General features: G+C 29.9%; 8 protein-coding genes, 4 long non-coding RNA genes, 2 other non-coding genes and 1 pseudogene across 19 annotated transcripts; 9 read left to right on the top strand and 6 right to left on the bottom strand.

Annotated features, from left to right (window-relative positions):
- Positions 1-3,084: 3,084 nt before the first annotated feature.
- Positions 3,085-13,252, top strand: LOC132943247 (heme peroxidase 2). Its single transcript, XM_061012138.1, has 20 exons — positions 3,085-3,313; positions 5,987-6,162; positions 6,236-6,385; positions 6,455-6,590; positions 6,652-6,850; positions 6,919-7,108; positions 7,174-7,306; positions 7,393-7,671; positions 7,794-8,005; positions 8,072-8,210; positions 8,338-8,609; positions 8,676-8,849; positions 8,909-9,295; positions 9,362-9,616; positions 9,717-9,889; positions 9,975-10,128; positions 10,190-10,451; positions 10,512-10,658; positions 10,969-11,122; positions 11,203-13,252. Exons 1-20 carry the CDS (start codon positions 3,285-3,287, stop codon positions 11,530-11,532), a joined length of 3,951 nt encoding a protein of 1,316 aa, XP_060868121.1. The 5' UTR covers positions 3,085-3,284; the 3' UTR covers positions 11,533-13,252.
- Positions 13,253-26,133: 12,881 nt separating this feature from the next.
- LOC132943134 (axin) lies at positions 26,134-52,000 on the top strand. Of its 4 annotated transcripts, XM_061011971.1 has the most exons (18): positions 26,134-26,615; positions 30,669-30,788; positions 46,803-46,988; positions 47,085-47,171; positions 47,246-47,537; positions 47,630-47,851; positions 47,927-48,163; positions 48,500-48,673; positions 48,781-48,931; positions 48,994-49,113; positions 49,181-49,286; positions 49,824-49,981; positions 50,060-50,201; positions 50,263-50,371; positions 50,481-50,617; positions 50,685-50,859; positions 51,010-51,216; positions 51,377-52,000. In XM_061011971.1, the coding sequence occupies exons 3-18, from the start codon at positions 46,871-46,873 to the stop codon at positions 51,501-51,503; spliced, it is 2,562 nt and encodes an 853-aa protein (XP_060867954.1). In that variant the 5' UTR covers positions 26,134-26,615; positions 30,669-30,788; positions 46,803-46,870; the 3' UTR covers positions 51,504-52,000. The 4 variants fall into 4 exon arrangements, with proteins under 4 accessions (XP_060867954.1, XP_060867953.1, XP_060867952.1 ...); XM_061011970.1 differs by lacking the exon at positions 30,669-30,788 and having other exon boundaries at positions 26,135-26,615; XM_061011969.1 differs by lacking the exons at positions 26,134-26,615; positions 30,669-30,788 and adding an exon at positions 46,404-46,428.
- Positions 52,001-54,898: 2,898 nt separating this feature from the next.
- On the bottom strand, positions 54,899-58,995 carry LOC132942298 (IQ and ubiquitin-like domain-containing protein). The gene is made up of 3 exons (XM_061010586.1): positions 58,950-58,995; positions 58,779-58,872; positions 54,899-57,614 (listed from the first exon to the last, which is right to left on the bottom strand). Exon 3 carries the CDS (start codon positions 57,199-57,201, stop codon positions 55,141-55,143), a length of 2,061 nt encoding a protein of 686 aa, XP_060866569.1. The 5' UTR covers positions 57,202-57,614; positions 58,779-58,872; positions 58,950-58,995; the 3' UTR covers positions 54,899-55,140.
- A 1,313-nt stretch (positions 58,996-60,308) lies between these two features.
- On the top strand, positions 60,309-71,154 carry LOC132942300 (poly(A)-specific ribonuclease PARN-like). 2 transcript variants are annotated; one of them, XM_061010588.1, is made up of 16 exons: positions 60,309-61,027; positions 61,096-61,309; positions 61,377-61,519; positions 61,584-61,737; positions 62,182-62,275; positions 63,059-63,250; positions 63,328-63,449; positions 63,521-63,639; positions 63,703-63,813; positions 65,330-65,396; positions 65,466-65,521; positions 66,067-66,153; positions 66,237-66,537; positions 66,613-66,677; positions 67,355-67,553; positions 70,634-71,154. In XM_061010588.1, exons 1-15 carry the CDS (start codon positions 61,009-61,011, stop codon positions 67,504-67,506), a joined length of 1,896 nt encoding a protein of 631 aa, XP_060866571.1. In that variant the 5' UTR covers positions 60,309-61,008; the 3' UTR covers positions 67,507-67,553; positions 70,634-71,154. The 2 variants fall into 2 exon arrangements, with proteins under 2 accessions (XP_060866571.1, XP_060866570.1); XM_061010587.1 differs by lacking the exon at positions 70,634-71,154 and having other exon boundaries at positions 67,355-67,590.
- A 412-nt stretch (positions 71,155-71,566) lies between these two features.
- LOC132942297 (AP-3 complex subunit delta-1) lies at positions 71,567-80,001 on the top strand. Its single transcript, XM_061010585.1, has 19 exons — positions 71,567-71,966; positions 72,069-72,164; positions 72,225-72,353; positions 72,417-72,557; positions 72,623-72,892; positions 72,954-73,027; positions 73,782-73,831; positions 74,061-74,110; positions 75,353-75,401; positions 75,462-75,607; positions 75,664-75,812; positions 75,874-76,104; positions 76,164-76,314; positions 76,373-76,593; positions 76,666-76,825; positions 76,884-77,498; positions 77,625-77,765; positions 77,842-77,979; positions 79,353-80,001. Exons 1-19 carry the CDS (start codon positions 71,871-71,873, stop codon positions 79,731-79,733), a joined length of 3,288 nt encoding a protein of 1,095 aa, XP_060866568.1. The 5' UTR covers positions 71,567-71,870; the 3' UTR covers positions 79,734-80,001.
- A 3,013-nt stretch (positions 80,002-83,014) lies between these two features.
- On the bottom strand, positions 83,015-86,520 carry LOC132943549 (uncharacterized; annotated as a pseudogene).
- A 1,154-nt stretch (positions 86,521-87,674) lies between these two features.
- On the bottom strand, positions 87,675-89,453 carry LOC132943788 (uncharacterized). Its single transcript, XR_009664370.1, has 3 exons — positions 89,290-89,453; positions 87,948-88,188; positions 87,675-87,880 (listed from the first exon to the last, which is right to left on the bottom strand). It is a non-coding gene; the product is annotated as an uncharacterized LOC132943788 (long non-coding RNA).
- Positions 89,454-89,633: 180 nt separating this feature from the next.
- On the top strand, positions 89,634-93,023 carry LOC132943787 (uncharacterized). The gene is made up of 4 exons (XM_061012889.1): positions 89,634-89,855; positions 89,927-90,023; positions 90,227-90,465; positions 92,539-93,023. Exons 1-4 carry the CDS (start codon positions 89,775-89,777, stop codon positions 92,608-92,610), a joined length of 489 nt encoding a protein of 162 aa, XP_060868872.1. The 5' UTR covers positions 89,634-89,774; the 3' UTR covers positions 92,611-93,023.
- Positions 93,024-96,737: 3,714 nt separating this feature from the next.
- On the top strand, positions 96,738-96,941 carry LOC132944028 (small nucleolar RNA U3). The gene has a single exon (XR_009664408.1). It is a non-coding gene; the product is annotated as a small nucleolar RNA U3 (small nucleolar RNA).
- An 836-nt stretch (positions 96,942-97,777) lies between these two features.
- LOC132944027 (small nucleolar RNA U3) lies at positions 97,778-97,981 on the bottom strand. Its single transcript, XR_009664407.1, has one exon. It is a non-coding gene; the product is annotated as a small nucleolar RNA U3 (small nucleolar RNA).
- A 17,524-nt stretch (positions 97,982-115,505) lies between these two features.
- On the bottom strand, positions 115,506-117,390 carry LOC132943516 (uncharacterized). Its single transcript, XR_009664350.1, has 4 exons — positions 117,197-117,390; positions 116,292-116,837; positions 115,749-116,171; positions 115,506-115,628 (listed from the first exon to the last, which is right to left on the bottom strand). It is a non-coding gene; the product is annotated as an uncharacterized LOC132943516 (long non-coding RNA).
- On the top strand, positions 116,026-117,143 carry LOC132943515 (uncharacterized). The gene is made up of 2 exons (XM_061012542.1): positions 116,026-116,158; positions 116,227-117,143. The coding sequence occupies exon 2, from the start codon at positions 116,238-116,240 to the stop codon at positions 117,024-117,026; it is 789 nt and encodes a 262-aa protein (XP_060868525.1). The 5' UTR covers positions 116,026-116,158; positions 116,227-116,237; the 3' UTR covers positions 117,027-117,143.
- A 2,083-nt stretch (positions 117,391-119,473) lies between the features above and the next one.
- LOC132943678 (protein 5NUC-like) lies at positions 119,474-126,693 on the bottom strand. 2 transcript variants are annotated; one of them, XM_061012720.1, is made up of 9 exons: positions 125,683-126,684; positions 124,727-124,927; positions 122,626-122,827; positions 122,287-122,484; positions 122,026-122,180; positions 121,863-121,968; positions 121,589-121,744; positions 120,357-120,557; positions 119,474-119,795 (listed from the first exon to the last, which is right to left on the bottom strand). In XM_061012720.1, the coding sequence occupies exons 1-9, from the start codon at positions 126,043-126,045 to the stop codon at positions 119,593-119,595; spliced, it is 1,785 nt and encodes a 594-aa protein (XP_060868703.1). In that variant the 5' UTR covers positions 126,046-126,684; the 3' UTR covers positions 119,474-119,592. The 2 variants fall into 2 exon arrangements, with proteins under 2 accessions (XP_060868703.1, XP_060868704.1); XM_061012721.1 differs by lacking the exons at positions 119,474-119,795; positions 120,357-120,557 and adding an exon at positions 120,788-121,442 and having other exon boundaries at positions 125,683-126,693.
- Positions 126,694-127,329: 636 nt separating this feature from the next.
- LOC132943680 (uncharacterized) lies at positions 127,330-128,465 on the top strand. Its single transcript, XR_009664353.1, has 3 exons — positions 127,330-128,000; positions 128,062-128,148; positions 128,237-128,465. It is a non-coding gene; the product is annotated as an uncharacterized LOC132943680 (long non-coding RNA).
- A 2,513-nt stretch (positions 128,466-130,978) lies between these two features.
- Positions 130,979-138,626, top strand: LOC132942275 (uncharacterized). The gene is made up of 4 exons (XR_009664268.1): positions 130,979-131,637; positions 134,713-134,776; positions 134,850-134,958; positions 138,502-138,626. It is a non-coding gene; the product is annotated as an uncharacterized LOC132942275 (long non-coding RNA).
- The last annotated feature ends 5,553 nt before the right edge of the window (positions 138,627-144,179 follow it).

The following is a 144,179-nucleotide window of genomic DNA, read 5'->3' as shown; positions in this document are numbered from 1 at the left end:
ATTATTAAATGTATGGACATATAGATTCGTACGGGATGACAATCGCCGCCGCCGCCTTCCCCGCCTCTAGACGTTAGAACAATAGAATTACCCACTATAGGTACCAACACTTTTATTTATTTCTCCAAACGCTCCTTGAACCGATGACGGTCTGTTCGGTCTTTAACCTTTGCGTGTATTAAAATTAATAATACGACACGGTGTTGAATGAATTGCAGGATATTTTCAAAATCAAAATCGAAACATTGTTTACATGCAGTGTTAATATTATTATTTTATATTGTACGATATGTATGTCCGCATGTGTGTAGGACGTAGGTATATTTTGGAAAGGTTTAGCCTTTATAACGAATCTACTCGTGACCTACTGACACTATATAATATATAGTGCGCCCGCTATAATTATGTACGGTAATGCGTTTTTTTTTTCTCTACAGCTAGGACTTGTTTTCGATAGATTTATTATTATCATTATGTATTAATATTATATTAGTTCCTCGGTCGGTATTAACAGCTCATTTACGATTAACCCCGCACAGTAATACGCATATATTATATTTAATAAATTATTATACATCGCACGCGTGCGTATAACCTGCTGCCGCAGACAACCGCAAAATATACTTACATATTATATTATAATATAATATTATATTGACCCTATATGTGGCGGTGTTAATTAATTGAACGCACGCCGATAATTATTTGAACGCGATAATTTGACGAGAGCGCGTCGGACACGCGAGATAAAAGCGTATTTTTTTCTGGTCGAATGGGGTGAGAATGAGGTGGGTGGGGTAAGTCTAAGGACATGTCCTTCCCGCGGGGTGATCGCAGTGTTATGGGTTTTCCTGCTCTCAATATTGTCGTGACCTAAGTGAGCTTTGAGAAGTAATAACTTAAAAATTATAATAATAACGTTACACCCCCTATACAACGGTGTTTATATTATTATGTACTTTATTAGATTAGGTAGGTACCTATATTATGCGACCGAACTTCAAAGCGTGAAAATGTTATGTAAATTAATTGGTAAACGGCTACTCCCGCATACATTTATAAATAAAATGTATTTAAAAACAAAAATAAAACCTCGTCAGATAATATTATGTTTGCTGTTTAAATATAATTATCCGAGTTGTATAAATGTAGTACTATTTTTCCGTACAATTTTGCATACATTAAAAATCGTTTTCACTTTTAAATAATACTTCATAATATACGTATATCACTAACTAGGAAAGAGATTTGATTTAATTCCATTATATATTTCTACAACTAAAAAAAGCAAGTCTTATATTTTATTTAATTATTTTTGGGATTTCTGAGATCTCTTCATAATAATGTATAAAACGTTTATTTACATAATGTTCCTGTAATAATCAACTACCTAATTCATAATATTTTATACTATGATAATTTCATTTGACTATTTGAGTGAAGAATTTGAGGTTCACTGACAGCTGGACTCTCGGGTTTTATATGCAAATATCACAATTTAATTATTGCACTGGTCGTTGAATATTTTATGGGAGAAAATAATTGACACGAGGTATAATGAATAAATGTCATAACTTTACACTCACGATAGGAAACAAACAATTTTTTCTTATTTCCACTTTTAATAAACAGGTCTGACAAACCTATAACTTTGTTAGAACTTATATTTTATTTATTATATTCCATCATCTTATGTTTAATGTTTCGTATAATTGCTTGGGCATCAATATCCTTGACGAACGTATTGGTAGTAGCAGGTGGTTGGTAATGGTACCTACCTATGTAGGTAATAATATTATACCTAATTGTTGCCTAACAAAACAAAAGTATGGTCTTGTCATTTAACAAATGCTTAACCATTTGATTTTCAAATTATTAAAATAATTTTATGGCAGTCTTGAAGTTATATTCAAGCACAATTATCTATCTATAATCGTGTCTTTAACTAAGTAAAATAACTATAATAACCGTTTTTGAAAAATGATAGCAATGCGGAGTGATGAGATTTAATATGCATTATACATTAATTGTACAACTATAATATACCTACGATATAAGTATGGCCGTATAGATAAGTACCCATAACATATTTTACGATTTAATAACTTATCGAGTGTGTAGATAAGTACATATTTTAGTAATTTATATACTAATTTATTTTTGAGTTTGAGGTTATACGTTTCAGCCTTTCTGGTATCTACCTATAGCTATATACAATATATAATATACGTAGCCACATATAGGTACCTATCCATATTGTTAATTGATTTAAAAGTTAAGACCTAAAAGATAAACCTTGAGAAAAAAAAACAAGGAATAGGTAAGATTAAAAGATTATTAATTTCAATATTTAAAAATATTTTCAGAAAAATCAACTTCATTATTCTTATAGTGGTGCAATAATAATATTAATATATAATACGTTAGGATCTCATAATAGTCGTTGTTAAAATAATTATTATACCCAAGAGAAGTAAAATAAATTACATTCGGATTGGGGTCTAAAATGGCAAAATCACAATACATTATAAGAACTGAATAAAGATAATAATTTGATAATTGTGTATTAAAATGCTTTTTTTCCACAATCATAATTTATTGATTATCTAACACTAACATCGTCGAAAAAATATTATATTACCTATAAGAATACAAAATAATAGGTAGGCTCTAGTATATGTTTTCATAATTTCAGAGGAAAACATCATAATTACACAATTACTCCTTTTGTATAATATTATAATATATTTTACGACATTATGTTACTAAAAATAATATTTCTGATTAATATTGCTGTATGCTTGTATTTTATATTTTTTTTCAAAAAATTATAACAATTTGTCGATTATTTGCTGACGTATACCTCTGTCACAGCGTATGACACTATGACGCGTATTGAATATTAATTATTAATATTAAAAATACAGTTTATTCCACGCTCCTTTTTTCGTCGTTTTGTTATCCAATAACAAACGATAGGGAAAGTAGTATTACACTTCGCGTTTAACAGTGAAAAGTAGGAGGACATGTTGGTGGACAAGGGCGTTCTTCGTCTGCGAATCTGTACGTATAGTGAAGAGTGATAGTATTAGTTTGTGATTTGTGAGCTCTCGTAACGGCGGTTAATTCGGAGGAATAATATAATGATGTGCTAGCTACGTATTGTCTGACTTACTGAGTCAAATCGTTTTGTTTTTACTCTGTATTATATATATATTTATATTATAAATATAATTAATAAAAGTTGATTAATCAAAACCACGACTAGAGGAAAATACACAAACATGGAGTTTCTGAAATCGCTACGGTTGAGGTAAGACCACAGACCACAGTAATTAATAATTATACCTAATAACAATATACACAGTACCTATGCCTTTTTAAAAAAAAATATGCCCACTATTTCTTAAATTTATTAATTTGTACACATAGTACTTACACAATAATTATCCAAAGCTATCAACCATAGGTATCAAACAGTGTTCTGTTTAAAACGACTTACATTTTTTTTTTTTTATCAAAACAAAAATCATTAACACGTGTACTTATACAATACACCTAAAGTTTGTTAAGACAATATTTAATTGTTGTATCTAGGAACTATTTTGACATTTTTATTAATTTAAATTAAATATTATAGTATATATTTTATTACTTATGTGTTATGAAAATCAAAAAACAACATAGTATATATTTTATATTATAAATAATTTTTCATCTAATTTATTAAAATATTATGTAGTCTATTTTTGTATCAACATATTGTTGGTATGTATAGTACAATAATTACAATTTTAGAATTATTATAAAAATAGCTACAACTTATTAGGGATAGTTTATTTATACATTAGTAAGATTTTAATAATGTTTACCTACATAATATATATTATAATACAAATTGGTAAATTAAAAAAATAACGTATTTTTTTTTTTTTTACAATTATTCAACACCATTATTGTGATCAATTTTTTTAAAGTACATAATATCATAACTTCTTTGAGTAAGACCACGTGATAAATAAACATGTTTTTTCTTAAAATATGTCAGTAGCTTTAGGAAATATGAATAATCAAAACTTTCTACAATGCATGATACGTGTTACGTTATAGATGTTATGTAAATATTTGGGTGAGGTACTTGTGCACATTTTTCTAGGTGAAGTTGGTAATGTGGGATGAATAACATTTTTAAATATTATAATTACAAAATTGTCACTAACTATGTTACATATCTAAAATCATGAACATATTTTTTTAATTGATTTTGATTGTGTACATTTTAAATTTTAATGTTTATATATATATTATTGTCATCACAAATCTTCGTTTAAAAAATAATACATGTAATGAGTATTGTTGATTGCTATAATTTTTTTGTTTAGGAGTTCTAAAATTATGTAAAAAAAATAAATTTTGATTTTTATCTCGTGTAGTTTGAACATGCAAAAATATTGTATTCGACATAATCAAAAAATTAGGATACAATATAGTACACATCGCTGTTCCCTAACTTTATTGTAATAATAAACATGAGTAGGAAACGGTATACGTTTTTTATTCGCTCATATTGTCAAGTAAGTGCAGAAAATTGGTTTTTTTTATTGATTTATTGAGCGAAAATAAACATTGGCAACTCAGGCCATTACATAGTAGACACTACTTCTTACATTATGGTATTATACTATTATCATTGATTAGAATCATAGTATTTATAATCAATGGTACCTATTATGAATAAATGTATATTATTACAATATTTTTTATTTTTAAATATGTTTATAAAAATTAGTTTGTTTGAGAAAATTGATTAAGTTTAGGTTATGTTATGATTGGGTCCAATAGTGCAGTGTCAGAATATTGGTTGTTATAGTTGTAAAATGTTTTAAATTATGCCGTTAGGGTAGCGTTACATTACGTAAAATAATAAATAATGATATCTCATGTAAAATTCCTAATATCAAAATATTTCGTCCAATGATAATGTTGCACATAGAAAAGGTGACTTCGTTCGATTTATTTAGTCGTAAAAAGCAAGAAAAGAAATTATTGTAAAATACTTAATACTTAATTTTGATATTTAAAAACTCAATTTAATTGTATGTCTAATAATTATTAATCAAATTCATAAGACGCATACAAATTGTTAGACAATATATTAGTTTTAAATTAGTTCATATGAAATTTAAAATAAATCTTTAACCAAAGAATAAATAACATTTTACACATATTCTAATTGGTTTATCTAAATGTTAAACAGCGAAAAACTAAAAACGATAAAAGTTCATTCTCGTTTAATTTTAAATATATTTAGCACGTGTTCTATTTTTTATGAATTATTATATATAATATAACATTAGAGGCTTTTCAAACAATTTGAGTCACATTTGTTATTATATGTAGGTACTTATCAATATACTTCCTCATTCCTAGAAAAAGTATGAGCATAGTAAGATTTCTTCAACTTATTATTTTTTTACTAATGTAAGAATATGTTTAGTAATATAAATCTATTGAAATACAAAACAGAGGAAAATCATATATCTGTAAAAATTCAAGTAATTTAAAGCTTGATATATTTGAATAAGCTATATATTTATTATACGTATATACCTATAATTTACCTACTATTACTGATGTACCCTGCAGGCAGCTATATCACACGACAGCTGTCACACATATAGGATACATACATATACCTACGTCTCAGCGTGATACTATTATACACTCAATGACACTGAAATTAATTAGATAATTGAAATTCTTACAGTAGCATAATAGTTATAAAAAGTACACAATACTATTCATTTGTCTCTAAATATATTACATTTTGCTTTAAAAATCAGTTAACAGAAAAAAATATTAAATACATTTTTTGTAGTGAAAGTGATATTAGAATTCATAGTTCAACTTCTTGCTCGTTTTTACACATATACAATCAACACAATCGTAATGTTGATTTCTAAAAAAATAATATTAATTTAATTAGGTTGTTCCTGATGCTGGGAGCAAGTATTATATTTATTACAACTGCAAGTTGTTCCGTTGATGAAAAATGCGCAGTGAGTAAGTACAGGAACGCTGACGGACGATGCAATAACGTCCATCGACCGAATTGGGGCAAACGGAACTCACCGTTTCTTCAATTTCCATCGGAAGTTCAAAGTAATGTCATTGCGTATACCTGATTGTTTAAAACGAAATGTGTGCTCAATTATTATTGTTTGTGATTTTTAAGATGAATCGTATTCGACTAAATGGCCTGAAGCTTCGGATGTGGCAGAAATATTAAGTAGGTCTTTTATAGCTGGCAATAAACATTTGACTGTTATGTCGGGGATGTGGGCCGATTTTATTAGGTTGGATATAGCCATGGAAAATATAACTGGTAAACAGATTGAATACATCAAATAATTGTGCTATAACATTTATAATATTAGTATTTTAAAATGTTTAGACAGTGCAGTATTTTTGAACGCTGCGACTAGTTTCTTAGATGCATCTCCGATATACAATAGTGTTTCTTGTGAAGCATCCACCATGAAAGTCACTAAAACTGAATCGGGACATCTAAAAAAGACTCCGTGTTCTAGGTTTGTTTATATAAATTATAAACAAAAATATGCATATATATTTTAATTAGTTTTATTTTAGTTCTACGTCCCAAAACTCCGATTATTCGACAACAATTCACAATTTATTAATATTGGAACATAATCGTCTAGTGGAAAAATTGAGGGATGTCAATCCAGGATGGTCAAACAATACGCTTTTTGAAGAAGCTAAACGAATAACAATTGCTCAATTGCAACACATCACGTATTACGAATTTATTCCCAATGTCGTTGGACACGTGAGTAATTTTTTGATCGATCGACTATTAATTCAATTTTAAGTGTTGTGAGAACTTAATTTTGGCAGGCAATGATGAATGAATGGAATCTAAATCCATTAAAACATGGATATTACTCAGGTTATTCAAGTTCTAATCAACCTGGTACTATGCAAAGCGTATATGCAACGGTTTTACCCATGTTGCCATCAATTATATTCGATAAATACAATCAAAACAATTTAGGCGATATCGAAAACTACAGTTTGCCAAAAAAAAGTGAACGATAATGTTAAATATATTTTATAATGAACACAATAATTAATTTTGCATACAATTAATAGATATCGAGATGCTGTTGAATTTGGGTAGACAAATGAAAATCCCTGGTTATAAGGTATGGAAAAATGTTTGTTCAAGTGGATCATTAGAATCCGATGATCAAGGTGTAGATAAAATTAATAAAACATTATACAGGTATATTAAAAATCCATATTTATTACTATATTTTATATAGTGATCTGATTATTCCATTTTACTTATAGTGTGAATATTTTTAATAGAACTTACAGTGAAATAGATTTGCTATCTGGAGGTTTACTAGAAACACCATTGAAGGGAGCCGTTTTTGGTAAAACATTTTCTTGTTTACTCGCAAATCAATTTTCTATAATCAAGAATAGTGATCGATTTTGGTATGAGAACGATTTTCCACCATCTACGTATAGCAAAAGTCAATTGCAAGAGATTAGACAAAGCACATTGGCTGGAATTATTTGTGAAAACTTTGAAGACGTAACGATGATACAACCGAAAGCATTTATTGATCGAGATGATTATTTGTAATTTTTTTCATTTAATAAATAGATGCATAATATATCTTTATTTATCTTATTTTTTTTTATCCTATTTTATTAGTTTTTGTAGCATAAACACGTGTCTAACTTTTATTATTTACTTTTAGAAATCATCCAATAAATTGTGACCAACATTCTAAACTAGATATTTACCAATGGAAAGATAATTCAGTGATCGGTAACGACCAAATGACAGTTAATAAAACGGAACAAGATTCTGAACAGATTAACAATCAAATTCTAGTAAGAGAAGCGTGGAGAAAGGCCGAAGATGACGTTAGCAGAAGAAAGCAAACTGAATTTCTGTTATGGTCAAAAAGTATGTTAATATTATATTATATATTATAAAATTGAAATTAATGTATTATTTATATTTTATTTATAGAAGGAGGAGTAGACCCAAAGTCTCCTCTTGGAACAGCTGCTGCATTTAGTAAAGCAAGTAAATCATCATTAATATTGGCAAATAACTCACTATTATTTGAATACGCTTCAAAAGAAATATTGAAATCATTAGATAAACGGTTAGTTTATATATATATATAATATAAATATATATTTATAATATACAAATTAAAATTATATTTATATACCTAATTATTATTATTAAATATCAAATGTTCATACATATTTTTCATGCCTGTGTTTTAGACGTCGTCGTCGTCAAGTCTTGGACAGTATTGGTGATCCATTATTTAGCTTAAATTCTTTAGGACATAACTTCTTCGATACCTTGCAATTTACTGAACTTTATACTCCACCGATACATTTCAGTGACGGTGAATGTCCTATTGAAACACATCCTTGTGACGCGCATAATCCATATAGATCATTTAGTGGCTACTGTAATAATTTAAATAATCCAAATTTTGGTAAAGCATTGACGACTTTTCAACGTTTAATGCCAGCTGCTTATGAAAATGGTAAATCTCAACAAATTTATTTTAATATAATATAATATATAATTGATAAACGATATATTTCTTTAGGAATAAATCATCCAAGAGTGACATCCGTGACTGGTGTACCATTACCATCTGCTCGATTAGTGAGTGCTATGTCTCATCCAGATATCAGTCATTTACACGGCCGTTACACGCTAATGCTTATGCAATTCGCTCAGATCTTAGATCATGACATAACATTTACACCAGTTCACAAAGGTAAACGTCTCTTCTAGTGTTATTATGATTATTCTAAAAATACGATTGCAACTTTTTAGGATATTTCTCTTCTATACCCGACTGCCGATCATGTGATAGTCCTATAACAGTTCACCCTGAATGCATGCCGATACAAATACCCGATGGTGATCCGTTTTATCCAAATGTAAATCCATCTACTGGTGTTAGAATGTGTTTACCGTTTATGAGATCTCTACCAGGTCAACAACGTATGGGTCCTAGAGACCAAACCAATCAAAATTCTGCGTACTTGGATCTGTCCAGCGTTTATGGTTCAGATTCATGTATGGCTAAAGACCTTAGAGCATTTCACATTGGAAAGCTGAATGTTACAGTACATCACATACCATTGAGAAAAGATTTAATGCCTCAATCGTCTTTACATCCAGAATGTAAATCTTCATCTGGCTACTGTTTTATAGGAGGTTTGTTAAGCATGTATATTAAATTATGGGTTATTATTATTTATTAATTATATTTGTATATTTCAGGTGATGGTCGAGTGAGTGAACAAGCTGGGTTAACTTCACTCCACACAATATTTATGAGAGAACACAATCGTATTGCCGAAGTTTTACACAGACTTAATCCACACTGGAATGACGAAATAATATATCAAAATACAAGAAAAATATTTACAGCAACTTATCAGCAAATTGTATACAACGAATTCTTGCCACGTATCTTAGGTTGGGATGCTGTGGATAAATATGATTTGAGACTTTCTTCAGCTGGATATTACAAAAGTAGTTTTTTTATAATGATTATTATAAAATATATAATCGCATAATCTACCTATCACTAAAACGATGCTATTAAAATATTACTATTTAAATAATTTTTAAGGCTATTCTCCCGATTGTCATCCGGGACCTTTTACTGAATTTGCCGTAGCCGCTTTTCGAATAGGTCATAGCTTATTAAGGCCTCATATTCCTAGAATGTCACCGTCATACCATCCTCTGGAACCAGCATTGTTATTGAGAGATGTATTTTTCAATCCTGACGTAATTTATAGGGTTAGTTTTAGTTTTCAATTGTGTACATTAAGATTACTTATATTTATTTTATTTATTATTATTGTACTCGCTATTTTTATTTTAGGACCAAATGGTTGATGAGATAGTAAGAGGTCAAGTGAGCACACCTATGGAAAATTTAGATCAATTTATTACTGGTGAAATTACTAATCATTTGTTTGAAAACGTGAAAGTACCACATTCTGGACAAGATTTACCCGCTTTAAATATTCAAAGAGGTAAATAATATTAACAATAAAAAAACATTTTAAACATAAACATTATAATTGAAATTCTCAGGACGTGATCATGGTATACCATCATATAACTCATTTAGAGCAAGATGTGGTCTTCGACGTGCAAATACTTGGGAAGATTTGACAAGAGAACTGTCTCCAGAAGTTATTGTCAGGTTTAAAACAATATATGCCAGTCCAGACGATATTGACTTATTTCCTGGAGGTTTAAGTGAATATCCAGTGAAAGGTGGCCTCGTGGGGCCAACTTTTGCATGCATCATAGGCTTACAATTCAGACACCTGAAACAGTGTGATCGTTTTTGGTAATTTTTTCGGATTGAATCAGTTTTTGCTATATGATTTAAAATTTATTTTTTTCACAGGTTTGAATCTGATAACCCATTGTTTAGATTTTCTGAAGCTCAACTTGCAGAAATCCGAAAAGCAACATTAGCTAAAATATTATGTGAAAATATGGATGTACCCAGTGATTTGCAAAAGGCAGCATTTGATCAACCAAATGATTACCTGTAAGTAAAAATAGCATTATTATTATACTAAATATAATTAAATATACAATGTCTGTTTCATTTTTTAATTTGTACGATATGGTTTTATAAGCCTTGAAATAAATATTTAAGGGAATATCGAATTATTTTATGTAATTGTTTTTCATCGTTTTGTTTCGCCATTAATTTCTTAACTTGTGGTTTTCAACATTTACAATATAATATATTTTCTTAGCGGTTTCTTTACATTTTTAACTAAATAAAAATTATCTTAATCACAATTCACAATAAAATGTTTCTAAACATGATTTTTCTTTTAATTTAATTTAAGAAACCCACGTCTTCCTTGTCCAGTCTTACCAACAATCGACTTAACGCTTTGGAAAGATAATCAACAATCTTGCAATATTAACGGCCATATTGTTGCAGTTGGTGAATCACATTTGCCTTCACCTTGTACTAGCTGTATTTGTACATCTGAAGGTGTAAGTATTCATTCATTTTTATTATATTGTATTTTCAAATATTCATAATATTATCATATATTTTTAAAATCTATTTCTAGTCTAACTGTGCTTCATTAAGAGTAACTGATTGTGGTCGCTTGATGAATGAAGTCGGGATTGATAAAATGATGCGAGATGATGTTTGTGCTGCACAATGTTCTGGATTTGTTGAACAAAGTTTGCTGAGCAAAGACCCGCTGATATTATCATCTAGACCAGATGTGCCCTCATTTTTAATCCCTCCAGAAAGGGGTTCAAGGTTTTTAGAAGAAGTAGATTTATTACCACCTCCTCATACATTAAGACCTCGACCATTTAGAAGGTTAAAGGGTAGAAGAAGGCCGTTTAGGAAAAATTTTCAATTTCCTGACGAATCAATAATTATTTAATTTGAAAATATTGTTAATTTAGTTAATAATCATTCACGTTTTATCAATTGCATAATATTCCCAAGAAATTGAGACATCTATTTTTATATGCATACTTTATAAATTCAACTATTCAAATAGTTTCACAATTTTATTTGAATCAATCGAATAATTTGTGTGGTGTATACAAATAAATAAAAAAGGGTTTTATCATAAGCACAAACATACTAAATAATTAACGATTCATTATAAATAATGCCATACTTGAATAGGAATAAAATAAATATATGTGTAATTAAGTTTTTTTTAAATTATGCATATTAGTTGTAAGTAATTTTGTTTAAAAATAATTGCTCTATAGTACCTACTTGAAAATCAGAAAACGCTTAGTCAAGACTGTTAGTACATCGTCTAGTTCGTTTTTTTTTTTTGTATAACGAGATGCATTAAGATATAAAACAAATAAGTACTCACATTTTCTTATGAACTAAAAAGTAAAAAATAATGTTTTTCTTTTATAGTTTCAAAGTATAGTTTTCACCAAAATCATATTATATCATAAATATTAATACGCTTTTAGTTTTTAAATTTTGATTTGTATTACTTATAATTATAAATGTAAATGTAAAAATGTATCTTGTATAAAGTATGTAGGTATTAAATATGTAGGTACTTACTTAAATTTAAATGCGTACTCTGCCAACTTTTTGTGTTTATACAAAATTATATATTACAATTATTACAATAATGAATAATATAATATTATTATGAAAAGTTAAAGTTGGCAGTAAAGACCCTTTAACAATACTTCAAATCTAATTACTATCTACTAAGTATAATTTATTGTCCCTATATTATGTCTATTTGACTCATGAATTATGTACATATAAATTAATAAATATTAATTCAATACATTTAACTCAATTTTATTGATGGTATACGTTTTTAATATTTTATTTTTATTTTATTAATTCACACATTTTGGCACTCATTTTAACTTACAAACAGCAAATGAATTCAAATAATTTTTTTTTAAATTAAATCCTAATTTAATATTTTTATTGAATGTATACACTTCTTAATAGATTTAAAAACAAAAAAATACTAAGTAGTTAAAAAAAACTATAGCAGTGGGTATAAATAATCTCTGAGCCATACTCATTTGAGCCATACTAGCTAGTAATAACTAATAAGAGTATTGAGTGCTATACTTTTGGAAATTTTTATTTAACATATTTAATATTTATAAAATATATGTACAAATGCAGTATTAGTATGGCCATAGAAGCTTAGAGGATAAATAAAAAAGGATAACTAATACAAACAGTACTTAGGAGATTTAAAAGAAATATAATTTCTAAAAATGATCTGATGATTTAACTTCACATAAAAATGTAAATTGTATTTATTTCTATATAAGTAAAAAATATTTTTTCATAATACATAACCATATACCTATGTATTTAATAATAAAACCATTATAACATAAAATATCTAAAAATAAAAAATTAATTATGTATTTTTTATACTAACAAATACCTATGTATAAATGTGACTATAGCTGTTATTGTTATAGCTTATATATGTTTATACTGATAGATCAAAGTGCTAATATTAAATGTAACTAGTAATTTAATTATGATTATATTGTATATAGTACGAATGTATGATATTTATTTTTATTTTATCTTTTTGTTCAAAATGTTGTCATATTATAAAATAATAAAAGTTTATTATTGCATTTCTTCTAATGATTATTGTTTATTACCTTGATAAAATGGTCCCTTGATCCTTGTCAGGGGCGGACTTGCCATTTTTCCGTCCCTAGGCATTACAACACTAGCGCTCCGTACATTGGCGTGCTCCCATGTTTAATATTTAATATTGTAATTGATGTTTTCTTATAGGTAGCCAGGTAGGTACTGTTTAAGGTGGTGAGCACCCTAGTCTCTATAATCGTAATCGATTAGCAGATTTCTGATCGTCGCAATGTTTATTTTTGTTAATTACTTTATCAAGACGTCTGATTTCCAGAATTAATTCCAGTATTCTAAGAATAAACTAGTTTGGTGTCCGCGCGTCCGCGCATACTTATTGTGGTGCCGGGTACGTGGTGAGTTCCATTCAATATCAAATAATTATTGCTAAGGACTGTGCGAGCTGTTCCCCACTAAGCTAGCAGAGCGGCTATTTACCATGTACCGGCGGCCCGAGACAGTATATTTGACTGCCTTGGCTGGCGTTTTGCGCATGCACCATACACAATATCGTATGTGTTTACGCCGCACACCCGGTATACCACCTCCCATGCATTAACATAGACAACGCCGGCAACTGCCTCGTCGAGTGTCGATGTCGAACTTTTAGTGGTGGCGGCGCGCGCCGGTCGTAGGATTAAACTCAAACGGCAATGTCATTATTATAGCTTATAAATTAAAACGTTACTGGGACGTGATTTCGTGAGCCATTCTCCAGTTTCATGCAAGTTATATACAAAAAAAAATTAATAAAAAATATAAATTTAGGTAAACATAATTTTGAAATTATGAAAAAGTAAAAAGTAAAAATTAACTAAAAAATTGCGCCCCAAAAAATATTGCGCCCTAGGCACGTGCCTTGGTGGCCTATGGGTAAATCCGCCCCTGGTCTTAGTGCGCCTACATATATATATAAGTGAATATACTATTATTTTAAGATGTTATCTTCTACATATTAAACACACTATACAGTCTCAGTCTCTCAGATGACGGAAATCGCAGCAGATAATCGTTCGAACTACTGCGGAAGAATCAGCTTTAGGCGTCACACAATATTAATAGCCCATATTATACATATCATATATATCTATATAGGTACTTCTTTTTTTTAAATACTGTTTAGGTTATACGACATTGTATTTAGAAACCACCTTCACTATAGTGTTATTATTATTATTATTATTATTATTATCATCGTACATCATCTCAGCCGAGGAATATTTTGTCCAGAACGTATTTTTAATATATAGGTGTAATTATATACGCATAATTATTCAAATTCATTTTATATGAAACGTAAAAATTATAATAATATATATTAAAATATATTTATTTATCGCTAAATGAATTTATGGCGTTTTTGCATGCTCCGCGGTCGTATAAATATAACTGTTATTATATTATAATATTGTATATGTGTACATTTGAACCGACTACCGAGTGCAGTTTATTACGAATCTATATTACATATTATTATAGTTTAGAGTAAACGCGATAAATATTTTGTCCTTTTCCGTATAATATGATATAATTTTATAATAACATTTTGCAGGCTGTGCAGGTACGATGAAATTTAAAACGACGACCGCACAAATGTTGCCAAAGGAAATGTTAACAAACGGCGTATTATTATAATATACGTTTTTGCTGTCCTGATCTTACTTTACCGAGCAAACACACGATAATAATACGTAATAATATTATATTTAAAAATACGATTTACAATCCAACGAAATTGTTGGAATGTTTATCTGACGCGCACAATTCAACGTGATATTTACTACGCTAATATAATATCTAAGAGCAGTCGTGTGTGGGTCCCCGTCGCGTATCATAATATACAGCTAATAATTAAATAACATCTATATACAATTATTTTGAATTTAATATGCGTATACGCACGCTGCAGTAGACGTTTGCTGAGAAAATGCGTTCATAAATACTGTAAAAACCAAAATTAATAAATTGCAATATAGGTATATTATATAATATAACTTGATACACGTCACAGCACGTGTATATAGTGTACATAGGCGATATAAGACGTGTCGTGCGAGAGTTCATATTTTGACTAAATTTATCAAAATGTCGAAAATTATCAATTATTGTAACTAAACAATTATAAAATGTTCAATTTTTATAGCTAAGGATTGAAAGGTTAAAACAAATATTCTCATAAACAGTTGTAACGATTGTCGTCATCGACATCGTACATTCATCCTTTTAGTGAATTTCATAGGTATTAAAACGAAAAATAACGTTTTTAGTTATTTTGTTGTGATTTAAAAATATTATTTGTGGGTACATGAAACTTTTAGAGTATATTATTATATTTTATAAGTCTACACAATAACATTTTCAAATGTGATTTTTTGGCAAAAATGAATTTAACCTACTTTAGTAGATATCTACTAACGTCTAATACAACAATTAATCACAATAATATCATAAAATATACCTACTTAGTAATATTATAGGCTGAAAGTCGGTCTTATATTAATTATTATACATTCACCTGACCAAAAATACATATCATTATTATAATATTTTATTAATATATTTGATGCGTGACAAAAATATTGCTAGTAAGAAGTTAATAATTTGCATGGGCCTTCACAGGGGAATGTTCAGTGGAGCCCATTATTCTATTGAAATAAATAAATATACAAAATTTGTTTAATAAACTCTAATACGTAAAAAAGAAACAATATTAAAGACAATTTTATTGTGTATTAACAAACAACAAATGTAATTTTAGAATATATTTACTATATTAAGTACAATAAAAAGAGTAAATAGATTGACGGCTCAAAGTGGCCTAATTTTGAACAATATTTAATATATAAATGGCTCAAAGTGGCCTTTTTTTTTAGCAACTGCGATCTCGTCTTTCTGCGGGTGGCCAGAAAACGTATAGGGTGACTTACCGCCGGACACCGTAAAGTGCTCTTTCACATACCACTCCCCCGTCGCTGCCGTCTTGTCTAGGTGTCTTCATCTGGGGGGAGGGGAGTACTACACTGCCGGCTTCAAGCTCTCCGGAAACAACCACACAGCAGCAGGCGCTTTGCGCCCTTCCACGTGGCGGCGAAAAACCGCCTTGTCCTACCACGTGTCTTGCTCGGAACTGCTGCAGTGGTTGTCCCCAGTTCTGCATTCCATTTCAGTGTAGTTGTGTCCCTCTCTTCTTCCACAGACGGAATCGTGTCTGCCTTTTTATGCTCCACTTGCATGCTATCGCCGGTCTGCTGCAGTACATCGGCTGATCCAAGGCTCCGGTACTACCGCTGAAGGAGCCGATACTGCCGCTGCAACGTCACCGCTGCCTTCCTCGATCGTGCATTTGGCAACCGTATCATGTTCACCAACCAAATAATATCCTGTAGTATAGCATCTTCGTCCTCATCGTCCTCGAGTATTGGTTCTAAATCTTTGACTTCTAGTGTTAGTGGTTCTTCATCTTCTATTTGCATGACCCATGTATCAACGCGTTCAATAACATGTATCATAACAATTTCTTCTGCAAAGTCACTAGCGGTGGCCATTTTGCTTTTTGGTGTTTTCACTTTTTCAGGTCAGACGTTTAATTGCAAATGAACTCGAAGTTCGATACAAAATCAGTTTACTCGAAAAATTCAAACATTTCCCAGACGACGGGTACACAGCGACGCGAGTATGGTCGTTGCGAAGTCGTTTGTTCTAATCAACAATCGTTAGGATTTCGGGCCCGTTTATTTTTCCAAGACCATTATTAATGATACATACGCGTAGTTATAATATATTAAACTATAATATATAATATTTGAACAAGAATTTGTGTTTCGATTCATATTATACACTGCAGAACTGCAGTGCTCATTTTATACTTTCAGGTTAAGTCTTTTAGATTCTGAGTGAAACAATGGATGTATTGATTTTACAACAATGTGTGTTTTTTTGTGTATGCTTACAAGTTTTATTGTAAAAAAATGATTCAATCTTCAATTCTAAGGGACAAGGTTGATTTCTGATACGAAATTGTATTTAGTCGGAGCCCATTGAGAGATCTATATTGAAATTTATTTTTACCTACCTGTCATCGTTTATCTATTATCTGCAGTTAGAACTTGGAATAGTTCAATAATGCCATGAGATATTTATTCTTCATATTTAAATATTATATTTTATAAACCTATGACTAGATGAATTTATTAGATTTTAGGTTTCCGGTTAAATTTGTTCCGGTGACTAACAATATAATAAAACTAGGTAGTCCTTAAAGTATTGTGACGAACATCTATTGCAATATACTAACAGACAATAATAATTACAGACGCAGCACTCGGACCAGATGCAGACAACACCACAACAATTCTTACATTCTTACACAATACCAAAATGTATAATAAAATTTCAAAAAAAATTGCTAATTGTAAATTGTAACTAATAGCCATTAGTAGCTGATGTTAATCAATAACATTAATAACAATAAAACAAAATAATAATAATAATTACGCATTGGCTAATAATAATATAAAATTGATTTAGCTAAACAAATAATTACATACAATGAATCCTTGTGTTAGTCATTTGACAAATTTTTAACTACCAGACTTTGTTAACAACAACTTATTAGGAACCTGTATTAAAATTACCAAGCGAAAATTTTTTTATCGACATTAATAAAAAAAAAGACTAATAAAATCAAAAATACATATGAATAGTTCAAACCAAATCAAAATATTTTTTGAAAACTGTATGTTCTATAGAAAATGGTAATATAAACATACTGTGAAAATTTCACCTAGGTACTTACATAATTTCTATTAGATTTACATCAAAAACCAATTTTGCATTAAAAGTCCCGTTTTTCCTTTATTTTTATTTTGTTTTTCCCTGCGCTTTAGAAAATTACTGGGAATTTTAAATTTTGACTTCCCAAATGCACCAACTAGATTTACTTTTCCACCAGAGAAGATACTGAAGTTGAAAATCGAAGTACTGTTTCGACTACTTATCGTGTACACAGACACAAGAAAACACAGGGTGCTCTTTATCCAGCTAAAAATTAAAAAACAAATCTGTTAAAAAAAACAAAACACACACACATATTTGTAAAATCAATACATTCATCGCTTCGATAAGAAAGTAAAATTCCAAAAATAGATAAAATATATTATCATGTCTAGTCTATAGTATATTATACACAGGTCCAATGACGTACCTATTGAGGGGGTGGTGCTAATGATGGTCATGGTGGTGGGGACGGTGATCACTCTGCAGAGTGACACATTTTTCGTATGACCATATTTGCATTTGACAAACATTTTAATTTATAATGATTGATGGTGGTAAGGTAGGAGGTAAAAATAAGTAACACCATGGTACGATAACACATGTGAACATAACTTATATCTCTGGGAGTGAACAGTTGTCATGGACCATGGTATTTGAGCCATTCGACATACATTTTATTTTGACAAAATAGGAATTCACAGAATTCTTAATATTTTTATAACAGTATTTTTAAGGTAAGGTTAATTTGTTATTAAAATCAATATTAAAACATTTTTATTTTATTTTTTTGGTACGTTTAATTTAGTTAACAATATTTTATTTGGAATTTATTTGTAGGTACTATAGGTACGACTTATTAAATATTAGTTTTAAATAAATTAAAAACATTTTAAATACAATTTGTTCAATTAAGTATAAACATTATAGAGCTGAGTCACCTAGTTTGAATGAATAGCGTATACGTATTGCGAATACTAAATAATTAAAGTTTATTTAAAAGTCATTATCCAGTACATATTATGGTACCTACCTAAGACTATAGACTTATTAACTTTTGTGTATGTATGTTATGTTGTATCACTATACTTTTTCTAAGGCACTTAACATAATTTGAAATAATATTTAAGTAAGAAACTAAGAAATATAATAATATTAATAAACTATTTAACTATTATATTCTGATATTCAAGATCATATTATCTAGAATATTATCATTTGTATAATATTCTAGTATAATGTTTATTAAAACAGTTTAAAATTGGTATTTTGGATTTTGAATACTAATTTTAGAAGATAATGGATTTTAAATTTTGAAAATCCAATTGATAATGTTTGGACTGGATGTTAAAAATGAATTAAAATAATTTTGTACAATTTGCAATAAATAATATTAGTACTTTTCTCATAAATTATGTGTCATAACTCATAATAAATTATATGATAGACCATAGACAAATGTATACTATATTAAAATATATTTTTAAAAAGTTAATTTTTATTAGAGATTTTATCAAAACATATAAAAGATTATATTATAAAACTAATCGTATACAATACAAATTTGTGTGAACAATTTTAACGGAATGATTAATGAAAGTATCAAGTATAATACTATAATGTTAAATGTATACTCTATGAAAGCCTAATACTGAAATATCGAAATATCTATTAGTAAATTGATTTTTGAAAATATGTGTTAAAATTAAAATTAATTTAAACCTTTTATTGTATAATGTATAAGAAATGTATAGTAGTATTCAGTATACAATAATGTAAAATAATGTCAGTCCAATGGCCACAGTTGCCGTGGACTTTGTTTAATTGAAAATTTGATATTTTCGTGGGAATATTAAAATATACTTCCACATTAATATTAAACATTTTAACTCCAAAATTGTTTTAATTTTAAATCATACTACTTGTTATGAATCATAATAAGGATATACATATATCAATTGAATAACATTCGTAAATAACAACTACATAGATATTCAATTTCACATAGTATCAATATCAAACGCATATAATCCCATACAAAATTACAAGTACCTACTCTCTTGTACATCTCATACTTGGGTTATAATATTTAATACTTGGAGTACTACTATCTGTGAAAATCATATATGTATTGCTTCCGTTTTAGGATTTAATATTAATTTTAATTTAGACGTTTTTAATTACTGATATTTGATGTGAAGACTTAAAGTAACCTGTATTATGAATTGTACGCCATTAATGCACAAATAAGATCATGATACTTTCGAGTTTCGAGGGACAACGAATTTATTACCGTCAATGTAATGGTACTAGTGATTAATATAAATAATATTTACAATATTGTACTAACTATTAGTTAAGAACATAATATTATAAGTATATTTTACAGACTTACAGTAGTAGATATTAGTATACTGCATATTATGCTTTTGTGCGTATTGTACCTATCTGTATTAGAGAAGGAAACGAAGTTATCATTAATCATTAAGTAATGTAAAAATGCTTCATCTTCTTATTTCGAGAAGCAGTGTAATAATTGTAACACTGTCTATAAATTATATTACATTATATTTAGTGCTAGTAATTACTTATTTACAGTAGCGTGTATCATAAAAAAATGAGTGTTGCTCAAATAATTTTAGGTGACCTACCCTTCATAATACTGTTATACCGACCCATAAAATTTCATATTTTTCTTCGATCAATACCCATATTTAAGGTGTTACACGCCACTGCTTATTTAGTGTCAAGCCCTTCAGATTCATTTATCAGCTATACCTACATTTCCCCCTAATAATTTAACAAAATAATTATATAACTTTCAATAACTTTTCTAGTAAATGATTAAATTAATACATATTTTTATTATTTACTATTTAGTAATTACAATTTACAATATCAAATTGTTTTTAAGTTTTAAGTAAGTTACCCAAACCTATGTATAACATTTTTTCTAACCAATTTTCACGAGGCGGATTTTCATAACGCTTTGTTTACTGCAATGGAAACGCAAATCAACAATAAAAAAAAATTAAATTAAATTCCTAACAAAATGTAGCATGCTACTAGATATTTTTCCAATGCACAGATACTATTCCTCAGTTTTCCTTGGAGAGGAAAAATATTTAGTAACATGCTACTTATAAATTATAATATATACGAATGACATTTATTCTCGTTCCCCTATTATCATCACTATTATTTCCTTCATTAAATTGTATAGTTACCTTAAATACCTTATGGTAACCACTTTTATAAATTGTAAAATTGAATTTGAATATCATATATTTACTGTCAGTTTCTGTGCCATAACTCATAGTGTTATGATTGAAAATGGAAAAAAAATTGTTTTTTTTTCTTTTATTTGTTATACATAGCGTATAATCAATTAAGACTAATGAGTAATGCTCATCAATATTTAAATAACTTTTGCAAAATAAATGGAATTATGACTACATTTTGTGTTATTGCCTATATTCAATAATAATTTGTTTTATTTACTAGTAATTAGAAATGTACACAAAGTAGAATAGATAAATACATGAAATTACTAGCTTTACTCTACACTGAGGTAATACATCTTATCACAGAGCAAAAATATGATGCTATCGATACATAATTTATTTATTTAAATTAGCTAAATATATCTCATTTTTGCAAATGGCGAATCATAATTTCGTATCAATACGTATTTCTAAGTAATAAGTATATTATTATCAAGTTTTTAATTTTTATATATTTTAGATTTTGAGCAGGGCCATAAATGTATTGATTTTACATTGATGTTTTTTTTTTTGTGTCTATCATCACCGTTTGGGGCAGTAAAACTGCTTCAATTTTTTTCAACAGTACTTGTAAGATGGAAAAACTTGGGAGGTCAAAATTTAAAATTTAAACTAGTTCTCAATAGCGTGAAGAAAAACAAAATAAAAATGAAGGAAAACAGGAATTTATACGCAAAATCGGCTTTCGACCGAATCGATTTTGGTTTTTGGTGTTACTCTAAAACAAAGGACTGTAGATAAATGAAATTTATACCAAATGTTTACATTAGCATTTTCTATACACGATAACATTATCAAAATATTTTGACTTGTATTGAGCTATTTAAGGACATTTTTAGTTTCCAATTTTTTAATTTTATTTTCTTTAAATGATAATACACTTTTATTCGTTGGGTAAAAAAACTTGAAATATTAATACAAGGCTCCTATAATATATTGTTCCAACAGCGCAGTTTAAAAATATTAAAAATATAAACACAATTTTTTTTTTATATAAGTATTTTAAGTTCAAATTTTGACAAAACACGTAAAAATCACGAAACTATGCAAATTATTTTGAGTTAGAAATTCATGAACATTTTTTTTTTTAAATCTAAGATTTGTTATTCAAATGTTTACAAAATTGTATATTCATTCGATTTCTCATGTACCGATTTTCTTATTTTCCAGTAATTCAAAAACGAATAGCTGTAACCTGTAGACACTTGAAATTTACACCATAATATATTATGTTTATTTTATCAATTCCTATACTTGTCTATAAAATTGTATTTGTTGCGTCAAAAAGCGTGCAAATTTAATACAAGTCTCCTAATATATTGTTAGCAGACAGTAGTTGAAAAAATATTAAAAATACATAGGTAGTCATAATTTTTTCTTATAAGCATTTAAAGTTCAATTTTTGACAACATTTATCAAATTTAAAATTTAAAAATTATTTTGTAGATAAAAATGTATAAAATGTTCAACTTTTATAGCTAAGGATTGAAAAATTAAAACAAGGTTCCACTTAAATAGGTGATTTTGTAACCAAAAAACCTCAAGAATATAAAAACACATATTAAAGTATTAACATAACCAAGAAGTAACGATTTTAATTATTTTGTTGTAATTTTATATTCAATTTACCGGTTACTGTATTACTAATAAGTAATAAGTAATAACAATATAAATATAGAATATCCACACTGACAATCCGTCTCCGTTCAGAATCGTTTTTCGTATTGAATGATATTATATTATTGAATTCAAATTTAACACCATCAATTACACTGACCCACTTGTAACCTACTATACATCAGAGCGACACCCACTTACCCTATTTTTTTTATATTGTATGCTCAACCTTCAAGCATAGCGGAGATAAATTTAACATAGATATTGTTAGATTAGTGGTGGGCTTAATTTCCACCAGGTGCTAATCCCTCCTTCTATTTGCTCATAATATCCATGTCCACAGTCACTGACACTTTCGTCTGTTACATATACCACCACAGTGACACACTGTCACACTGACACATACTGATACTATAGTCTTTAATAGTATATATAATATTAATTTATTCTTATAAATTATAATATAGTGCAGCCATAAGCGCGTAAATAGTGTCTTGCAATTTGGGGGGGGGGGGGCAGTAGCTCAGGTCTATACTTGATACTATATGATGTTTTTAAATTATAGTATAGTGAAATCATTAGTTTTTGAGGGGCTATAGAAATTCTAGGGGGGTTAAGCCCCCATCTATTTGAGCCTATGAGTGCAGCGTAATGCTAAAAGTTGAACTACAGTTCAGTATAACGTGTTATGTATATTCATTTCCCGAGCCATCGACACGAATGTGCAAAAATACGTTTGGACCGGACGCTGGTGGATACCTATATTATATGTGTTTCAGTAGAACGTTATTTCAATTGGTGGAGGGGGGCTAAACAAAGTAAATCAGAATTTGATATCCGTTAGGTCGTTATTACTACAATATCCCGTAACAGTAAAATATTATATTATATTATGTACGCAAAATATTTCTTCAAAACCGTTTTCAGAAATATCATGGTTTTGTACTTTGTTGTATAAGATTTATTCCATAACAAGGATAATTGGGGGGGGGCTGGGCCCTCTTAACCCTCCCACCTGGGTAAGCCACTGCATATTATTATGATATTCAGTGGCGGATTCAGGGGAGGGGCACAGGGAAACGTCCCCCCCCCTATCAATTTTCTATCGACAATATTTTATGTAAGTACGAGTATCATATACCTAAATGAAAAATTCAGTTAATAAGAATAATACTACCAACTATTAATTATTATTTATTATAATCATTATTGTTTAAAAATGATAGTATGTATGTATTATTAACTAAAATTCAAATTAAACAATTTATATGTGACCCTCCCCCGATCAAAATATCGAAGATCCGCCCCTGATGATATAGAAATCTCCGAGATGGCGGCGGTAATGTCCGCAACTATGACACCTACGAAGAATCAAAATAAATAAGGACAGTGATGATCATTGGTGCGAATATAGCGATCTGTGGCTGAATGCAATAAATCTATAGGTATAATAATTATAAAGACTAAAAAGACCGGATTTAATTGCGCTAAAAATATGTCAAAATATCTATGAAAAATACATTAACAAATTACAGAATTATAAAAAGTGGGTAAGTTGATGTCGCTCTGCTGTACAGTAGGTTACAAGTGGGTCACTGTAATGGATGGTGTTAAATTTGAATTCAATGATATAATATCATTTTATAAGAAAAACGATTCTAAGCGAAAACGGTCAGTCAGCCTATGAAATAAGTATATTTGATGACATTATTGTGAATAAAGTAATTTATAAATAACCTATTTACGTGGAGCCTTGTTTTCAATTTTCAATCCTTAGCTATAAAAGTTGAACATTTTATAAATTTTTAACTACAAAAAAATTATTAAACTTTAAATTTGATACATTTTGTCAAAATTTGAACTTTAAATGCTTATAAAAAAAAATTGTGCCTATGTATTTTTAATTTTTTTCATCTGCCTTTAAAACAATAACCTAGGAGCCTTCTATTAAATTTTCAAGCTCTTTTACTCAACAGATAAAATTTTATTGATATTTATAAAAAAAAAAAACTAAAAAAAATGGAAATTGACAATGTCCGTAAACAGCTCAAAATAAGTCAAAATATTTGGAAAATGTTATGGTGTATAGGAAATGCAATTAAAAACATTCAGTCAAAATTTCATGTCCCTACGGTCATTTGTTTTAGAGTTACACCAAAAACCAAAATCGATTTTCTCGAAAACAGATTTTGCGTAAAAATTCCCGTTTTCCTTAATTTTTCTTTTGTTTTTCACGTCACTTTTGAAAACTACTGGGAATTTTTTACTTTTGAACCCTCAAAGTACCAAATAGATTCACTTTCCTATCAAAAAAATTACTGTTGAAGAAAATCCAAGAACTTTTACTATCCTAAAAGGTGATGACAGACACAAAAAAAAAAAAATAAGAAAAAAAAAAACACACATCATTGTAAAGTCAATACATTCTCGCTTCGCTCAGAATCTAAAATTAAAATATATTATTTTTTAAATTAAAATTTACAATTATTAGAGCATATTTAAATTAAATTAAATCAAATAGACATTTGATCAGATTTGAATTACCTGATATCAATAAAAAGTTGCATCATCTTTTAAATCGGGTCTTTAACAAATAATAATATAGTGTAATATGGCGACTGTAATAATATTATTATCATCGTGTTAAGTGCGCACGGCAAAGCGACAGGGGGTAGCAGAACTGCAGACGAAATATTATGACGATTCGAAGAGCGCACCGTGCGCGTACATCCAAAATATTATAACGTGCTTACCACTCGGTCGTAAACGCAGCAGTCGTGTACCACCGGCGTCCCGAATTTTCGCCGTGAAACCAGTTTCGAATTGGTGCGGGTATTGTTCGGGAGGGTAAATAATGGGTATATATTATATAATATTATAATGCTGTGTGGCCGACCGGTACGGTGATAATATAATAAAATATTTTTTTTCTCCTCGTTCGTTTTCAAACCGCTAACGGTCGTCCCATAGTTGGAATGCCGACGGACGTTTCGCCGTTGTCCCACAGGTGGCGGTGCGGTCTGCCGGCATCCCCCGCCACACGGCGTTGGTGGTGGTGCTTCGGCGGCGGGTGCGTTCGAAAATCTCGTCCGCGTGTACCGCGCGCGCCGCTCGATCAACGACCGCCACCGCCACCCACCCGACCATAACCGATCACCCTTCCCCGTTCCCAGCGCTGTAACAAACTACTACGCAAGCGGCGGCACATCACACATTAGCCGCACACGCACGCACATGAGCCCGACCGCACGCACACGGTCGTCGCATAAGGGGAAAGAAGAAAAAATAAAATCGAGAAAAAATAGAGAAGGAAAAAAACTCCGACGCACACAGCCGCGGCCAGGCCAGTGATCATCAGGAATTCCGTCCGTCCGTCAGTGTCCGTCCAGTCCGGTCCGGTCCGCCGCCGCCGCATTCGTCGGTTTTATTTAATTATTTTTGATTTTTAATTTGTCAAATTTTATATCATATTTTACATCCAACTCCGCCGGTCTTGTGCCGTTTTTCGTCCTGTGACATAGTTGGTCGTGCGCAACATGTCCCGCGACGGTTTCGTCGTCGTCGCGCACAACGAGTGTCATCGGATTTCCGGCACGTTTCTACGCGGCACACCGGCAATAAACGTGACGACGATTGCGCGTGTACAACATCAAAGGCCCGTCTGACAGTGGAGGTGAGTGTTCTTCGTCAAAGGCTTTCCGATTCTGCTTTGATGTGGTGGTGCGCGTTTTGCCGTTTAACTCGACACCCTACCGCGCCGCGCCGCCACCGCCACCACCCTACACGCTACCGACTCCCAGCCCCCCATCAGTTGTGTTTATAATATTAAAATCCCTTTGAAGTCTCCCCAAAGCCCTTTTCATATATATGTATGTATACCTATATATATATTTATATATGTGTAAAACTATACAACACACGCAACGCATTTATTTTATTTGTTAACAATGAATATCATACTTATACAAATGCCCCTGCTCCCTTTGCGACCTGTTCTACCGTAATAATTAATCCGATTTAAATGGGTTCCGATTATAATATTATACCTACCTACCCCCTATCGATACACATCAACACTTGCAGTGTGTACAAACTGTGGCTACTTTAACGTCCATTTGACTATTTGTCGGTCACTCGGCGGCTGAGGTTGCGCACATCATTCCATTTACCATGATAATGTTGTAGTGAAAGTGTAAACCCTTTTATGTATGGTCTTTTGATCTTGCGCAAGTGTTGTATACGTTTGTTGTTTCCTTTGAAAAGTTTACAAACAACGCTTTAAACTTTTTCGGTTTGTCGTTTAAACCACAAACTGTTTACAAACTAGGTAGTTAGTAACTGCACAAACACAATAACACACATTTCCAGATGGTAAAAATTAGCACAACAATTATTTCATTAAAAAGATTGGACATTTTACAACCATAGTATAATTTAGAACTATGTACCTACATTGTACATATTATAATATACTTACTACCTTTATAGAATATGTACATATATTTTGTACTAAAACCATTTATAAAAAAAGATAGGTACCATCTATACCTATATAGGTATGTTCTCGGGTATGTTTAATTTCTCACATTAATTTAAAAAAACTATATTTGTATTTATTCACCTTCATGGCTTCGCATCTTTAAGGTTACATATTTTACAGTTTTTACTCTATTAAAATATCTCTAGGATATCATTATTAACCTAACCTAACCTATAGGTAATAAATAAGTTATATTTATATGATACTAGTAAACGTAAATATTAAAGATAACCAAAGTGTACCTATATTACTTATTCCTTGAATTATTAGTACCTACCTATGTCTATTAATTATTAATATCCGAGTTAATATCTAAGTAATGTTTATCGTTGTGTTGTGTAGTTGTGTATTGGTATTTGGTATAAGTACATTGATACATACCTGCTACAACATTATCGTTTAAAAACTTAACACTTTACATAGGTAGATAAAACATGGTACCTATTGTAATTAAACGCTAGAATACCTAAATAAATTTTTTTTTTTGATATTTTAATAATTATAGGTAGGTTATTCATCTAAAATCATTGTATTTATGTTGATTTTTTTTTTATAGGTCAATGTTGTTTCCAGAATTTTCACCTGTATAATTTACAAATATTCCTACTTTAAATTATTTGGTTTTTAGTTAATAAGTTTGTTTGGATTTTGTTTATAAATTAGTAGTTTCCATACCTAAGTATGGCCTACTATGTAGTATGCAATGGGCAGTTCTATACATAACCTCTTGTACCATTGCTACAAAACAAACTTAATACCTAAATAAGTAAATAATATAATACCTAAAGGTTAGACTAGCTTCAATTTAAATAAGAATAAAAATCTTATTGGATAGTAGGTATCTAGTTCCTAACTTCAGTATTCTGGTATTTAATAGTTAACAAAATATATTGAACAAAATAATATGTAAAAGGTTTCATCTAATTGCATAGAATATATTGTGTAGCTTAAATCAAAGGTTACGTGAATTTAAAAGTGAAGGAAGTCTTCTTAAAAGTGTATCATAATAATGAATAAAAAAAATTCTACATATTGATAAGCAATAGCTATGGGCTATGGTGATTTACCCTCGGATTTCCTATATCAATCAAATTATGTACAAAAATAAGGTTAGTCTAGGTACAGTATATCCAAAAAGAATGAAATGACCCTATTTATATCTAAATGTTGGTTTTCCAACAGTAATCTACTAATTTATATTAATTGTATGTCACTAAATTGGAATTTTCTTATAGTTTACTGTTGAAAAAATATATTATATTGATGAGTCACAGTCTTACAGTGATACGTAGGTGATATACTGATATGAGACTTTTGGGACAAACTATTTATATTCTGTTTAATAAATTGAATGATTACCTATTGTTTGCATTCACCCAAAGAATTTAAATTTAAATTTCATGTATCCAGAATTTAAGATATTTAAAAAATGTGAATTATTATCAGGATAGTATAGATTTTGGTATCTATGGGATAACTATGATTTAAATTGCAATTTTTTTGAAATTTTTATATCTGTTATAATTATTTTATAGTTTTATTATCTTCTTATTATAATTCATAACTTTTAAACAATACTTGAAATGTAAAAAAATACTTTTTAAAACCACTTTAATTTTGTTTTTTTTACCTATTCTGTATTCATGAGTTATGTGTTTGAGGCCGGAGTGACGAAGTGGTTACACTGATGACCATTATGTGCACAGTCATTGGTTCGATTCATAGAATAGTGCAAATAAAAAAATATGTCCACGCGGCCACCATTCTCTGTGCTGTCTTCCGTTTACATCATCCAGACTAGAGTATATATTTTACAATATAAATTGTAGCATAGGCGTGACTAGAGTTCATCCGCAGTGGCGGTCTATACCTAATAACCGGCGCCATTTATTAAATATACATATTTAATCAATGCCGGCGCTACCTTAATTATGAATCGAAAAAAGCCCTAAACACCCAAAGCCATAGTTAAAAAGCCCCCCTCCCTAATAAAATATTAATATAATTTTAAAAAAATTCTGAATTATCTATTTTTTTTTTAAACAAAAGTTTTAACCCTTCTAACTTAAAACTCGGTTAATCGGTGTCTTTGAAATTTACCACTATAGACATGCCTATGAATTGTAGACGGTACCTACACTATTGAATTGGATATTTCCTTATGTTAGGTGTTGCATCAACTGAGTGCCTTTGCCTTACCCTCACTCCAGGCTCTCTTTAAACTTTCGTTTGCATTAGTTTGCTGCCTTTTCCTGGGTGTTGAATTAAGTCTGACCCAAGTTTTTCTTAGAAGGTCCATTCGTAGTAGGTAGGTACTTGTTTAAAAAACACTAGATAAATTGATTATTTAAAAAATTGTTCAACAATTTTATCTAGGTAATAATTACATTATTAGTTGATTACAAATATATTATTATTATTATTAATTAATTATTTGTAACAAATATTCTTTTTAAGAAATGATTTGAAACTGAAGGAAGAATAAACTGTAACCTGAATAGCCACTATAAGACAATAAACTAGGGTTAGACTTGGATTAAAACATTTAAATTAAGGCTTAATTGTATTTTTTTATACACCCAAAAAAATAATACAATACCTTACTATTATTTTAGGTTTTTTAAGTTATTAAAGATTTAAGACATTTGAGTAGGTACCTATGTCAAATGAAAATCAGTCAAACATTTATAGGTAGTTGTTTTTAGGAAACCCTGTTATAAATTATGTCTTTAAAAGCTTGTGTTATGAACTAGGTATATAAAAAATTACTCAGTGCTTACAATACTGTGTTGATACCCATAGAAAGTTGGAAAACTGAAAGGCATTAGTGTGTGAAACGTGATTGGTCACATGATTTGATTTCAAAGAGAGAGAAAAAAAGAATTGTCTCTCCAAATTTATCAAACCGTGTTTTGCCTTTGATCTGGGGCTACTTCACATCAAAAGAAACTTTTGCTCTTGAGTATTTCCACAGCCACACGTTTTTATTATTATTAATTATATATTGTAAAACCTAAAAAATAAAGGAATGAAAAATATTAATAACTTTGTTGTCAAAGGTCTTTTGTGGAGTTATTTATTAAAAAAGTTTAAGTGGTTGCTTTTTGTAAGTTTCGATATTTTATTGTACAGTCACCTGTTTTTGTGATGTCTAGAAACCTCTTCATTTTCCCTCTTTTATTCTAGCTTACGTGTTGGTCGGTACTTGATTTAAAAGTCTTTGGACTTCGGCACATCAAAGGAAAGTGATAAACTTTGAAGACCCATACACTTTTGTTCAGAAATTGATAGATACGCCATAATAAGGTAAAAGACTTCGTTTTATGTTTATTTTTAGAAACCTTGTCCATTCTTGTTTTGTTTTTTATTTTATTTTTTTTTTTTTGTGAAATATAATGATGTTGAATTGGTTTCAATTTTTATACAAAAAAATTGGCTCCAGTTCAAACGCTTTTTTTTTCGTTAATATTTGAAAGGTTCCCCTCAAGTACACAATTTGGCAGTTTTGCAACAACTAAGTAGCATGATTTTATTTTTTTATTTTTGAGTGTTTACAATTAACTTTTGTAAACATAACTGTAATAAGAAGGCATTAGGTATAAATCAAGGTATAAATGGAATATTATATAATAATCACAATTGAATAGGAATATGGTTTTGGTTTTTTTCCAGTCGATATTACATCTGTTTATATTTATAGTGAAAAGGGAGAAATATCAGAGAAAAATAAATACCTAATTAGATATCATAAAATCAAAATAATTCATTAGGTTTATTAGTATATTATTTTCAATAGACGGTTTAATTGTTTAGTATTTAGTAGCGAAATTTTAAAGCTGTAAATTGTAATTCACTTTTTAGACGACTTATGAAAATGCTCCTCAAACTTCGCTTGAGTGTAAAACCAACAATGAAGTGATTTTTATTGTCAATGACTAGATAATGTATTCAACATTATAAATTCGTGTATAGCTTGTTCATTTGAATACGAATTAGTTATGAATAGGTGTAATATTTTAATTTTTAATATATTATTGTTACGTTTTTCGTTATACTTTAGATTTCCAGAATGCCTTTAAGTAAATAGTAACATACTAATATAATATTATATAGGTACCTATATTTTTCATGAAATTAGGTTAATTTTTATTTTTGCGCTGGAAAAATATAATGCGAAAGCGGTGAGTATGTTGAGTATTGAAACATTGTTTTTCTGTGATATTTTGCATTCAACAAATTAAAATTCGATTTATTTTACCGCGTTACCCATGTGAGTATATTATATACTATAATGTAAACGTGTGTATGAATCTAAAACTCAAAACAATAGCATACCATACGTTTACACCATTTAGTTTAATCCCCCCCCCCTCGCTACTACTGGGCCTTGATTTTGTAAATAGTAATATCAAACAATCGTCGTACTCATTGCGGGAACGATACCTACAGCTCTCGAGCTCTATATTACCATTATAATATTATTATACCAGCTGTGATATACATATTATTATAATTTATAATATTTATACGATATTAATATTAATTTTGTTCTCGTCCGAGCAGACGGGAAAATTTGAGACGCACTGCAATCGCAGTTCGAACATGTGGCATCTCTACTGGTGGCCGTTTGTGCGTAGCGACTCAACGCGTCCCCCGTCTCACTCGCGCGCCGGTTTCTCTCTCGTCCACCACCACCGCCACTCAACCGCTCGCTCTCGCCCCTCGGGCCATTGTGTGGCGATTGCTTTGATCTGTGACCGACACGTATACGTATATAACCCCGCGGGCCGCACTGCCGCCGCCACTCTACCACCGTCCGTCCACGTAATATTCTTTCTCGCTTTAATAAGTCCCAATACACGAACGCAGTCGTCGTCGTCATTATCTCGTAATTACAGAGGACCCGTCGCGAGGTGGATACGACGGCGGGCCTGTTGCACTGCAGTACGTCTTCTCGCCGTATAATATAATATGATATTATAAGCCGCGGCGGGGCCACTGCCTGTGGTGGATGGTGTGCCGCGGTCGACGGACTCGCCGCCGTCTTTTACGACGCGTCTTCCGCCGTCTCTCACGCGAGCGCGCGCGACGTCTTTCCATTGCGCCACACGTTCGCGTGTAATTACCCCTTTTTAAAAATCGTTTTTAAATAGCGCCGCCGCCGCTGCTTGCAGTCGTGTGCGGGTGGGTGGGACGAGTGGTGGCGGAGCGAACCATTAGGAGGAAGCGGCGGTGTTAGGTCGCGTGTAACGGATTTTTGATTTTTATTCTCTACTCGACTCGTCTTTTTTTTTATTAGACGTTGTAAAATTCGACAAAACGTACATTTGAGGTATGTCCCCTAATCTATATTATACATTATAATATATTGTGTGGCCCGGGACCGGATAATAAACGTATTATTATTATACCTATACGTATTATAAATCGTAATATTATGCAAATGTCCACTGTCCGTCCTATTGTTTATCTCGTTTTGTTGACGCTATAATATTAAAATATAAAGTGACGTAAAACGAGTCTCTTATCGCTCCGGACAAACGACGACGGGGGCCGATCGTGGTGTGGTCGGCACAGAGATTTAGAAGAAAAGAGAGTTGGCGGCAGTACTAATCCATCTGTATAATACTCGTCACCACTGCCCACGAGTTTTTATAGGGCGAAAAAAACGCCGACCAATAAATAAATAAAATAACGCGTCCTACATCACACACCACGGACTTAAGTGTTAGCCTCGCCTAATGTTCGAATTACCGACCGTGACTAGTTTTTTCCCGTATGTGTGTAAGTACACTTAATTTTTTTTCGGCTTATGTACGAACGGTTTGCCGTGGCAGGCTGCGTCGACGATGCAAACGTTTTACGAAACAATTTTATATTTATATATTATTTGTGTATATGTGTGGGCTGTGACTACTGTAAAATAGGGGTATGAAAAGCCTTATAAATTATAATATGTTATATTATTATGTCTATGTTAATTGTACCTACTAATGGTAACATTTTGTTAACGGGCAGTACCTCCTATAGATTATAAGTTAATTATAATAATATCCAATGTTATTATATTTAGTACAAAGTACTTATATTATACGTCTAGTCGATGTATATCATCATTAGTATAAGTACTGGTCGTGAATCTGTAAAAGGATACGGTTTTTGTTGAAATAAAAGCAATAGTGTTTGCTGTAAAGACAAAAACAGCAATGGTTCAGAGCCTAAACGCATATTATATTGATAATTAGCATTGTTCAATTTATGTACATTCTAATATCTGATAATTTTGTCCACGAACTTAAGTCACAGAACGTACCTATTGTATTTTTGGTTTTCGTGACGTGTCGCGGTGCGCATAATACCATTTCCGGCATCTATATACTGGCCAATCTTTATGCGGCCAGTGCGCCGTATGTTAATTTAGTTCCATCTTCTAGTCTCAATATAATTATCGATTATCAAATATACATTATTACGTGACCATAACACCATTCTGTAGTATTCCGTAGATTGACATTAGAAAGGGAGTGGAGTGATACGTCATACATCTTAGCAGGCGATGAACTGAACAATTTGGCACTGCAATTTATAGGTTAAGGTCAACAGCGAGGTCCATTTTTAAACGCACGTTTTCTGGGTGCGTGGTAAAAGTGAGATTATTTTTCAAAATAACCATAGTATATTATTTTACGTAATGCAGCTGCTTACAGATTTTGTAATTTATAATTGTATTATATTATTTCATATTTTTGGAAGAGGAAAAGAGATTTTTTATTCTAAGAGTCGTTAATTAAATTTAAAACTCTTTCTTCTTGTTTACATCATAATATTATATACAATTGCGTGTGTTCAGCAATTCCATTATAATATTCCTTTTTTGACAATATTGTTTATAAAAATTAGTTTATACTATTATCAACGTTAAAACTGTTAACACATTACTTTTAAGTTTTAACTATAATTAATCAAATTATCATAATTTAATCATATTTTTTTCATTTTTAAAAATATAACTAATTTAAATTCTTCAAATCCTATTGTAAATTAATCGGTACCTAATAATAATCATTTGTGATAACCGCGGCGGTATTTAGATTATTTTATAAATGTATTAAGTATCTACATTAATTATTACAATTAATTATGAGTAAATTATTTATCGTTTGATTATTGTAATACATAACAATTGAACTACATAACGTAATCTATTATACGAATCGTTGAATAAATCGTTTATGTAGGTAGGTAGTAAAAAAAATGTATTTCACATCACAGCCACAGTATACATATGAACATGATCCAGTACATATTACGTTTAATGATATTGTGTGAGTAAGATTTTATCGTCTGAATAAGAAATCGAAGGAAAGAGGAGGAAGGGACATTTTTACAGTTAGAATAATATTGTCTGTCCCAGGCGGCAAAGAGATCGAAGGAAGGCGTCGCCACCGGCCAGACGAGCACACAGAAGAAAACACACGCTGTAAACTCCGGGTATAGAAATGTTGTTTGTGAAGGAAGTAAGGCTGGGTGGGACCGTATCTAACGCATATAATACCTGGTGTGCATTCTTGTCAGATTATTATTGCAAGAGGAGAAAAATGGGGAAAAAACTACATACACACAACACAGACACATAAAATGAAAGAGAAATAGACGGCACCGACAAAACTGGTCTGTCCGTGATGTCCATAGCGAAAAAAAAATTTAAACGCCGATAACCATCTATACGTATACTGGTTGGCATCCCTATACATATATCGTTTTGTCCATTCTTTATCGGAAATTATGTCCAGTCAACTTACGTTTTTTAAATGCCAATGTTCCAAATAGCATGTAAAAGCCCATATAGGTGGTGTGTAGAGAAATATTGTTTAATAAATTGTCTCTGCAGTACCTGTAGGAATATAGACGATATTTGAATAATACTTTAAATTAAAATGTAGGCAGTTTCATTAATGTGAATAAATCATTTGAATATTTTTTATTTTTTTGTGTTTCTTTCAATCTTCGATTTTTATAAATAAATTATATGTTTATTTTATAGTATACATACTCATAGGCACTTTTTGATTAAAATTAAAACTTCTCTTAATCATTTTAAGTTATTAATAATATTCTATATAAATTATAAGTACCTACCTACTATTAATTATTCATATTATCATACATAACAAAAAAAAAAAAAAAACAATGAAATCATTGAATAATTTTTATTTATTGGATGTACCTACTTGAGGCTTGCATCATATTTATAAATTAAAATTAATATTAGGTAAATAGTTATGTGTAAGAAATAAATAGATATAATTCATAAATCATAATATATTATACCTTTAATTTAATACCAATTATTAAATTCAGATACTAAAATGTTCCCTAGCTATTTGGATTTTTATTATACGAGTTAAGTGTGACATATTATTTATTTAATATAAAAATAGGTAGGTAGGTTCTATTGTCTGAAATATTACATTTTTGTTGATATTATGAAACATTACATACAAACACACGAAAACATTACATAGTTATTCTGTAAATTACTTGTATTTGACGTTTGTCGAGCTTCAATTTTGATTCAAACAATGAAGTTATTTTCATTTATATCATTTATCATGTGTATACGGCGTTAAAAAATAAAATGAATCTTCAAACACAAAAACTAAAGTCCCTTTGACATCCGAACTCCCTTTGACTCCTATGCTTCTTTTTTCCTCTTTACACCTCCCGAGTTGACATTTCGTTTTCATTAAACTCTGTCGCGTTTTCGTTTTCGAGTTTTTATTAATCTTTAACACGACGCGTTGCTGCAGTTCTTCCTAGTATACGGCGTGGCTGTCAAAGGATCGCAAGTCCTTTTTGATCCTTTTGTGTAATATTTAATCTAGGACACGCCAAGGCTTTATATTATTTAATATCGTTGTTTTCTGATTCGTAAAACAACTCTTCAGCTTTTGTGCGTGGAGTCGGAGGAGCATCAATTTCAGTCGTGACAGTGCTGCGCCGGGGGTGGAGAGAACTTAAAGTGCGAAAGAAAAAGACCCTTTGTCGCAGTCCTTACCGATGACTTTCAGCATTCTGTCTCGCCCGCTCATGTTGACGACACGGTTTTGCCCTCCCTACGTGAATCTTAAATAAATACGATTTTGCTGTGTTTGTTCATTTACGTATTATGACAATGTTAGAAGTTTATAAATTATGCTCTATTACACTACGTGTTTTTCGTGGTACGTATTATTTTTAAAATAGTTTTATATTTCTTATTTTTAAAATTAAAAAAAATAGTTTGATTAAGAGTATTATTGTATTTACCATTATAGTATTATATTATAGTATAGTTTAATAATTTAAAATATATTAATTTCTAAATTATTTGGGTATTATATATTGTAAAGGCAACTTAAATATTATTTTAAACAATTCATGCATAGTCACATATTATACTATATTATATTTTACAAACATTTCTTATTGTCTAAGTTCAAAAACATGTTTGAATAATTATATCATTCTTTACAAATAAATCATTTTTATAAATAATAACTACACAATTTTCAATGAATAAACAACCATCGTTTAATATTTTAATATAAAACAGTACGGTATTTAAATTGTGTAAAACAATTAAAATATTGAACATGTGTAGATAACTGGTTAAATTGGTTTTATTTTTTTAGTATTAGTGTTATTTAATAAATGTACCTATGTAAACCCCAATTGATTTATTTGATTCAAAACAATTAATCTAATTTAATTTTGCACTTATTTTAAATAAAGTAAAATTTTTTTACTAAGCACCAATATATTATTAATTTATTAAAAAAAAATACTATTATAAAAGCATTTAATAAAGCTACCATTAATTATATTTTATATTTTATTATATGCATATTTTAGCATATGTGTATAGTATATTATATGAAATTTAAAAAATAGTACTGATTTAAATATTATTATTTGTTTTTATACTTTATACTATCGTTTAAATTTATAACTTGTTTGGTTTGGAAATTGTAGTTTAGCTCTTTCTAGAATGCATCCTAAATATACAGTATGTTCATGCCTTATATAGGTAGTAGGTACTACTAAATATTTTAGCGAAATAGCATTGAACTTAAATGGGGTTTTAGACAGGTGAAACAAAGAGTATATCGAAGTACACATTTTGAGATAATTTCAAATGTTTAACACTATCGGTACAAGTATGCGTTACAACTTACTTTAATTTGAAATGTCAACCACAATTTTTCTATAAATTTTGGATGATAGACTATTTGTTTAAACTATTGTTATGTACCTAAAACGTTTTTTTTAAATACAAAATTTACAAAGTTAAGGACAAGTATAAATTTACAAATTATCTACTTCGCTATTTATTTGTTATTAATATTACCTTGTTATCGTAATTAACTTAAATGTTATGCTTTCATACTTGCCAGATAAGATGAAAATAATTTAAGTTACCTACCTAATAAAAATTACAAGAATTAACACATTAAAAATGTTTGGGTACTCTACGTCTTCTCAGTGTAAAAATAGTAATTTTACAATACTTATCGTGGATATCTCTAGTTTATAATGAACATGCGGTTACAATTTTGTTAAGAACAGTGGTTTTGATAAATGTTGAAATTAAAAAAAAAAATGTATCCAAATATTTTTTTTCAAAAATGTGTATTTTTCTTTCACCCCCTTTACACCCCTATTTCAATCCAAGGTCTTCCGACTTTCAGTTCCACTAAATTGAAATATTTAGTTATACCTCATATATATATAGTTGTATTTAATGTACTAATGTATAATGTATATATAATTAATGCACTTTTAATTACGTGCATTATTTTATGATTTCTACTTAAAAAGGTAAATTGGCGCAAATTTATGTTTTCATGATATTACCTTTGTTGTAAATAGTAAAATTATTGTGCTAGCAATAATTTACTTTATTGTGGTAATAAGTATATATTATTTACCTCCTTTCTTAAATTATCGTACCTGTCTTGTCCGCGGGACGATTGTTGGTTAAACATTTTCATTTTTTTTTTCGATTCATTGCTTATACATACGCTCTTACATTCTTTTCCAAAACGGGTTTAGATTTAAGTACCAATCCATTCCACCCCAGGGGGGTAAATTACCCTAGGAGGAGCGGTCTTCCACCGCCAGACCGTTGTTTGTGTCATTGGCATCCCGTCTCGGGGCTCTATTAAGTCTGTCCGTTTTAAATATATATATATATATATATATCTATTCAAGTTATCGCTTATACACAAACCAACATACACACATATATACACACACGCAGTAAAAAATATATACGATTTATTTCCTACATTTTTTCCCTTCTAATCGGATCCGGCCGTTTCTGTAAAAAAAAAATAAATAAACAATAAAAAAAAACGTTCAAGTGCCCTCGCGTTGTAGACAGTCTCTTTCACCGACAAAGAGAGCTTTGTGTCTGTACCGCCATTATCTTGGACGACTAATCGAACCGAAGAAGTCGGAATACAATCTATATACCGAGGTATTTTTTCTTCCCTCCCTCACTTGCACCGCTCTTGCCATAAGTTTTTTCTGGGATTGTCCTCTATATCTTGTTAGTGACACATTTGTAATTGTGCCTGTGTATCTTGACCTGGCCTCCAGGAACAAAAGGACAACGCACACACGCATTCATACACAGATGGGACTTGTGACTGACATTGTATACATTATTATATTATACTCCGATATATACTGTTTTCTGTTTGACGAAGTAAATGGAAATTATAGAATATAGAAACGTCAGAAACGCTCGTGTATTTCGTCGTCTGTGTGACGAGATAGCGTACAACGACACTACCTATACCGGTTTTGTCACCAGATCCGTTGATGACTGACTGTACTATTCGACGCGTTTAGTTGTTGGGAGAGAACTCTTCTCAATTTAGACACTTTATCAATGGTGGTGTAACATGGAACGTTGAACTCGTTCGTATATAGATAATAATACATTATTGTAATAATTTGGTATAATATTATATTATAGGTAGGTACCCAACTATTGTTATTATTTCTGGTTTGGAAATTTCCATAGACTTTTGCATGAAAGATTCTGTAGAGTCATCACAAAATAACTAATTGACAATAGTAGACAGTAGTATTTCCTGCTTATGCTTATTTGTTTACAAAAACCTAATTATTCATATATTTAGTTAAGATTTAACCATCGTACTTTTACCTTGTAATAATCATAATATATTTACAATAGTATACAATCGTATTTACAGTATTTACAATAAACACCGAAAAAAAGTAAAAACAAAACAAATTTATTTAACCGCTGAATTTTTTTTTAATACAAGTGAGTAGCCACTAAGTTAATAGGAATAGTAAAATAAAACATATTTCTAATTATAAGTTAGTTAAAACCGGTTTAAACTTAGGTGCTATATTATTTATTTGAATTTGGTCATTATTAATTTTTTGAAATCAATATTCGTCCATCTTACAGTCTTTTTTTGATTATTTTGTCATTGTAACGCTTATAATTTATAGAAGTAATTAATAGTATTAGCCATTAGGTACAACTTAATATGATAGCACCTACATTACTATTACTATTTATTATACATAATATAAATTAATTTATTATGATTTAAACTTTTTTTTTTTTAAATTGTTACATTACTTAGTTTACTAGTACCTAAGTTATAAGCATTGTTATGAATATATTTACAATACAAAATGTATATTAAAATATTAACACCGATCTAGATATTTTATGGGGATTGATTAATGTATTTGTTTTACAATAATGAGAGTGTGTGTTTGTGTTTTCATTCCATTTTGAAGCAGAAAAAATGCTTCAATATTCAACTTTCAAGATGATTTCTGATACCAAATTAGATCTAGTTGGTACTTTTGGTTAAAAGTAGAACGTTCCCTGTATTTTTTAAAATAATTGAGAAAAACTAACAGAATTCGGAAAATGGAAATATTTACGCAGTACGCCCTTTTTGAAAAAATAAATTTTATTTGAATAATTAAAAAACATCGAATATATATAGGCACAGTTTTAAAGTTTAATGCAATTTTATATTCAACGAAAAATAACGATTTGGACTCATTTTAAATATATATACCTAAGATATACGCAATTATACATTAACCTATTCCCATATAGTTAAGTATGATCCGCCTGTATTTATAAGTCTGTACGTTTGTACTTATAGGTTAAAGAATAAAAACCATAATATTATATTATTATATCCAATGTTTTGGCAAAAACTAGTTCAACCTAATGTAGGTACCTATTTTTAATAGTAATATAGGCATAATTAATTTATAAATTCCTTTGAAATAGACGCTGACATACCGTCTCCGCTCAGAATCGTTTTTCGTAGGTAGGTATCGCGTTTGAATTGCATCGTAACTATATAGGTATTACTAAATTACACAAAGCAAAATGTTCTGGTTTTTTTTTTTACAAACATCATTTATATTAAATCTGATTTTTAGATGTCTACTAAAAGAAAAATTGCATGTTATATCGCTAATTATCGCGTAATTGTTACTCGTTAGTAATACTAGGTGTATCTAGGTACTTAAAATCTATAAACTTTATTATACTCTGTCAATAAATTAGGGTAACTTTCATATTTTAACTTTATTTTATTTATAATAATATGTTTGTTTTATGAAAAATATTATACCTAGGTACTTTGGTACCTTTATATAGTATATTCATTAAATTTCAAAATATAACTTTGTGAACGCGTTTTGCTGCAGGTTCAAAAGGAAAAAAACTCCAATAACTTATTGTATAATATAAAAGAATGCCTCGTGGCCAACAGACTGTGCTTATTGGTATTATATAAAACTGTGTGCGCAAATAAGATAAAGAAAAAAATAAATCAAAACATACAATCGCGTGGACTTTTTGGAGTGAAATACGCATTTAAAAAAAAAAAAAAATAGTAAAACAATTTTGTTAGAGCCGAGTGTGGAGTAGAGGAAGAAAAAAATTAAATTTCCGAAAGCATACGTTAGACGCAAACCGGATGATTCGATTTCGTTTTCATCCCATTGCGGTTTTCAATGCAATATTCGTTCAGACTCCTTCCTTCAGTGCCGATTGCAGCATTGGGCGGGGAATTGAATAGAAGTGCATTTTCCAGTCTATGAACATCACACGAGAAGAGACTTTGTCGCTTATATATATATATTTTATTTCTGTTATATATATATATCGTTGAAATTATATTTCATGCTTGGTAAGAAAAATATATTTAATACCAATTTTATTGCGTGTAATCGGATAATAAATATATGATGTATAATATATAATATTATAGTCTATAGATATTAGATAATATTATATTATAGGTACCGTCTACTTAAATAAAATGTAATTTTCATAGATTTTTTTCATGTCCTTGCGTATTCTATTAGCCTGACAAGTGACAATATAATAAAATAATATCTCTATCGAATTATAGGTCCAAAGTGTATATTGTATTATATAATATGTGATTATGTGATTGAAAGAGTTAAAGTATCTAGACAAAAAAGTCGTAATTCTTTTCTTTTTTTATTTAGGTATAGGTATTGTTTATTAAATAGTATATTTGTAAACTTATAAAATTATAAGTTTCAGTAGGTATAATATAATATTATAATAGATACATAATATAATGTATACAATCGTATAAATATATATTTATATTCAAATATTCTCAAGTACTAATTAATATAATCAATGACAATAATACATTCTAACCTTTATTATAATATCAAACTTGTGTTCAACTTTATAATTCATAATAGTAAATATATATATATATATATATTATTGTACAGAATGATTGATTGAATTCGTTGTATAAAAATAAACAAAATGTATATGTGAGGGTATGAATCTTTTGTAAAATGTCAGTCCTTTTTGTAAAGAATAGAAGCAACCGATAGTTGCTATATTTTTTTTGTTGAATAGGTTCTTTAATTCGATCGAGTATTTCGTTCTTAAAAAAAAAAGTAAATAAAAACAGTAGGTATATATAATAAATATATTGTATGATATAGAGTCCAGTGGTCAGCATCTTAATTTGTTCGACCCATACCAATGTACCATCGTTTCCAGCGAGTTTATAGAATTTTCAATATAATAATATAATGTATATAATATACTTCCCGAAAGAAATCTTTTATCTCATCCAGGTCGGCGATTTGTCTTTAACTTTCGAATCGCCGCTAATTCGATACACGGTTAATAAAAGAAGTAAAAAAGTATCTAGAAAAAAAAACATACAAACGAACCGGAATCCATTTACTCTGGGGTCTTTGATGTTTTTTATTTTTTATTTATTTAACCGTCTATGTGCTCGCTAATGATATAATATACTGTTGACGGTGTCCAAGTAAAATTTCGGTTTACTGCACTTGCAGACTAAACTATATATTATACATAAACTTATTATTATATATTATATACGGATGGATTTATATTATAGAGAGAAAAAAAAAGTCAAATCTTCCGATCCGTTACCGATTTATCACATAAAGGGTCAGATAATATTATATACCTACATGATATTATACGTGTTATTATGTATATATTATAATATTATTATTATATTATTATACTATAACGCAATGTAATATATTGTCATTAGCGGGCATGTGCGTGTAAACCCGGTTGGGTTTTACACACGATTTCCATTTCGTCGGCATCTATTATATATGATAATATTATAATAATATTATATTATATTATATACACGCGTGCACACTATACCGCCATCGCGGTATATATCAATTCATCTTCTATACCTAATACGGTTTCGTGCATATAATAATATATTCGTATTTATGTATACAATGTATATATGTCGGCCGCGCGCGCACACAAACACAGAAAGAGTTAATGGCTCGGAGTGGGGTTGGGGTTGGGAAACGTACGAGTAAAAAAGTTTCGAGAATCAAACGGCTCGCGGAGAAAACACACCTGCCCGCCGCAGCGGTGTAATAAATTAATAATAAAAATATAATATATATATAAAAAAAAAAAAACGTTAAAACCTCAGAGACCCGCGCGCGCGAACGAAGATACCGAGAGAGGAAAAAATATCTAACTTTATGTGTGCTCGCGTCGGGGCGGTGAGCGAAAATCGGGGTGAAGGGAGAGTGTAATTTTGTAATGAACACGATCTGGCGGCGCGGCGTCGGCGTCGCAGCCCGGCGTCAAAGAGGCCGACCGGTTCTGCCCCGGTGGGTCGGCGGCGGAGTGCGGGGGCCGAGGCAGCGGCGGTATAAGGCAACCGGTGCAATAATTACATGTGGCCGAGTGCCCCGAGGCGGTTACGCTTCACGGTAGAGTGAATTGTTGTAAAAATCTCGTCGGGACACGCGCATATATATATTTGTACATACAGTAATACAACGTATATAGAGGTGTATGATATATATTATGTTTTTATCTCGGGCCGCGGACGGCTGCGTTTTAAAATTTTTTTTCGTCTCCCTCCCCCCGCCACCCCACTCGTCGAAGCCGACCTTGGGAATCCGGAATACGCGAAAGAAAAAACCGAAAACTTACAGCAATGTGTATATAGCTACCGATATCTGTCGTAGTGTATCGTCGCATTGTAAAAATAATAATGTATATTATTATTATTATTATTATTACTTATGATATGTGCTCACAGTTTCATCGAACGTTGCGTATTATTATTGTTAATAACGCTTTAACCCCCGCGAAAATCATCCACTGCGGCAATTGATCGTTTTTTCGTTTCTTCATCCGACGCGTATTCCTTTAATATGACTACATCGCCGTAATATTATAGTATTATCGTTTTACTTATAAACGATTTTTACACAGTCGCCTAAAATTTTGTCTTAACTTGCTCTCGTGCCTCTGGTAATTTTCTGGCGTGTGTAATGTGGGAATATGTATGTTATATTATGTAATGTGGTATAGAGTAATCGCGGGTCGGTATTGTACTAACCGCCGCCATCGTACTTGGTATAGTTACTACATATATACTATCTTGGTAGCGGTATTACGGTAGTATTATCATTACTGCAGTGGAGTTATGTTATACTGCAGCAGCAGGCAGCTGTATCGTTATTGCAGATAAGACTGGAAGAAATTAATAACAATCTGAGCGCCCATTGTGGTGATGGTTGGTTTATAATAATTTATAGTGTGGTGTCGGTTTTATTTTTCCTTTTTTGAAATAAAAAAACGACCCTCTAGAGAGAGAAAAAAGCATTATAATATTTTATTAGTTAGTAAGGTACTAAGGTAACCCATTCAAAGAAAATATCGTTATCTGAGTTGTTTTATGCGATTTTCGAGGGTCAGGTTATTTTTCTTTAGCTTTTACCCGCTGCTTCGCGATTTTGAGAACCCTGATCCCACCACCACCCCAACCTCCGACATTTCTTTTGAACTTATTATTATTTTGTATGACTTCGAGGTAAAAAGTAATTTTTATCTCTTGTTGAAAAAACAAAAAAATAAATTAATAGTTATATGTACCTATAGAGTATAAGTACTATAAATAGTCTCTTCACAATAATAATTAAGCCTTTTTAGTTTTTTTTACACTCATTCCAACTTTACCGCTAAATTATTAATATATTGGTTTATATTGGCCGTAATTTCTTTATTGTGAAATACACTTGTAATTGTTGCTTTTTCTTATTAAAAACACCTTTTGACAATATAATATTAACTACTTAATTACCTAGTGGATATTATGTTGAATTGCCTAGCCAAATAACTGATCTAATTTTATTCAAAATAATACCATTATCTTATCTTACTATAACCTATTGTGTTGCATTACCTTTAATTTATCATTATTATTTTAATTCATGATTGCAGTTTTACTTTAGACTAATATTTAGATATCAACAGGGTTAAAGTTTCTTTTCTTATTAAATTCCTAAGTTGTAATAACAAAATAATTATAATTGCTAAATTATTAATTAATAATGATTACTTTTACAGTTTTACTATATAAATTATAAGTTGATTATATGTCTAGAATAATTATAAACTATGTTTAATATTTATCATAGCTTTAATGTTTAAAAATGTTTTCCTAAATTATTTAGAAACAAACATAATACAAATGAATATCTATAAGTATATAATAACAGTTACCCATAGGCTTTATACATTTTCAATTATAAATATTAAATAAGTATATATTTTGCTTGTAAAAATTAACAACTTCACAATAGTTATGTTGAACATTCTAAACACTATTCATTAAAATAAATGTTGATTAATGAAATTATTTATTTACATAAGTAAATGTTATTTTGTTTATAACAATAATTTGAATAATTACTGGGTATATCTATTTCTGATTTTAACAATAAATATTTATAGTTTATATTATCAATGCATTATTTTTTTTTTTTAAATCAGTTCCTTGAGTTTAGTTTCAGCTGTCTACAAGTATTGAAGTATACCATTTGTTTACTATTAAATACCAATATAATATCTCATTGTTTGGAGTAATTCCATATTTTTTCAAAAAGATCCTGTCAATAAAAAAAAAATATATACCTATCTCAAGAATTTAAGGTTAAGGGAAGCTGTACCAGGCCTGCTGCCACTTATTAGATTTTGATAGACATATGAATTGATCCAAAAAATCATAATTTTAGAAAATCCTATTGTGCAATAAAAAGACCCTACTTCTGGCACATATCATATTTTTATGACTTATTGTTCCCCATTCTCCAATCGGAACTGTATTCGCTATCGATTATCCGGGTGGTTGTTATACAGCGGTACCGTAACGTGCGTTGATTCTGCGTACTACCGCTTCATCGATCAAAAACTACTTGAGTCCGGTTCTGTTGTGCGCAGCTTACCCGTATCATATTTTTATTATTATTATTTTTACCTTAAAAATATAAATAAAAAAACTATACAGAATGGATTGTGGTATGTATTGTTTAGGATAGTTTTACTTTCATATTTTTCCCTGTTTATTCTATTCAGTTGACTGGCTTATCATATAACTAATGTTTGTCGAAAACCGGTAAACATACCTTATGGGCTTGTATTTCCTTAGTATTAATTTTTTATTGTCTTGAGGAAACGTTCATCAAAATCATTTTGTTATTTTGTTTTGGCATAACATATCATTTAAAAAAGGCAATTGAGATTTTATATTGAACGTATGGTGAAACTGTGTGATACAAAAGCTAAGCTACTACTAAGCGGCCATTTTGTTTTCATCAACCCTTGTTTAATAATAATAATAAAAATGCAAACAAAGAACAACAACTTTATGTCTTTCCATTTTTATGTTTCAGATCTATTTCGAAATGCCTGTAACAGAGGCAGTAAGGAGCGTGACACCAATAGCTCCATACCCACGGTTATGATGAATAATAATATACTAATTGACTCCGCCAGACCAAAAGTTTTACCGGGAGAAGAGTCTGTGCGATCGTCTGAGGATAACGCATGTTTAGGTCAAAAATATAAAAACAGTTTTGGTGAGTTTATTGTGTTTTGAAGATATCTCTATAAATAAGATTTATTATGTATCCTAAACTTTACTAACACATTTTTTTAATATTTCAATTTTAAAGAAAATAAATGTGTAAGATGTCGCAAAACACAAACCGAATTATTAATGGCTGGTTCCAAATGCCGCACATGCAGCATTCAGGAACATGGTAAAGACTTAATAATAATTTTTTAGTTAATATTAATAAATGTGTATTAATTAGAAAAAAATTAATATTTTCAGCTGGATGTGGTGCACGCCACGACTACGAACCAGCCGACGGTGATAGTGGTGATCGGGGATCATTATCCCCAAATGATGGCCAGAACTCTGGGCCCATGTTATGGGCCCGTAACTTAGATAGCTTGTTAGCTGATCCTAACGGTGTTAATCTTTTCCGGCAAAACTTGAAGCTGGAAGAAGAAACTGGACAAGGACAACAATGCAGCAAGGTGCTTGAGTTTTGGCTAGCATGTCAAGGGCTTTATGGTCACACAGACCAAAAAGCTGATAAGCTACGTTCTATAATTTACAAGTAAATTCTTGTTGCTATAATAATAATAATATATTTTTATTTAATGGTAGGTACCAAATTGATGTAAAATAATTTTTGTTTTTTTCTTTTAGAAAACTGTTCCTAAAAGCAGATTTAGGCGTAGATGAAGAATGTCGGAGGTATGTCATGCAGAGGGTTAAAGTATCCACTGCCAACAAAACAGCTCTTCCTAAAAATCTGTTTGACGAAGCCCTTATTCAAGTGGAAAAATTTCTAAATGATACATTGTATCCGGCATTCCTACAATCTGATACTTACATCACTTATATTCGATCACTGGATTGTGGCATTGAGTAAGCTTAATATTTAGTAATGTACAATTATTATTGTTTTTAAATACTTACTTACGCATTATTTATTTTTTTTAGTTTTTATGATGGTAAAGTAGTGAACCACATACCAGACACTGAAGAAAAAGTGGTGCCCTCAAGATATCAAGCACCTCCTGATCGCAGTCAAACTTTGTTAACTCTTAAAGAAGATGCTGAATTGTCCAGCAATGAACTTAAGCAATCTAAAGACTTTCCCATGAAATTAACCCAGTCCCTTTTGCACATGTCCCAAAAACAACGGTCTCATCTGGAAAAAGGAGAGTTTTTACAAAGGTATTATATATTTCATTATTTAACGATTTTTGCACGTGAATTAAAGATGTTTATAGTATCATCATTTGTGGAGTGTTTAGTTATTAAAATGTATTACTCAAGAAATGACTAATGAGTCTTTTATAATGATAAAGAATACTTTGACATTTAATTTTTTTACACATAAATTGTTAAAATGGAACATTTAAACACGTTTTGCTTTTTATTTTATTAATTGTATTTAGCAATTAAGCTTATTATTAAATTTATCATTTATAGTTATGCATTTTATTTTATTGTTGGTTATTGTATTGTATTTGCATTGTTTTTTTTTTTGTGCTTGGTAATCAATTGTAGAGCAAAGACTTCAAAAATGGGCATCTACAACCCAAACCCTAGTACCCCTTATCACCAATCCTGGTGGGGCACAAAACCTAGAGCTACGCATGTATCTTACAATCCAACTTCAGCTCAGGACAGTGATCTGGCTAGTCTTAGTGAAGCGTCTGTTTCTACAGATTGTTTAAGGAGGTAAGTTTTTGTCTTTTTGTAATTTTGCTTATACCTTACAACAAGAAATCATGTAAGTACGAAAATGTCAACAAAAACAAAATATTTAACTAAAATTAATTTATTAGGCAATTGGCTGAGATTCGTGATCCAAAAATAATAGCCAAAAAAAGTGCTCAATTAGAAATGAAAGAAGTGCAGAAATATGCTCGTAGGAATGTTGAGGGTTCAATGACTGCTACAATCATCCCTCGTACAATGAGAGAACCCCAGTGCAATGTAAGCAATTTTGTGTTCTCATTGATTTTTTAATATTTTTATCGATCTTGATATGTTTTTAGAAACCAGCGATGGAACCAAAGATGTTTGCTTCTATACTCACTGAAAAGTTAGAAAAAATAAAAGTGGAACGTGATATTGAAGAGAAATGGGATAATAAAATGATCAAAAATCTTTCAGAGGTTTGTGAACTAAATAAATATTTTTTTTATTTACTATATTTAACTGTTTACATTTCTTTAATTTCAGCTTAAGTTCGACAGCGAATCTGGCAAAATTGATGATCCCAAAATGTTAGACGAAATGTTTAGAGCATCTTTAAAACTACCTGAGGGTAGTGACGATGAAATATTAGGTGTGTTTATTGAATCAAATGTTAAAAAAAATGCAATTGCATGTAATAATAAAGAAATATACTAATCACAAAAATATTGTACTAACATCTAAATCAACAAAAAGTTGTTTTATATTAATTATGACCAACTAAACATAATAACTACCTTGTGTCATTTTTTTTATTACTACATCTTTAATATAGTGTATACCTATACTCTATGTCAAATAAGAGTAACCTCAGGTAGCAAGCTTTCGCGCGAGGCAACGTCATTTGATGTAGCTAGCACTCGCTCTCAGGAGAAACGCTTTATTATTAAATCAATCGCCTAGCTTGAATTTTGCTAAGATTAACATGATAAGCAATTTGTTTGGCCATGTGTAAGCTAACAACAAAATTAAATGAAAACCAATTTAATTGATGGGTATAATCTGACAGAACCAGATAAACATCAGCCACCACTTTACGTTACTCTTATTTGAGACATTATACATCCTTGTTTACTTTTATAATCTATCTTTTTAATTTTTTTCTAATATCCATTTATTATGCGTTTAGATCAACATGTACAAAAATACTTTAAATCACCTCCTAAATCACCTGAACAATTGTTACACAGGCGGCAAGGGTCAGGCAAAGTCAACCGGCCTGTTCAGCAATTTGCCAGTACTTATTTGGCAGCAGCTAATCCTAATTTGTCTAAACGTAGAGACAAAGTATGTTTGTTTTGTACTTGGTCATACAATATAACAGTATATTTATATATTATACTCACTATTAAATATTTTTATCAGGATAATCGGGCATCTGGGTACGACAGTGGTAATTACACTGACTTTACAGCAGACAGTTCTGAACCGGGACGCCATGTGCCTAAAAGTCGATCTATACCAGATTATCAAAATTCCGCACCAAATCCAGAGCTCAGAGTGTCGAGTATGCATACATTGAAATATAATGAAATTATAAATACTGATATATTCAATTTAATGATTAGGTTTAGGACGTCATACTTGGGGTAGCCGACGTACAATGACTGACAGTGGTATCAGTGTTGTATCAGGACAATCGCAATTGCCTACCAATGTTAACAAAACAAGAGAGGAGTAAGTTAATCTTAATTTTATATTTAAACTAATCTGTGTGCATTGGTATTGTATATTCATTCTTCACTAACAGGGAAAAAATAAATAATTTGTTATATTCTTATTATAGCAGGTCGACCAATCGTTGCATCGTATGGCTTCAAGAGAGTCCAATGTGTGCTGGTGATGCACTTGCTGACTCAGGTCCAGCTTTTAGCTGGTGTACCACATCCGCTAATACCACGACTACAAAAGCCTCTTCCCACGGTATGTTAATTTTTTTTCATCAACCATTGTATTTATATTTTACTATATTTATTGATTTTTTTTTCAGATTGCGCTGACGTAGATTGTGGTAGTAGTGGCTCATGGACAAATCACATGCCCAAGCAGCCATTTGTTGCCGACCCGAATATGCCACCACCACCTTTCCCCAATACAGACAACCAGTTGATAGAAGCCGGGCGTAGGCTCAACGACCAAATGACGAAGAAGAATCACAAACAGAGGTAAACTATTCATTTTTTAATAACTGTTAATAAAAAAGGCTGTCATTTAGAATAATTATAAATCTGTCACACATGACATTGACTATTTAGTTTTTTACACCAAAAATTGATTTTACGTTTGTATATTTTAACATTAATAATAATGTTTAGGACTTCTTCTTCATCATCTGGCCGTGGACTACCTGCAGAAGAATCAGCTACACCGTCAACGTCTAGTACAATAACAGCACCCCCAACCACAACTACTGTTATGTACGAATATAACGATGAAAAATTCCCATTCAGGAAGAGAATAGCTGGACATCCAATCACATTAAAACAGTTTATTGAGTGTATGCCAAAGAAAGGACATTACAGGTAACAGTTTTTATAGTTTTATAGACATTTTTATTAAATATTATTTATTCTCAGCATGACATTGTGTCTAACACCACATTTTAATTACAATGTTATAAATTAAACAAAAAAAAGACCTTTACAGCAAATCAATTTTTAATGTGTAATGTTTGTAACATAGGTATTTCTTTACTACTGAATTTGATGAATCTCCATCAACCCGTATCCAAGAAGAAATCACTGACGACAATCAGATGTTGCCGCTATGGAAGGGCAAAGTTATGGCTAGCCTTAGACTTATCGACTGATTGAACAATATTTAATTTATTTATTATATTTTTTATTAAGTGCCTAGTTTAAGGAACAAATGACTTGTATAATACATTTTAAATTTTAAACTGTTAATTGTTTTTAAAATACCTTAAGACTGGATATTAGTCCAAAGGTAACAAAAAAAAAATAATAATTATAATATGTAATGTAAATCAGTGCCTTAGTTATAAACCAAACACTAATCGATTCCCAATGACTAGTGTGAAAAAACAATAAAAGTGTGACATTGGTAAAAGAAAAAAAGACTTATACGTTTTGTAAGAAAAACAAATTTTATTGTGTTTTTTTGTTGTTACAAAAAAATAAGAAATGTATAAATTTTTTATAAAATGATGTTTTATTTTTATATACCCTGATCCTTTTACAATGTAAAAACTTTTAAATTTTTTTGATTTTTGTTATTAGTTGTGAAAATATTAAATGTAATATGTCTATTTGTGACCTACAATAAAGAAGTACAGTGATGTATTGATGACATTTGTACTTTCCTGATAAAAAGCGGTTTGAGACAATGCAGCCCAATAAAGAGCTCTTCAATAACTCGTTAAAACAACAATAATAATATTATAATCTCAATGTTAACGATCTAACTGTCAGTATCCACTGTGAGAATATAAGTTTAAATATATATAGTATGAAAAATTAGAATGGGGTGTGCTTAATCAATTAAAATAGTTAATAATATTGTGTATGACTTAGGCAAGAAATAAGTGTTTGAAAAAATGTGATGCAGACTAGTGCTGGCCGAAAAACAATGACAAAACATACCAAACTAAAATAACTTTGAATTAAATAATAAAAAATAGAACATAATATGTTACAACAAGAATTATAACCCCTAATCATAATTAAAAGTTTCCAAGTTGAGGAATCTACTCCACTAATCAATTTATTGTAGTCGGTAATTTTTAATATTGACAAATATATTGGTCATACACTTATGCCAATATGCAATAACTTACCCATCAATTTGCAATCATGTGTTCATGCTTTACAAAATATACAAATGTTATATAGGTATCCAGTTTTTAAAAACTAGCGTTAAGGGGATTCGACACCATGATTTTCTTTTTTTGTCTAACACACACGTGACATGATTTTAGACTCGTTCTTTGCCGAACATACCAATTGATCTAATGAAGCGATAAAAATTCTAAAAACAAATATGAATTTGTTATCAAGTCTATTTGAAATCAACTTTCCCACATTTTTTGATTTTAACTTCTCCAAAAATCAAAATACTACAATTTTTAAATACTTCTTTTTAATATGACATTTTTAGGATTTTGGGGGATAATATCAAACATGTGGAAAAGTCGATTTCGAGTAGACTTGACTACAAATTCAAATCTGTTTGTAGAATTCTTATCACTTAAATAGATCAATTGGAATGTTTGGCAAAAAACAAGTCTAAGATACTATGTCATACTATGTCACGCATGTGTTAGACAAAAACAGAAAATCGCGGTATCGAATCCTTTTAAATATTGATTATGTAATATACTAAATAATAAATTATCGTATTTAGCAATGAAACTACAAGGCACAGCCTTAGAAGATCATCTTATATTTTTACTAGGTACCTACTACCTATTAGGTATTTATTAACTTGACATTTGCGACTAATAATGCCAAGGATCTATATGAATTACTACACTAGATAGATACCTACTACTTGTAATAATACTTACAACAGAAATATAATAATCTATTAATATTGAATTTTGTGGGGGAAGGATTTTCGAGCGAATGTCAAAACTAAGCTAGATAGTTTACAGCACCGTCAAGTAACAAAATTGCCAAAAAAAAATGTACAAATATCTTTGTTCTAGTTAGTAAAGGATTAAAAACAGTTTTTAAGAAGGCGTTTATGTTACTTTTGTCCATGTTTCTTTACTGAAAAATAATTAGCACACTTCCGTAATTTTGACGATTTCCGTCAAATATTAACTTTAGCCAATCATAAAAATTGAGGGTGGATTTAATCTCAACTTTTTTTTTAAATACACTTTAAACAATTTATAAGGAATCTGTCATCACAAATTCAAGATTTTTGATTGAGCGAAAAAGTATAGTCAATTATTGAAAAAAAATCAAAAAAATCGATTGTTTCATTGCTATAAAGCTTTATAAGTGGGGGACAGAGTGGCCTTGCGGACTAAGGCGTCGGTTGTGACGCACACCGGCGCTGGTTCAAACCTCGGTCCACGGGCGGCATTTTTCTTCGGGCAAGTCACGGTGTCCGGAGAACAAGTGCCGCCATCCCCCACCCGGGTATGGCAGATACCTACGGTTGCCCACTTGAAAATCTGCCAAAACTACACACACGTGTTTACACCTACTGTTCCCTCCCCACAGTTAAAAACCACCCAATGGCCTAAGTTGCCGAGGGTTAACTAATGAAAAAAAAAAAGAATCTTTAAAAGTGTCAAAATGTTTTCAAAACGTTATCAAGTATAGAAAATACCAATATTAACATCTGGGGGAAATTTAAAGGATCGAATGTCAATCGTTTTTGAGTTGGGCACACCAAAAAAACAAAATCGAATTTGTCAAAAATTGGTATTGCTTCACTTCGAATCTAAAATATCAAGAATCAAAATCCACACATACTGTAGGTATTATTTTGATTATAATTTCCTAGTTTGATAATTAATATAAATAACATTATAAATGCTACGTTTTCTTCTAAACAATATGATTTATTTCAAAACTTGTATTTAGTAGGTATTGTTTTGTTTTTAATGTTTTTACACTTATTCATTGTATAATAAATAATCACCCAACATCCAACCACCCACCAATTTGTGTATTTAAATAAAAATTGTGACTACCTATGTATTTTTAATATTTTTCAACTTCATTGTAACAATCTATTAGAATCCTATAATAGGATTACAATCCTTGTATTCATTTTTCAAGCGTTTTGATCCAACAAATAAAATTTTATTGACACTTATTGAAAAAATCTAAAAAAATTGGAAACTAAAAATGTCCGTAAACTGCTCGAAACAAGTCAAAATATTTCGAAAATTGTATGGTGTATTGGAAATGCTTATATAAAGATTTAGTGAAAAATTACTATTAAGTAGTACTGTTGAAAAATAATACATTATTCAGTATTCACAATATACATATTATTAACATACTCCAATAATTCTTAACACGCTTATTAACCCGGTGCGTTTGTAGCCACACATCCACAATAACTCAAATTTTAAAATACAAACACTACCTAGAGGATAATTGTACTCAAACCTTCAAGCCCTCAATAACCCAAAATCCTATTAACCCATCACGCTGTTTTAAACTTTTAGACACAATTGGTTAATAGAGATAAAATTTAAGATCGTATCTTATATCTCATCAACCAATCAAATAAAAATATTTTTATGGAAATTAAATTTCTATAATAGCCTGTTTTATGGGCTTATGTGCTACCTACCTAGTACCTATTCGTATATTAAATTGGTGTTGATTAGATAAAACGTTTGGCCCCTTATCATGAGTTTGTCAAGTTAAAATTCCATAAGCTACGATTTTACTTGAAAAATGTTATGGTCCAACCTCAGTACCTACAGACTCATCCAGATGATCAGAGCGAGCGCTAGTCTATTTATGCGTCTTGATGTTGAAACGATCGGCGACCGTTTTCCAATGTTTTGACAGCGGTTTCGCCTTATCGGCAGTCCGATGGTCGACTGCCTGCACCAGATTTCCGAACTGCAATCGGGCCATCATGTGTCTGTTGGTGACGGACCGGACGAACTGCTCGTCGTAGCAGTCGGCCGGGTCACCGTCCAGTCGGCAGTGGGCCTCCGCCTCGGCCCGGGTCAGCAGCACGCAGTTCCACGGCGACCAGGGCTCGTCACGACGCCACCGGACCAGCCGGAGCCCATTTAGCTGACCTGACTCGCCGACGGCTGACTTCTCGCGCCACACGACGGACACCAGCCGGTACACCTCGGTGGGCTGCATCAAGAAACACTCGGACCCGTATGCGGCCTTCTGCATCTCGTCGTGCCGGAGCGTCTTCAACATGCGCCGGTACGGGGCCATGTCAATGCGCTTGTGCCCCACCTGCTCGGTCCACTCGCAACTTGCGCACACATTGGTCCGGTTCACGCGGCTCTCTAGCGAGAAGTCTGTGGCTGCCAGGTTGCGCTTGCACCGGATGCACGTGTACACGTTGAGCACACGCTTCTCGGTAGGCCGATAGTATGAGTCCGCTTCTGGGTTCACGTCCGGCTGCCGGATGTAGTGCCGGAACATCTGCTCCACCCGGGATCGCGCTGACCGCAGGCTGTCCGCATCCGCACCCATACTGGCCAGGCCCTTTTCCATGGCCACAGCCGCCAGCAAGTGCTCCTTGTACTTATAACTCGACCCGGACACCGCGGCATGCAGCTCGTCGAGCGCTTCGGCCCGGTCTACGCCGTCGGACGGAATCACGATTTTTGAATAGATCTCTTTTAGCGCCCGGGCCTTCTGGTTGCCGACCGTGTCCACGGTCAGGAGCTTTCCCGCTTTGTTCTTGAACATCTTGGGCTTAGACGTCTTGTTCAGGAACGTCACGTCGTCGTGTTTGGTCAGCTCGTACTTGAGCTCTGATCTCTGCTTCTCCACCTCCAACAGGAACTTGATCTCCTTCTTGAGCAGGTTCATCTGCGCTGCCTTCCTTGAGTTCTCCACCTCGATCTCCTTGATCCGCTGTCGCTCCTTCTTCCACCACTTTCCGATCATCGTGTACAGCGAATAGAAGTGCTGCTGCTTGGATTCAAGAGCCGATGTGGCCGCCGCTGCCGCACCGCCGTCCAGTCCCGATGTCATGCTGCGGGATTTCCGTTGCCTCAGCAGCCGCCGTTGCTCGTCATCAGTTTTCGCTTCGGCTTCGGCCGCTACACGTCTTCTCTCGCGTGCCGCCAAAGTCCTCCTGAACGCCCGCTGTATTTTGAGCACACTGCTCAGGACGTGATCTTCCCGTAACCACGACTGGTAACTATGGTAACGCTTCGGTCTTATCCACCTGCCATCTGTGTACCCGAAACTGCCGCAGTAGTCATCGGTCTGCGTCCACACCGGTCGGCTCGATGCCCGGCCCACCGCCCTGTCGATGCAAGTCTGCGTCCGGCCGTCCATCCGGTGGACAGCGGGCGCGTCTATCGCTACTGCCTTAGGATCGGTCTGAGCGGCCGCATGAAAGTACATCTTGCCGGTGCGCTTGTCCCGGTACCCCCCCAGCCACCGCTTATGGCCATCCACAGCTCCGCACCGTTCGATTTCCACCACGAGTCGCCTGTGGTTAACGTCCACTGTGATGACGTCCACTGCTGGCAAGTAGTAGACGGGTGGCTTGGGAAGCTGTATGCCGTCGCCCCGCAAGCGTAATTCGAAAATTCCCAGTGACGTTGCTCCGAGCTCCTTGAGCGTCTGCCCATCACGAGGCAGACGCGACACTTCGCCCCCCGCTTCATCGCGTTCGATGACGATTAGGTTCGGGTCCGTGTTCAGCGTCCGGTGCAGGTGTGACCTAAGCGCACCGATGTCGGTATTCAGGTCGAACGCTTGCGTCAGTGTTTCATTCGCATCCGTACGAAATTTGACCGTCACTACCTCGTTACTATGGTAGTTTTCGGTTTTCGCGTCAAAATTCTGCGATATTTCACCCGACATTGTAACAATGAGTAGTATATACAATTATCAATAGATTATACAATACATTCAGTCTGTACCAGTTCACCGGAGGTATTATGTGGTCCTATACAAGGGGCTGAGGGGCCCTACTATTGATCACACTTAAATCACTATGGCGACCCAGTTTGAAATTGTTTATTACCTATTCAAAAAAAACATTTTTTTTTTTTTTTTATATTATAATAGTTATATTTGTTACAAACTTACAGCCCAACAGTAGTACAATATTATTATTAACATTAAATTGTATTGTATGACTAAGCATAACAATTTACAGAGATGTATAATATATAACAAAACAATATTTGGTTCAAATGGGGTAAATCTCTAAAGGTTTCTTATTGTCTTCATAATTATTTTTAAACATTGTTATCAGCACTGATAACAGAGGCCTGAAACCAATAAAATTAAAATTATTGAACAATGAGCATAATATTATATAATGTTACATAATACATATTAATTATCTTAAGTATTCTTATTACCCAATGATCAATAGAAAAAGAGAATATATTTTAATACCCATATATAATCAGTGGCGTCATTTCAGTTTTCAATAGAGGGGGGCAAAGGTTTAGACCGGCCCGAATGGGTAAAAAAAAACCGCAAAAATATTAGTAGTTTATTAAGATATCTTCTTTTTTTTATTTTTGAAAATCTATTAACAGCATTATCTATAAATCAATTTTACCTTATTCTTTATAAGTATATAAGTATATATTATATAATATATATATATATCTTATATAAGTATATGATATATTTACAAATTAATATTATCTTAAATTATAATATATTTTTTTTTTATTGCTTGCTTACCGGCTCAAGTTTTGTCTGTTTATTAACATGCTAGAAATTATTTTCGATACTTTTCGAGCAGTTTGCGGTAATTTTATATTTTTAGTCGCACCACTTAACCACCCAACTATTTTTTTTAGATCATATTTTTCCCAAATTAAAAGATTAATGTAAACATGCGTCACGAAAAAAATTAATTTTAATTTAGGTACTCAACTAAATTAACACAATACGCAGAATAGTTGAATCATACACGACTGTCGCAAGTTATGAAGTCCGTGATCAATGATAAATAATAAGAGCGTCAATCGGTTGTTGTTTTTAGAATTTGTAATCATTTTAGATTTTAGAAATTAAACTATACGAGATTATGATACTAACTCTTCATTTTCCTTCACAAAACACACTCACACAAACAAACATACATAAATACATACATACAATGTGTACGTCCCCGCATACGTCTAAATATATTCGAACTATCAATTAGTAAAAATGTATCATTGTGACAATAATTTCTTAGTACATACTATAATATTTTCTGAAAATATTATAAAATTCCCAGACAGCAAATGTTTGACTAAAAATATTATTATAACATTATTATAGGCACGTTTTTGCACTAATAAAATATAATAATGGTAAAACGGCAACAACTGGACACCGGCCCATAGGGCTGCTTTTAAAATCAGACAGGGGCAAATGCCCACCTTGCCCCCCCCCCCAAATGACGCCACTGTATATAATAAGTATCTAACCCTTACTGTTTTAATGTTTCATCACTGTCTTCAAGATGTAATAATGAAGTCATCTGCTTCCGATAACCATTTGTCTTCAACTCGGTTCCCAATTCTTGAAATAATATAATAAACATTAATTACATTTTGCAATCAGTTGGTATTTTATTATTTTTTTTAATCATATCCCACCTTTCTTAAACATTGAGTTTGTCAATTTGTATCCCATAAAATCCATGTATTCAGATATGAGCTTGTTAATCAACTCATTTGTTTCAGATTGTTCAGGTTTTTTTTCGATTATATTAATCACATCTTTTTTCTCTAAGATTTTTCTTATTTCAGTTTCTACTGTTGATGCAAAGTTGTTCCAAGTAGAGTTATCTATAAGAGACCGCTTAACAGCTAGGAATAAAAAAATAAAAAAAATAATAGCATCAATTATTTTATTCTAAATCAATTGGCTATAACACTGAAGTACTAAGACACTGTATTACTGGAGTATAGATACATCATACATTTATGACTATAAGTATTTTATTAAACAGATTACCTATACCTTAATCTTAGAAAGGTTCTAACAACAGTTAGTTGCAGTTAAACAACATATCTTGAAAACAATTTAATTTATGTCTTATAATATTTAGTTTAGATTTTATGTATATATGTATACGAGTCATGGTGATTTATTTTTTCAAATAAAAAATAGTTAAAAACTTACCTAATCATAACTAAAAAAAAACTAATTACATTTTTTAAAATAATGCCCTATCCAACCCAACATTAAATTAAATATTTATTTATTTATATATTATTATTTGGCTCAGTTTGAATAAGACTTTGGCCCGCCCTAAAATTAAATCTACTCTTCACCTACTAGTCTTAGGTTAATTATTATATAGGGTGCCTATGTCCACCATAAAATTAAAAATGTTTAGTCATTCATTATATTTTATACTTATTATTATAATTTATAGCTTTAGGGTTTCAAAAATAAATCTTTAATATAAGATTATAATATTTGAATCAATTACTAAAAAAATAATATTATTATTTTTTATAAATTAATAAGTAAGTTTAATTTCTCGTGGCTTTCCTCCATAAATTCGTTTGAATAGCACCGAAATTCATTAGATTAGTCATGATTCATGAGTAGGTAACGATTTTGCTGAATAGGTGAGTCGTAGGTACCTTCATGCAACTCTCTGTCCACGACGTCTGTTTGTCGTTCCATCATCACTACCAGTGTCTACTATCTAGTAAGTCCGCAGAAACGACTTGGAACTATAGAACTCGTACGTCACTACTCAAAAGTCAAAAACTCGAATGTCGAAAGTTTTGACTTTTGAGCGTCGAACACTCGAAGGTCCTCACGTTCCTGGTTAGTGGTTTTTGTCGTTTTCGAATCGTTATCTGGTTGCTAAGCGACAGAAGACAATGAAACAACTTACAGTTACCGAGTAACGAACTAACGATTGAAGTGATAACTGATAAGCGAATACTGAATAAATAGATCTATCCTTTTTTATAGTCATGGTGTACTTGGTGTAGAAGCCCCGTGTCCCGTGGTGAAAACTTAAAACAGTGAAAACATGCAACAGATCACCGACCACCGGTGACCGGTCAGCCGCGGTCGCCACGATTTAGGATAATATTAAATCGTTGCGGTCGCTAATCGCTATCACAAGTCACAGCAGTTGGCCACGTGCAGTAACCTAAACTGCTAGTGAACGCTCAGGTCACAAGACATTAAAATAATATTATTATTACTTATTATAAATATTTTACAGATAACGTGCGATTGAGAGAGGTATTGAATCTTGATGAAAGTTACCTAACGTGCAACGGCAAACGCCGCAAACATTATTACTATAGCATTAGTGAATAGTGATTACTAAATACTATTTACTATTTTACCGTCATTACTAATCAGTTATAAGTAATTAGTGCGGTTGCGGTACTGCACTTTTAAAACTAATGTTCTGAATTATTTGACATTAATTGTTATTTTACGTCTATACGAACTACAAACTAAATATTTTCTAGACATTAATCGATAATTAATTATCACAGCTAATTTCTCCACGGAGTTGGCCAACACTATTAATATTTATTGTAATTTTTGTCCGAGTTTGAACTGGACTACTGGAATCTTTTACATTTTTGAATTTTTTATAACATAAATGATTCACTGATTTGGTCGGTACTAGCATCTCAATTGATTCCACGCCCCACACGTCGTGCGCATAAAATGGATGTGGTCAATGAGAGTAAGTTTCTATATTTTGCTGTATGTCTGTATGCACCATTCAATTGTGTTAATTATGTATTTGTTTAGATTTCTATCAATTGTTGCCAGAAATCGAACAGGCCATTGCTGAGTGTGATTTCATTGCAATTGATGGAGAATTTACCGGTCTTCACAATGGTACTATGGTCAGCATATTCGATACGGCAGCTCAGTACTACCAGAAACTGAGGAGTAATTGCATGGACTTTTTGATGGTTCAATTTGGTTTGTGTGCCGTCAAATATAATACTGAAAAGAAAAAGTACAATATCACTAGAAGGTTATGAATATTTAATGTATTTTAATATAATTTTTCTGTGTTTCATTAGGTTTACATACAGGGCATATAATTTTTATACATTTCCAAAGCCCATGAGTCGATATGCTCCAGATTGCCGATTCCTCTGTCAGTCTTCCAGCATGGAATTTCTAAGCAATCACAATTTTGACTTTAATAAACTGTTTAAACATGGTAGATTATTTACAATAGCTTAATATTATTTTCTATGTTAAAATAATAATTTTTATTTTAATAGGTATTCCTTTCCTTACTGTGCCTGATGAACAAGTATTGCAAAATGAACTACTTAATCGATATAAGCAAAATTGTTTACAGGCTCAGACACCATCAAAAGTCTCTGACTGTATACCTATACCAGACAATCATAAGGCAGATATAGAAACTGCTTGGTAAATATTTTTTTTGTTGATATTTTTAAGTTATATAATAAGTAGAATACAAATTAGCATGTCCTTTATAACCTTAAAATATGATTTAATTATAATTATAATTATAATCAAAAACAAATTTTAATTAAATTAAGTTAGAAAATCTCACTCTGCGAGTGTACTCAAGTCCCGGTTTCTGTATTTTAATAAAACACCATGAACTATAATTCCATGTATAATTTATGTACATTAACTACGGACACTAAATAAATATTTTAATATCAAAAATTGTAACTATGTACTGTATAATTAACAGACAGACACAACTGTAATATAAGGTGTTCTAAACTTATGTTTAGAACACCTTTAATTTGAACTTAAATTATTATTATTATTAATAAAAATTGTGCATGCAATTTGTATGTTATACTACTTGTATTAATTTAATAATATATTTGTTGATAGTGAAAAAGTAAAAGAACTTTTAGAAAGTGAAACAATTTCTGAAGTTATCATAGCAGAGAAAACCAATTCTTTTGTTCGTAAACTTATCTATCAGGTTAGTTAATACGTACTTTATTTTTATTTAATAATATATAAGATTATTACTTATTTATGCTAAACAATTATATTCAGATACCTACATTATAGTTAATTTGAGACAAAAATTATTCAATAATCCATACTTAAGTGACAATAGACAGCACAACACAACTAAATCGCTTGGCGGACAAAATTTGGTATTGTCCACGCATCCCCACCCATAAACGGCAAATGTTATTGTAGCCTGACACGCACAACAACTGTGTAAGTTGATCCATGTCTCAGTCATCAAAGATTACGACCTATGACAGAGCGCTTAGCAATGTTTAGGGTGTCTAATAGTATTTGGTGGCTCAGTCTGCATGTGCATGATGCACGAGTATAATTCACTCTTAATCTTTCATATCTGTTTGAAACTGTTAGTTATAAGTTATAACATATAAAAAAAATTAAAATTTTACAAAATCATGTGATTAATACCTAATTTGGTTCTTATAACTGTGTATAAAATATTAATTATTTATTAAGCAAAAAAAAAGTATTATTGATCAGTGGAATAAAATAAAATAATATAATTTATAATAATTAGACAATATAAATATAGATACAAATACAATGAGTGCTAGCTCATAGTTACTTTATTATCTACAGGATATATTCTTTTTAACCTCATTAACTTTGTGTATTTATTATTCAGTTTACTATATGTGTTTTTACTTAATTTGGTATTAGACCTAGTTTTGATATTAAACCAGTTATTATATATCAATACATTTTTAATATTAGTCATATTTTTCAGGAAGTTTATAAAAGGTATTCAGATACCAAAGTAAGTTTACAGTCGAGAATAGTAGAAGATTTTGGTAATGTGATGGTAGCTTTCAAGGGAAGAACAAAATTGTTAATGGCGCATGAAAGAATGGAACGGGAACAGATTGAACTAGAAAAAGCTGTTGGTTTTTCAGCAGTCTTGAAGAAGATCATAGCTTCTGTATATTATTTTATATAATTTAAATGGTATTTACTTTTACTAAATGTCTTACTAATTAAATATATTTTTGTTTCAAGAATAAACCAGTTGTTGGCCACAACATGACATTAGACGTTTGCCATATGATTCATCAGTTTTGTTTACCATTGCCATCAAGCTATAGTGAATTTCAAGCTATGGTTAAAACAATATCATATCGGTATGTTATATTTCATCTAATAATATAATATTGTATAGTTAAAAAATTGTGTAAGACTTATTTGTGTTAAGGTTTTTGGATACTAAGTATATAAGTGGTACTGAACCACTCAAAGGATTCTTCGGTTCAACAGTACTGAATGATTTAAAAAAATCACTAGCAGAACAGTGTCAAAATTATACAGACTTAGGTAACTAATTATACCTTACTTTATTTGAATTGTTTTTTAACAAAATATTTATTCGTGTTATAGAACCAGAGGTTTCTGAAGTTGGTTACTCTGAGGAAATATCGAAGTTGCATGATGCTGGTTATGATGCATATTTGACCAGTACTGTTTTTGTCAATCTTTGCAATTTATATGGTGAGTTTGCACAACAATGTATAACAGAAAACAATAGTGCATTATGTAGAATAAAGAGCACAGTATATTTTGTGTTGTTAATTTAAATATTAGAGTGAACTAACTTATTATCAAACTTATAAATAAGGTTTCTTGAAATATTTTTAATAATAATTATAAGTGTGTGTAATATTACAATTTAAAAATGTTCACAATATACTTAAAAATTAAAATATCGTAATATATCAACACTCAAACATGGTCAATTAATCTTACCTTAGGTTTGAAGATAGATAAATTCACTCTAACAAGCTAACAACATAAAATAGGTTTGTCTAAATGCATTTGCATATTTATAAGAAAGACAAATGGGGTCTAGTGTCTTAAAAAAAGTTTGATAATTTTTGCATACACTTAACAATTAAATCCTATTAATAGAATAATTATTTTTTTACATTCATTTACATGTCTTTTGTTAAAACTTCCTAATATACCTGACATGGGCAGTATCAATGGATTCAAATAAAATATATTTATTATTCTAAATAAACTCCAATATGGGCATTTATAAAAGCAAATTTATATTACTTTATTTATAATGAGGGAATCAAAATAAAGATTGCAGTATTTTACTACCGCTGTAATAGTTTAGCACATTGTATATATTTATTTTTGGTTCCACTTGGTTCAGCAAATCCAATTTTATGTTGTAAACTTAAATAATAGTGTGAACTTTTAATAGAAAGGTAACAACATTATATATGTTCTGTTGCTGGTTTTTTTTGTGATATTTTAATGTTTAAGCGAGTTATGAGTATAAAATATTAAAACATAAAAATGCTCATAACCCGATCAAAACTTAAAATATAGTAAAAAACCAACGAGATAACACTGATAATTTTCTTACATTTATGTTTGAAAATAAGTCAATTTACTCTAATATTGAAACTAACAACTTAAATTGGTTCTGTTCGAATTATTTTATATAAGACAGGGAGAGTGTGAGGTGTGATGTCCTCTAAGTTAGAGCCAAAAAATAATCTAAAATGTTGTAAACAGTTTATAACTTTCTGTAGTAATATAGTGTAATCTACATGTATGCGGTTGTGGTGTTACAATGTACCTTATTTTCTTTTTGAACCGATGACTTAATTCTTTTTAACCTTTACTACTTTGATACTTTTATGTACCTAGTACCATTGATTAATTATGTTATAATATATTTAATCTATGCTAGTACCTACTAACAATATGAATAATATAACACTTACACACCTATCTAAAGTAATATTTTATCAAGTGTATTATATAAAAATAAAATTAATAACTAAAAACTTGGAAATTATAAAACTAACTGGTTTTTGTTCTAATTATATAATTAATCATTAGTTTGGTGTTAAAACTGAATTGGAAAACTTTTTTTCTGGACCCAGCGATCACTTATCTAGATAGTTCATTTTACTAATTAGAAATTTTACACAAGTACACTACAGTACTTATTCAACTCTTTGTGCATAATTATATTATTTGATTTCAGCTAAAGTGAAAGGCATCAAAGAACACATTTCTACAGATTCATCACATCTTAAGCAATATGAGAATAAGTTAGTACATATTTTAAATTTGATATTATTATATTTTACGATATTCATCATTATATTATTTTATTTTAGGCTCTTTATGATTCGCTATAATGAAGATCCATGTTTAAACTTAAATGGTCCTGAACGTAAGTTTTAATTACTTTTAGATGGTTCAACTTTTTTTTATTTTGTGGTCATTACAGATGTGGGGACTGGCGTTAGCATTACTCCCACCACAGCTAAATCTTAAGAGGACGTCGTACCCGCATATGTTGTCTCCGTCTTACACAAGTACGGCATAGCAAAAACCGTTTTGGCTATGCCGTACGTATGTAAGACGCAAGCAACATATGCGTGTGCGACTTCCTCTTAAATGTTTCTATTAAGGATGGGCATTTGATTTTGTCAAACGTATACCATTGTATAAAAAATATGATTTCAAATTAAACTTTTTAAAATTATAGAATAAATATCTTGAATTACTAAAATAGTAAAATATTATATTATATTTTATTAGAGATAAAGGAGTTACTCTTTGAGTAGTAGGCTATCCTACTTTATAAAACTAACAATAACATTTCAGAAATAAAACTATAATAATTTTATGATGTTAGTTTAAATGTTAAACAATAAAAAAAAATGTGTGACTTAAATATTAACATGTAAACTCAAAAGTAATTATATTTTCTAGCTCAACTTCAAAGGAGCCATGTTTATCATATTACGTTCCCCCCAGAATGGAAAACTATTGATATCACAAACATATTTAGTCCCTTTAGTAAGTTACATAATTCTTAAAAAAAACACAAGATAATCTTACATAAAAAATCTTAATAATATTATGTTATTGTATTTTTATAGCTAATGTATATATTAAGTATATAAATGATACATCTGCTTGGGTGGCATTGAGAGATGGATCTCAAGCTAAAGCAATGAATAAAATTTTGCCAAAATTACAAGCGCTTCATAAAAACATTGTGTTGTTACCTTGGTCCGTTTACTACAAAGATACATTTACTTCTAATGCACCAACGGCAACAAAGAGAAAGATTAGCAATTGTTCGTCATCGCCTCCTAAAGACAATGTTGATTCATCAATTGCTGAAGATTCATCTGATGATAGTCATACACCAGAAAAAGTACCACGTATTTCAAGAGGGTAATTATTTACCATTTATTTATTTAAATTATTAATGATATTACTGTTGTCATTAATTTTTTCTTAAATGTATAGACGAAGAGTTTCGAAAGGAGGAACTATTAGTCCGATATTAGAAGGAGATGAATCTACTGAATTAGGTAACATTTATTGATTATTACCAATTAATTAAATTTAACTAATTTATTAATTTTTCTATTATGTTATTAATGTGTTGATCTTTTATGGTAGATTAAGTTTTCCATAAAATTATTTGTTATTTGATTGAAAATTCATTACATACAGATACAGCATTTTTTCAGTTAATTTGGGAAATGTAATTGAAAGTTACCTTGTTTTTATCAATATAAGTTTTGCTTTTTTTTGTCAGTATGATTTATAATTTAAACCAAGGATTAAGTCTAGAATTCCCGTATATTCAACAATTTGTAAAACTTGCCACATTAGTATTTCAGAAACCATTTAAGTTTGATTCTGTAGAGTTTACTTTCAATTCTTAACTTAGAATTTAAAGGATAATTTTTTTTAACTTTTCTATTGTGTTCCTAAGACACCAGTAAAGATTTTTTTCATATAATAACTTTAATTGTTGATGTATTAAATATCGTAAATTTGAATTTGATATACTTTAAACGAAAAACAACCTTACATTTAACAAAAATCTCAGCAAATTATTGCTTTTAATTAATTTTTTTTTTTAGCAATTTGACTGATACTTAAATATAAATGCTACCAGTTTTTTTAATTAATTCCCATTTACTTACCAAGATAAAATAAATATTGCGCTAAATGTATTTTTATTTATTTATTTTTTTAGATGCTGACTCTTCAGTTGTATCAAACATCACTGATGTAGATTCAAAAAATAATAGTGTTGGTACTCCAAGTTACGCACAAACCTTAAAGACGAAAAAAGATGCAGACACGGCAGAAATAAAAACTATTTTCCCAGTTGCGTCGTGGGATTAGCAATACATAATTATTATTATAATGCAATTTATCTGTAAATATATGTTGTAAGAATAACATTTATTAAACATTTTATTATATATATATTATATTTTAATTTCAAGCAGAGGCCTAGTTAAATAATTTAGAATTATTTATTATCATTCGAAACAATATAATAATCTGGGCTGTGAATTGCATGCATTAAATAATATGCACTAAAGAATTCTAAAATTAGCAACTATTTACCTAAAAGGTATTATACAAAAAAAATGCTCTTTACATTTTTTTTATTACAGTCAAGTCGCAATAACTCAAAAAATTTGACAACTCGAATTGTGTTTTATTCCCCTAGAAAATGTTTCCCCTATAAATTAGTCAGATATCTCGAATAATACATATCTCCAAGTGAATTTTTATCTCCTTTCAACTTCGATTTATCGCGACTCGACTGTATTAACAATTACAACAATTTTTTTTTTAGTAAATTACTAAATCCATTAAAGGAGCTGGAATGTGATTCATTTCTGGTCGAAAACATAACTCACGACTTCAATCACTATGCCCTATATATATAGTATTCTAATATAAATTTTGAAAGCAGATTGAATTCGTCACTAAATTATCTGTTCTTTGACAATTTAATTTTTCTGATTTTTATTTTTTTTACTTAGAAATTTACTAACAAAAAGAGTAAAAATAGATCATATTCATAACTCAAATTTAAATAAATTGATATAGAATATGAAAAATGTACGACAGTTAAAGCATAGGAAATTTAAAGGAGGATTAAAATCTCTTTCAAAATTTAAATTGGAACATCCTACTGAGCGTAGTGATTGAAGTCGCTGGCAGTATTTTTTGACAAAAAATGTTTGTATAAAGTAATATGTGGTGACATGTGCATGCGCGTAGGTAAAATGGCGTACATATCCGGTCACAATAATTCATTTACTACATTTATGGTTCATTTACTTTCAACACATTTAGAAGACCCATATAAACTAAAATATAAAATGCCTAGTTTTTACTCCTTAGAATGCATTACGCTCCAGCCCCCTTAATGAATAAACATTTTTTTAAATAATCTAATTCAGTGTTAAAAATAATAATAAAAAAGGTGGGTAAGTGGATGTAGGTTTGTTGTACAGTAGGTGTCAAGTGGGTCACTGTAATGGATGGTGTTAAATTTGAATTCAATGATATAATATCATTGTATAAGAAAAACGGTCAGTCAGCCTATTATATTACCAAATATATTTGATGATATAATTGTGAATAAAGTAATTTATATATAACCTATTTATGTGGAGCCTTGTTTTAAATTTTCAATCCTTAGCTATAAAGTTGAACATTTTATGAATTTTTAACTACAAAATAATTATTAAATTTTGTCAAAATTTGAACTTTAAATGCTTATAAAAAAAAATTGTGCCTACCTATGTATTTTTAATGTTTTTCAACTGCTATTGTAACAATATACTAGGAGCCTTGCATTAAATTTTCACGCTTTTTTTACCCAACAAATAAAATTTTATTGATATTTTTAGAAAAAAAACTAAAAAATTTGAAAACTGACAATATCCGTAAACAGCTCAATAAGTGTCAAAATATTTTCAAAATTGTATGGTGTATAGAAAATGAAAATATAAACATTTAGTAAAATTTTCATGTACCTATCTACAGTTATTCGTTTTTGAATAACAACAAAATACCAAAATTGTTACATGAGAAATCGAGTAAATATCAAATGTTGTAAAAATATGAATTTCAAACGCTCATAAAATTTTAATTTGATCTTCTTGTAGACATTTTTTTTTTTGATAAAGGTAGACAAACTTATGGATAATCTTGTATAACATTTTCAAATCTTAGATTTAAAAGGAAAAATTTTTATGAATTTCTAACTCAAAATAATTTGCTAATTTTTGTGATTTTTCCGTATTTTGTCAAGATTTGAACTTTAAATGCTTATAAATAAAAACTGTGACTAAGGATTTTTAATTTTTTTCATCTGCCTTTGAAACAATAACCTAGGAGCCTTCTATTAAATTTTCAAGAGATTTACTCAATAGATAAAATTTTATTGATATTTATAGAAAAAAAAACTAAAACAAATGGAAATTGACAATGTCCGTAAACAGCTCAAAATAAGTCAAAATATTTCTAAAATTTTATCGCGTATAGAAAATGCAAATATAAACAACCAGTGAAAATTTCATACATATATGTTCATTTGTTTTAGAGTTACACCAAAAACCAAAATCGATTTTCTCAAAAACAGATTTTGCGTAAAAATTCATGTTTTTTATTTTTACAGCGCTTTTGAAAACTACTGGGAAATTTTTACTTTTGATTAAATTAATTAATTTGATTTCAATTAAAAGTATTAATGCATATTATACTAAACTTTAGAGGACCATATAGTTAATAGCGAACCAATATTGATCATTTGACTGTCATAATGTTTAGAAAAAAAGCTTTACCAGAATCCATCAAAATTTATAGTCATTACCATTTGAAATAATAAAGTCGATTTTATTATTGGTATAACTGCGTGTTTAAAAATGTTATGAAAAAATTTCCTGTTAAACAGAAAGAGAGTAACGAAAAGAAAAACACGTCTTTTTTTGTTTTAACGAAATTCCATATCATCGATCCATAATAATTGTTAAAAAAAACCCGCGTACAATAACATAAGATACACTCTGTATATTTTTTGTATAGTAAAAAATGATACAATAATATTAAGTCGTTAATATGTATAATGATACAATTATTTAGAAGTTAACGTTGAAAGGGGGCCCACTAAGTGTATGGTGTCATTTTAGGCTTTCAATACGATTTGCCCCGGACTCCGAAAAACTTATCGCCGGCGCAAGTACCTGCATAATATTATAGAACATATTATTATTATTATTATGTTATGTTAATATGTTATGTCCTATGATACCAGCGACACGTAGCTATCGAGTTGTATATACTATACATAATAATATGTATAATTAATAATTATGTATACCAATATATAGTATATAGTATATACATCTCGATGAACCTATCGGATTCGGACTTTGATACTAGATATCTTAGTTCGTGGTCCGTGACCCGTATCACATATTCACGTATTTACTATAAACATTTTTAGGGTTAAGCTCACCGTAGATTGCACTAAAACACGGGAAGAACCAGTTAAATGCGCCAATTGTGACGGTAACCACACTGCCAACTACAAAGGTTGTCAAATTTTTAAAAATTTATTAAAGCGCACCATTTACAAGGTCGCTTACAAAGATGACAAAGTTGAAAAACTGAAAAAACACCCCAGCCCACCATCTGCTGTACCTGTTGCACCACAAATCTTCATCGTCCCCAGTTACAACTCAAATCAAAAACCGACATCTTATGCCAAAGCCACAGCCAACCCTTCATCAGTCAATCAACCTCTCCACATCATCAACAAATTTATAGAAGATTTAAAATGTATTTTAAACCCTCTTTTATTGGCTCTTACTTCCCTAATTAACAAAATTTCACTTCCCATTTCGTCCACTCCATGACATCCTTTCACACCAAGTTAGAGGGTATCCACACTGGTGGGCCTCCCTCCTCACGTTATTCATATTTTATTTATCATAGCCCATACTCTTATTGTGCCTTATTGTGTACAGATTGTGTATTTTATTAAAAATAAAAAAAAAATAAAACATTTTTCGTTTCAATAATCGAAAGGTACTCAACTTCCGACTAAACACAAAATTCTGTGGTATAAGTAAACAACCACGAATTAGTAATATATAAATCCATAGCCATAAACCGTGGTGGATATGCCAGCAGCAGCTACAGTAGTTGCTGTAGAATGTAGATGTGTATAACTGTCAACTACATAGTAACTACCGTTGAGGCGTTGAACCGTGACGGCGTGGCACAATTTTTTTCCATTCATCGACCATCATAATAATATCATTATCTCTTACTCGACATTACATCGACGCTGATAACACAGAAAAGGTGAAATTTCACCTATTCTGTGGTGATAACCCCACCGCATTACTGAATTAGTACATTGCTGATTTGTGATAACTCTTGTATTCCGGTCAATCCACGTATCTAAAGGTGCTCATTCGGTGCATTAAACGTTTCATAATAATAATAGATAATAATTATGCAACACAATGGTTAGGTGCCGAATCTTGCGGGTTCGTTAACGTCTTGTGAATAATTACGATGTTAGTTCGTTATAGTAACATATTGTCATCGGTTTTTGCATTCGGCAAAAACTGCAAATAAATTATAAGCAAATCATAACAACAGATGCTATATTTTTGTTATTAAATCACATTACCTGTTCAAAGTGTTTTATTATCTGTTATTTTTTTATAATAATGGCTTTAAAAAAAGTTAGAGGCAACATTGAGCGGATGTTTGACAAGAATTTGACCGATCTTGTACGCGGAATCCGCAATAGTAAGGAAAATGAGGTATGTTAACTAAATTTAAAAAAAAATCTGTAAACTTTAAAATCATGGTTAACTAATCTGTTATGTTATTAAATTTAAGTAATTATTACTTTCTTGTTGTAGGCTAAATACATTGCACAATGTATGGAAGAAATTAAACAGGAATTAAGGCAAGAGAATATAGCAGTTAAAGCAACAGCTGTGGCCAAACTCACATACGTAATAATTTTGTTAAGATAAAATAAGATCAAATTAATATCTTTTTTTACTTTCCTTCAGTTACAAATGTTGGGCTACGATATTAGTTGGGCCGGATTTAACATTATCGAAGTTATGAGCTCTTCAAAATTTACATACAAAAGGATTGGATACTTAGCTTCATCTCAGAGCTTCCATACAGATACAGACGTATGTGAAAATTATTTGTAATTAATAACTGTTTACAATGTGTATGTTTTTATATTATTTTAGTTATTGATGTTGACAACCAATATGATACGTAAGGATCTGAATAGCCAAAATCAATATGATGCTGGTGTTGCTCTTTCTGCACTTGCTTGTTTTATTAGTCCAGATTTAGCGAGGGACTTGGCTAATGATATAATGACATTGGTGACTTATATTTTAATAAATACTTAATAAATACTAAAGTCAATATTATGTTTTTTTTTTTGTAGTTGTCATCAACAAAACCATATTTAAGAAAAAAAGCTGTGCTAATGATGTATAAAGTATTTCTTCGATTTCCGGAAGCATTAAGGCCAGCATTTCCACGTTTAAAGGATAAATTAGAAGACATGGACTGTGGGGTCCAATCAGCTGCTGTTAATGTAGTCTGTGAATTAGCCAGAAAAAATCCAAAAAACTACTTGAGTTTAGCTCCTGTATTTTTTAAATTAATGACATCATCTACCAATAATTGGATGTTGATCAAGATAATTAAATTGGTAATATTTCAAATCTAAAATGTTCTAATATATGATTATGATTATTAATTATTTTTCTTAGTTTGGTGCGTTGACCCCACTTGAACCAAGACTTGGAAAAAAACTTATAGAGCCGTTAACTAATTTAATCCACAGGTAAACTAATTTCAGCTAATTTATTTGTTGGTATTAATTATTATTTTTTTAAAATGCTGTTATTAAACTATTTTTAGTCTTTCTTTTTGATTCATAAATTAAATAACTATTATTATTTTTCTTAGAATATTTTAAGCATATGCATGTGAAACATATATTAAGGATTGTTTTTTGTAGGATTAGGACTGATAATAGATTTACTAAAAACAATTCAGTTTTATCAAATAGTCCTGTAAATGGACAAAATAAATTGAGGGACATTTCTCACTTTTGGAGATGGTATGTCTGAGGGTTGTAAAAATATAAGTATGCTTTGTAAATCTAGATTAGTATTCAGTATTGATTGCATTCTATAATAATTAAAATGTATTTATATTTTTTTAAATGCCCTACCATTTATAAATAACCAGCAAAGTCTTAAATTATAAATACAAGTATAATAATAATAATTACAGTTGTCTTCTATATTTTTGTTAAATTATGTTTTTAGGATACCCATTTACCAGTTGCCAATATCTAATACTAAAGTATAATTTTATCTTGCTTGAAAACCCATTAAATACCCAAAAGTATACCTATTTAAATTATTGTGTTCACTATTATAATGTTTAGATACAAACCCAAATAAGTCGGATTAGATATTATTTTAGATAATAGTTTTAAAATTGTAAAATGTAAATTCTGTAAAATAATTCTGTTAATATATTGACTTTTAGTTAAATATAAAAATAAAACTTGGTTTGTTTCTTTACAGTACTTCTGCCATGTCTTTATTATATGAATGCATTAATACTGTGATTGCTGGTAAGTACCCATTTATTAAATTTACCTTTTTTTTTACATGATTAATATTATGTTAATAAAAATAAATTATTTAAAACAACAAGATATGAATATAAGTGAGTACACTGTGTACTAGTAACTCTTTTCATATAATAAATTTATTTTATTCTAATTTTCCATAATTTAAATAATTAAATATTTTTGTATGTAACTTTTAATTGTTTAATACTATGTATGTTCATTTTTACAGTACTTATCTCAATTTCATCTGGTATGCCAAATCATAGTGCTTCCATTCAAGTAATACATTTTTAAATATTATATTGAAATTTAATTATTTAATGTATACTGCTATTTATTCAATGTGATATACCAAACAGCTCATTTTTCATGTAGGCTAGGTTTAATGAGAGTTAAGGAATTATTAAGTTTACTTAAAGACAATATTTTAAAATACTTAGATTTTTACGCCATTTAATGTGTGTTTTGTGATAAAAACTTCTTTTTGCAAATGAGGACCACCTTAACTGCAAAAAGTTGAACGGACGATTATTTTAATTTGAATGACCATTTTCTTAGTTATTAAACTTGATGTGCTAAAGAAAGCAATTCATGATAATAGATTTAGAAGTTTAGGGGTTCTCACAGTTTCAAAATTATAATAATTTATATACTATATCATTAATTATGAACTTTTTAAAATTGTTTTACTGTCATAAAAATTAAACTAAATATTTAATCTATTTTATGTTTTACGTAAAACAATTATTGAGGTGTAAAACTTAATAACACAGAAACTACTAGATTCAATTTTAATTTATATACATACTACATAAATTTATTCAAAATATTCATCCGCTTTTGACTGTTTACAATAAAAAATGTCAGTACTCGTTTGGAAAAAAGTTTGGATCATTTTAGGACATCTTAAATAGCATAAGATAAGTATTAGATGATAATACAGTCTTTAAGTATACTTAAATATCAGAATTAGAATAAATACATTGTTAAAAGTAAAAGAGAGGTACACATGCTTGGTGAAAAACATTCTGTACATTGTACATTTAATAATTGTTTTTCTAAATATAAAACCATTATTATTTATTAGTAATATATTTTTTTTGCACATTATAGACATTTAAAGTAAGTTATATATTTAAAAATGTTCAGTCTTTCTGTAAATATTGTAACTATTATTATTTTGTCTTATAATACGCACAATCATTTTTTTAATATAAGTTGAATTTATTTTTACTATCAATAGAGAAAGATTTTGAAAATAAAATAAATATCCAACTTTAAGTGCCTACAAATATACCTATTATAATATACAGTGAATCTTTTATATAAAGAACTTTCATTTATAAAATGTCCCGTTTAAAGAAAAATATTTGTATGAACCAAACCAAATTTATTTAATTCTATTTAAGAAAATTCTCTATAGTAAAAATTGTAATTTTTACACATGAGACTGTAATATGGAAGTTTCACTGTACTGTAAAAATAAAATAATAAATATAAATATTCTAAATTTTATTTTAGTTATGTGTCCAAAAATTAAGAATATTAATTGAGGATTCTGATCAAAACTGTAAGTATATGATAGTTTTAATTTTATTTTGTCTTAATTTATACTAAATATATGTTTTAGTGAAATACTTGGGTTTACTGGCTATGTCTAAAATATTAAAAACACACCCTAAGTCAGTTCAAGCTCATAAAGATTTGATTATGATCTGCTTGGATGACAAAGATGAATCAATCAGACTTAGAGCTTTAGATCTTCTTTATGGAATGGTGAATTTATAAAAATTATTTTTGTAAACTTTTTAATTATTATTATTTAATTTCAGGTCTCAAAAAAAAATTTGATGGAAATAGTGAAAAAACTTATGGTTCATATGGATAAAGCAGAAGGCACAGTTTATCGAGATGAGTTGCTTGTCAAAATAATTGATATATGCTCACAAGATAACTATCATTTTATTACAAGTTTTGAATGGTCTGATTTTTATCATTATTATATTCATTAAATTCAATTTAAATTAAATTCTTAATTTCAGGTATGTCAGTGTCTTAGTAGAATTAGCTCGAGTAGAAGGAATGAAACATGGTCCCTTGTTAGCGCATCAAATGTTGGATGTTGCTGTCAGAGTTAAAGCTATAAGGCCATTTGCTGTTGGACAAATGTCTCTACTTCTTAACAATGCTCATATGTTTATGCAACCTTCTGGTGGTTCGAATATGGCTAATGTGCTTTATGCTGCAGCATGGATATGCGGAGAATATGCCAAGTAATTAGTTTTATTTCCAAACTTGTTTGTTTAGATGTTATAAGTTATTATTGTTGCAGTGAACTAGAAAAACCCGAAGAAACTCTTTTCTCTATGTTAACTGGCAAAGTACATTCACTACCCGGTCATATTCAGGCTGCCTATGTGCAAAACATAATGAAAGTACTATCTGTAATATTGTCTAAAGGAGATATTCAACAATCGATTAAAGTAAAATTCTTGTTTAGTTAAAAATTCAAATTAAAAATCAACAAATCTTTTGGTTTAGGTGTGCAAACGAGTATCAGATAAATTGGCACAATATGTATCTAGTGGAGATCTAGAAGTTCAAGAACGTGCAAGTGCAGCCTTGCAGTTAATTAGTTACATACATAAAGAGTTAGAAAATGATGATACTAATGATATATGCACACAAGTAGCATATTTATTTAATGGAGAATTGAACCCAGTTGCACCTAAGGCTCAGCGTAAAGTGCAAGTACCAGAAGGGTGTGTTCTTATTTAATTACTTAATAATACATTATAATTAACCATAAGCTTAACCAAAATCTAAAACTCTAGGTTAGATTTGGATCAATGGATCAATGAGCCATTGCATAGTTCTTCCGAAAGTGATGATGACAATCAGTCTGATGACCATTCCAATTTTTTTAATTTGGGCGGTTTTGATAAGAAAGAAGAAGAAGAAAACATAGCAAATACAGTAGATCACGTAGAAAAGGTAAATTAATTTAGTTTATAATGTTTCAGTAACTAAAAAGTATTAACTAAAATTTTAGAATAGAAAAGCTCGACTTCAAGAACAAGAAAATAATCCCAATTATTTGAAATTAAACTCAAGTAATGATCAAACCTGTGACATTCCTATCACATCCATAGATCTGCCAACCACATTAAACGTATCTGGTTTTATATCGTCTGACAAATATATTAAAGCAAAAAAGGAAAAAAAAGATAAAAAAAAATCTAGAAAAAAGAAAAAAGAATTTAATCATTTTGAAGAAGAAGATGAAGAACTTGCAATTGAAATGATAGTTAATCGTGATATAGGGGAAATGCCAGATGGTGCAGAAGATTCTGATGGGGCCATAGATGTGCAAAAAGACGTCAATGACCCACATACTGCACTAGATATTGACTTAGATGTTCCTGAAATTAAACGCCCACCACCTGTTGAAGAAAAAAAACATAAAAAAAAAAAGAAGGAAAAAGAAAAGAAGAAGAAGAGTGAAAAATCAAAAAAGTTAAAAAAATTAGATAAAAGAGATCAACAGTTGATTGAAATTAAACAAGGTTATGAAGAAGCATTGGGGATTTGCACACCGTCCAAAGAAATTGTACAAGCCGAAGATTTATCATTCAGCAAATTAGCAATGGACAAATATATACTTTTGGTGAATATATATTAACAATATAAAAAAATTAGATTTGTTTGTTTTAATACAATAAGCTTTGCAAAAAGTAGTTTGTGTTCATATTATCTTGTATTAATTATAATTTTTTAACATTTGATTCTTAAGGAGTACAAAATTGATCCAAAAAATGAACTAAGTAACTCGGCAACTGTATTCTTTCGTCTTACAAATGTGGGTAATAATTGTTTGATCAAAAACATTGAAATTGATGTGACTAATTCCACTGCCATCCAATTTTTAGATGAAGTAAATATATCCCTTTATCTGAATAATACGTTTATTAATTATTTTCTTGCTATTGTGAATTTATTTTATAATTTAGAAAAATGAACCTTTATCTTGGTATAAACTCAGTAATAGCATACAGTGTGGTTCATTAACTGAATTTGAGTTGTCTCTTCAAGTAGAAAACATAGCTATTCCAAATACTCTTCGAGGGACACTGACATATATGGCACAAGTAAGTAATTAGTTTTTTAGTTTATTACATTTGTATTTTTATAAATTAGTCAATATTCAAAATATTTTAAGTAGAAAACATATTGAAATGGTTTTTTAGTTTTTATGATCTTTGAATTTGAAAATTCGGTGAATTTTAACTCTAAGGTACATTTTTAATTACTTAATTTTGACTTAACTAGTTGAGTATTATACAGTTTACTTGAGATAGAGACCACTTACTAGCTTTATTACCCATTTAGTAAGAGTGGTGAATTTGTTCTTTAAATTTTTAATTTTAAATGTTGCGATGAAATCAGACGAATCTACAGCAATTAATGGATCATCATGTATTGATTACATTACTTTGTCATCAGCATAGTTGGCAAATAGATTCTTATATATTGTAGAGTTGTATGTTAAAATGTTATAGTATTTTTGAATAGAAATTAACATGTTCATGGGCCATGGCCATGTGTCATGCATAATATGTGACATGGGTGTGTGTCTGCTTAGTCCGGTATTACATATATGAGACATGGTCAATATGTATTTCATATAGAATTTATAGACTGGTTTATTTTAACAAATGTTATTTTATTTATTTAATTATCTAACGCCAATCCAGAAATTCCAAAGTTTGGTAATATTTACAAGTCACATAATTATAATGTGAATGTGTGTAAAAATGCAGTGTGTGTAAACAGCAATAGTAATAATAACAGTGACAATTGACATTAGTAAGAACTAAACAAAACAAAAAAAGACGGTATTTTATATATAAATTACAAGTTATGTGTGAATCTGACAATAAACCTAGGTCGACAACAAATGTTTTTGGTATATTTAATAACAAAATTAAAGTGAGTTATACAGTGAGCATTCTATGTATAGGGTAGTTATGGTTGTAGTTCATACTATGAGAAGTGATGTAGAACAATGAGTTATGTTCCTTTGGTTTATTTTAAGCCATTTCTGAGGTATCATAGTTAATATTTGGTTTAAATTTTGGTCATCAGGCACTATTAGTATTGGTACTTTTTATTGTTATAATATTTTCTGTTCGCCACTTTAATTTACCACCTGGTAATGAACATTTGAAGGCACCTGGTAGTAATGTAATTTTTTTCAATTTTGGAAAGGACCTTAAGTTAATGTAATTTATTGAACTCCTGGCGACCAGCCAGTCATTGCTAATTTTTTGTGTTCTTGAATATGATAAGTTAGCAGCTGTGTGATTATGTAATGTTGACTACCGATGATTACAATGGTGGGTATAAACAATGGGCTACAGGGTCACGGCTTATTTTTCATTTTGAGACTGTGACTAATTAAAAATTATAAAAATATAAATTTACAACTGTTTTAGTATTATATATATATGTGTGTTATTAGATGTTTCAAGAGGACAATATTCACCAAGACAAATTAGACTGGCGATTGGCCGTAGCTGTTTCAGATATGTTCCTTAAAGCTGCTCCATCTGTACCATTAGTTGAGCTACTATGCAATGGTCAATTAGTCTTCAAATCGTCAGTGATTTTGTCGGGAACTAATTTTAACCAAGTTATTAATTGGTTTTCCACTAAACTTCACCTAGTATTAGTGGAACGTGTTGGTGAGACTGCTTCACTTTATGGCTCCACTGCATCTAGTGAACAACTATGTCTATTGGTAAAATCAAATTTAAACAATGTTTCTGTTGAGGCAAAATGTACATCACAAACATTAGTTGATAATTTAATGAATGAAATTAAATCCACTTATAATCTCTAACAAGAAAATATACTATTCCAATATTTATTATTTGATCAATTATATTACAAAATGATGACATAATGCCATAATTGGTATGCCAGTCATCAGTTTAGGTTGTTTAATAATGATTTATATAACAAAAAATAAGTTTATATTACTCGTTAAAAATTACTAGTTTGCCTTTGTATTGAATTTAATTTATTTTTACTTAGAATGTATTTATATTTTAAATTATTTAAGAAATAATCAATTACAGATCATATTTATATTTGTATGCAAAACAAAATATGTTTTTATATTTTATTATTCACTCATTAAAAATATATCAAATTTCCTACTTAATAGAACTTTGGTCAAACACTTTTTAATGGTCATTTTATTTTTATTTTAGATAGAAACGTTTATTAATTATTGAGAATCATTCAATCATCTATTAATGTGTTAGTAAGTCACCCAAATGTATACAATTGTTTTTATTATAGACAACATTATATATGATTTATATCGGTTTGCAAGACTACTATTATCATAAAAAACTATGCATAGTACAGTTATATACCAGATACCGATATATTTTTAATTCTCATCAGTTATTTATATAGTATTAAAATGTTTATTATGAATAATCTTTTTTATATTTATTTCATACTTGATAATACTTCATAGTATTCACTAACAAAAAACACTTTTAAATAACTATCATTCAATTAACTTTATATTATATTATTACATATTTACATTTGTAAAAGTTTGAAATTAAAATTACAAATAGTATTTTAAATTTTAAATGGTGCACGCCTTGGTTCCTTGATCCTTCTAAAAATCAATAGAACATTTTAATGTATTATTTTTCGGTAAAAAAGTAGGTTGCAACTTGCGTTAGGTACAATAAATTGTAGATCAAATAAATATTAGATACAAATCTAGTTTAGGGCCTAAATTCATTTTTTGATTATTTTTTCTGAAATCTGTGTTAAAAACGATGCTGCAATCAGAATTTGTGGGACGAACTTGGTTTCGAAATTATAGCGTTTTAAAGTTCATGGTTATACGCTTACGCAAAACGTTCTAGTATAGTCTAGTCTGACGTTCCTTTAATTACCTTTATGCTATATTTGCAATTTGCTTCGGGTAGACAACCGGTAATGACAATATTGAAACCACGGACTAAGATTTATGTGATTGTAACCTTGCCTGTTAAAGTATAACAAGTAGTTGCTCAGTGCTCACTACGCATCTACACCTACCAGCTCCGGTAACCAAACTCGAAGTTATTAACCAATAACCTCTCGTAAGTCATAACGTTGCCAGGTAAAATATGAGTAGTCGCTCCCTTTGACGATTTGTACCCAGTTCGCCGACACCCGGTTTTCGACATAAAACCCAATTTTTAATGGTTTTTTAAAAGCCCAAATTATATTTATTTTTATAAATTGTATGATTTCTTAATTTTAATTTTTATAATTTATATTTATTTTATTAATTATATTAAAACGATGTGAATACTGACGATGAAAATTGGGTGAACATGATAATCACCCTATTTTCACCCTCAGCCCACATTCAACTATATTATAGATCCGGTCCCGGAGGATCTCGAGTTAGACGATCTGAACCAGCAGTCAAAAGGGTAATATAAACTAATATTTGATATTTCCCAATTCGACGACAGTCAGTATTCGCATCGTTTTAATATACCTAATTAATGAAATAAATATAAATAGCAAAAATAAAAATTATAAAATAATATTAATAAAAAAGAAACAATTTTGATTCATACAATCTATACAATTTTAAATAAAAATCGATCGTACGAGATTAGGTTTACAAGACATGGGAACTTGGGCAGTGAAGCCGCCCACACCCCACTGGCGACACTCCGACGATTGAATTGTGTTAAGAGGTTAGGCAAAGAGCATTTCGCGACATCCTTTCCTTAGGTTGCATTTCCAAAGGAAAACGAGAAGTAAGTTGACGATACCTACCTATATTATTTATCATTGTTGTTTTTAAGAAATTGTGTGATGACTGTTTGTTAGAACCGATAAGAGTGGGTATAATATGATTGATTTAAATTCAGCAAAAAAATGTTAAGGCGGGTTCCCACGGCGCGTGGCTCGGCGAACTTCGCGCAGCGCGGTTTTTGTACCGAGCCTACATATGTGCTCGGCATATCACGAGCCTACAATTTCTACAGCATTCCCACGGCGCGTGACTTGGCGAGCCACGAGCTTATCCGAGCCGATCAGAGCTCCCTCCCTTTTTTTTAAGCCCAAAATTAAGCCGCCAAATTTCTCAGTTCAAAATGACTAGTGCTCTAGACAAGACGCAAGTTGCTGCTTGCGCAGCAGCGTATTTTGTCATGTTAAGTGGCGAGTATTTAAAAGAAAAATTAAAGAAAAAAGAAAATCCAAGGAAAGAAGATACTGGATGCATGAAATATACAAAAGCCGTACTAGGTAAAACTAAAGTAAAATAATAATTAATTTTAAGTTTTTTTATTCAAATATTTTTTTTAATATTTAAATATAAGTAAATAAGCACCTATTTTATTTATTTATATCAGTGTTTAGTTTTTTAATTTAATATAATATATTATTTATTTATGAAGATAATTTTAAAACTTTTATAAAAGCACATTTTTTTAACTTTAAATAACTAAGTATTTATAATATTAAATAGTTACATATTATACATTATAAGCGAGTGCTTTAACTTATAGTTATTTTTTCGATAGTAAATAAGAATAATTCAAATACAATTATATTTTAGATACAATGCCACAAACTTGTTAGAAGATTTGAGACAAGGACCGTCAAATAAATTCCAAAACTTTTGTAGGATGTCTGCCACAGATTTTGAATACCTTCTTCAAAAAATTGGGCCGATAATATCAAAAATGGATACAAATATGAGGAAGTGTATTCCTGTGCAAGAAAGGCTGGCCGTTACCCTAAGATTTTTAGCCTCGGGAGACAGCTTCAAGAGCTTATCACATTTATTTAAGTTTTCCGTTCAAACTGTTTCCAGATGTGTGCAAGATGTTTACAAAGCTTTAAATCAGGAGTTAAAATCTGAAATAACGGTAAAGTATTTATGTTTAAATTAAAAATAAATTTTACATAAGTATAAAACCTTTAAAAAAAAATAATATAAAAAAAAAATATATATAACAAAATCAAATTTAAAACTGAAAACAAAGTGTAACATAATTATATTTAAAATGAATATAAGCAGTATAAAATGTATGAACAATAACATATAAAGTATTTTCATAATATAACACCTTGTATATTATAAAAAAAAATGTTGTACAATACACGTGTATGCTTTTGGTACCTTAATCCAAACTTTTTTCTCCTACATTGCTATGTTGTGATGGTGTTGGTGATGGATTTTGGAATTGCTGAAAATGTGGAGATGACATGGAGGTTGAGTACTCAGAGGAATTCTGGTTTTGAGATAAATCATAATACGTAGATGGCATAGATGATATGTAGTTGGGCGATGGTTGTGGCTGAAGAGATGCAGATGATGATGATGATGATGCGGTTGAATAATTATCATTGAGTAAATATGGCGAATATGTCGGGAAACTGGTACTTGGATATTGATAATACGATGGTGGCTGTACTATGTGATCAGCAGAATGTTTGAGACGAAACATAATATTATCAATCTCCATCATTGCAATATCTTGTTTTTGTTCACTAAGTGCTTGTAATTTGACGCATAACAGGTCGGTAAAAAGTGAACACTTACTTTTGGCCGGAGTTTGCGAAATTTGTTTTAAAAACGTAAATGCTTCGTCCATCCTGTTTTCAATTTGTTCTACCTTATCGTCAGCTTTTCTTTTCTTTGTTACCTTAACAGATGGGCTTTTGAAATTGTTGTCCAGATTCTGAGGTACATCCATTTCAGAACTACTATTCTTCACTACCATCTGACGAATTTTCCAATTGCTAAAAATAATAAATATTATTTAGTATTTACTATTAGTTATACAGTGGGTTGAATTAATTTTTTATTAAACATTGTATTTGAAATAATGTGTATAATATAATAACAACATAATTTAAAACATTAAAAGTTTCAAGTATCCACAAATAATATCTTTAAATTAAAACAAAATAACTAAAATAGTTATTCTTAGGTAGTTTTAATATATATAATTTCCTCTACAATTATTCATTTAACAACATTTAATTAACTAAAAAATAATTTCCGTGATTTTGGACTGGAATTTTTGTAAATTTAATTTTAAAAAAACTTTTGATTGTAAAAACATTAATTATCTAAGGTTTATTTTCATAATTTTTTTAAATGTTGAAATTATTTGAAATAACTCATTAATTTGAAAACTAAATTTTTAGATTCTGAGCAGAGAGATGAATGTATTAATTTTACAATTATGTGTGTGTTTTTTTATTTGTGTCCGTGTACACGATATGTAGTTGAAATAATGCTTCAATTTTCAACTTCAATATTTTGTTCGATGAGAAAGTGAATCTACTTGGTAATTTTTTTTTTTTTTTTTGGGGAGGGGGGGAAATTAAAAATTCCCAATAGTTTTCAAAAGCAAAATAAAAATTAAGAAAAACGGGAATTTTACGCAAAATCGGTTTTTGACAAAAATCGATTTTGGTTTTTGGTGTAACTCTAAAAAAAATGACCATAAAAACATGAAATTTTCACTGGTTGTTTATATTAGCATTTTCTATACTTGATAAAATTTTCAGAAATTTTATTTGTTTTGAACTGTTTACGGACTTAATCAGTCACTAATATTATAATTTTTTTTTCCTATAAATGTCAATAAAATGTTATTTGTTGGGTATAAAAGCTTGAAAATTTAATACAAGGCTCCTAATCCATTCTTACATAGTAGTGGAAAAATATTAAAAATACATACACATATTTAAAATTTAATAACTATTTTGTAGTTAATAATTTATAAAATATAATTAAAATAATTAAAAATCATTTTTAACCAGTAGCTATTTAAAAAATCTCATATATATTTTTATAAAATATACATAAAATGATAATATTTAAAATACAAAACACAACGTAGTGAAAAATATATAATTTTTGTTTTTTTTTAGTTGCCAAAAAATTCGAGTGGTTGGAAAAATATAGCATCAGACTTTAATGAAAAATGGAATTTCCCCAACTGTCTCGGGGCTATTGACGGAAAACATGTAGTTATCCAAAGCCCTGTCAATAGTGGAACGGAATACTACAATTATAAGGGGACTTTTAGCATTGTGCTCATGGCTGTAGTGAACGCTAATTATGATTTTACTTTTGTGGATATCGGCTGTCAAGGAAGAATCAGCGATGGTGGCGTATTACGAAATACAACGTTTTTTAAAAAATTGGATACGGATGAATTGATATTGCCATACGACGAAATACTCCCTAATACGAATGTGTCGCTACCGTATGTGTTTCTGACGGATGAAGCTTTTGCTCTAAGCACAAATATATTGAAACCATACTCGGGAGTACACGAAAAAGGAAACGCCAAAAGAATTTTCAACTACCGGCTTTCTCGAGCACGCCGAGTAGTTGAAAATGTATTTGGAATTATGGCATCAGTTTTTCGCATATTTAGAGGACCAATACTTCTAGAGCCGGAAAAAGTACAAGAAATTACAATGACTTGTGTATTGTTACATAATTTTTTAAGAAGAAGCAAATCTTCAAGTTCATTATACACACCACCAGGTGTTTTCGATAACGAAAATAATGATGGAATTATAGTTCCAGGCTCTTGGAGGTCTGAACAAAATGATTTAGGTTCCATGTTCCCATTACAAAGAGTACCAAGAAGATCCGGCCTCAACGCAAAAATGGTTAGAGACCAGTTCTCTGAATATTTTGTGACAAGTGGAAAAGTGGCATGGCAAGAACGAGTTTAAATAAAATTATTATTAAAATATAGATGTTTAATATTAGATGTTTCCATTTTTAGAACCAAACCAAATTAATTTATAAAACTAATATAAATTTATATACTATACGAGTATTTGTTTCTTTCATGTTATTTATATTTATTTTCGTACAGCGTATTTTTGTAAGTCGTATAATTAATAGTTATTAATATTACGTATAACGTATAAACATGGTTATTTTGGTAAAATGTGAATACCTATCCTGAACAAAAACATCATTGAGACAGTACCTATAGCCTATAATACATATTATATATACATAATATGTAATATATTGATTCTTATGGACAGCTAAAGTGAATACAGCGTAATCGTATAATATTATATAGATCAAACAATTTGGTATAATTATATAATTAATTTTATAATTAAATTTAAATTAAAACATTACTATTAATTAAAAAAAAACAAAATAAAATAGTTACCTCTGTTGAAATTGTTTTTTTCGCCTCGTAAACATCATGTAGGAATACCATTGCGTTATAGGCAAACCAATCTGGTTTGAAGACATCATTAGTACCACTACCAGTACCCATACTTACTCTGACTTTGTTTAAAAGTTTTCTATAAGTAGCCATCAGTGAGTCTTTTTTTTTTTCATTTCTGTTATATCAGTTTTGACACTAAAATCATTACAAAAATACAAATATAAGTAATTAAAAACAAATATTTTATTTCAATAAAAATAAAAAATAGTTTGCTACCTACCTTAGTTTGCTTTCTATGTCTTTCCAAGCATCGTGAACTATATTCCTGTTTTTATGATCTCTATGGCGTGGATTCCAAATTGCCGGATGTGCTTCGTATAGTCCTAAAAACTCTAGAACCTCCTCATTGGTCCATTCCATTTTTTTTATAATTTATTTCTTATCAGTTCAATTTAATATGTATTTTGAAAAGCATATAAAATTTAAATAAAATAAAAATTCACCACTGTAGCTAGGCTCACCAAACTGCATGCCTGTGGGAACGCTGTTTAAATGCGCGGCTCGTTTACTTTTTCGCGGACACATCGGACCGACAATTTTCGGATAGACACGAGCCTAGCCGAGCTATACCGCGCCTAGACGAGCTAGAGCGTTCCCACGGCGCGTGTAGTTTACCAAGCCAGCGCATTTGACTCGTGACTCGCCGAGCCACGCGCCGTGGGAACCCGCCTTAAAAGCTAAGGTAATAAGTCTGGTGATTAGTCAGATAGTGGTGAAGGGCTTGGTTTGGATCCCGAGGTAATGTGATGATAGGAGATTTGGGGTTGTGCAATTTTGTGTGATTGAATGGGGATTTTGGGGAGGAAACCTTTTTGAAGTGGTAGATTTACATTTTTAGGAGTGGTTAAATTTTGAAGTTGGATTTCGTATTTTTTGGAGTTGTTTGTGTGTAGGTCCACCTCTATAGTGGCAGAGTACGTGTTGACCATAGAATTTTATCAAGATTAATAAAAAAAAGTGGGTAAGTGGATGTTGCTCTGCTGTACAGTAGGTTACAAGTGGGTCAATGTATACATGTATATATTATATATAATGGATTATATTCAACTTGAATTCAATGAAATAGGTAATATCATTATATGAGAAAAACGATTCTGAGCGGAGACTGCTTGTCAGTCTGGATTTTTTATATTGTTATTATTTATTATAGCCTGTAGGCTGTAAGTTAAATTAATGTTAAAATATTATTATTTTTTATTCGTTGCTAATGTGATAATTGATAAACAAAGCGTTGGAAATTAAAATCCTATTTTTAAGTGTTTTTTTTGTAATTTGTTGGTAGTTTTTCCCGTGGCATTAAATAACTATTGAGAAAATCGAAAAATGACCTTTCTAAAGTACCATTTTGTTACAATTTGCTAAAAGATAAGGTACTAAATGTTGAAATCGAAGCTTTCCTTCTGGTAAAAATTGTATGTACAGGATAAAAAAAATAAAAAAATAAATATATATATATATAAATAAACACCACTAGCTTCCTAGCTCCGCTCAGAATCTAATAAAAAGTGTAAATAAAAGACATATTGTATTTATATACTTAGCCCGCCCCCCCCCCCCATACAAAATTCCTGGCTACGCCACTGAAACTTGGCATCTCTATTCACTGGAATTGAACTAGCTCGCGCGTTTTTGAGGTTCTTCGATGTTAATTTAAGTGTGGTCGTTTGGAGGATGAAAGTGATGCCGAATATAGTTTTGAAGTGGTCATCCTTGGCCAGGTCTACGAAGAAAAGAAGAAGTGGTAGAAGTACCTAGTTGTTTTTCGTTGTTTTATATTCACTAGGTACTTGCAATATTGTGAGGTCGAAATTTTCAAGTGCTGATTTTATATCTTCACATGAAGTATGGTTGGGTGGAGCAATGGAGGTCGCGTTCTACTCTGAAGGGGTTTTCACATTGTGGTTGATATGTGTGAAATTATGAATTTTTTTGGTCAGATAATAAATCAATTATTTGACGATATCCGTTGGAAGTTTTGGCTTGGACTTTGAAATTTTTTGAGCGGATTTTCAGTGGAACCGGTTTTCTCTGAAAAGATTTATTAGTGATTTGATTAAGATGTTGTAGGTAGACGAAATTTTTTGAGCGGATTTTCAGTGGAACCGGTTTTCTCTGAAAAGATTTATTAGTGATTTGATTAAGATGTTGTAGGTAGACGAGTTTTTGATTGGCACATGGTAATGGAAATTGGAGATATCGAATCTTTTTTGGAGGTATTTCGGATATTATCGTATCTGTGGGTTCTGTAGGAATGTGAGGAAAAGCCTTGCAAGAGGTTTCTCCTGTATCTATATGGTTATGTCTTATGTCGTATGCGTGATATAATATTTAAAATAAAATAAAAATGCGGCTATGTCTACGCCACTGGGTTGCAAGCTAGGACATAAAACAACAATAAATTATGATTTCCACGATGTTGTATTCGCGGTATTTAAACGATACATAAAAATAAAATAAAATAAATTAAATCAGGGATGGGCAACTCAATGCTACTAGAGGGCCAATTTTGAATGTGTGAAAATCTATCGGGCCAGAGAACATAGAAAGCAAAAAAAAAAAAAACATTATGTTAACTATACCCCTATAAATAATATAATATGATTTACATTTAAATATTTAATACTAGTTAAGAATTTATTTCTACTTTTTAAGATAAACATTATATCGAATTTCATAATTTTATAAATATAATAAAATAAAATGTTTCACATTAAATATTCTTAGTACAGTACCTAACCTAACTAATAAGTACTAAGTAGGGCAGAGGATTTGTAGCATTTGCATATTTGTTTTGAACAGTCACGAAAATAGCAGAGTACAAAACAAATAATTTTCATACTTTTACAAAGCTATTTTTAAAATTTTGTTTTGAATATAAATGCATATTTTGGGTCTTTTTGGTTAAAAAATGTTTGTCGTATAATATTGTTGACTGTCCGCGGGCACTCGTTTTTCCTAGAATCGCTTGAGGTTCGAAGATATTCTTCACCAATAATATAATTTGCTGTAATCACGAACTACTACATGCATCCCAGCCAGGACCTTCTCAAGGGAAAATAGTGAACTAGGCAAAATCAAATTTTTCCGCCCCTAACAGTATAATATTATCATTATTTTGAAAATGCCTACCTCTTACTAAATTGCTGCTTAAGTGCCGCTCTAGGCGTAGGCCTATGTCGCCTACCCCTTGAGCCGGGCCTGGTCCCAGCCATCGGGACAAATGTTCTGTCTATAGTCTGTACCAAATAAGAGCGCTCTTATTTGGTACAGAGTATATTTTCAACAATTTTCATCTATTCTGTGGCAATCACGATTTAAGATATATCTTAAATCGTGGTGGCAATACACCTCGGATACCAAGATTGTTCTATGTGGATACCAAGGTTACCAACCATGTTGGATAACGACAATGTTTGTAATCAGCCGGTAAAACTGTTATCAATCTCCTATCAATGATAATATTGATATAAATATTAATTATTAACCACGAGGACGATAATTATTATTAATTTTGCCCGATGAACACAGTCGTGCTTGTACGCACAGGTCACGAATTAAGATATTCTACAATATCGTTAAGATCTTAGTTGGTGACTGGTGTATTACGTACAATCATGTCTTTATTTATTCTAAGCCATGAAACGAATTTTGAGCACATAATTGGCGTGCTGTTCAACAATTGGACCGCGCTCAAAGTAAATATTATTTAGATATTGCTACAAAACACATTTTAAAATTATTTATTATTATTATTTTTACATTCAAGTTGGCTGTCGAACATGGCATGGGTGGATCGTCTGAAGTCATGCAATTCAAAATAAGTGATCTAATAAAGAACATACACGAGTGTCTTCGGAAGTCTGGTTTGTATATTATCTTAAGTAGTTTTTCGAGTTATTATTATAAAATACCCATCTGATATTTAAATTTTACAAGACATTAATTATTTATTTAAGGTACCTAATATTGATAATTGTTGTTATTTGTTTGCTAAAATACTAATAAATTATGAAGTCTAGTGTTTAGAAAGTTAAAATAATTATTTATTTAATCCATCATAATGAAGGTGACAACATGTGTTGGACGAGTATATCTGATATTATTGAAGACGTGATGGATGTTGGGTTTGATGTTGTACTTGAAGATGCTTCTGCTGATGATTTAAGTAAACATATTTGTAATCTCTACTCTGATTGGAACCAGTCGTTAGATGGCCGAACAAAAGTTATAGATGAACTCAGAAGTCTACCTACAATAATTCCTATTCAAATTGTTCCAGTAAGACCAATACGTGAAAAACAAAAGGTAATTTGTATAACATTAGTGTTCTATGTTTTTGTTTGTTGTGATAAAATAATTTAATAGTTATCCAACCTTTTTAATGTTATTCGGTTTATTTCTATTTAGATTTTAAATAAATAACAAATTTCCGATAATTCAACGCAATTAAAAAAACATCTGTCATTTATTTGAGGTTGTTAATTGAATGCACTGACTAAATAATAAAACAATTAATTATTTATGCTATGCTTACTATTTATAATTAAATATATTCTTTTCGTTCTATATTTTATTGATAAAGATTATGACTATTAAAATAATTATGCTTAAAACATCTGTGCCTGTGTCACAATTATACAATATACTAGCTGAATTACCCGGCTTTGCCCGAGTGTAAATTATTTTTGTATCACCATTCACCATATACCCCATTTGCTGTCTATAACATCTTGCCAAAAATTTCTTAGACTTATGAGATTAATATATTATAATAGGTATCGTGAAAATTCCAAGCCTCAAGCTATCATTAGTTAGGCTCTACGTTGATCAGTCAGTGAGTTAGTCAGGATACGTTTAATTATATTATAGCCATCCAACCCGGCAATGTGATTATGCGATTAGTATATTTTCAGACCCGGCGAGGTACCTAGTACATACTTAATTACAAATGTTTTATTAACTCGTTGTTTATGATGTGCATGTGTTAGTTCCTGCCTTCCCGGGACAACGGTTGAAAAGTTAGCGTTAGGAATTTCCTTTTATACCAAGTTATAAGGTTTTGCTCAAATATTATAATGTACAGGTCTAAAATTATATTCAATCATAACCAATAGCAACCTTACAATAAACAAAAATATATTATGGCAGATGAATTACAAAGTGTTCGAAAAGCCCTAAATTGTTTATGGTTAATATAGGCGCAATTTCAATAAAAAAAACTGAGGGTGCTTAAGATCTGCATTTTCTGGACATTTATAATTATGAGGCAGTAATATCTTTTTTGAGCAAAAATGTTTTATAAGTTTTAACAATTCAATATTGAACACTCAGCCGAACTAATTGGTAGTGTGAGTGCCACCTGTAATTGATACAGTCTTCATTAAGTTCATACAGTCATTCAATAAAATATGAAACAAAACTTATGAAAAACAGTCATGTGCATCTGTCATGTCAATGAGAACCGCATAACCTAACTCAAATAGTTTAGAATCTAGGTCTAGACCCTTTCCCCTTTGCAACTTAGTACTTTGCTTGTAAAAAAAAAAAATTAAATAACAATTTATTACCTTTTGTCCACTTCAACCTATTTTCTATTTGGCTACATAGTTTTTTTAGTCTGCATAAACTTACCAGCAATAACTTAATTGTATATTTTGTTGCATATCACATTTCTTAACCTAATTTTTAATTCTGATAATATTTATTGTTTATGTTTTGCAACAGGTAGCAACACACCTGTACACTATCTTAATATATACATATACACATACATATATAAAAAACTAAGTTCCTTTTTTATGTCTGGATAACCTTGGAAAATACCAAACAGATTCAAATGTGGAGTTTTCCAATTTAAATAGCATAGTGTACACTATGGAGCAGGTTATAAGTATTCTTCATGGGCATAGTTTGGTTTTAAATACAGCCCCCATTTAAAACTATAATTTCGGATAAAATGTAAAAATGAAAGTAAACACCATGATGTGGCTACAAAAGTTTCCATGGGGGCTGTAGCTTCCATAGCCCCCATGCATACTATGCTCATGGTATTGTTTTATGAACTCAAATTATGCCTATGGAATATTGAGCAATAAAATAGAAATACGATAATGCCCCTTTCTGTCCAGTAAAATAAAATTTAAAAAATGGTAAAACTCTCTTGAGAATCTATAAAAAAAAATTAAATATCTGTCAGTAAAAACCTAAACCTAAGGTACACTGAAACAAACTGAGATACAATATAGCTTCATATTATGTTTTGTTAATTTTTTGCCTTGGGCAAAGTTATATAGCTAGTATATTGTAGTATTGTACATATATTCATATTAACATATATATTTATTTTATATTTAATTATATTATCTTGTTTTAATTTAGAAAGATGATTCATCGTCTAGTGAAGAGTCTGAAGCCTGTGATGATGGATGGACAGTGGTGAAACATAAATAAAACTTACCAGCAATATGTTTTACTTTCTTTTGTTTATGAAATAATAATGAATTTTATTAGGTAATGGGCTGTTGTAATGTGCTGTTTTTTATAACAAAACATTTAATTTTCATATGAGTATACTAACTATAGTATTTATAAACTCTTTTATGTTATAATTCCTAACTATATAAATGTATATTATTAATATTTAGTAATTTTTCTTGTACAATTATGATTGCAAATTAGATAAAAAAATAATTTTTAAATGCATAATTTATAACCTCCTAAATTATGATGTTGACTTGTCCTTTTTGGATAGACATTATACAGATTACAGAATGTCACAATGTTTGTCCCTGTCAAAAGGCAATACAAATATTTTTTTTTTTATTGAAAAATTAAAGTTTTTGAAAGTTATTCAAAAGCCACAATCAAGTCTTCTATTTTTGGTTTAGGTCAACTCTTACTTAATTTATAAAATATAGCAAAGGTAATGTTGAAAAAAATATATAATATAGGGTTTAATATTATATAATAAAATAAAAGTACTTAGCGTTAGATATCATTATAAATTTAAAGTAAGCATTAATTTAAAACAATTTTTAATAATTAGGAGATATTTAAATATACTAATTAATTTGTAGCTAAAAAAATTATATTACTGAATGATTTACAAAAAAAAAAAGTTTGTAAAACTTGAAATTTTACTCAAAACTAGTCTTCTACAAAATTGATTTTGTTTTTTTGTAATGACATTTTCAATTGTGTATACATGATAAAAATTTTAAAATATTTTGGTTCCCCCGTATTTTGTTGTTGAGTTTGGACGATTGCATAATATCTTGAACAAAAATGTACATAGATTTCATAACAATACAAATACATTATTTTATTTAATGTAATTTTTATATAAATTAATTAACAAGTGAGTTATGAACATTTTTAATTTACGCTATATTATTTATGCATAATTTACTAAAAAATTGAACTATCATAAAAAATCCACATACAAACACAAATAATGTACTTACCGTCAAGTTTCATAATTGGTTGATTCCCTCTAATTTTTAAACTAATGGAGTTAAATGCGTTTTCCTGATCGTACATTTTCTATGTTACGCACTTGTAAGACGAAGACAAGTGACAACACATGGCCGTGTAGCATCCTCTTAATACTGAGTATACTAGAACTATCCCGGACATTAATCTATTAACATTTCACCAACATTTAAATACACACTATAATCCACTGTTATACACCTTAACTTTTGTATTAATTGTTTACCATCAGTCACTCCCCAAAAACCCGACACGCAGAATAAAGTGTAAACGAGTAACCTTCCTACTGCAGTAATGCAGTACTGTCTTAATAGATATGTTAGTCTGTTGTCAATGATGGATGGATTTCCTCGTCATATGCCATTCATGCTTATAGCTGGGAAAGTTAGTCACATTTTCAACTAATTAAAGTTAAGTTACTTTAGGTAATATAAAAAGTAACAAAGTTAGAATATAAGTCAGTTTTTGAAATTTATCAAATTTCTAACTTAGTTAGAAGTTAGTTTGGTGAAAATAGTAACAGTTAGAAGTGGGTTTTTTATTAGTTTAAAATATAAATTTACAAAACAGTTTTTTCAAATGTAATATATTACATAAATTAATTATTAAGTAAGTAGGTAACTAACTTGAATTAATGGTGAGGGATAATAAATTAAATTGAACAATACTGTCAACTGATAATTTAATAAAATTTTTCAAATAGGTAGATAATAACCTTAGTTTCTTGGAATATTAGTCATTACTCATTAGAATATAGAAAGTTTAACAAAATAAAAAATAGAAAAATTCAATAAATGAAAAAAAAAATACAAAAATACCTAACTAGTTAGATTACATTATTTTACACATTAAATTAAACTAGTTCAGTTAGTGCCCAGCTTTGTTTATGCTATAGGTACAAGGTACTTATCAAATTCGTTACCTATTTGACTTGCAAATTTATTAACACAAATAAATCGATCATTTTAAATTATCAAGAAACATGGAAACAACTGTTTTATCTTTTTATGCTTCATGTAAAAATATACCTAACTATAGTACATGCTTATTTTAAAAATTGTAACAAGATTTCTACGTTTGTAGCCATGGGGTGGGAGGGGGGCAGTGGGCCATGCCATCCAACCGTCGGCCGTATCAACGTTTTTTCACTGTATTAAAAGGAGGTTTAGAAGCTGTTCGTGGAAATATTGATAGCTAATTCAAAGATATATTGAATGAAGTTACTTCAATTGCTACCAAAGTAAATATTGAAATAAAAATACTACGTGTATGTGGAAGACAAATAAATAGATTAAACGTACAAAAAAGTCCTGAAGAATACTACCGAATATCAATTATTATTCCTTTCCTTGATAGTATTTTACAACAACTACAAACTATATTTAATCAACAATTGAAAGAAGTCATAGCACTTGAAGGGTTACCCCTGCCAATTTTAGTGAATACAATAATTACTCCATATTAAGTGCTGCATCACAGTATGAAAATGCTTTAATAAACCTCAAATAAGCAGAGTTAACTATGTGGCGAAACCAGTGGAAAGATAGTACAGCAGAAAAACCAGAGTCAGCTATAGAAGCATTACGTTATTGTAAAAATATATTACCCCTAATGTAAAATTACTACTACAAATATTTGCAACTTTACCGGTTACATCAGCGACACCGGAACGCATATTTTTAACTCTTAAATTATTGAAGAATGAACGAAGAGAGACTAAATAGGTTAGCTATGGCAAAGATAAACAAATCCGAAGAAATCACAGAAGAAGTAGTACTCAATGTTTTTTCTTCAAAATATCATCGACGTTTATTATTATTAGATTGGTAAAAATGAAGTTAAATTTAAATTTAATTATATTAAATTAAAAATGTCAACTGTTATTGTTAATTATTGTTGATTTTGTTTTTTAGTATTTTGAATTTGCCCCGCCTCATTTTAAAATCCTGGCTACACCACTGACTTGTGATCAATAATTGTCCAAAATAGTATTCTCAAAATATCGATATCAAAAAAAAATTGTGGATAGTGATTAATGATGAGTGATGATACTCATTATTATGACGTGTTGGTATCTACATCGTATATATAGTCTTGTAGGCTGTAGAGCTCGTAGATTCGTATATATTTGCTTCATAGGCGCGAATTGGGGGGGGGAGGGCTATGCCCAAAATCAAAAACCTAGGACATACAATTTTAAAATGCTATATTGCAATGGTTCAGCCACCCCACCCCCCAAGTCAAAAGTTGAAATTGCGCCTATAGTCGATTGAACTTCGTATAGGTAGTAACTATAGTAGGTAAGTAAAGTAAGTGGAAATAGTGTGATTACTGATTAAATATTAAGCATATTTATACAGATTATTTAGAACATATTATTTTACAATTTTAAGGTCATATTGCACTATTTTTGTAAAAAAAACATAACGAACAATTTGGAGACATTAAACATTTTAGTTTTTTTTTCCAATTATTGTCGATAAATAATTTTTCACCCTGCCGAAAAACATGAAAATTTAATACAAGGTTCCTCATAAATTGACATTAGGTATAGTATAGGTAGGTATTTTTAAGATGAAAGTTGACCATAAACCCAAAATAATTTTTTATGAGAGTTGAAGAATTTAGAATTTTGATAAAATCATATAAATATTTGCTCAATAAAATATTTGTGTTAATACTGAAGACAGTTTTAGCAACTAACTTTAGTTAATAGGTCCATACTTAGTATGTAGGAGGTACCTACAAATTATAATTAATAGATAATTATACTCGTACTGCCTAGCAGTACTGTCTGTATTAGTGATAGTTATGGCGAAAGCCGTCAATAGATGGCTCTGCCGTCAAACACTCATTGATACGCTGCGTCGATAGGTGTCATTGGCGCTTTTTCAGAACGTCAAACTATTTTATTGTATACGTTCATCAATTTAATAACATAATCGACTAAAACAGTGAGTCAGACGATAATTCAGTCAATGAATTCAGTTCTCATAGTGCCGAAATCTGATGTGCCAATCAGTGCGTTACTTGTGTTAAGCAGCCGTCGCCTGTTATAAGTATGGGCCAGTGTCATTGACAACATCAAGATCATACTTCACAGGATCATTTCTGTAGTATGCATCGTCCCCTCCAGGTGCAAATCTGGAGTCGTCATTAGCTACGATGATGAGACTTGTCCATGTACCAGAGCGTGAGACCGCCGGTGGTCTGCTGTTCGCAGTAATGACCATTCAGCAACGATGATCGCAACCAGCTCTGCTGGAAGGTATATGGACAGTCTGAGTAGTCCACTATAATTATTAATCGTTGATTAGAATAAAACTCTAGTTTGTTTGCTCAGTGGTTTTGCATTAACTTAACTAATACTTATTAGATAAAAACATGTTGTAAAAATACTATGCATTTTTCTTGTAATTAATAATATTAAATAATGTTTAACGCTTCAGTCACCATACACTATTCATTTGCTCCCCTATCTACTACATACATTAGGACATTTAATTTATACTCATCACATTTAAAGAATTTATAAAACCATATACTATGTACGTTTTAAATGAAAAGTGATCTCTTCTAGCTCCACAGTAATGTTGTGTTTAACACACAAGTGTTCTCTTAATTTATGAGGACGTTACATCGACATTTGTTGTTTCCGTCGAGTGACGTGACATTCATTACAAGTGCGTAACATAGCAAATTTTTCACTCGGAAGATCACGTCTAAATCTGTTAGTTTAAATAATAGAGTGAATTTACCTCTAATAAAATTTAAAGGTTAGATTGTTATGTAGGGCATCTCATAGGTTTTTTATTCCAATTTAATGTAATTTGTCTCCAAAATCATGATTCATTCTTATAATATACTATAAAGATATAAAATTAAATTAAAATTTCAATGACAAATTCACAATCCTCAAAATTATAAGTATCAATATGTAAACATTGCCGTTTAGGAATAGAGGAAGTGGTTTTAAATATTTAATAAGAAATAATTATAGTCGGCTCATGGCGACAACTAACTCAAAACACATTGAATAACTGTTGTATATTATCAACAACAATGCAAAACCACTGAGCAAACAAACTAGAGTTTTATTCTAATCAACGATTAATAATTATAGTGGACTACTCAGACTGTCCATATACCTTCCAGCAGAGCTGGTTGCGATCATCGTTGCTGAATGGTCATTACTGCGAACAGCAGACCACCGGCGGTCTCACGCTCTGGTACATGGACAAGTCTCATCATCGTAGCTAATGACGACTCCAGATTTGCACCTGGAGGGGACGATGCATACTACAGAAATGATCCTGTGAAGTATGATCTTGATGTTGTCAATGACACTGGCCCATACTTATAACAGGCGACGGCTGCTTAACACAAGTAACGCACTGATTGGCACATCAGATTTCGGCACTATGAGAACTGAATTCATTGACTGAATTATCGTCTGACTCACTGTTTTAGTCGATTATGTTATTAAATTGATGAACGTATACAATAAAATAGTTTGACGTTCTGAAAAAGCGCCAATGACACCTATCGACGCAGCGTATCAATGAGTGTTTGACGGCAGAGCCATCTATTGACGGCTTTCGCCATAACTATCACTAATACAGACAGTACGAGTATAATTATCAGGTCCATTTCAATGGCCCCCCCACTTTCGAAATTTGAACTTCTGACCACGCCAAACGTTTGTGCATCGTTTGTGCAGAAATGTGCACCAAGTCCAATCGTTTGTTCACAAAAACTGAAAGCTCTATCCCTAAAACAAAATGGGGAAGGGGGGCCATTGAAACGGTAGCCCCCCACATTGAATATTTGGATTTTTGAATGTGCCAAACGTTTGTGCATCGTTCGTGCAGAAATGTGCACCAGGTCCTGACGTTTGTGCACAAAAACTCCCAGCGCTATCCAAAAAACAAAGTGGGGGGGCCATTGAAACGAGACACCCTCTTTTTGGAAAATTGAAATTTTTAAGGTGCCAAACGTTTGTGCATCGTTTGTGCAGAAATGTGCACCAGGTCCCGATGTTTGTGCACAAAAACTCCCAGCGCTATCCAAAAAACAAAGTGAGGGGTATTAACACGAGGGTCCCCCTTTTTTGAAATTTTAAATATTTGTCATATTAATAAATGTTGTTTACGTACCTAATATGTTTAATAGAATTTTGCTATTGCCATGTAAACGTCTAGAAATAGTAGGGCAGTAGGTTCATAATATATTATATTTAAATATTGTATTATAATAATATGAATAATATAATAATATTATGTTTTAAATATTCCTAGGTTATTTAAAAATTAAATACAAGTGTTTCTAAAATACAAATACAAAAATCTTAATTTAAAATATCTAAAAACATAACTACCGCTTATAAATTATAACCACAGGTTAGCAATACTAACTTAAAAATAATAAGTTATAAATTAATATAATAATTGCTTAAGTCGTATACAATCGAACGCAACTTAACCTAATAACTATTAGTTGTTACATCTTATAATACGATTATAATTTACTGTTACTAAAATAAACATTATTATTTATATGTAATATTATACCCACTCAGCACTCAATATTTTTATAATTGGCAATAAAACATACATTTGCACCAATAAACACATTATCTTTCTTAAATTATTGTTAGAAGCAATCATAATAAAATATACAGCAAGTTTATAATTTAAGTTAATTTTTTTAAAAAATATTAAAAATAATATCGATTTCTTGTGTTAAATTAACAAAATTGTTTTAATACTATATTAATTAAACAAACAAATCTGAATTCTTTCAGTACACACTACACCAGTGGTCGGCAACCGGCGGCCGCTTTAAATTCTACGACAACGACATTTAATCGAATATTATATCAAAAAAATCATATTGTATAAAATATATAATTGAACGTTTCTATCAGTCATATTTTATAATGGTAGATATACCTTGACAGTTACCGATAAGATACCTAGAGTAGATACGATGAGTGTATTTGGATTATAATATTAATTTTCTATTCTGTTCAGTAAAGTAAAACTTTGCGTTTTTCAACTACTCGCCAATCCATTTAATATTGATTATGAAGATTTGGATGTTGAGCTTCAAATGGAAATAATAGATTTGCAGTCACAAGATATCTTAAAAGACTCATTCAAAGCATCTCCTTTACTTTTTTTCGTTGAACTTCCGGCATCATTTTAAAAAATTAAAAATATAGCTGCAAAATACTTCAGTATGTTTGGATCCACTTACGTGTGTGAACAGGCCTTTTCTCATATGAAAAAAATTAAAAATCCATACCGTTCATGTTTAATTAATGACCATCTCCACCATGTACTTCGAGCCAGCACAAGAAATTTTAATGTGGAAATTTAAAAAATAATAAACAATATTCAACAACAAAAATCAAATTAAGCCTAAAGCAGTTGTAATTTCCATACTTTTATATTATAATTATTATATTATTAAAAACTGTAATTTTTATGCTCTATTATTTTAAAGTTTTAAACAGTTATTTTTTTCTTTTTACCTTCTTCAAAAGGTGGCCGACCACTGCACTATACTATATTAATAACTATCAGTCACATCATTAGAACTTTTTTTCAGGATGTTCTGAGTGGTTCAGATACATTTTGTACATGAACAATGCCACAACAGACTGTTTTTTTCATAAGCTACAGTGATTACTTAGATAAATAATTTAATTTATTTTAACACAACATAGGTAGAGTAGCACTGCACGTACTATGGTTTTAAATTTATATTCTAAGTTATAAATGGATATTATATAATATGAACTTTTGATTAATTAACAATGTTTAAATAATACTACCTATATGGCTATATAATATTTTTTTCATATAAATAAGGAAATATTTTAACACAGACGTTTAACGACTACATTAACAATGAAGTACAATTTTGACAATTTTATTTTAAATATTACTACTGTTAATGTAAATTTTGAAAACAGTTAACAAATAAGTAATAACAATGGTTATGATTTATTAACATAATTTCAAATTAACTCTGTGAATACCTAATTTATCCAAAAGGTATTATTTGTTGACTATAATAAACAAAAAATCAAATAAATAAATATAAGTCTTGTAAATATATTATAACTTATAAGTGTAACATAAGTCGTAAATGTATCCATATATAATACACTATATATTATATTCTGTATTTTGGAACACAGTTGTTAAATTAAGTTCCAAAAATTGAACATTAGATTTATAGTTTTTTTAAAAATACTTGAAATCCTAACTTCATCAATATTAGTCTTATAACTTATACTTGAAGTCTTTAAGATACAACGCAGTCAAGCCTTTTAAATTGTTAGATATGTTTTTCAAATTCGTATTATATCGAAAACGTAAATCATTCAATATTAGTCTATCGACTTAAAGTCTTCAAGATTCAACGCAGCCAAGCCTTAAAATCAAATTTATATTCTCAAAAAAGTATCAAAATAAAATTGACAAAAGAAAATTTCCCGCCAAATTAATTTTTGAATAATTTAAATTTTAAACACATTTTTAAATTTATCATGTATTAAAAAACTAAAAAACCCAACCAACTGTACCAACATTCCCTACTAATTATACGAATGGCGATACCAATATAAAAATTAATTTATGTAGGTATTCTATGAAAAATATCTATTTCCATATTCAAATATTATTGAATAATTCAAAAAAACTTCAAAATCAATATTTAATATTCAATATTTATAAAGGCAACTGCCTTTTAGGAAACCAAAAAAAAATTTTGAATAAATTTAACTGTAGGAATACACATTACAAAGTACAAACTAAAATGCCCAGAATCTTAAACAGACAAAACTATTCATAATATATAGTTCATTAAAGAATGATTATTCAAAGGGCACCAAGTTATCAATTTTCAAGTCAATACAAAATATTCAACTAGAGTTACATGACTTAAAAAAAAAATTGAAGGAGGGTATTGACGCCTGCAGGCAAATGCATTTTAGAAAACAAAAAAAAAATTTGGAAAAAATTTTACAGAAGAAAAATACATTTCAAAGTTCAAACTAAAATGCCCAGAATATTAAACAGAAAAAACTATTTAAAATATTTATTTCATAAAACAAGGATTATTCAAGAGGTACCAGATTGTCAATGGTTTAAAATTTGGCTAGAGGTTAAATCATAAAAAAAAATTGTAAGTGGGTGTTGGCGCCCGCAGGCAAATGCATTTTAGGAAACCAAAAAAAAATTTTGAAAAAATTTAACTGTAGGAATACTCATTACAAAGTACAAACTAAAATGCCCAGAATCTTAACAGAAAAAACCATTTAAAATATTTAGTTCATTAAAGATAAGGATTATTCAAGGGTACCCAATTGTCAATGTTTAAAAATTTGGCTAGAGGTAAAATCATAAAAAAAAATTGAAGGAGGGTGTTGGCGCCCGCAGGCAAATGCGTTTTAGGAAACCAAAAAAAAATCTTGAAAAAATTTTACTGTAGGAATACACATTACAAAGTACAAACTATAATGCCCAGAATCTTAAACAAAAAAAACCATTTAAAATATTTAGTTCATTAATGATAAGGATTATTCAAGGGTACCCGATTGTCAATGTTTAAAAATTAGGCTAGAGGTAAAATCATAAAAAAAAATTGAAGGAGGGTGTTGGTGCCCGCAGGCAAATGCATATTAGGAAACCAAAAAAAAATCTTGAAAAAATTTAACTGTAGGAACACACATTACAAAGTACAAACTAAAATGCCCAGAATCTTAAACAGACAAAACTATTCAAAATATTTAGTTCATTAAAGAATGATTATTCAAAGGGCACCAAGTTATCAATTTTCAAGTCAATACAAAATATTCAACTAGAGTTACATTACTAAAAAAAAAAATTGAAGGAGGGTGTTGGCACCTGCAGGCAAATGCATTTTAGAAAACAAAAAAATAAATTTACTGTAGGAATACACATTACAAATTTCAAACTAAAATGCCCAGAATCTTAAACAAAAAAAAACTATTTAAAATATTTAGTTCATTAAAGAATGATTATTTACAGGCACCAAGTTATCAATTTTCACGTCAATACTAAATATTCAAGTAGAGTTACATTACAAAAAAAAAATATGAAGGAGGGTGTTGGCGCCGGCTTGTCAGTGTTTAAAAAATCTATATAGAAAGATCTAGATAGGAATTAAATAACAGAAAAAAATTCTCTGAAGACTCACAAATTTGAAAATTTTCATATTAAAAATCAATTGAATTAAAATTATGAAAAAAAATTGAAAGTGGAACTTGGGTTACCACAGGTAAACGCATTTTAAGAAGCAGATAAAAAATTTAAAAAAAATCATATTGCACCAAGTTGTTAATGTTTTAAAAAAAGATATAATATATAAAAGAATCAAAAAAAGTTAAATATATAAAAAAATAAATTGAATGGGGAACGTGAGAGAACCTAGCCAGTCTCTTTTCAAATTATATATTATGTACACAGGTACTCAGCGTACTCCCAGGTATAGCCGGTTAATCTTGAAAACTTTTTATACGAAAAAATCTATTAGAGTTCAATGAAGTGAAGAAAAAATTGTTTGAGAAATCTGGGTGAAATAACACTAAACAAAAGAATACGCTGGAAGCTAAATACTGCAATACATATTAACTACAATCCAAAAACTAGGTGTTGTTTACATTATAATAATGCGAACAGTTATTATGATCAGAGGTGTATCACGGTAATATATGTATTAGAAAATGTATAAAAATGAATGTAAATTATAAAGGATGCAAAGAAATTAAATGATAAAAGGTCCTGCACGAACTCTACTATGTGATTGTAATTTATAAAGGACATAAAATGTTTAATTTAAAATAATATTGTGTTTGGTGGGTCTACAGTCAATATTAAATTAAAAACTATGAAGTCTAAATGCAAATAAAAACATAGGCAGATATCTGTTTTAGTCTTTGTAAATATGTGCGGAAAAAAGTTAGATTTAGCACAATGTAAAAAAATGTGGAAAGGAAACCTTGAGAATTCTTTGACAATAGGATATTAAAACACAAAACCATATATTAAATTAAAACTATTGATTTTATACATTATCTATTTACAAAAACTCATAAGTATTGAAAACCTTATAAAACCCTAATAAAATAATATTTTGTTATATTTTAAAATACATTTTATAATTTGTTGTGGTAAAAAAATCATTATTTAATGTTGGCTGTATTTAAGTTTTTAATAACTATACTGGTACAACTCTTGCTGACAGTCTTTAAGACCGTGTTAAAAACTATGATAATTAGTTAACATCTAATTGCCTGCCCCATCCTAACTTAACCTAACCTAACCAAATTAATAATATTTAAATATTTTCTTTCATTGTTATGTTTACAATATCGAATACCTTGATAGTTAGTAGGAAAAGATCATCGCAAAGCTCACGACCGGTGATGGTAGTCGTCTATCATTACCATAGCTTCAACTAACCATAGGTTTACCTAACTAACCTTCTTATGACTTATTAGGACACTTTGAATAAAAAGATCCTGATTTGCAGATTGCTGCACTTAAGTGTTTGATTATCAAGTTGATCCTTAGATTGTTGACAACCTTAATCCATGCTATGGATGAAGCCCATAGATAATAAAGATATGGATAGTCCACGCATATTTTAAATACATTTCAGGCCGCGTTCCCGGAGGGGAAGGAAATTGAGGCTCCTTTATATTGTTAGTCGATACTCGAGTTGGCCTCAATTGTTCCCCTCGAAGATCAGACCGCTGATAAGACTATTCTGTGCTATCCATTATGTTATATCTTTATTATCTATGATGGAGCCATACCCAGCTCACTCGTGTAAACAATTTGAAGCACATAAAAGCGACCAACGAGTCTCTATTAATGATTTATCAGCATTTAAGCCTTCATATTATTCTCTATGCAAAAAGTAAATTTAAGACAAATTTGTAAATCAATGCACAGTCTCTCTATTGTACTAATATTTGTGATTTCATTAATTTTCAGTATTTTGTATTATTAGATTGGGAAAACATAAGACAATATAATTTACACAAGACTGTGGCTAACCCAATCATACTTTGATAAAAGTATATGATATAAGTACCTTCTATATTTGAATTAATCGTTTTTTTTTCGGGTACTTTATTGGTGGACGACACTTTAACTACAGTCCCTCAACTTACTGAGGCAACCTTGAGGCATTTCCTTTTAGGAAATTAATTAAATCCTCAAACATAACACCTAATTCAAGAGTTTGTTACTAATACAATCATAATATAATATGAGTATAGTACATTTCGTAATATTTTTTTATAATATTTACTGTTGGTGAAATATTAAGTTTGTATTTCTAATATAATATATGTTATGATATTTATGGATGACACTTGCACCATGGCCCCTCGATATAGTAATGTGGCGACCCGGCACATCTCTTTTAGATAGATGATTAAATACTTAATCAAGTCTTCCAATTTACTAAACATTTATATTTTGTAGATAATTTGAAGAAAAATTTAAAATTGAAGAGAGACTGTGTGAATTAACAAAATTGTTGGTATGAAATGTTTATTTGAACACCTGTTATAATGTATTATATTGAACTTAAGTTAATTTTTTATAATGTACTATAGTATTATAGTAAACATTTGAACATTTATTACAATATACGTATATTATACATAGATTTCAAGTATGATTTTTTTTAGTTTTTTTTTTTGAAAGTTACCCACCTACTACAATACAAGACACTTTATTTTTATATTTTGAAACAATATATGTTTTGGATTATTTACATTTATATAAACTAAATTTCAGACCTATAGTTTAGTATTTAAAGTTTGTATTATCAAAGTCGTGGAACCAAATTTAATCAGACTCTACTAGAATGTTGTAGTTAAATTAAACTATAATAAGTATGTGGAATAACAGTACCTAACTTTCTATGATAATTTGTTATGAATATAATATTTTAAGTAATAGCTCAAATTTAGCACTTTTACGGTACTTAATACATTTTCCTAATATTTTAACAGAAATTATGGAGCTAAAAATATAGAAATACCTTTATTATGTCACGGTCCATAGTTCATAGTTTTGTTTCATTTATAATAATAATGCTTTTTAATATACTTTTTCATAAATTAATATTTATTACAGTTGGCTTTTATGATTTGTTTGAACTATTAGTAGGTAGGTATTTTTTTTGGGAGATCCCTATTATTACAACACCGTTCCCAATATGCGTTTTTTTGGGGTTAGTTAATATAATTGCATGTTTTCATGATTTCTTCGTATTTATGCTTATTTTCTTAAAATGTTTTTATATTTTCGGTTCATCCGTTACCTACCTACATACCTACCTACCAAGTGTGTAAATAAAGAATTTTTTTGTAAACCAATTTGAATTATAATTTATCAATTAAAAAAAATTTTAATAAAAACGTTTTCATTCAGTATTTTTTTGAATTTTAAGTGCATATTTTTGAATATTTCAGTGCATATATTTGCCTGTTTTTAGTGCATACATGCAGGCAAATATTTAACACTTTTTCATTGCATTAAATTCACAGCCCTTCTAATTACTTTTACTTCCAATCATAATACCTACCACAGTTAATGTTAAATTTCAAATTGTCAACAATCAACTGCTTCTTCAACTTGATAACACTAAGGGGATGTCAGATTTTTAGCGCACCATTTATTTCTCTCTCTGACCCAATAATTTTAGTGTTTTCTTAATCGTACATTTGGTATGCTACGCGTGGGTCAAAGATGGAAAACAAATAGTGCGCTGACATCCCAACCGGCAACAAGTTTACACGAGTGAGCTGGGTATGGCTCCATCATAGATAATAAAGATATGGATAGGACATAATGGTCTTATCAGCGGTCTTCGAGGGGAACAATAAATTGAGGCCAAATAAAGTATACTTATATCGAGTATCGGAGTATCGACTATCGACTATCAATATAAAGGAGCCTCAATTGCCTTCCCCTCCGGGAACGCGGCCTCAAATGTATTTAACATAGGCGTGGACTATCCATATCTTTATTATCTATGGGCTTCATCCATAGCATGGATTAAGGTTGTCAACAATCTAAGGATCAACTTGATAATCAAACACTTAAGTTCGGCAACCTGCAACTCAGGATCTTTTTATTCAAAGTGTCCTAATGAGTCATAAGAAGGTGAGTTAGGTAAACCTATGGTTAGTTGAAGCCAAAGAGTCAATAGGGCCTTTGCAATTCAAGATCTTTTCCTACGTATTCAGCATTGTTAACTTAACTATTCTATCTTTACACTTTTTCTTCCCCCGTCTCTCACAGCTATATACAGGTTCAGCCACTCTCATTCCACACCTCCATATGATCGGTATTCTGTCTATCCATCTCTTCTTCAGTCTTCTCGTCCATCATTTCTCCCCTAAATTAACTTCTATAGCCACTCTCACTATCTCTTATCATACAGTGACCGAACCACCTAAACCTATTCTCTCTTGTTTTCACTACAATATGTACACTACCCTACACTACCCTTAATTAATTAATTTCTTATTCTATCCTCTTTTGTACCTTAATACCTATTTACTTATTATTCTCATATCTGCTACTCTCACTCCACTTACCTACCCTAACCTTACATTTCTTTTTCATCTTTCCCTTTCATACACCAAACATTCTGAAATCCTGTTGACCCATTTCCTTATCTTTGCCATATCACACACTTCCTAATTCCTATTCACTCAGTCTCTAGTTATCTACAAGTCATCGTACTTGATTATCGGTGAAAATATTTAAATATCATTGAGCGAATTCCCTACTCGAAAGAATTGATTAAAAAAATATCATACCTCATCAATTTTCTAATTTTGAACACGACTTTATTGATAGCCCGAATAGTGTTATACCAGTATAGTTAACATACAAATATTGCAAATTTTCGGGCAATACATCCCCTGATCAATTAACTATAATAAAAAAAAACCTACTGAGAAATAAGAAAATACATACCCCGTGACGGAATCAAAATCTGCTACGAAACTTAGTCTTCGAAACACTGAAAGGTTCACACATTTCAATCTGCTTATGATATATTATTCCCAGTTTGAAAATGTTCACTGACGAATGCCAATTCTGAAATAACACGCATCTTATGCAGTAAAATGTTCTACAATATTCTAATGACCTATGCGTTACAGTCTACAGATATTATATAAACCTACCAATAAATACCTAATATTAATTTTTATTACACAGAGTTTGTATTTTTAAATGTTGTATTCAAGGATTTATTAGTTTTATTTTTATACCTAACAAAAATTACATTTATTCACAAGTCAGTTATCAACTAGAACTCGACTACGAGTAAGACAGCGTTTGGATTGTTCGGACTGGCGTATAATTTATTATTATTATACATTGCGTCTTTGGTAGGTAGTAGTAAACGTATATGCTTCTACGTTACTTAGTTAACAGATTTTCCTCGACAATAAATATTTAATTCAAGTCTAAAAAGCAAATGTAAGACCAAAATAATATAAAAACAAACTTACGCATAAACATCGACTCTTCCAGTGAAACCTAGCTGTACTGCAGCACACGCTGTCGTCGAAGAAACAGCTATCTTCATCCGTCTACATCTCGCTCCATCTCCATCTCTCTCTACATCTCGCTAATTGAAACTTATCTAGTATACAATACTAGTATCATTATGATCTGTAATATATAATGGTGTTCGATGAAAAAGATTGAAATAAGATAAAAATACATATTTTTTTGGTTTTGAATATGAAAGCTGTGAGATGATCGATATGAATTTTGTGAGAAATCTAGAGGTACTAGAAAACTAAGACGAGTGTGTTGAATGAAATAAATTAAAAAATTGATTAACACAACAATCGCTTAAAAATTAATTTAATTCAAATAATGAGATGAACCTTATTAGATCATTTACATTTTCCAGAACAAGCCCCCAGTTGTTGGTCGCATGCCAATTTTAACCATATACTAGACCACAAGTTTATAGACATTCTATAATGCATTCTGCTGCCGGTGGCCCTAGACACTGTTGGGGAAATTATATTTCTTTAGTAATTACATTACGATACGAATTATAAGTTACGTAGGTACTTGTCCAATACTCGACTACCAGAATTTAAATTAAAGAATGTGATATACCTAGGTAACATATCGATCGATTCTAAAACAGTAACTTAACCTAGGTACAAATAATATCACAATATCAAATAGTGAAATGTGAAAATTTGAAGAAAATCTCCTATAGGTATATCCCGTAAAACCCCCAAAATAAAACGTACGTTTGAGGTGTTCTCTTAAAACCCAAATATTTAATGCCCGTATCCCGTATGCATAGAAAATGTATGTTTCACATTTAACGAAAACTAAAACTATCGTGACGGAACTGAATTACGAAGAACGTATAAAACAAAAATAATCGTCACCAAGTGATAGGTATAATCTGCTATGTACTTACAAATCATATTAAATAACATTAATCATTATGTATTTTAGATTCTGAGCGAAACGAAGAATGTATTGATTCTACAATGATGTGTTTTTTTTTTTATTTTTTTATTTATTTTTTATTTTATTTTTGTGTCTGTCATCACCTTTTAGGACAGTAAAAGTGCTTGGATTTTCTTCAATAGTAACTTTTCTGATAGGAAAGTGAATCTAGTTGGTACTTTGGGGGGTCAAAAGTAAAAATTTTCCAGTAGTTTTCACAAGCGACGTGAAAAACAAAAGAAAAATTAAGTAAAAACGGGAATTTTTACGTAAAATCTGTTTTCGAGAAAATCGATTTTGGTTTTTGGTGTAACTCTAAAACAAATGACCGAAGGGACATGAAATGTTGACTGAATGTTTATATTAGCATTTTATATACACCATAAAATTTTGAAAATATTTTGACTCTTTTTGAGCTGTTTACGGCCATTGTCAGTTTTCAATTTTTTTTTGTTAGTTTTTTTTTCTATAAATATCAATAAAATTTTATCTGTTGAGTAAAAAAGCTTGGAAATTTAATAGAAGGCTCCTAGGTTATTGTTTCAAAGGCAGATGAAAAAAATTCAAAATCCTTTGTCACAGTTTTTAATTATAAGCATTTAAAGTTCAAATTTTGACAAAATACGGAAAAATCACGAAAAATAGCAAATTATTTTGATGAGAATTCATAAAAATTTTTCTTTTTAAATCTAAGATTTGAAAATGTAATATAAAATTACTCATAAGTTTGTCTACCTTTATCAAAAAAAAAAATGTCTAGAAGAAACTTAAATTAAATTTTTATGAGCGTCTGAAATTTATATTTTTACAACATAATAATAGGCTCCTGATATATCGTTCTAATAGCAGTTGAAAAATATTAAAAATACATAGGCACAATTTTTTTTTATAAGCATTTAAAGTTCAAATTTTGACAACATTTATCAAATTTATAATTTATTAATTATTTTGTAGTTAAAAATTTATAAATTTTTAACTTTTATGGCTAAGGATTGAAAATTTAAAACAAGGCTCCACGTAAATAGGTTATATATAAATTACTTTATTCACAATAATATCATCAAATATACTTGGTAAAATCATAGGCTGACTGACCGTTTTCGCTCAGAATCGTTTTTCTTATACAATGATATTATATCATTGAATTCAAATTTAACACCATCCATTACAGTGACCCACTTGTAACCTACCGTACAGCAGAGCGACATCCACTTATCCACCTTTTCTTATTTTGTTAGGTAGGTATAAAAATAAATTAATTAATAATTTTTAAAACATTGTGTTCAAAAAAATAAAAAAAAAATGTGATTTTAATTAGTCTTGTAATGTACCTACCTATATTTAAAAAATAAATTAATATAATAATAACTGTTGAACTTTTAGGGACATAATAGGTAACACATTCGTGTATGTAGTATTACACTATTTATAGAGGTATATTATAATATACCTATACGAGTATATGAGTAAGTATATTATTCATAAGTGCGCACACGTCAGGATAGGCAGTTGACCATTCCGTGAATATACTTTTATGTGTACATGGTTATACATCCCTAATCCCTATGATATAGAATATAGATATTAGGTGAACAATAGAAGTTAAGTATGTGACACTAAATTAATAGTTACCTATAACTTATAATGTTGTATGTATTTGGAAAAAAAATTACCAGTTATTAATTAAAATTGTATCTTATGACTATTATCAGTTATAAGTCATAACATATATTTCTATAAATTAAACCAAAATATTTATATATTTATATTAAGTACCCTGTATAGGTATGCACCTATTAGTTATAATTATTCTACAAACAGGGACTGGAAAAACGACGACGGCGTTTATATCTCGCGTATTTTATACATTTCTAGTCCGGAACTAAAATATGCGCATACAACACTTGGATAGCACATTTTTCGTGACATTAAATATTTGTTTTAAGTCTTAAAAGTAAATTTAAGCCCCAAAAGAATATAAAAACAAACTTACTTTAATTATCGACTCCTTCGGCGGAATCCGTGACGTGTGTGAACTGTGACGCCCATGAGGAAACGCTCCAGAATACAGCCAGAACTTAGAATATTGTGATTTATGAAAAATAAAATTATACGAAACGCAGTAAGTTTTTTGCTCATATCTTCTTTGCTAATTGAAATTTTAGAATTTTTAAGCGACTGTGTCTTCTGCAACGATTTTGAGATTTGCCATAGATTAAATAAATTAATGATAGATATCATACTTTAGGTACGTCAATATGATGAATCCACGGATATAATATAATGCAACTTTTTATATCAAAGAGTTCTGTGTTAAGGACCAATTTGTTCATTGAAATTTGATATGACAATAAACCAAAATAGCTTATAATTTTGAATTTGAATTATAATAATATGATATAGGTATTATTTAAATTATTATTTTCGTTTATCAATTTAATTATTAATTAAGGTGGTGAATAGATATCAGAAGCACAAGAATATTTTTATAAGAGCATAATATTGTATTTTATGAATTATTAAATAAAAATGTGATTACTGGATTTTAGAGGTAACATAAAGCCATAAACGTATATAGTAAATTCATCAAATACTATAATACCAACTATATTTTTACAATGATGTGTGTTTTTTTTTTTTAATATTTTTAATTATTTTTTCTTGTGGTCTGTGTAAACGATAAGTATTCGTAATAAAGATTCAATTTTCATATATAATATTATATTATAGACACTCAGTATGTAATCATATGTTTATTTTTAGTTTAATTTAATTGTAGGTATTTAGTAAATAATAATAGGTATACGAAATTGTGTTTTCGAATAGCAATTTATTGTTTGTATTAATACCTACACCATAATAGGGAACTAAAATTTTGTAAATTATGTACAAATGTATTTTTTGTGTTTTAAGGCTGCTGTAAGATCAATTTATGAAAATCCTTGCATTAAATTGTTAGGATTATTTGATATGAATAATTATTTTATTACATATAGGTTTATTACATATTGGTAAGTCGATCAGAAACTATATTTACACTGAATGTTAATAGTAAAAAGCTATTAAAAAATCTATTGTTTGTATTTATTTGTTAATAATAATTAAGACTTAAATATTAGCAGTAATCTTGTTACTTTCACAAAATGTTTTTAAATTATTTTTAATTTAATTTACATTTATCCCAAAGTGATCTCTGAATAATAATTCAATGATGAATTTAATAGTTACATTCTCGGTTACATTAATTGGATTATAAATTAAAATAAACTACAGTTTCCAGCTTCTACTACAACATTATTTTATATTTTATTTTATGTTTTTAATTTTTTAAACGCAGTCTGCACCTTGTGTTGGTGATTTTACACGTAATATAATAAAATTGATACTAGTGATGAGTAGGTAAGTACCTTATTGTTTAATCAAATTATTTACACGATTATTAACTAAAAAAATATCTATGAAGTATAAACATCCGCATTTCCATAAACTATAAAAGTCTATACCTACTCTACAAATGTTATATCAAAATCTCCACTTTTTAGTTCCTAAACTAAAAGTGAATAGAAAATTATTTATCTACATAATATGTGATGATTCAAAATCAGTTTCACATAGGTCATTTTACCTAATTTAAATATGCCATAATGGAATCAGCTACCAATGACACACAATTCAGAAGATCCTGTATGTTAAAATTATATTCATATTGCTATGTTTAATTACATTTTAAAATGGTAACTGTGAAAAATAAAAATAATTTTTCACATATTGGATTTAAATATTTCAACAGACTACAGAACAAAAAAGAGTATGTATAAATATTTTTAATTGTAATATTATTAAATTATTATATTGAAAATGCAACTTTTTAGATATTCAAGACAATTGCAAAGAAGTGGGAAAAATGTAGCTGGACTAAGTGCATACATATTACAAATGATGTGTATTGAAACTAAAAATGTTGTGAATGTTAATGTTTTGTACTTTGTATGATATTTTAATTAATTTAAATGAGGTGACAACATCAATCATTACAAATCAAAAGATAAAATAATGTATGTTGTGTTTAATACACACAATATAATATGTAGATTGTGTAAATCAAATAAAGAATTTAAAACAAAATAAAATAGGTATGTGATTTATAATTATTTTTCAGTTATTACTTTAACAATAGTATAAATGCTCAATGTAAAGTATTTAAAAAAATATAAATGTATTATTATTAATATACATATATTTTTTTTAATGATATTAGTATTACATTGTATAATGATAAATACTTAATTACTTTTGTCAATGATTGGTGTTGTCATTAAATAATAATTAGTACTAAATTCAAATAAGAATATTATTAACACCATTTTTAAATTTTACTAAGTCTGGGGTGATTGAAAAGTTTGTTTTAATTTTTTGAATACATGTTTTATCTTTACTCATATTTTGCATAACTGCAAAACGAACATTTTGATTAAACTGTATCATCATTTTGAAATAGATTTTTCATAGTCCTGGGCTTATTAAAGTAAAATTGTTTAATGGTTCACGATAATATCAGTATAAAATGTGAGAAATTCGGTCGTGAACAGGGTTCAGGGCTAAACAGAACCTAAAATCATCAAATCAAACATTTAAATAATCAAAATTAAGCAATCTAAAAAATGGTTATTCTCTCCCTAGTTTTTGTTAGTGGTTATCACTTGCATTATATTAAAGTAGAAAATATACATTAAAAAATTTAAAATGTGTTAAAAAGAACACTCTAAAATGTGGGGTGCTATAATATTTCATATTTTAAAAACATTAAATTGATGGCATTTCACTATAATAATGATAGTTAAATCTAAAAAAACAAGGGTTGCTAAATTAGAGCTTGGCGTGCTAAAGACCCTTCTGTGACAATGGTCTCAAACCCTGTTCATGACATTGAGAATATTATTTTTTTTATAATTATTTAAGTTTATTAGTGCCTTATGTATTTGCATGTATATCATTATTATTTAAATACCTACCTATTGATTAAATTCATGTGATTGGTCAAAAAGACCTAGTCCTACCAAGTATATTACAACTATTGAAGTGACCTATGGCGAAATATTTATATTATACTAATATTTGATTTGGAATTGTAAATGCATTAAATTGAAATTGTAAACACAAAAAAAAGTTGTTTATACCTAATATTAAATTAGTTCAGAGTTATATTTATTAGGTATTATATAATGTTAACTTGTTGAAAATATTATTTAAATTTATGTTGGTATTGTATTTCCAGATTTGTAATAAATTGTAATTTTAATACCACTGTACAATTAGTGTTATATTATGTGTAAAATTAATTTTTATCTTGATTCTTCGGGATTATAAAAAAAGTTAAAATGTTAAATTCTCACAGACCCTAGTGTTATGTACTTGTCAAACTTCTTTATTCGATGTGCATGTGCCTAAATGATATTTTATATAAGAAGAGGTACAATATTTGATTTGTTCAAAAAAAAAAAATTATTATTAAAAATATTAAATCCTCATAGGTATTCTGGTATTAACAGTGGTACATTCCATGGTAAACAGTAGAAAATATAAATATTAAATGTATAATAATAATTAACACATTATTTTGTATTAGTTAAATCTACCAAAGCTATACTCAGTTATATGTATATTATTAAAATATGTATAAAAAAAAAATTAAGTTAATTTATTGTTAATATTATGGTCCATTATATCATAATTTGTACATTTATTATTAATTGTTATTGTATACATTTATCATTGAAATACAGATTTTTAATAATTTTAGAAGTTTTATTATCAGTAATCTACTTGATTATTCAGTTATAATAGTACATGATTTTTTCCATGATTATATTAATTTATAATATATGTATATGTATAATTAATATCTCTTTGCATTGTTATTACCAATGACCATAGAATCAAGGTTATTACTTTTGATAATAACATAGAATACCTAAATAACTAGAATTAATTTGGCCACTATAGTGTAGTAGTGTGTAGGGTGGTAGGATTAATAAGTCCAAAGTCATATTCAGTGCTTACTGCTATATTTTTGTTTTTATTTTTAATTTAAAAATCTTAGAATTTTGAAAATGCATTGCTTAATTCATCTAAATCACTTTCCAATACTGTAGGCCAACAAGATGGCAACTCATATGTAGTTGGTTGTGTATGGCGTTAACGGTCTAGAGTGCAACATCGAACCTGTTATAGAAAATTATTTTTTATTGTCTGTTGTACATTGAATATGGACCACCAAAATATTACCGTGTTTTCTCTCGTCCAATAAGCAAAACGCGACTTGGCTCGTTTAATCAATATTTGATCATTAGCTGATATTGGCTTCACTTTTTTGACTAGAACTCCAAAGTCCGAGTGCACCGGACACCACCATTCTGTGCACTAAATTAAATGTTATGTAAGTATACATTTTAAATAATCAATTCTGAATTCTGGACTTTTTGTTTTTAAACAGAAAATGTGTAATCGACAGTTGTAGTTATTATAATTTAAATCATGTACCTGTTTTTCCTTTAGATTTGTGCATTCCTTATTAAATGGAGCTGCTGAAGAAAGACGATTAGATGAACAGAAAAAATCTGCTGAAGAATGAAGATCTGGTGTGGGTGCATTACAATGTTTTTCAATTGCAACCGGCGATTTTTGTTGTTGGCTTTTTTCCGAGGTTACAACCGTTGGATTTAATACATATATTATACATCTAGTGTTATATTAATTATAGATTATATAAAACCCGATATCCTGATCGTCCTTGTCCAGAACATACAAGATTCTGTACAAAAATCTGCAAAAATACGGAAGTTTTATAAAACCAAAAAGTAGAGTTTCGACAGTCATCAATGTCGATAATTCATTTTCGGTGTTGGCCAAATTTATTGAAAATCCTCATATTTCTTTGAGAACTGTAGCAGGTATTTGGTTTTCCTATTAAATAAACATTATAAATTACAAAATAAGTATTCTAATTTTTAAATTATAGATGAATTAAACATGACATATTCTTCGGTTCAAAGAATTGCCAAACAAAATAAACACCATGCATACCTGGCTAATCCTGTTCAGCAGCTCTTAGCAAGTGATTATGAAAGGCGGCTCAATTTTATTGCACATTGCATGGTAAAATTAGAAGAGGATCCTCAATTTTTAACAAATATCCTTTGGACTGATGAGGCGAAATTTCACAATAATGGACAAGTAAATCACCATAACAATCACTATTGGAATCATTCAAATCCCCACTGGATAAATGAGACCAATAAGCAAGTTCGTTGGGGTGTGAATGTCTGGTGTGGGATTATTGATGAACATTTAATCGGTCCATATTTTTTCGAGGAAAATCTTAATGGCAATAAGTATCTTGGTTTTTTGAAAAATGATGTACCCATACTATTGGAAAATATTTCACTTCAACAGCGTTTGAATTTGATTTGGCAGCAAGATGGTGCACCAGCACATAATACCTTGGCTATACGTGCATACCTCAATGAGATGTATGGAGACAATAACTGGTTTGGAACTCACAGCCCCATTATTCAATGGCCACCTCGTTCCCCTGATTTAAGTGTTCTTGACTTCTATTTTTGGGGCCATCTAAAAAATGAAGTGTATAAAGAAAAATGCAATAGTGTGGAGGAACTTAAACTAAGAATTAAAGATTGTTGTGACAAAATTGAAAAATCAATATTGAAAAAAACTACTTCCGCTGAAGTATTGAAACGTTTAGATTTTTGTTTAACTGAAGATGGCAAGCAATTTGAACATAAGATAAAATATAAATAATATGTATTCCTTAATGTATTCTTTATTCAAATTGTATACAAATACATAACTGTACACATACAAATATGTATTAGAATTAATGTATAATAATATGTATGTTACATTTTTTCCATTCTTAACCAAAGAGTTTGTTAAAAATTATAATATTTAACATAAATGCTTATACTTACAAACGAATGCATTTCTGGTAGGTACATCAAGTTAAATAAATTGGTCTTGGAATTTTATTGAAAATAACAAAATAAGTAAGTTGGTAAATTAAACATGTTTAAATACCTAACTAGAGTCTAGAACTCCAGTTAACTAGCTGAAGTTCGTTAAAACTACAAAGGCACAGTATATTATTTATTATGATAATATTATTGTGAAAATGTGAAATTTATTAAGTTTACAATACTACTGTAGTACACCAGTAATTAGTAGTATCGGTCGTTGACGTAATGGCACCATGCTATAAATTATATAATAATAGCCAGTAACAGTAAACAGACTACAGACAACACTACAGCAGTGATTTAAAACAGTTAACAGTTGTTGCAACTGTAGTACAGACTGTCTAATTGAGTAACAAAAACAGGATTTTATTTGTGACATAAATTAACAGTAAGTTACTGCTACTATTTATTTTGTAAATACACATACTGGTAACACTGTATTTTCTTTATGATAGACAGTTGTAATGATCACGGTCTTAGATTATAAGAGTGATAAACCATGGACAACTTATGGACTAAAATAATTCTTTATTTCCGTATGTTACTCTATGGTGTGTTGTAGTCGGCATAGAATAGAGATTAAATCGTGATCAAATCTACAAACAGAAGCAGTCCAATTAGCTAGGTATACGTATACCCAATAATATGATCGTCTGTTATTGTATGTAGGTATTATCAGCTATCAGGTACAAAGATAATCACCGCTATATCTTGGGTCGAACGATATCGAATTTATTACTTATAACTTCTGGTCTTTATAATTGATAATAATTATTACGACCAATGACCAGTGCCGCAATCACCTTCGTGGGGTAAAACTGTGTGACTTCCTGAAAAATCGGCATAATAAAATACATTTAGGGGCTCTAAGTACTTTATGAACTGATTTGAAAAGTGTAATATCTTTTAACCCTGGGACATAAAAATCCTAGTAGAGATAATATCTACTGACGAGGTATAACACATTTACACACAATAACTACCTCCCAAAACCACCCAACTTTGAGGAACAATATCTCATCAACGGATTAACGAAAAATGAAAATTTGAACGTAATAATTAATGAAAAAATAGTTTTATTCAATTATGAAATTTTAAGTATAGGTTATCATTTGAAAATCAAAAGTTGATGGTGGTTTACCTAATAAATATAAGGGTGAAAAATATAAAAAAAATATTCAATTCTAGAACAGCGTAAATCTACAATTTTGAAAAAAAAAAAATTTTGAAAAAAGTCAATACTTTTTCAAATAATGAGTGTTGTTTGATAAAAGAATCACCCGTATTATTAAAATATTAACTTTTGACTCAATCCGCCTTACCAGTTACCGTAGAACAGAGTGAATATGTGCATGGTATAAATTGGTTATAGCTTAAAACTAATCTAATTGTTTTGAAAATGTCATTGTGTATAGTAAAATTCATAATGTAGGTAGTTAATAACGCAAAATAGTTTTAAGTCCCCATGAATGTTTTTGAAGTACTTACAACGAATCAACTAACATAGTTATTCTTCGTTTTAAATACCTAATTTCGTCAAATTTGGATTTAGAGTGTCCATTTAATAAAACCATCAGTGTGTGCATAAATCAATCTTATATATAAAATTATGTCGCCAGGTAGTTGATTTTGGATATGTGATGTTAATATAAAGATCCCAAGGACTTTTTATTGTTATACTGGAGATGCTAAACGCCAGGTTGAGTGACATTATAAAAGCGAGGTTAATCATAAACATCTGCTGAACATCGCATTATAACTGCTCATACAACACTATTTGATTTCATATTAACATCCAACTAATGTAAATCCGTAGGTACTACTAATTACGTTTTATATAGTCATCACATACGGAAGTTATAGTTGGACGCATAGTAGCATAATATTATACCATTTTATTTCATAAGTACCTACCTCCTCCTTTTAACCTTTTATTGATATATTTGAAATTAAATCACAGTGGCGGATCCAGGGCTTAACATTGGGAGGGGCATGGGGAGGAGGAGGGCAAAAGTACAAAAAGTTCCAAAATTCGCTACAAAATTGGCTAAACACAGTGTAAAACAAAAGAAAACTACAGCGATTGGGGGTGGGTGCAAATGCCCCTTTTGCCCTCCCCCTGGATCCGCCACTGTTAAATCATTAAATGATATATTATATTATATTATATTATAAGATGGGTATAGATAAATTGTATCACCTATAATAAGTTACATACTTTATGCTATCAAATACATTTTTACACCGTATACTTTATTACTAAATAATTATACAGAATATGTAACTTTATTTTATGCTAGAAATACAAATCTGTTTATGTATAATACTTATTTAAATGTTTATAATTAATATTAGATGACTATTTGAATGTTAAAGTATAATACTGAACTAATGAAAGTAGTCGCTAAGATTCGATAATTCCATGTATTTATATTAAATCCTGCTGACTTTTCGTTATTGATATCGCGTTTAAAGTGGATTCTGCCATCTATTCCACTCGTTATGGGACTTATTGATTGCATATACATCGATGTTGCGTTATAATCTTCAATACCTACATAACACAATATAATATATTTATTATTTATAATATATTTGTGTTGACTTATTGACGTAAATACAAGTCTGCAGTGAAAGACATAATAATACATACATTGGTCGCACGAACAATCACTAAACATATTTTATTGAATCAATAGTAGCTAATAGTCTTTTAACATGGTTTAGTGGCTCATGTTTAGTTCATAAAATTGTATTGAACCATTAAATTTATTTATTTTTTATGCAACCCGGCATAAGCATCCTTATTTAGGCGAGTACATAATATGTATGCGCATTAAACGGCGTAATGTATATGTAATATAGGTACATTACCGTGGAGGGATACGATATTTTACATGTCTAGCTTATGATTTGTACACAATCAATGAAAACAATGGGAAATAAAAATAATTTTTAGATATAACACCATGGCCTTAAAATACTATTACAGTATTATAATGATTTTCTAGTTTTCCAGAATTTGATACGTTATATTGACAATAGCGATTATTTATATTATTATCATTCACTGGAGATACTCACGTAGTTTGAATAGGTAATCATTTTTACAAACCTAGTAATTCGTTGTTTATTCTTTTTTGAAATGCCTGATAATTATTACCACCATTCGCCAAATAATCGGTCATCACTATTGTATAGTTCGCAGTCAACACTAAAGGTTCGTATTTGGGAACGCTACAGTGGCCACATCGAAGAAACAGTGAAGTGACTCGATTTCCGGGACTCTGCGTTAAATCATATTCGACCAGAACACCTGAAAATAATGTTTTAGTTAAAGGATATCAATAGTATGGAAAAATTCTAGGAAAATTAATTTTTGTATTTACAGTAATTTGGTTCATTGAGCGTTCATTGAGTTTGAGTATAAACACCTATATTATCAATATTGTAGAAGATAAGTTATCTGTTCCTGAATAAAAGTCAATATGTAAACGCATGTTATTTTAATTCAGCCAATTGCCTTGGTCGCTGAGGCTTCATTTAATGAAAAAAAAATTGTTCGATATGTTAATTGCTTAACTTAATTAAAATGTAAAAAGTAAAATATCACAAGTTTTAGAGCTAAATATTGGACATTGAAAATAAAATATCGAAAGTCGACTCACTACAAGCCTAGACAAACTTCTTCTCTTCAGTTTGTATAATAACTAATAAGTGTTGATACTATAATGTCACTCAGTAAGCTATTATTGGAAATACAAAACTAAGTTTCAGTGTTTCACTAAAATTCACATTTTTAAACAATTAGTGTGTGAAGTACTGCGTTAATTGATAAGTACGGGCGGGAGCGCAACGTTATTTATTTTATACAAAGTCACTCACACTAAAAATCATTTTACACACATTTACACGACCCGCATAAAACACATAGAAAATTGCCTATATTGAATTCCTTAATAACATTTGGTGTTGATACCTGTTAAAGATGTTTAATTAATTCTTAATATATCATGGATTATTTTAGATATTTGTTATTTTTGGATAAAAAAAGGTTTGAATGCCGAATACTGATTTACAGTATGTTTAATTTATGCGATTGCATATTATTAAATTATTTATGCACTTATTTTCGTGCTGAAAAAATCGACAGGTTGCGCTTGTCCACTTCTCCGCCTCCTGAATTTGCCACAGATGTTATCTACAACGTAGGTACAAGGTACAACTAAGTAAAATCCCGAGTACTTTTAAAAAAACCAAATAATGTTCAGTAACTATTACAAAATAAAATGTATAGAACATATTTATAGTTAATTTATATTAGTACATTTTATTTGTCCTACTTACCAGATACTTGTAAAAATTTAGATGTACCGTGATTCAATACATAGTCAGAAACGCTGTGTTCAAATGATTCTAAAAGCGTAGAACCAGAAATTGTAATTTTGACAAGATTATTAGCAAACGGTGTGACATTGATCAACTGTCCCAAAGTAATGTAACCTAAGAAAATGTAAATTTTTTAATTTTTAATCATATTTTATTAAGTTACAATAATCAAATGATTTTTTTTTTATCTGTATTCTTAAACTTAAATTGTTAATAAAAATAATATTGTTACCATCATGATCAGTTTCGTTGATTGTAGTCCTAATACCACCAGCTTGAACCATCCCAATAGGAGCATCAGTCCAGTACTCGTCGTAAACTTCTTTTTTCATAACGTTCTTAAATTCCAATTACTTGTTAAGTAAAATACAACTATTCAATTCAATGTTACTTACGTAGTATACAAATGAATCCGCTATCAGGTTTCCTATGTTACATTCCTCTCCACGACACGTGTTTATTAACTCTACGGCCGTACGCCCAATGGTAATATTTGTAATTCTAGTTACCTGTGGTTTCCATTGATCAACCACAGTCAACATTGTTGGATCTACATCGGTATTAGTATAAGTTATAATGTATTACTGTATTTTTTAAAGTTTTAAATCACTTATGAAACTATTAATTAAAAAAAAAAAGAAAAATAGAATACTAACCTTGTTTTATTTCATGATTCAATAATGTTGGCGAGCCATCGATATTAACTATGTCACCATTAGAATCAAATTTTAATACAACTTTTCCCACGTATTTGGTATTTGCGTATGCCTGTAATATTGGCACGGCCTTATTTTTAACGTTTGTCACGTACAGTGGATATGGTCCATATGGTTTTTCAATGCTAGGTGGAGTGTCTAGAACAGCAGTTTTTGATTTTAACGTAATTTTTATATTCTATTTAAAATACATAAATTATTTTCATTTGAATTATAGATGATTTGATAATTATAAATGTTTGACTTTTAATATTAAATTCGTTTACTTAAGGTGCTTACCCGAATACAAAAATGTATGTGAATGTCCCCCAACAATTATATCGATGTCTTCTACTTCCTTGGCAATTACTTTATCTTTTTCAATTCCACTATGGCTAAGGCAAATAATTATATTAACACCGTTTTTGAGTAACTTTTTCGTTTCTTTCTTCAAAGACTCTACTTCATCAAAAAATTCAACAGCTCCGGAATTGGATATGGTCTTAAACATTTTTAAAATCATATTATGATAGTAAGTCTTCGTACATTTTTGTTATTGTTTATAGAACTAAACTTATATTAAGGGTTATTATTCATAGCGATTATAGCGTTGGCGTGAGTACGGGAGGGGGGTCCATGGGGTCTGGACGACTAGACACCCCCCCCCCCCCCATTGTCACCATAATACCTATCTAAACATATAATATATCGTCCTTGTTCATGCAAAACACACTAAATCCGAAAAACGATTTTTCCAGTTTATTATTATTAGAGTTAGGATGTTGATGACTTTTGCAATATTTTCCTTTGATCCTATACAAGGCTATCTGACTAATTGTATTGAAATGAATTAATTTTAATAAATTTAGGTTGTACTAGATCAAAAATTACATACATACATATAGGTACTCTTAATACGTATTATACGTGTTATACGTATACCACTATTTAAATTGAATAGTCGTTATAAAATTAAGGTCGTTATTAGAAGTGAATATACGTCAATTACCCTGTGACCAACTTGAGGTGGTGTTGCATAGCAAGTCGAGGGTTATTTTTTAATTTTTTGTCCGAGCACAGCGCCTAGCGTGGTATACGTATAACGGAAAAGATCCTTATTTTGTTTATACTTAACATGGAACTATTACAATAGGTTTTTTATATATTATATAATATTATGTTTTGATAATCGTTGAAACTTGTACAGTTGTACTATGAAAGGAATCGTGAGAAAAGCAACCATCTTTGTAGAGAGTAGGTGCATAATAAATTATAATTATAACATCGAATGCTAGTGATGGTGAAAAAGAAAAATGATATAATAGTGACCAAAAATATCTGTTTGCTCGGTAAGAATTTTCGAGCTATCGGCCCCTGATCGCCACAATAAGACGACGCAGAATACCGTCCATTGTCCAATGTCTATACAATTGACAAGGGACACTAATTGACTAATGTTCTCAGATTCTGTATAATTATACAGACGGTATAGTGTATAATGTATATTATAGGGTTGCTGAGGTAGAGGTATCGTGCCGTGAGTCACATTTAGTTAATATATATACGGAAAAAACTCGGTAAAAAATCGTATGGTACTCGAGATTTTTGCATAGACATAAAAAATGTTCTAAAATTTAAAAGGACTGAGCCCAAAAGGTTTAAATAGCACAATTATAGTGGGAGGACTATAACTATAACCATCTCTCACCCCTTATATACTCACACAATTTTTTCTGTGATACAAAATTCAAAACAATCATAAACTAAATGTGGATTTGGTAATGATCTGTTTTAAGTGAATAAAAAAAAGTATGAATAATAAAACTGAAACAGTGACGTGTGACAATTGATGTACCCTTTTCCGGAATATTTTCTGTATCAGTTTTGGTCATGGATCTTCGGATAAATTAATTAAAGGTCACGAATTTTAGCTACATTTTATTTGGGTTAATATAGCGTAGGTATATAATTCGTCATAGTTTAATCGTGAGTTTGCAATATTCTGATTTAAATGTTTTTTTCGTGGCCTCGACAGTCGTGGTTGTAGGAGGTTAGGTCCTCATCCACCAAAATGAGGTGACCGGGGTGGCATACATTTCCAAGTACCTTTTTGTAACTTCTAGTAACATCAATGCGTCTTGAACACGAGATGCGCGTGTTGTGCTGACTGGGGGGGGGGATGTGTGGACAATGGCTCAGTGAGAGCTTAGTCTTCTTAAGGTAAAATGGTACTTGGAGAGTGACTTTATTTGACACAGAAATATACATAGGTATATAAAAATAACGATTAATTGGTATATTAAAAGATTATCTACCAATTATATTGCCTAGATATTATACAATTCATTTCTATTGAAAACACTCGTCAGTTGTCACTCATGTATAAGTGCAAAATAATTACCGGAGTATCTGTTGTCAAACATCCAACGATGCCCACTTTTGTATTGTTTATGGTGAATACTAATGACGGCAATACAAAATTATTTAATTCTGGTTCTGCCGTCATATTCAAGTTGGATACTACTGTGGGTATATTTTGAATTCCGTTTAAGTATGACAAAAGAGTGTTGATACCGTGGTCGAACTCATGATTCCCCAAAGTCTGCAATAATAGCAATACAAAGAACAATATAAATTATATAACTATTAAGTATTACCGGTACGTAACAGGTAGTGTCAAAATTAATGATTATTGACGTAACTATAATACTATTTTACATATCGCACTTATTAACTTATACGATACATCAGGGCAAGATCAATCGCAATCAACTGTTTGATCTTAGACGATTTCAAGGCAATCAACCTTTGTTAAAATCTATTATTAGTAGACGCTACAGTTACATACACATATTTTAGATTAACCTGTGTATGTGAAATGACATTTCTTCACATTGAAAGTTATAAAATCTGAATACATTGCTACACATGATGTTAATTTATTTTGAAATTTTTTGAAAAGCTCGTTTTTATGTAACTTTACATTTTAATGTTATTATTTATATAAGTATGTTTATTATTAATAGAAGTTATAATACAAAATACTTAAAAACAACAAAAATAATTTTTACACAAATTGATCCTTTAAAGGAAAAATATATTTTTAGTATATTATTGGTACCTAATAAAAATAAAATAAAGCCGGATTCACAGCTACGTCGTGTGTCGTGTCGTGTCGATCAAACTGTTTTGTGATTGGACATTACTTTTTTGGTATCATATATAATAACCAAGTTGTAACCGAATATACCAAGAATTGAGTACTGCTCAATTTTTAAACTGCAATAACTAAGCCCTCGCACGACACAACACATGACGTATAGCTGTGAATCTGGATTAATAATTAAAAACGATTACCATGACGTCGGGTTGCAGCTGATTGATGAAGTCGACGACGGGCCTCCACTCGAAGAACGAGAAGTACGGCGTGCCCTGGAACGTGTCACCGGCCACCAGGAACAGCGACGGCAAGCCGCTCTCGTTGGCCAATCGCCGTTCGTCACGCACGAATTGGGCGACCCGGGCGAAGCCGCCGTAACAGTGGCCAAGCGAAGCGTCGTCTTCGCGGCACTCGTTGCAGTACAGGTCCGTCTCGTCGAACCGGCTGTGCATGTCGTTGGCGTGCAGCAGCACCAGGTCCAGATCGGCCGCGTTCACGGCGAATGCGGCCACGACCACGGCGGCCAAACACGCGGCGGCGGAGGCGGCTGTCGGGCTCATCGCGCACGCGGAAATGTGTGACGGCTACAATGGCACTGCGGCACGTAATAAGCACGTACCGAGAAGATGCGCGCACGGCGGTCGGGAGAATATTATTATTTTGAAAAATACAAGCTGCACTGATCGATCAACCGTCCACGCTCTACAGGTGAACCGATTGCACTTTATCAGAGGGATCAGAAGTCCAAAAAAGTTAAACTCTCGGAAGTCGGTAAAAATTGTACTAGTGCTCGGCACTGGTCTTCGTACACATCAGACGAGTATAAACCAAACGCACGAATTACTATAAACAACGAACTCATAGGGATTTAAATGCTTTCACAAGTATGATAATGATTCAACACATTTCAACGATCCGAAAAGACTGGTACGCACCAACATTATAATATAGGTATTATACTATTATACACTGCGGCAATTTACCGCCGTAAATGGATTTTCGCCGACTTATATGAACTAATACGTGTTAAATGTATATACAGTGTATTGGATCAATGTATATTGAGCTGTTATAACGAACCTATTATATTATGTATTATATTAAACAAAAGTCAAAAGGCAATGTGAGTGAGAGGGCAACACCGCCGCCCCCTCTTCTTCAACTCGGCATCTAATCTCCGCTACCTACGCTCGTCTTCTATGTATAATTGTAACTAATGTGTGTGTATTGTATCAAGTACGTATACGTATAATACAGAACTAATACTGCACTAATGATATATAATTATAAACAATTTTTTGGTATTGTGCATTCGAGTGACACACCGTTCACACGTTAATTGTTGACATAATAAAAATTAATATTTAATACTGATTTTCGTCTCATTATTGACATTGTTTGAAGTATAGGTATGAGTAATACCTATAGAAACAGTAATAATCAGTACCTAATTGTGTGTTTGAGTCGTAGCACGTGTCACATTGGTGATAGTTGGCGTTAGTCTTCAGCGTAAGCCTATATCACGTGATCAAAATCCATCTGATGCTGCGTAGCCGAAATGGAATAAACACAAAAATTTGTACAAAATGTCAACATGTGTTATGGCGGAATCTTAACTGCCAGTCTTTATTGCACACCCTCCCACCAGTTCAAGAATTCCGTCAGATAAATATTTACATTCCGGGAATAGAGTAATATAATATGAGATGTAGGAAAATTAATGTTTTTAATTTTTTTTAATTACAACAAAATATTTAAAATCGTTATTTTTTGTTTGGATATCCAATTCTTAATTAAATAGTAACGATTACCAATTCGTTTTTTCAAATAATTTAAATAATAATAATAAATAATTAAAATCAAGGAATGGATTTTGACACACATGAATTGTGTAGCAATAATTCGATGTTTTTTGATAATTTTTACCCCGGACGCTGACGCTATTGTGAATAATAAATATTCATATACCTACTAAGTGGTTTCTAAAGTTTCTAGTATTGCTAAACCAAATTTCCACTTGCATTTCATGGTTTACAAATTACAATTTAATGAACAAACAATAATAATTCATTATACTTTATCAATAACTAGTTGATCCTGTGCACTTCGTTTCCCGTTAAAAATCACAACTCTATATGATTCAAAGTTTGTTCAATTCGTTGTTTAATATTCGGTATATGGTGTTCAAAACTTTAATTTTTTCATCGATCATCTTGAATCACAAAATACTTATGCAAGCACCTCTTTAAAATGCGAATTTTGGAAAGATGCTTTCTTAGTCCACGCCTATACATGATAGTAAGAAAGTACGGTGAAAATTGCATGCCTCAAGCTATAATTGCTTAGATTTACGTTGATCAGTCAGTGAGTCAGTCAGTCAACACGTTCAATTATATTATATTATAGCCATGGCAGCCATCCCGCCCGGCGTTGCCCGTGAGACTCGATTGTGATTAACGAGCAGTATATTAAGCTATAGATTGCGGTGGACTGCGATGGATTGCGGACTCCAAATGTGCGTACGTAATAAATTACGAATGTTTTATTAATACGTTGTTTATGATTTGCATGTGTAGGTTCCCGGGACAACGGTCGAAAAATTAGCGTTAGGAATACCATTTATACTACGTTAAATGGTTTTGACCAAATACAATATTATACAGGTCTAAAATTATATTCAATCATAACCAATTACAACCTTACAATAAACAAAAATATATTATTATTTAGTTTATTTTTTTTGCTGGACAGCTCGTGCCACTGTTGTATTTTTGTCATCCAGATTTCCTTCCATGGATATAGATACTATGGTTGCATGACGGCCCATATTGGATCACAGAGCTGAGCGGTGCCGAATGTTCTTATCAATTCTGACAAAAAGTACGAATGGATCATAGCAGGAAAAATGTCTCACTGTCCATGACGTCATTACGCCGTATTGCCGTTTATCATTGTTAATAACAGTAGACAAGCATATTATCACGATTTAAGATATTTAAGACTTATTATTTTTTTATTATTTTAAAAGTTGTTACTTTTTAAACAGAAAAAAAAACTTACTGCATTTGGTTTTAAGAGACGGTCGAGAACAGTAGTGAGGAGAGAGAGTAATGGATTTAAAAGCGATTTGAATTCGTTGAGGAAGTTGAGGAGTGTATTGTCATTTATAAGGCTGTTTGATGTTTGGGAAGAATTATTTGGGGAGGCGGCCTGTGCATATGATTTGGGAGAGTTTGATGGTGTATTAGTATTGGAAGTATGCTGATGAGTGGCTTCAATATTAGAGTTATTAACATAATTAACATTATTTGTATAATTACTATTTTTTTTTTAGGTGGGTTTACGAAGCTGTTGGAGACTTTTGTATGTTTGACAACCTTTGTAATTCGCGGGATGGTCTCCCTTGCAAAGGGCACACTTGGCCGGCAAATCCCTGGTTTTGGTGCAATGAAAAACAATTATTAATATTATTAAATATTGTCATTTTTAAATTTCCTATTAAAAAAAAAAATATATAAAAACTGTGAGAGTTAATTCACTAAATTATCATACATAATGCTTTCAAAGTGTTACAATTAACAAATAATAATTATTAATTATTAATTAATATATGGATTTTAAATACAATTCATAATATGTTGATATTGAGGTTAATACTAGTATTCATATTACCTATGTGTTACCAAAATGCATATATTTTGAATACCTTTTTATAAGCATTTATTACTCAGTTGTACCTATCACCATTGATTTTATAATATATTCATAGTATTTATAGTATTACTATTACCTATATATTATTATATATTATTAACAGAGATCCTGGGGATAGAAACATATCTATATGCTAAATGGTTGATAGATTTATATGGTCATCCTAGATCAGTGCTCTTTTTCTTTAGACTTTAAGCGTTTATGGAAAAAGTTTAAATGCTTAAATTTTAATACTATTATTAATATTTTTCAAAAGTATATTAAAACATTAATTTATTATACATTATAATAATTTATCTGTGTGAAAAAGTACATGTAATTTTAGTATATACCTAATCTAGAAAAAACCATTAATAATTTTGATTAAGTGAGCCTTGACAGTTTTACATTAAATTTAGGGAGCCTCTTGACAAAAAAAAATTGAGAATAACTGTACTAGATTATACTGTAAAATATCTAAATATATAATATAACTAGCGGTCCCAGTAAACAATCATGTTTGTAATGTTGCATTTCAATTTAAAAACTTCATATACATTTTTCACTGTTTAAAATTACATTTATTTTTATTTTTTCGAACACATCGTTTAAAAAATTATTAATTAATATATAATTTATTGGTATAGTATTAAATTAATTAATGAAATAAAACAAACACACCTACTATAATTATTAGTAATAATAATATATCTATGTATAAATTATTAAAATACAAAACGAACAAACGAAAAACGATTCTGAACAAAGACATCGTTAACTAATAAATAATATTGAGATTAAAGTAATTTATTTTACTATTAGACATTAGCACCTACAATAGTAGGTTAAAGTCATTTTTTCCCAAATAATAACATTTGAAAGTGTCATCGTGTCTATAAATTATAATAATATACTCTAAAAGTTTCATAAATCCGCGAATACTTACTATTTTTAAATTACAACAAAATAACTAAAATCGTTATTTTTGGTTTTAATATGTAATTTCGTCCAAATTTTAACTTATAATATCTGTAAAAAGTAACTGTGTTTATAATAGATTATTATTATTTAGATTTTTCGGTTACAATATGAACCAGGGGCGGACTGGGCCGGCGGGATACTGGGAACTTTCGCGGTGGGCCGCTACTCAAAAATGATTTGTTATTGCTATATATTTATAATTATTATTAATATAGAAGATCGGTATAAATCGGTAGAAAATCGGTATAAATATGAATTATAAATATTTTTTATTTTCATACCATGACGCGTGTGTGAAAAATTGTTTATATTAAGTGTTTAAGACGTTAGATTTCAGGTTCGGCTGATTGTGCACCTCCCTCACTCTTCAGCATCAATGCATCAGAAATTATTATTTATAATTAGGCCACGGATTTAAATATAAACTGCATTTTCTGAATTTTCTAAACATTGCTTTCCAAGCAAAGAATTCGTTTCATATATTATCAACGAATTGAAAAATGAAATAAGAACATTTATATGGGTTGAAGTCAATATTATAAAAACTTATTAAAAAAAAATTAAATACAATTAAATAAAGGTAATTTTTTTAAATTATATTTCTATTTTTTTACGTACCCATTATGTTCGATACTATAACTTCGGTCTTCAGTTAACACTTGCCAATATGGAATTACTGTGGAAGTTTTTTATTTTAAAATATTAAATAGCATCTGATTGACTGATGTGCTATAATGAAACTCAAAATATAACGAATACACTACCTATACACCTATCTAAATTCTATTTTATATTCGTTTAAATTGGACTTTTAATTTTTCTGGACATTTTATTAAGCTACGAATTTATTTAGTTATTTTGTTATTAAGGTAATACATATTAATTAATAGGTATTTCTTAAAATTTTTTTATTATTTTGTTCGAAACATTATTTTTAAATATTGGGATCAATAAAACTATTTTTATTCAATTACTATTTTATATCAATTAGAATTTGTTAATAAACCAAGTAATAAATGAATGGTTACCAAGTAAAAAAACCGTTATCTACATTATAAGTTTGAATTCAATTTTCCGCATTTGCATCTAGTAGAAACAAATAAATGTTTTTTTGAAGACAATGTAAAAATATCCATCATCCATCGGTTAGGACCATATTATATATATTTTCTATGATTAGGACGGTGAGGTTATAATTATAAATAATCTATGGCAAATGACAATCGTCTGAGACGAACAGCGATTTCAATACGTACTCACATATTTCGTTCCATTCTGGTTATTGAACTATTTGAACTAGGTGCCTATTGGCTATTTTTATAAATGCCATTAATCTCAATACTTCCAGACTGAACTTTTGGATCAGATATATGAAGACGCGCGCTGCATTTTCCTTGGCGGAGATGCACAGCTCTGACACTAGACAATATTATATACACTCGAAGGGAACGCGTTTCGCCGGAAGAATAAATAATTACGTAAGTTTTGTCCTTCTACTCTGTTGAAGCGGTAGACCTAATGTAAATATTTATTGTCAGACAAACTTATATAACCGCTAGACGTAGAGTAATTTTTAAAACCCAGTTGTTATAGGTGTGCAAAAATTATGAAAAATACCTTAAATTATAATACTTTGCCTACAACTGTTAATTTATTGTTATAGTAGAATAATTTTTAAAATTTGAAATCAATGATTAGGCAATGCTTTTATAAGTAGGAAGGTAGGTTTTTATACCTACCTAATAAAATAAGAAAATACATAATGATTAATGTTATTTAATATAATTTGTAAGTACATAGCAGATCACTTGGCAGATACCTACCACTTGGTGACGATTATTTTTGTCTTATACGTTCTTCGTAATTCCGTTCCGTCACGATAGTTTTAGTTTTCGTAAATGTGAAACATGCATTTTCTATGCATACGGGATACGGGCATTAAACATTTGGGTTATAAGAGAACACCTCAAACGTACGTTTTTTTTTGGGGGGGGGGGGGGGGTTACGGGATATACCTAAGGGAAATTTTCTTCAAATTTTCACATTTCACTATTTTATATTGTGATATTATTTGTGCCTAGGTTAAGTTTCTGTTTTAGAATCGATCGATAGGTTACCTAGGTATATCACATTCTTTAAATTGAATTCTGGTAGTCGAGTATTGGACAAGTACCTACGTAATTTATAATTCGTATCGTAATTTAATTACTAAAAAAATATATTTTCCCCAACAGTGTCACCGGCAGGAGAATACATTATAGAATGTCTATAAACTTGTGGTCTAGTATATGGTTAAAATTGGCATGCGACCATCAACCGGGGGCTTGTTCTGGACAATTTAAATGATCTAATAAGGTTCATCTCATTATTTGAATTAAATTAATTTTTAACCAATTGTTGTGTTAATCAATTTTTTTATTTATTTCATTCGACACACTCGTCTCAGTTTTCTAGTACCTCTAGATTTCTCACGAAATTCATATCGATCATCTCACAGCTTTCATATTCAAAACCAAAAAAATATGTATTTTTAGCTTATTTCAATATTTTTCATCGAACACCAGAATATATTACAGATCATAAAGATTATATTATATCATATATTTCAAACTAAACAAGCCAGTGCCATCTAAAATTTTTTTTGCCCGCCGGCGCCCACATCTTCTTTTCAATTTTTTTTTTATGAATTTATCTTTAGGTAATGAAATTGTATACATTTTTTAAACATTGGCAACCTGGTGCCCTATGAAAAATCCTTCTTTAATGAACTAAATATTTTGAATAGTTTTTTCTCTTTAAGATTCTAGACGTTTTAGGTTGAACTTTGTAATGTGTATTCCTACAATAATATTTGTTTTTAATTTTTTTATTTGTTTTCTAAAATGCATTTGCCTGCGGGCGCCCACACCATCCTTCAATTTTTTTTCATGATTTTAACATTTGCCAATTTTTTTAAATATTGATAACTTGGTGCCATACGAATAATCCATCTTTAATGAACTAATTTTTTTTTTCTTTTTGATTCTGGGCATTTTAGTTTGTACTTTGTAATGTGTATTCCTGCAGTAACTTTTTTTCCACATTTTTTTTGGTTATCTAAATATATTTAATAGTTTTTTCTGTTTAAGATTCTGGACATTTTAGTTTGAAGTTTGGAATGTGTATTCACACAATATAATTAATTTCAATTTTTTTTTGTTTTCTAAAATGCATTTGCCTTCGGGCGCTCACACCATCCCTCAATTTTTTTTTAGTCATGATGTGACTAGTTGAAATTTTTGTATTTACTTTTTGAACATTGATAACATGGTGCACTTTGAATAATCCATCATTAATGAACTAAATATTTTGAATAGTTTTTTTCTGTTTAAGATTCTGGACATTTTAGTTTGAAGTTTGTAATGTGTATTCACACAATATAATTAATTTAAATTGTTTTTTGTTTTCTAAAATGCATTTGCCTGCGGGCGCCCACACCCTCCTTCAATTTTTTTTTAGTAATGTGACTAGTTGAATTTTTTGTATAGACTTGAACATTGATAACTTCGTACCCTATGAATAATCCTTCTTTAATGAACTATATATTTCTATTAGTTTTTTTCTGTTTAAGATTCTGGACGTTTTAGTTTGTACTTTGTAATGTGTATTCCTGCAGTAACTTTTTTTCCACATTTTTTTTTGGTTTTCTAAAATGCATTTGCCTGCGGGCGCCAACACCCTCTTTCAATTTTAGATTCTGAGCGAAGCGATGAATGTATTGATTTTACAATGATGTGTGTTTTTTTTATTTTATTTTTTTATTTTTATTTTTTATTTTATTTTTTATTTTTGTATCTGTCGTCACCTTTTAGGATAGTAAAAGTCCTTGGATTTTCTTCAACAGTAACTTTTCTGATAGGAAAGTGAATCTAGTTGATACTTTGAGAGGTCAAAAAAAGAATTAATTTTGCATCATCAATTTTAAAACGTTGATTTACCTAGATTAAAAAAAAAATTAATTTGTTATACTTAAGCTCGGTAAACTTTAAGCGTTGTACGGGTGCGTAAGACACCGAAAATCTTGAACTTCGTAAGGCTATACCATAAAAACCAATGATTTCCCTGTAGTAGAGTTTTGAACAAGTACCTACATAGGTAATTTATAATAATTCCTATTGTTTTTTAATTAGGTACCAAAAAAATATAACTTCTCAAACATTGTGTCTATTGGCACTGGTGGGAGAATGTATTAGAATGTCTATAAACTTGCGGACCAGTTTGTATAGTTAAATTTGGCATGCAAACTATAATTGAAATAGAAAACCAGAATAGGTGTATTGCAGATGATAAAGATTTCTGTAAAATAACATACGATTTATCAATATACCGTTTAGGTACTGAGTATAATACTATAATATATAAGTTCTATGGATTTATCATAGTAAATAATATATTTTATAATATCTATGGCAATCGTTAATTGTCGAAATTCGTCGGCGACGGTTAACAATTCTAATAATTTCAGCAAATACTATTGTATTATAAATATAATATATTGTATATTTTGATTTCAGTGAACAAAAAAATAATATGCCACCAATATAAACGGACAGTTTGTTAAACCGTACATATTATAATGTAAGTTTTAACACAAACTCGCAAATTTCATTATGATCAGGTTATTTTCATAAAATATTTCGATACTTTCAAGTTTCAGCTCATCGGAGTGAGATGATTAGATAAAGATGGATGAAGATAGCTGTTTCTTCGGCGATGGCGGCACTCTAGCTACGTTTCACCGGAAGAGTAGATGTTTACGAGTAAGTTTGTTTTCATATTATTACCTACTATTTTACATTTACTTTTTAGACTTAAATTAAATATTTATTGCCACGGACAATCTGTTAACTGGGAGACGTAGAAGCATTTATACGTTTACTCCCAAAAGTGCAATGTATAAAATACGCGAGCCCGAACCGTCCAAACCCGTCTTCGTTTCTCCACGCCAAGTTTAATACACGTACCTTTTTGCATATACTATACGTCGGGTATTAACTTAGATTTGCGCTAAGTATTTAAAACAATATAATATTATTAATATTTATATTTTATATACATTATACACCTCATATATTTTATTAGCATACTTACACCTTTTTTAGTACAGTTTATACCCTCTTATAGAAATAGGTACCTATTAAATATTTTGAAATTATATATTATAACCATACACTTTAATATAAATTCGTTGTTATCAAGACTCATCGTCTTAAAACGTAGGTACTCTTTTAGCAAGGGAGCTTCGATCCACAAAAATTAAAATTGAGGGGATTGGCGGTTGTATATACTTCATAAATCTTTTTCGATTGAAATCGTGTAAATAATTTAATTAAACAATCGGGTATCACTAGTATCAATTGTATTATATTACGTGCAACGGTATAAGATCACCGGAACAAGATGGCAGAATGAAAATCGATTAAATAAAATATGAAATAATGTTGCAGTAGAAGATGGAAACTTCAGTTTATTCTAATTTATAATCCGAGTATTGTAATAACTATTAAATTCATCATTGAACGATTATTCAGTGGTCACTTGGGGATAAATTCCAAAAGTATAAATGTAAATTAAATTAAGAATCATTAAAAACAATTTTGTGAAAGGAACAACATTATTTCTAATATTAATGTCTTAATTATTATTAACAAATAAATACAAATACTGGATATTTTAATAGCTTTTAACTAATAACATTCAGTGTAAATAGTTTCTGATCGACGTACCTATATGTAAGTAACTTCTATAAAATGATTATTCACGAAAAAAAATCCTAACAATGTAATGCAAAGATTCTCATAAATTGATCTTAACAGCAGCCTAAAAACAGCAAAAATACATTTGTACAACATTTATATTTTATGCATCACACCTACCAAATTGAAATGTTGACAACATTTTAATTCCCTATTATGGTGTAGGTACCTACTAATACAAACAATAAATTATTATTCGAAAACACAATTATTATTATATATTAAAATACTAAATACCTACAATGAAACTAAAAATAAACAAATTATTGCGTCATACTGAGTGCCTTTGGTATATTATATATGAAAATAGAATCTTTATTACGAATTCTTATCGATTACACCGACACAAAAAATATACCTAATTATAAAAATTAAAAAATTAAACAACACACATTATTGTAAAATCAATACAGTCATTCGATCGATCCGCTCAAAATCTAAAATCTAAAATACATCCGATACAATTAAACTTAACATATATTAGGTAAATCATTATTATACATTTTGTGCTCGGCAGTATTGGGAGAAAATGTTAGACTTGGAATTTTACAAATCTAGTTGCAGGTATTAAAGTCGGTACTGTACATTTGACTGTATACCTTTATGTTAACTCATGGTTAACTCTATAAACCAGAAATCACATTTTTATTTAATGATTTATTAAAAAAACAATATGCTTTTATAAAAATATGCTTGTGCTTCTAATATCTATTCACCACCTTAATCAATACCTAGTTAAATCAATATGAAAACGAAAATAATAATTTAAATAATATATTTTATTATTATAATTTAAATTATAAATATTAAATTGTAAACTATTTTGGTTATATTGTCATATAAAATTTCAATGAACAAATTGTTCCTTAACACGGAACTCTTTGACATAAAAAGTTGTGTTATATTATATCTATGGATTCATCATATTGACGTAATATAATATCTACCTATCATGTATATTCTATGGCAATTCTCAAAGTCGTTGCAGAAGACACAGTCGATTAAAAATTCTAAAATGTCAATTAACAAAACAGACATGAACAGAACAAAAAACATACTGCGTTCCGTATGGTTTTATTTTTTATAAATCAAAATAGTTTTAGTTCTGTATCTGGAGCATTTTCACATCGGCATCGCAGTGAACACACGTCACGGATTCAGTCGAAAGAGTCGATATTAAAAGTAAATTTGTTTTCATATTCTTTCGGGGCTTAAATATTTACTTTTAAGATTTAAAATAAATATTTAATGTCACGAAAAATGTGCTATCCAAGTAACGCACTACGCATATTTTAGACCCGAGCTGGAAATGTATAAAATACGCGAGATCGAATAATACAAACGCCGCACAGTGTTCCAAAAAGGATTTTTAGCAGGACAAAATGATTTCTTTTTCGGATGCTTAGTTTATTTTTTAACTTAGTTTTTGCAGTGTGCATCCATAAAGTCCGTAAACAAATTTCTGAAGTCTTATGATAAATTTTTTTTTAATTAAACAAATGTTTAGGTATTTGTCTTAATGATAAAACTAAACTATTAAGTTAAAACATAAAGTATGTTTTTTTGTCATTTGGTTTTATTGAGAGTTATAATAATTGTTCTCTAATTCTAAAGTTTATATTAATATAAAATTATACAATTATAATAGGTTCTATATATTGTATTAAGTATTGTGCTGAAACTTGCCGCAATCAAATTATGTAATAACGTTTAGATGACAAGTTAAGCTAATTGAAAACACTAATTTCAAATTTTTACTATCCACTACTTTTTTTCCGTATCCATTAATAATATAAAATAATATATTTTAACATTTCTATATACATATATATTATTTAAAAACTTAACAAAAAAAAATATACCTTCCACTAGGGTATCCATGATATTAAAGTAAAATAAACGATCTAACTTTATTCAACGAACAACGCTAACCATAAAATAACTATACGCTCAATCAATTTAGCTTGTTTTTAAAAATCTTATTTCCGACTATTAGTGTATTCAGTAGGTACCTAGTACCTACACTATCACAATAGCTATATACTACCTATCCTGACCACCCCGTGTATAGTCGTATAGCTCGGTATAGGTACCTATATAAATAGTGTAAATGTAAATACATACACGAATGCGTTAGGTACCTATTATTATGTCCCTAACATTTATTTTATTTTCTTGAACACAATGTTTCAAAATTTATTAACTAATATATAATTAATTGTCATATTATTTATAAATTATTGAAATACAATTAATACACCTACTATAATTATAAATTAGTAATAAGAATAAATTCGTGGATAAACTATTAAAATACAAACGAATAAACATTAAAGGGTACAATGTATTTCCGGTAGTCGGTTGGGTATAAAACTAATAAATCCTTGAATACAATATTAAAAAATACAAACTTACACATAATAGTTATAATAGGTATAATACAAATTAAACATTCCACATATAATATATAATATCTGTAACGCATTGGTCATAACTCATAAGTATAATATTGTTGAACATTTTACTGAATGCTACGTATTATTACAGAGATGGTATTCGTCATTGAACATTTGCCAACTGGGGTCTGGAAATAATATATCATATTAAGCAGAGGGAAATGAGCAGTTAGCGGTGCAGAGTTTCAAAGACTAAGTTTTATAGCAGATTTCGATTAGGACACGGTGAATGTATTTTCTTATTTTTCAGTATGTTTATTTTTAGTATTATTAATTGATCAGGGGATGTATTGCCCGCAACTTTTAAATTATTTTTACAGTAACTACTGGTATAACACTATGCCAGATATCAATAAAGTTGTAATAAAAATTAGGAAATTGGTCAGGTATGATATTTTTTTAAATAATTATTTTGAGTAGGTAATTCGCTCAATGATATTTAAATATTTTTACCGATAATCAAGTACAATGATTTGTAAGTAACTAGAGACTGAGTGAATAGGAAATGTATGGTATGGCGAAGATAAGGGGAAAGAGGTCAACAGGATTTCAGAATGTTTGACGTATGAAAAGGAAAGACGAAAAAGAAATGTAAGGTTAGGCTAGGCTACTGGAGTGTGTGTAGCAGATATGAGAATGTTAAGTTAGGTGTGTAATGGCCAATAAGGAAGATAGAATAGAAAATTAATTAATTAAAGGTAGTGTAGTGTTGTGTAGTGGCATATATTGTAGTGAAAACAAGAGAGATTGGATTGAGGTAGTTCGGTCACTGTATGATAAGGGTATAGTGAGAGTGAATAAAGAAATTTATAGGTGAATAGAGAGGTGAGAAGATTGAAGAAGAGGTGGATATACAGAATACTGATCTTATGGAGGCGTGAAAAGAGGGTAGCTATACCTGTATAGTTGTGTGAGAAGGGGGAAGAAGAAGTCTGAAAGGTCCCGGTGCCAATTTTTCAAATTTTCGAATTTTCCACAATTCTATAAAATATGAAAATTAAATTTTATATTTTAGTTGCCACCTCAATTATTAGACTTTTCCACTAATCTACTACCCGATAACTATTTAGGGAATTGATAGGGTGTATTTTATCTAAAAAATTACTTTACGGGAATAACTCTCAAGCTTTGTGGAATTGTCGGATTTTGATGACTATTTTTTTTATCTGAAAGAAGAAGACTTCCTACAGCTCGCATCAATCTCTGATTTTGTATTTTATTTCAAATAGTTGTATTAAAAAATTTGTAAAAAAATGCTTTTTATCTTATATTTTTTTTAGATATATTATAAACTTTGAGAATAAAATATTGAAAAACAGAGATCAATGCGGGCTATAGAATATTTCCCTCTAGCAATTCAAAATTTTTGAAATTTCGTTGATTTTACAAAGCGGTATTGTTATTCCCGCAGAGTCTATTTTTGAGGACAAAATGGCATCGGCACCGGGCGCCTGAAGGTAGAATAGTTAGGTTAAAAATGTCGAATACGTAGGTAAGGATCTTGAATTGCAAAGGCCACTCGACTCTTTGGCTGAAACTATACTGGTAACAACCTTGACTTATGGGATAGAATAAAAAGATCGGTGGCCGGTTGTGATGTCAGCGCACAATTTTTTTTCCCACTTTGACACACACTAGGGCTAAAATATCGGAAGGGAGGCTCTAGTCATCACCAGCTGATATTACATGAAAAGTAACCCGTGAGGGCGTTGCCCCCACACCACCATACAAATAATCGTTTGAAAATATAAAAATATAAAAGAATTTTTTTTATTTACTCGAATTTAATTTTTCACAATAATAATATACTGTTTGTACATATATAATATAGTTAAATGTAAATGTAATTAAAATTCAAAAAAAAAATTAAGAATTACAGTTGTATTTTAAAAAAGTTTATTAATATATTAGCAAATATTAAAGATATCAATACGGGACAGTCAATGTTAAAATGTTACGACGTATGATCCTCCAAAAATCGTAGTATTTGGTGGTTGCCTATAAGAGAAATCCTTCGGCGTAGTCAAACAAATGAAAGGACCTATGATATGTTTGAAGGTAGGCCAAACCCATATGTTTTCGGGGGGACAAATGTATCGTGGTTTTTTAATCGAACTATCCCGTATCTATATTTTATCTATAGTATTTCAACCAACAATTAGTCCCCGCTAATGGTCACAGTTGCTGGGCTTTAACACGGTCTTAAAGACTGCAAGCTAGAGTTGTACCAGTATAATTAAAACTTAAATACAGCCAACCTTAATTAATGATTTTTTTACCACAACAAATTATAAAATGTCACAAAATATTATTTTATTAGGGTTTTATGAGGTTTTCAATCCTTATAAGTTGCTGTAAATAGAAAATGTAGAAAACAATAGTTTTAATTTAAAATATGGTTTTGTGTTTTAATATCCTGTTGTGAAATAATTCTCAAGGTTTCCTTCCCACATTTTTTTACATTGTACTAAATCTAATTTTTTCTGCACATATTTACGAAAACTAAAACAAATATCTGACCGTTTTTATTTGTATTTATTTTAGACTTTATAGTTTGTAATTTAAAATTGACTGTAGACCCAGCTTAAACACAATATTATTTTAAATTAAACATTATTTTATGTCCTTCATACATGACTATCACATACTAGAGTCCATGCAGGACCTCTTCCCATTTAACTTTTTGCATCCTTTATCAATTTTATTCATTTTTATACATTTTCTAATACATATATATTACGGTGATACACCTCTGATCATAATAACTGTTCGTTTATTTTAATGTAAACAATACCTAGTTTTTGATTTGTAGTTAAAATGTACTGCGGTATTAAGCTTCCTGTATATTCTTTTGTTTAGTATTATTTCACCCAGGTTCCTTATACAATATTTTTTTTGATTCATTTAACTATATAATTTAAAAACAGACTGGTTACCTATGTCCTTTCACGTTACCATTCAATTTATTTTTTCATTTATTTAACTCAAAGTAATTATTTATAAAAATAATTCAAACTTTTTTTTAACTATTTTAAATGCATTTTTGGTGGGTGCCAACGTTCTTTTAATTTTTTTTTATGAAGCAAACAGTTTTTGATCCTTGTATAGGTTTTTTAAAACTGACAACCAGTTGCCATCTGATTTTTTAAAAAGAAATTTTTTAGACAATTCCTTGATTTTAGCCTGCTTCTATAATTCACGAATCCAGGAATTCCCAGATTTCTAGACAATGTCTTGATTTCGCAAATTTGAAAATATCTAAGAATTTGTCTGAATCGTCTAGAAATCTAAGAAATTGTCCACAAAGCACCTAGGAATTCCCTACGCGATTCCTAGATTCAGGCAATTCCCCGATTTCTAGCCTATTCCTAAATTTGATAAATCTAGGAATTCCAAGATTTCTAGTATATTCCTAGTTTCAAGCAAATTCCTAGATTTTTTCAAATTTGAGAAATCTAGGCATTTCCTAGAAATCTGGGAATTCCTAGATACGTGAATTATAGGAGCAAGCTAAAAATCGAGGAATTGCCTGAATTTAGGAATTGTCTAGATTTCACAAAAATGGGAAATTATCAGAAATCTGGGAATTCCTAGATTCAGATGCCATCTGATTTTTTAAAAAGAATTGGACAGTGTCTAGATTCAGGCAATTCCTCGATTTTAGCCCGCTCCTATCATTCACGAATCTAGGAATTCCCAGATTTCTAGGCAATGCCTAGATTTAGCAAATTTGAAAAATCTAGGAATTTGCCTGAAACTAGGAATCGTCTAGAAATCTAGGAATTCCTAGATTCGTGAAATATAGGAATTCCTAGATTCGTGAAATTTAGGAATTCCTAGATTCGTGAAATATAGGAGCAGGTAAAATCGAAGAATTATCTGAATCTAGGAAATATACAAAAAATTTTTTAATATCCGATTGCATCTGAATCTAGGAATTCCCAGATTTCTAGGAAATGCCTAGATTCGACGAATTAATTTTATAAATCTAGGAATTCACGAATCTAGGAATTCCTATATTTCACGAATCTAGGAATTCCTATATTTCACGAATCTAGGAATTCCTAGATTTCTAGACGATTCCTAGTTTCAGGCAAATTCCTAGATTTTTCAAATTTGCTAAATCTAGGCATTGCCTAGAAATCTGGGAATTCCTAGATTCGTGAATGATAGGAGCGGGCTAAAATCGAGGAATTGCCTGAATCTAGACACTGTCCAATTCTTTTTAAAAAATCAGATGGCATCTGAATCTAGGAATTCCCAGATTTCTGATAATTTCCCATTTTTGTGAAATCTAGACAATTCCTAAATTCAGGCAATTCCTCGATTTTTAGCTTGCTCCTATAATTCACGTATCTAGGAATTCCCAGATTTCTAGGAAATGCCTAGATTTCTCAAATTTGAAAAAATCTAGGAATTTGCTTGAAACTAGGAATATACTAGAAATCTTGGAATTCCTAGATTTATCAAATTTAGGAATAGGCTAGAAATCGGGGAATTGCCTGAATCTAGGAATCGCGTAGGGAATTCCTAGGTGCTTTGTGGACAATTTCTTAGATTTCTAGACGATTCAGACAAATTCTTAGATATTTTCAAATTTGCGAAATCAAGACATTGTCTAGAAATCTGGGAATTCCTGGATTCGTGAATTATAGAAGCAGGCTAAAATCAAGGAATTGTCTAAAAAATTTCTTTTTAAAAAATCAGATGGCAACTGGTTGTCAGTTTTAAAAAACCTATACAAGGATCAAAAACTGTTTGCTTCATAAAAAAAAATTAAAAGAACGTTGGCACCCACCAAAAATGCATTTAAAATAGTTAAAAAAAAGTTTGAATTATTTTTATAAATAATTACTTTGAGTTAAATAAATGAAAAAATAAATTGAATGGTAACGTGAAAGGACATAGGTAACCAGTCTGTTTTTAAATTATATAGTTAAATGAATCAAAAAAAATATTGTATAAGGAACCTGGGTGAAATAATACTAAACAAAAGAATATACAGGAAGCTTAATACCGCAGTACATTTTAACTACAAATCAAAAACTAGGTATTGTTTACATTAAAATAAACGAACAGTTATTATGATCAGAGGTGTATCACCGTAATATATATGTATTAGAAAATGTATAAAAATGAATAAAATTGATAAAGGATGCAAAAAGTTAAATGGGAAGAGGTCCTGCATGGACTCTAGTATGTGATAGTCATGTATGAAGGACATAAAATAATGTTTAATTTAAAATAATATTGTGTTTAAGCTGGGTCTACAGTCAATTTTAAATTACAAACTATAAAGTCTAAAATAAATACAAATAAAAACGGTCAGATATTTGTTTTAGTTTTCGTAAATATGTGCAGAAAAAATTAGATTTAGTACAATGTAAAAAAATGTGGGAAGGAAACCTTGAGAATTATTTCACAACAGGATATTAAAACACAAAACCATATTTTAAATTAAAACTATTGTTTTCTACATTTTCTATTTACAGCAACTTATAAGGATTGAAAACCTCATAAAACCCTAATAAAATAATATTTTGTGACATTTTATAATTTGTTGTGGTAAAAAAATCATTAATTAAGGTTGGCTGTATTTAAGTTTTAATTATACTGGTACAACTCTAGCTTGCAGTCTTTAAGACCGTGTTAAAGCCCAGCAACTGTGACCATTAGCGGGGACTAATTGTTGGTTGAAATACTATAGATAAAATATAGATACGGGATAGTTCGATTAAAAAACCACGATACATTTGTCCCCCCGAAAAC

The sequence above is a fragment of the Metopolophium dirhodum genome, chromosome 4, assembly GCF_019925205.1.
Source record: "Metopolophium dirhodum isolate CAU chromosome 4, ASM1992520v1, whole genome shotgun sequence".
In the NCBI taxonomy this organism is placed as follows: Eukaryota; Metazoa; Arthropoda; class Insecta; order Hemiptera; family Aphididae; genus Metopolophium; species Metopolophium dirhodum.
Note: the sequence above shows the minus strand (reverse complement) of the source record. Positions and strands in the feature narration are given on the sequence as shown.

Coding starts and splice junctions, on each gene's coding strand:
- LOC132943247 (XM_061012138.1), top strand. CDS start 3,285: ATGGAGTTTCTGAAATCGCTACGGTTGAG. Junction 6,851..6,918: donor TTCCCAATGTCGTTGGACAC/GTGAGTAATTTT, acceptor TAATTTTGGCAG/GCAATGATGAATGAATGGAA. Junction 9,296..9,361: donor TGGCTACTGTTTTATAGGAG/GTTTGTTAAGCA, acceptor TGTATATTTCAG/GTGATGGTCGAGTGAGTGAA.
- LOC132943134 (XM_061011969.1), top strand. Junction 47,172..47,245: donor ATGCAGCATTCAGGAACATG/GTAAAGACTTAA, acceptor TAATATTTTCAG/CTGGATGTGGTGCACGCCAC. Junction 48,164..48,499: donor AAAGGAGAGTTTTTACAAAG/GTATTATATATT, acceptor AATCAATTGTAG/AGCAAAGACTTCAAAAATGG.
- LOC132942298 (XM_061010586.1), bottom strand. CDS start 57,201: ATGTCGGGTGAAATATCGCAGAATTTTGACGCGAAAACCGAAAACTAC.
- LOC132942300 (XM_061010588.1), top strand. Junction 61,310..61,376: donor TATAATACTGAAAAGAAAAA/GTACAATATCAC, acceptor GTGTTTCATTAG/GTTTACATACAGGGCATATA. Junction 62,276..63,058: donor TTCGTAAACTTATCTATCAG/GTTAGTTAATAC, acceptor CATATTTTTCAG/GAAGTTTATAAAAGGTATTC.
- LOC132942297 (XM_061010585.1), top strand. CDS start 71,871: ATGGCTTTAAAAAAAGTTAGAGGCAACATTGAGCGGATGTTTGACAAG. Junction 72,893..72,953: donor TGATCAAGATAATTAAATTG/GTAATATTTCAA, acceptor TATTTTTCTTAG/TTTGGTGCGTTGACCCCACT. Junction 75,813..75,873: donor TTTATTACAAGTTTTGAATG/GTCTGATTTTTA, acceptor TCTTAATTTCAG/GTATGTCAGTGTCTTAGTAG.
- LOC132943787 (XM_061012889.1), top strand. CDS start 89,775: ATGTCTTTATTTATTCTAAGCCATGAAACGAATTTTGAGCACATAATT. Junction 89,856..89,926: donor ACAATTGGACCGCGCTCAAA/GTAAATATTATT, acceptor TTTACATTCAAG/TTGGCTGTCGAACATGGCAT. Junction 90,024..90,226: donor CGAGTGTCTTCGGAAGTCTG/GTTTGTATATTA, acceptor ATCATAATGAAG/GTGACAACATGTGTTGGACG.
- LOC132943515 (XM_061012542.1), top strand. CDS start 116,238: ATGACATATTCTTCGGTTCAAAGAATTGCCAAACAAAATAAACACCAT.
- LOC132943678 (XM_061012720.1), bottom strand. CDS start 126,045: ATGAGCCCGACAGCCGCCTCCGCCGCCGCGTGTTTGGCCGCCGTGGTC. Junction 122,485..122,625: donor ACATACATTTTTGTATTCGG/GTAAGCACCTTA, acceptor CTGCTGTTCTAG/ACACTCCACCTAGCATTGAA. Junction 121,745..121,862: donor CAACGAAACTGATCATGATG/GTAACAATATTA, acceptor ACATTTTCTTAG/GTTACATTACTTTGGGACAG.